Source organism: Bidens hawaiensis, unplaced genomic scaffold, assembly GCF_021521415.1.
Source record: "Bidens hawaiensis isolate Kalapana, Puna unplaced genomic scaffold, B.hawaiensis_p1.1 tig00015993_1, whole genome shotgun sequence".
Taxonomy (NCBI): Eukaryota; Viridiplantae; Streptophyta; class Magnoliopsida; order Asterales; family Asteraceae; genus Bidens; species Bidens hawaiensis.
In genome coordinates, this window is record NW_027492442.1 from 1 (window position 1) to 144,179 (window position 144,179).

Below are 144,179 nucleotides of genomic sequence, written 5' to 3' on the forward strand. Positions count from 1 at the left end.
GCTTCCACGAGCTAAGCTTACTGGTCCCTCACCTTGTTACCCCTTCCCGCCGAGCCATCGAGAAATTCCTTGGGGGTCTCCCCATGGAAATTCAAGATTCTGTATGGGCCAGAAACCCAGTTACCCTCTCTGACGCCATCGAATTGGCCGCTGTGCTCAGCGACAACCATGTCAGAGCAGGAACCCTGTTCCTGCGGGGAACTGAGAAGACCAAACCCACCAAGACTGTCCCTGAAACCAACAGAAACCAAACCAGAACCCTCAAACCATAACCAGAAACGTAGGCGCAGACAAGCCTATGCGCTTATCAACCCGCCCATTGTCCAGCAACCCGTTTACCAACCCCCAGTTTACGCGCCTAACCCACTGTCAACCTACCCAGCACCTCCTGTAGTCCACAACTATGCCTTAACCAATCCAGCACTTCCTGCCCCGCCAACTAAGAAACCTTACACAGGAAACCAACCCTTTTGCCCAACCTGTAGACTTCATCACCCACCTCAAGTCCCGTGTCGACAATGTAACCGATGTGGCCGCGTAGGTCACTCCGTTGAGTACTGTAGAACCCCTCCCTCCAATCCGATTGCGCCAACACCACCAGCTTACCCGCAGAACCCACAGCCAACTTACCAAAACCCACGACCCAGATCGTGCTTTAACTGCGGTGATCCAAGTCATTTCCGGAACGCGTGCCCAAGGCTACAAGTTCAGATTACTCAAGCGAATCCGGTGAACCAAATTTCGAACCAAGTGACGCGTGGCCGAGCTTTTAACATAACCGCGCACCAAGCGCAAGCGAATAACGACGTAGTTAATGGTACATTTTTGCTTAACGGATTTTATGCATCTATGCTTTTTGATACTGGCGCCGATAGAAGTTTTTATCTCTCGCGCCTTTGAGCGGAAGCTTGCGCGACCGCGCGATAACTTAAAAGAAGATTTTTCAGTTGAATTGGCTAATGGCGAAACTGTTTTAATAAACTCGGTAATTAAAGATTGCACGCTTAACCTTAACGAAAACGATTTTCTGATCGACCTCATCCCTATGCCTCTTGGAAGCTTTGATGTTATCATTGGTATGGACTGGCTCTCGAAGAATCGCGCCGAAGTTATTTGCGCCAAGAAATTGATTCGCATACCTCGAGAAAATGGTGATCTTCATATCTACGGCGAAAAACCCTCCAGTGGTCTTAAACTTATGTCTTGCGCCGAAGCCCAAAGACTCATGCGGAAGAAGTGTATTGCATTTCTAGCCCATGTGGTTAAACCCGATGAAGGAAAGAAGCTTCGCGATATCCCTGTTGTGCGTGATTTTCCTGAAGTTTTTCCTGATGATCTTCCTGGTATCCCTCCCGCTCGTGAAGTCGAGTTTCGTGTTGATCTTGTCCCTGGTGCTTCCCCCGTTGCTAAATCTCCTTACCGTCTTGCACCCGCTGAGATGCAAGAATTGGCCAGCCAACTTCAAGAGTTGACTGCTAAAGGATTCATTCGCCCTAGCTCTTCGCCCTGGGGTGCTCCGGTGTTGTTCGTTAAAAAGAAAGATGGATCTTTTCGCATGTGTATTGATTACCGCGAGTTGAACAAACTCACCATTAAGAACCGGTATCCCTTACCGCGTATTGACGACCTCTTTGATCAACTCCAAGGTGCCTCCTGTTTTTCGAAGATCGATCTCCGTTCTGGTTATCACCAGTTGCGCATACCGCGATGAAGATGTTCCGAAGACTGCTTTTCGAACTCGTTATGGCCATTTTGAATTCTTGGTCATGTCCTTCGGTTTAACCAACGCACCCGCCGTTTTCATGGATCTTATGAATCGGGTGTGTAGGCCTTTCTTGGATAAATTCGTGATCGTGTTTATCGATGATGTTCTGGTGTATTCTAAGACCAAGGCCGAGCATGAGCAACATCTCCGATTGGTATTGCAAAAGCTTAGAGCCGAGCAACTCTATGCTAAGCTTTCCAAGTGTGAATTTTGGTCGGATGAAGTACAGTTTCTTGGTCATGTTGTAAACAAGATGGGTATTCATGTCGACCCATCCAAGATTGAAGCAATCAAGAACTGGATTACGCCATCCTCTCCTTCTGAGATCCGTTCCTTTCTGGGCTTAGCTGGTTACTACCGGCGATTCATTTCGAACTTCTCGAAGATCGCTTTGCCTTTAACAGCTTTAACGCACAAAAGTAAACCGTATATTTGGGGCTCGAAGCAAGAAGAAGCCTTTCTGACGCTCAAGCGTTTGTTGTGTGAAGCTCCTGTTCTTGCGTTACCTGAGGGTAATGAAGATTTTGTCGTGTACTGCGATGCCTCCAACCAAGGTCTCGGTTGTGTTCTTATGCAACGAGGCAAGGTTATCGCTTACGCATCAAGGCAACTTAAGGTTCATGAAAAGAATTATACAACTCACGACCTCGAGCTTGGTGCAGTTGTTTTTGCCTTGAAGATCTGGAGACACTACCTTTATGGTACTAAGTGTATCCTCTACACTGACCATAAAAGCCTTCAGCATATCTTTGATCAAAAGGAACTTAACATGAGGCAACGCCGATGGAACGAACTCATCAGCGATTACGATTGTGAGATCCGGTATCATCCTGGTAAGGCTAATGTGGTAGCCGATGCGCTCAGACCGAAAACCCTGCCAACTTAACTGTATCTTGCCGCGCACACCAGCTTCACTTCGCGCCGATTCAAAGCAACCTTGAATCGCGCATAGTCGTGACGCGCAGCGCGCATTCCATCAGTAATGGTAACCTTCGCGCCGAGTTAGCGTGTGGCGCGGAAGCACTCTTTGTCCCTAATCTGAGTGGAATTCTCTGCTATCTTAATCGCATCTGGATTCCCTTTGATGAGAATCTTCGCGCTGATATCCTGAGTGAAGCGCACAATCTCGGTATTCTATTCATCCTGGCACTGATAAGATGTACAAGGATTTGCGCATTACTTATTGTGGCCCGGTATGAAAAAGGATATTGCTGTGTTCGTAGCTAGATGTCTGACTTGTTCTAAAGTGAAAGCTGAACACCAACGCCCATCTGGTTTGCTCGAACAACCAGAAATTCCTACGTGGAAATGGGAATGTGTAGCGATGGACTTTATTACCAAGTTACCTTTGACAGCAAGCAAACATGATAGCATTTGGGTAATAGTGGATCGATTGACTAAGTCTGCTCACTTTCTGCCCATTCGTGAAAACTACCGTGTTGAGCAGCTCGCGCAGCTTTATGTCAAGGAAATTGTCTGCCGCCATGGTACTCCTTTGAGCATCATATCCGATCGCGATGGCCGTTTTATATCTCGCTTTTGGAAATCTCTCCAATCTGCGCTAGGAACTCGCTTGGACATGAGTACGGCATATCATCCTCAGACTGACGGTCAGTCTGAGCGAACTATTCAAACTCTTGAGGATATGCTCCGATCTTGTGTTCTTGATTTTGGAGGTAATTGGGATTCACACCTGCCTTTGATCGAGTTTTCTTATAACAACAGCTATCATTCCAGTATCGGTATGGCCCCATTTGAAGCACTTTACGGTCGTAAATGCCGCTCCCCAATTTGTTGGAGCGAAGTGGGTGAAACTCAAATCACAGGACCCGAACTTGTTCAAGAGACAACCGATAAAATCGCCAAGATCCGTGATCATTTGCTGACTGCCAGAAGCCGACAGAAGAGTTACGCAGATCGTAGGCGAAAGCCTCTCGAATTTCAAGTTGGTGATCTTGTTCTCCTCAAAGTGTCGCCTTGGAAAGGTGTTGTCCGCTTTGGGAAGAAGGGTAAGCTTGCTCCTCGTTATGTTGGTCTATTCAAGATTCTCGCGCGTGTGGGAAAAGTTGCCTACAGACTTGACCTGCCGCTCGCGCTCAGTAATGTGCATCCAACGTTCCATGTTTCCAATCTCAAGAAGTGTTTAGCTGACGAGAACCTTCACATTCCACTTGATGAAGTTCAAGTTGATGAATCCATGCATTTCATTGAGAAGCCTGTTGAGATTATGGATCGCGAGGTTAAGCAAACCAAGCGCAGTCGTATCCCTATCGTGAAAGTTCGCTGGGAGTCCAAGCGCGGAGCCGAGTTTACATGGGAAAGGGAAGATCAAATGAAGATCAAGTACCCGCACCTGTTCTCTGCGCAACCTATTTCGAGATAAATTTCGGGACGAAATTTCTTAAAGTAGGGGAGACTGTGACATCTGCCCCGATCCGACCCGACCCAGGTACCCGTTTCTCTGACCCGATCTCTCTTTTATTATTTAATATTTATACTTGTATTTTATTTTTAATAATAATATATATTTCCTGCCCGCCTCTTTCTCCCTCTTTCTTTCCGCCGTCCCCTCCCTCTTCCTTCTCTCTTTCCGCCTTCTTTTCCCTCTTGTCGCCGTCCCGCCCTTACGCCCTGTTTCCCTCCTCTTTGCTTGTCCTTTGGTTCTTTCCGCCTAAGGATGTCTGCAGCTCCACGCGCCAGACTCCTTACATGGAAGCCTGCGTGAAGACATCTTGTTCCTGCGATGCGTGAAGAGAACTCTTCTCGCAGCGCGCTAAGAATGCATGTTCTTCCCGCAATGCGCTAAGAATGTATGTTCTTCCCGCGATGCGCTTAGAATTCTTGTTCTTCACGCAGCACGCTAAGGATTTGTGATTCTTCCCGCAGTGCGCTAAGGATTGTTGTGCCAGCCTTCGCGCTCGCGCACTCAGCCTTCCCGCGCTTAACCCTTGTATCTTCTGTTTAAATCTAGCCGTTTGCTTTTGTGTTGTCTTATCTTTTGAGCTGTTGACCTAATCTGCTTTATGTCTGAATAGTTACTTTCGGCGCAGCATGCGTACCAACCCCCATTGGTTGGTAGAAAAAGTGACTGACATTATCTTTTGAGATCTGCTTTTGCCAAGCTTTATCCAGTACCTTTATCTGAACCGCCCATGCCTGTTACTGTTCCCTGTCAGCTTTATCTTGCCCCCTGCAGCTGCCATATCTTTTGATATCTTTTGCTTTTGGATTCTTATGCTTTTTGATATCTTTTGCTTTTTGAGATCTTTTCCCCTTTTCTAGGATTGTGTTCCCTAGGGTTTCTCTATAAATAATAGTATTATTTTTCCTAACACATCACACACAAAACACTTAATCTCTCCTGTTCTCTTGCTCCTTGCTCTCTCTGCCGTCTTCCTCTCTGCCTCCGTCTTCCTCCTTGTTCTTCCTGCTTTTCCGGTAATATATATTATATATAATAGTTTACTTATTAATTATGCTAACTTATAATCAAGACTTAAAACAAATCATTAAAACAATAATCTTATTTATAGGTTAACTTGTGCTTGTTTAAAGTTGGTTCTTGCTTTATCTATCACCGCATCGTTTATCATGTGAGTTATCTCGTATCTAATCCCTTTTTATTTTAAATGCTTTGGGATGTTCATGTGTTCATACAAAACTTGAGTCTTAAACTTGTTTATGAACTTTAGTCGCGCAGTATCCCATGTGTTGAGGACGTTTACTTGGCTGTTTATTTGTATGTGTGTATCATTAACCGCTTTGTTCGGCCTATTCCGCAGTTCCGTTGGTACCATTAGTTGAACACGGGAGACCTATCGTTTACGGTTTTCTTTGTTTACACTTGCACAGATGTTTTCTCGTTTTTATGCTCAATTGGGAGCATGGATTGAACTATGATCTATGAACTATCTTAGGCTTGATCACAATCTGATTACACCCTTGTTAAACTCTAGACATACACGTGTTGCGCGCAGATTTACTGTGATTATCTATGATTATCTATTAAACTTGATTTCTCACCAACACGCAAGTGTTTGACGTTTATTTTAACACATGTTCAGGTTTGCAGTAGCTGTTTTGGAGCTTGTGGACACGTAGGACGTTTTTACTTTTGGACCTAGAATTAAAATGTATCAAGACAAGTTAATGTTGTTTGAATGTTATAATTTAAAATATATTGATTTATGTTTGATTTATGTTCTTTATTTTCCCCGCTGCGCGTAGCGCGATAAAATGTGTATTAATAAATATTGACACCAATAGTGTCGCGAGTAATGAAGCAATATGTGGCGCCCCGATGTATAATCCGCCTTTGGTCGGGGTGTTACAGGAGGTGTTGAGGTCGGTATCTTGATTAGGATTTCATATGGAAATTGGTTTTCAGTAAAGTGAATGTGACGTGAAACATATACTTTATCGGTGGTGGGGTTAAGAATGTAGTAAGCACTTTGCGTAGATGAGTAACCCACGAAAACACAAGGTTTAGATTTCGGTTGGAGTTTATTTGTGGTATAAGGGCGTAGCCATGGATAGGAAAGGCAACCAAAACTACGAAGTTTGTGATAGTTAGGTAATTTTTTAAATAAGCGAAAATATAGGGAATCATTTTGAAGGGTAGACGTGGGTAGTCGTTGATTAAATAGGTTGCGGTTGTGAATGCGAATGCGAATGACCAATATTTTAATGGCATTTTAGAGTGAGATAAAAGAGCAAGACCCGTTTCAACAATATGACGATGTCGGCGTTCGGCATAGCCGTTGTGTTCGGGTGTATGTGGAGGCGATGTAAGGTGAGTGATGCCACAAGAAGCAAGATGAGATGCAAGTTTAATGTATTCACCATCATTATCCGAAAAGAATTGTTTAATTTTGCATTGAAAATAATTTTCCACAAGTCGTTGGAAATTAATGAATACATTAAGAGAGTCGGATTTCTTTTTGATTGGATAAATCCAAGTATATTTTGTAAAATGATCGACAAAGATAATGTAGTATTTGTAACCATCATAAGACATAATAGGAGAGGACCAAACATCCGAAAACAAAAGTTGTAAAGGTGCACATGATGTAATAGATGAAGTCTGAAAGGGGAGCTTGTGGCTCTTATTAATGCAACATGAATTACAAGAGTCTTTAAAATGAAAAATAGCCGGAACAATAAAAGATAAATGTTTTGATACTTGTGAATGGGGATGGCCAAGGCGAGATGCCACAAGGATGTATTATTATGTTGAACATGAAAAGCAAACGGTGGTGATTTGGGGCGTAGCTCATAGATCCCCTTTTCAGCTTGTCCCCGAAGGAGAGGGCGGTGGGATTGGCAGTCCTTGATAACAAAATTAAGAGAAAAAAATTGGATTAGAATATTGTTATCAATACATAAACGTGAAATAGAAATGATGTTTCGAGAGATCGATGGAACACATAAGACATTATGCAAGACAAAATAAGTATTATCAAACTGAAGAGTTAATAAGCCAATATGAGTGATATTAAGAGACGAACCATCGCCGATGACAAGTTCTTGAGTACCATCATATGGAGCATGGAGAGAAAGTGCACTTAGGTCGTTGGTGATATGATGTGAATCACCACTGTCAAATAACCAAGGTTTTCCTGAACCATTATTACCAGAAGTTGTCATCATGTGAGCCTGTTGTGAATTAGTAGGCATAGTGTTTGGCAGAGAGGGGAGAGTAATTTTTGGGTACATCTTTTTGAAAGCAAAACAAGAGGTTAATGAGTGACCCTTTGTGAAACAAAATTGGCATTTTCCAAGGTATTTAGGGGTATTTGTGGTAGGGTGAGTGTGAGGCGAGGGCTGTTGAGGGGTGGGCAGAAGCGCACCGTTTGAAGGTTGGTGTCGGTTATGCCACGGTTTGTTGGTGGTGCGAGTGTGAGCGGCGAAAGCGGTGGTGGGGTGATGAAGGTTTGAAGGATTTGGTGATTGTTGGGCTAAGGTTAATTCTTGGTTGATGAGTTTTTCATGGAGTTCATGAAAAGAGATAGGGGTATCTCTAGCGTGAACACCCTCAATAACAGATTTATATGATGAATGGTCAAGACCATTTAGGATGAGATCAGTAACATCTTCTGAATCGTAGGGTTTTCCAAGAATGACGAGTTCATCAACAATAGTTTTCACCGATTGCATGTTTGCGGTGATGGTTTGGTTGGTGCCTTTGGAAGTTTGTTTGAGACGATGTTGGAGTTGCTTTATGTGGCCACGGGATCTTGAAGCATAGGTGTCTGATAGTATTTTCCATGCTTCAAGAGAGGATTTGGCATTAGTGATTAAAGGAACGAGTGAAGGAGAAAGACTACCGACCAACGCACCATAGAGGAGGCGGTCTTGACGGAACCAGGCGGTGTAATCCGCATGAGGTGTTCCGTCGGCAACGGGTTTGGGAGCGGGTAGGGTTCCATCAATGTATTTAAAGAGATCAAGTCCATGAAGAATGGCTTCAATCTGTGTCTTCCATGAAAGATAATTAGTTTCGGTGAGTTTGAGTGTAGTGGGGAGAGAAACAAGTGTGAGAGCAAAGGGTGTGTTGAGGGGAATGGTTCCGATGATTGAAGATGATAAAGAATTTTCAGTGGACATGGTTGATGATGGTGAGATAGGCGGCTGATTTAGTTAATTAGGGATGTTCCCTAGCGTGATACTATATAAACTTGTAATGAAAGGTTATTTTATTCTCTACTAATGATCACAATATATACAAGAGAAAGGAACTCAATATACATGGAAGAGATTACAATATTAAACAGTATTGAATGAGAATAATTATATATAAATCAATACTAAAATAAAAACTATTTATTTGGGAAAGTATCTTTGACTCCGTGTGTGTGTTTTTTTTAAATAAGATTTTCCGTTTAAAAAATAATATAAATGAGTGATCATAAATCTACAACCATATGTGATTGGATGGAACCGGGAAAGTGAAAAGAAGACTACCAGTAATCAAGAAGGAGTCAACTGTTAGCCGATGCATCGATGACCTGAGAACAATCAAGAAACTTTACAAGTAGAAGATCTAAGCTAAGTTATTGAGAACAATTATGAAAGTTATTTCACTTATTTATTAATATATATATATATTAAAAAGGATATTCAATACTCCTCACAAGATTACTATTCAATTTACTATTTAATATATAATATTTTGTTAATTATAACCACTATATGCCATTGGGGTTGTGGTCCAATGATAGAGGCAAAGTTTCTAATACACTAAGGTTTGGGAAGGTTGTGGGTTCAAAACCCATTTCCAACAAGGGATTAATAAATTCACCTTTAAAAAAAATTATAACCACTATATCATTAGCCATGGTTTCATAAATACAAATGATGGTTTTTATTTCTTTTATTTTACTTATTATTTAAACTAACTAAAATATTTAACAAACTTATTTTTAAACACTAAATTTGCACCAGTGTCGGCTTTACATGTTTTATTTGTCGGTTGGTTAAACGATTTTCTTAAACTTTGCTTTCTTATTTTTTATAGTTCGTCTTTACAATAACCGAAACTTTTTCATAATTTAAAAATATCCAATCGTCGCATGCTTTTATATTCACGTTTCAACGTTTGATCATCGCCTTAAAATGTTTTTTTTTTGCTTACTAATTTATGTTTATGAATTTGTGTTGGTACAACTGATGCTAACCGAGTTTTTGTTAGTTCACAACTGTAACATGCAGGTTTTTTTATGCTACATATGATATAATTTGTTGTATTTTGGTATTGACAGGTTTATTTCTTTTGTTCAGTTTCGATGTCATAAATTAATACAGACTGGCTTCGCGTCAACTTGCAACGAGTTTATAGTTTTAGTTATGTTTTTTCGTTCGACCTAACGGTCCCCTCGCGAAGCGAGGGGTGCTAAATCCTAGTTTCTCTAAGGGAATTTTTGGTTGAAAGGAATGGAATGAAGGGGGAATGGAATGAGAGAAAGAATGGAATGGACAAATGAATGAAATTGATCATTACCATTCCTTTGTCTTGTTTGGTTAATATATGGAAATGAAATGAATAATTACGTTATGTTGTTTGGTATCCGAAAATTTTTATGAATGAAATAGAAATAATTAAAATATTCCTATCTCAAAATATATAAATTTTTTACACAAAAAAAAACACCCTGAAATGACGACGGTGGTGGTAGCTCTGGAGATGAAAATGGTGGTGGCGGTGGCGACGGTGGTGGTTGTGGCAGTCAGGCGGGGGGGGGGGGGGGTCAAGAGATGATAGCATTAGTAGTGATGGCGGTGGTAGGGTGGTGATGACGGTGGTGGCGCCCAGGCAGTGATAGTGGTGGTGGCGGTTATGGTCGGGTGGCGACGGTGACAATGTTTGTTGTGGTTATGGCGACGATGGTGGCGGTGGTAGCTTGGGTGGTAAGGTGGTGGTGGTGTAGGTGGTGATGGCGACGGTGGCGGTCAGGTGGTGGTGGCGGCGGAGGTGGTGGTGGTGGTGACAGTGGCGGTGGTGGTCAGATGGTGGTGGTGGCTATGGTAGTGGTGGTGGTGATGGTGGCGGTCAGGTGGCGGGGTGGTGGTGGTGGTGGTCAAGCGATGGTAGCGTTAGTAGTGATGGCGTTGGTAGGGTGGTGATGACGGTGGTGGTGGCCAGGCAGTGATAGTGGTGGTGGCGGTTATGGTCGGGTGGCGACGATGACAATGGTTGTTGTGGTTATGGCGACGATGGTGGCGGTGGTAGCTTGGGTGGTAAGGTGTAGGTGGTGATGGTGACGGTGGCGGTCAGGTGGTGGTGGCGGCGGCGGAGGTGGTGGTGGTGTGACGGTGGCGGTGGCGGTGGTGGTCAGATGATGGTGGTGGCTATGGTAGTGGTGGTGGCGGTGGTTGTTGTTAGATGATGGTGTTGTTGAGAAAGTAGGTTGAAGGAGGAATGAAATGAAAAAAAAATGAGGGGGTAGGAAGGAATGGTTTTGATGGAATGGGATTCCATTCCATTGTGCAACCAAACACCTCTTATTTCATTCCCACGTAATGAATCATTCCATTCCGCCTGTCATTACTGCATAACAAACGCTACCTAAAGGTGAAGTCCATATCCCATAAAAGTTATTATCAAGTATTCAATTTAGTGAGATAAATAGCTTTTTGTTATGTTGTGTTCAGCTCCCGACGGAGGTAAAAATTTTGTATCGTTTGATTGTGTTTACTAAAACTTTATATTGTGTGTTTTATGCTTTTGAAAGTTTGATCAGTAAGTAAAAAAGGAAAAAAAAACATATATAACTGATTCACTCACATTTTACAGTCACTTAAATTTTTCCTTAAATTTATCACATCTATAACAATAGGGGTGTGCGTGGTGCGGCTATGTGCGGTTTTTGGCTTAAACCAAATCGAAAACCAAAACTTCGATTTTGAAGTTTTTGAAACCGTTCGGTTGCGGTTTTTTCAGTTTTCGTTTTGGTTTCGGTTTTTTCGATAAAATAATAGACTATTATATATTTAGGTATAAATGATTTTGTTAATTGTAAAATAATAGACTATTATATATTTGACTAAATATATTGGAGTTACATATTTATTAAATTCATATAAATTACTTAATATAAAATATAAAAAAACAAAACTTTAGGAATTCGGTTTTTTCGGCTTTTTTTACATGCAAAACCAAAACCGAACCATTAGTGCGGCTTTTATAAAAACATAAAACCAAACTGTCTTTCGGTTCAGTTTTTTTGGATTTTTCGGTTTCTTGCACGCCACCCTGTAAAATAAAATAAAGATATTGCATCCTCTCTAAAAACGTGTTTACGCCTTTGAAAATAACCACAAATCAGATCTCATCACCGTCACTCTCGAAAACAACACACAAAACACATATACATACACAGACTGTATCTATACCATCACTAACATCATCATCATCATCATCATCATCATCATCATCATCATCCACACTGTAATTCATCACATTCACCGTCATTATATCATATCATCCAATGCTAAAACTGAGTCAACTCAATTAACTCATTTCCAAAACCATGGGCCAAAACTCACCCGGTCCACACGACACCGACGACTCCACCAGCTTACACCCAATCAGAGACCGATCTCGCTTCAAACGAAACCCTAACCCTAATTACAAACCTAATTCAAAACACGTACACAAAACATCCTCTGCATCCAGCTTATCCGATCGCCGTCGATCCAACGCTCAGAAAACCCGATCCGTGGCTCCACGGAAGGTGTGTTCGATCAGGGGAACGACGGTGTGGATATTGGTGGTGGTGTTTGTGTTTGCGTTGGCGTCGATGGTGTTGCAAAGCTCGGTTGGCTCGGTGTTCCGGCAGGGTGGGAATGAGATTGGGAGGACGGTTCGGGAAGGGTTGAAGTTCGGGAGCTCGTTGAGGTTTGTTTCGGTGAGGGACAGGGGGGTTGAGAGTGATCGGGTGAGGAGGAAGCCCGGCGTTGGAGTTCGGTCGCCTCGCCTCGCAATTGTGAGTTTTTGATTGTGTTACCATTGGCATTGGTTTAAGTAGTAAATGATTAGTTAATATCTAGGGATTATTATTTGGGAAAATTACCAAAATAGGCAAGTGAACTAAATTTTTTTACAAATATAGGCAAAGACTAAAATAGGCATAACCAATAAGAGATAGAGACATAATCTCTTTAGGCAGCTCTAGAGCCTAAGCACACTGCCCCAAACTACCTTGAAATATGTTTAGGCGTCTTTGTAGCCTATACGTTGATACTTAGGCTGTGTGTCGTGGACTCGTGGGTTAACTAGAAGGGTCTAAAAACGCCACGTCACTGCCTCTTAGGCAGTGAAGTTTTAACTAGCTCATTCTTAACATTGTGGGTTAACTAATATTTAAATAAAATAAATGTGTGTGTGTTTGCATATGATTGGTGAGTTTGAAGTGGACCCCACCTACCAAAATGGGGCAGGGCATTAATGAAATGGCGCTGGAGAAAATGGGTTTGGCGCCGGAGTGATAATGGTGGTGTTGTGGTTTGGCGCTGGCTTTGGTGGGTGACTTGCGTTTTGGCGCCCCCACAACGGAGAGTCTTAGGATCTCTGGAGAGTGGAGCCTAAGCACACTATCCATACAACCTTGTAATACGATGAGGCACCTTTGTAGCCTATACACTGATACTTAGATACCTTTGGAGCTTAAGGACACTGCCCCATACAACCTTGAAATACGCTGAGGCGCCTTTGTAGCCTAAGGCTATTTTTCTTTGCGTAGTTTTGTAAAAATTTAGTCCACTTGCCTATATTGGTAATTTTTCCTTATTATTTAATGTCATTATTGATATTAGTAGCTTCCACCTTGCTTTATGCATTCTAGTCCAGTGAACATATTTTATGCTCCAATGAGTAAATATATCCATGAACACTCATGATCTCATATTTGATTATTGTAAGATCTTAGGAAACATGAAGAATGATCCATCTTCCTTGATGCTTCTTACTGTGATGAAGAATTTGCGTGGATTGGGTTATATGCTTCAGGTTATTTTCTAAAACTTCTGCACCCCTTATTTTCTGTCAAATATGTATGTAGAGTTTAGTGTCCTGTATGGAAGGTTAAGTAATCTGATTTTAGATTGATAAGATTAGTGTTCTTAACGCTTTTTTTTGTGCAGATATATGCTACAGAGGATATCAAAACACGACCAATCTGGGAGAAGACTATAGGCCAAGTTTCAGTCTTAAGTCCTGAAAATTATGGTCATATTGATTGGTCAATGTATGTTTTCTCTATATTCCAATGCTTTTGTCAACGATTCAGCAGTATGCTATGATTATTGCAGCTCACACAATCCCACAGAAAACTTTTGTAGTTTATTCGTGTTCTTATCTTTGCTTGAAATTTATCTTTTTATGTTGAAGAAAATATCAAATTAAATTAAATGAAATTATTTTATGTTATCTCTATTGCTGTAGATTTGATGGCGTTGTTGTAAACTCTCTAGAAGCACATGATACTATTTTAAGGTAAGCTGTCATTAATTTGAATCATTAAAATATTTTCTTATGGAATCACAATGAAAGCAGATCTTTGTTGTTTTTTTTATTTGTGAATCTTATATCTATGCAGCTTTATGCAGGAGCCCTTCTGCTCTGTTCAACTTATCTGGATGATTCAAGAAGACACTCTAGCAAACCGTCTTCCGTTATATGAAGAAATGAGATGGGAACCTTTAGTTTCATATTGGAAGAAGGTTTTTACGCGGGCTGATGTGGTTGTGTTTCATGATTATTCTTTACCGGTAACTTCCCACATTGATGTCATTATTAATATAAGTTAGGCACTCTTACTTTGTTTCTCAGTTATGATTTATGCATGTGTCAGATGTTATATAGTGTGCTTGACACTGGAAACTTCTTTGTGATTCCTGGATCACCAGTAGATGTGTGGGCAGCTGAAAGATACCAAAAAGCCAACTCAAAATCTCAACTGAGGATGAAATATGGTTTTGGTGAAGATGATATGCTGGTTTTGGTTATTGGGAGTTCTTTTTTCTACAATGAGCTATCATGGGATTATGCAGTTGCAATGCATAACTTAGGACCTCTGTTGACCAGTTATGCAAGAAAAGGAGACGTCGGGCCATCATTTAAGTTTTTATTTGTTTGTGGGAACTCCAGTAGTGCCTATAATGATGCTTTACAGGTATACAATTTAATTGCCATATTTTTGTGTTCTTCCATCTTTTGTGATGTATAAAAGATCAACTTGTCATAAAACTTGCTTATTTTTCATTTTCAAGTTTTTTGCACTCTTTACATTATTAATAAAATTCTTGTGTGAGATGATATACGTTGCATCTATCAATCTTCTAATGTATGTGTACTCACAGTAAAGCTTGCATGTCATCATCTTAACTATAATCCAGTATTTCTGTCCAAAAAGACGTATTTTGAGTCTATAACTGAATTAGCTTAGAAAATGGCCTGCTTTATGAGTCATTTTCTTGATAAAATCTTTAAAATGGAATTTTATATGATAATGATATATTTACAGGATATTGCTGATCATCTTGGTCTCCTTCGTGATTCTGTTCGACACTATGGTTTAGATGGTGACGTGGACGGAATGTTATTAATATCTGATATTGTCCTATGCGGTTCCTCTCAAGAGGAACAAAGCTTTCCTTCATTACTTACTAGAGCTATGACACTTGGCATCCCAGTAATAGCCCCTGATTATCCCATCATAACAAAATATGTAAGTTAATATATTTTTAAAAATATATATCTATCTATATATTTTTTTACTATAAAGATCTGTCAATTCTCAGGTTGTAGATGGAGAAAATGGAATTGTGTTTTCAAAAGACAATCCTGATGAGTTGATGAAAGCTTTTTTGCTTCTGATATCAAAAGGAAAACTATCAAATTATGCACGCACTATTGCTTCATCAGGAAAGCTTCTTGCTAAAAACATGCAGGCATCAGAATGCATTGCTGCTTATGTGAAGCTTCTAGATAATGTCCTAACACTTCCATCAGATTCCATTGTTCCAGGACTACTTTCTCCACTTGAACAGGTGGAATGGGAATGGGATTTATTCTTGGATGAAACATATCAGCGGTCCAGTAATATGACACAGTTGAATGTGATGAAAGCCACAAGAAACACAAGTGTTGTTTATGATATTGAGGAACATATGACCCCATTACTGGATTCAAGAACAATGTCTCAGAATGATTCTGTGATAATGGGAGACGATGCTCTAACTGAATTGGATTGGGATGGTTTACATGAAATAGATAGTTTGGAAGAAGTTGAGAGAATAGAGTTGGAAGAGGTATGATCTTTACAAGTGGTAATATTGACGCGTTGACTTATGAATGGGTCAATATTTAAAGATTAGCTAAAAGGGTACGAGTCAATACATGCTGAAAGTTGTCCAAAGTCGAGTTTTTGCACATAAACATTTAACACTTCATAATCATAGATGCCATTCTGTTTTTAATCAAAGAAAATATAAAATTGTCAATTTTGACCCTTACTCAACCCATTTGTCCCATCCTTTTCTTTTTGTCATCAATTATTATTTCATGTAGATCGAGGGGAGAACCGATAAAAGCTATGGCGTGTGGGAAGAATTATACCGTGATGCCAAACGAGCCGAAAAGTTAAAATATGAAGCAAATGAAAGAGATGAAGGGGAGCTAGAGAGAACTGGTCAACCGTTATGCATATATGAGGTTTACAATGGGGTCGGGGCTTGGCCTTTCTTGCATCATGGTTCTTTGTACCGTGGGTTAAGTCTTGTAAGTTAGTTCACGGTTCTCGTAGGCTTTTATTTATTTGGATACTAATTTAGTTTTGTATGCTTTACAGTCAACAAAATCTAGAAGATTGAGCTCAGATGATGTGGATGCAGTCGGAAGGCTTTCTGTTTTAAACGAGTCTTACTACCGAGATATTATTCTTGAAATGGGTGGCATGTTTTCAATTGCAAATAAGGTGGATAATGTTTACAAGCGACCTTGGATTGGATTTCAATCATGGCGTGCTGCTGCAAGGAAGGTAGACATATAATTTGTGGGATTATAATATTTACACATGTATATTCATGTATTAATTTGTTTGTTTATATTTGTTTCAGGTATCTTTGTCTTCAAAAGCTGAAAGAGTTCTAGAAGGAACAGTACAACAGAAACATAGAGGTGATGTGGTATATTTTTGGGCACGTGTAGACATGGATGGAGACCTTGCAGGGAGCGAACATGTTTCAACATTTTGGTCTATGTGTGACATATTAAACGCAGGAAATTGCAGGTTCATTCGAGAACCACAACAAACGTAATAATATTTTCTTTTTGTAATATTATTATAAACTTTGCTTTTCTTTGTTGCATACAGAACGGCTTTTCAAGATGCTTTCCGTCAAATGTATGCATTGCCATCATACGTTGAAGCCCTTCCAGCAATGCCTGAAGGTGGGGGCCACTGGTCTTCCTTGCACAGCTGGGCGATGCCAACACCTTCTTTTCTAGAGTTCATGATGTTTTCCAGGTAATCTTTTTATCAAAATTACAACTTCACATCTTTCAAATCTTGTATGCATTTATGTGATATATAGAATCGTTAGATGGTACCTAAAAGTTGGAAAATTAAGAAACCAGTTACAAACAAATAGAATCCAAATAATATCGTGTACATGTCTCAGTGTTGATTCATTTGATTCTGTGACAGGATGTTTACTGATTCTCTGGACAGTTTGCACATGAATGCAAGTGCAACAAATGACTGCATGTTAGGATCTTCAGTCAGTGAGGTAGTTAAGAATACTAGATATTCATTTTGGCATTATATGAGACCTTACATTAAAAAGTTGTACGGGTTTGACAATTTAGACCCAGAAAATGAATCAGTTTTCACCTCAAAACGGGAAAAAATCTGATTTTTTTAGATGAATATGGAACTGCTCAATTTGGTTAAAGGTTTTCTGAAATGATTTTTATTTGGTAAACTTCACCTATATAGTAATTGAGTTTGTCAAGTGTTCCACTAAAGTTGCTCAACTTTCATTTGGTATTCCAATCCTGCATAGTTATTATTTATAAATGTTTACATTAAAACTAATATCATAATTGTTAAATTTAAGTCAAATTGGAATAAAATAATCAATAAATAGTAACCAAGATTCACATACATTTTATTTGCCTCACTTAATAGTAATTTTTTTTTACATTTATAAAAAAATTACATAGGATTGGAATACCTAATGAAAGTTGAGTGATTGAGTCGCTGTAGTGGAACAAAATAAGCTTGTTGTTTATTGGACTTTTGGAAACGTGGTTACTATTGTGTAAATTAACCCCTTTTTTGCATATATTTCATGATTAGGTTATTGTAAACATATCGTGTTTATAATCATAAAACAGTAAAATGCATATAACTCTTTAAAAGTGGACTAAAAACTGTTTTCCATACTAAAGTCTTCCGTTTCAACGAGAACCCTCCCGTTTTGACTGGTTATACAACCTGACCGGCCCGTTTTTATGATTGGATTTCTATACTCATAATGGTCTTCGTTTTTATAAATACAGAAGCGACATTGCTATTGTCGGCTATTGGAACTACTGGTCAACGTTTGGGCTTACCATAGTGGTCGAACCATGGTTTACATAGACCCAAATTCAGGGTCACTGGAAGAACAACACCCTGTAGAACAACGTAAAGGGTTCATGTGGACCAAATATTTCAATGCCACTTTATTGAAAAGCATGGATGAAGATCTAGCCGAGGCGGCTGATGATGGTGACCTCCCATACGAAAGGTGGTTATGGCCAAGAACCGGGGAGGTGCATTGGCAAGGTGTATATGAAAGAGAAAGGGAAGAAAGATATAGGATTAAAATGGACAAGAAAAGAAAACAAAAAGATAAACTATTTGAAAGGTCAAACAAGGGTTACAATCAGAGGCCACTTGCAGGGTAGATTAGTCCTTTATGTTTTCGGTCTAGATTCTAACCATGATACGAATCCTATTGAATTCATACCGGCCTCGGTTTTGCTGAGAAGGGGGTTGGTACAAACAGAAGGAAGAAGTACAACACGGGTATAACCATATGGAGTGACTGATATTCTTTTTAGCCAATTAATTTTGTTATTTAGGTGAGAAGTTGGAAGTGTTACACTCGATGTATATACACTTGACAGCAAATTTTTTTCAACATTTTATAGACCATTAGTTTGAGTGGTAAATCAGTCACATTATTGTGTATAGGTGTACAAACCCACAAACCGGCTAAAGCCCGAGGCTTGTCCTAGACACGGCTAGAGCCCGAGGCTTATCTGAGACCCAGTCTGGAAAATCCGAAAGAACAGCGTGAACTTATGTTTCGGGATTTGTATTGTCATAAAATTAACATATTTTAGATATTTTAAAATTTTATGGTGATGATGTTTATGTAATTTATCATATTTCAATTCGTTGTTGTTAAAAGCATATAACTATCTAAAAATTAGATAGGTAAAAAGAATAAAGAAAAAGAAATGTAGCCGGTATTCTTAAAGGTATTGGATCAGCCGATCAGGTATGAGACACAGTTTTATAATCAGGTGTGGGACATGGTTTGGTTATAGAAAACAGTGCTTATTGTCTACAAGACTCTCGTATATAAATTATACACACGTGATCATAATGGTTTATAAGCAAGTAAAGATCATGCTTATGCATATCTATTAGTTAATTACCATAGTAGAGATGTATAATAATACGCGATAAAAATGAGTAATACACAACATTAAACACATAAACGACACTAGACTATGGGTAGTGGGGCTTGATCAAGCCCCAAGTGATCCAATACATTTACGACACGTAGGCGCTGATATGGCTCGTGATCAAGCCCCTCGTTCAAGCCTCATAGGGTGTAGTGGGGCTTGATTGATCCACCCCCAAGTTATTAATTCAACCCTTGCTCAAACCTTGCTCAACTCTCGTCCAAGCCCTGCGGTCCCGGCCACGGGGTTTGTCCGCGCCCCTGACCACTTGATGGGTGTAGTGGTGTTCTCGAGCCACCTAAGCCGCCACCTGAATCACGCCCCTTCCTTCACCCCCCCATTACCCACAGCCTAACTAGAGCCTGAGCCGGTGTATATTAACAAGTAACCTATGTCATTATTATAGAAATATATAGTTTTGCTTATTTACCAAAAACTATTATATATTATAAATAAGAAGTGTGGTGACGTTGTATCATAATTGGTTCACATGGCATGTTCTGACTGGGCTGCATAATTTATATTGTTTTTTTTTTGCTTTATATTGATAATTAAATAATTAAATGGTTAGTCGCGTTTTCTCACCGTATGAGACCGACAACGCTTGGGTTTAACCCACTCACCGTCGCAACACGCGGGCCGACATAGCTCTGGTTTTACTAACAACCGGGTTTTACCGACATATTTGTTTTAGTTCCGCTATATCGTAATGAACACAACTAAAACCAACCGAATCCACGTCGACTCACCGCTGCATCGCCCACTACCGACAACGCTCGAGTTTTACCAACGTATGGGTTTTATCGATTCATCGCCCCAAGGTCTAGCACCGACAACGGACGGGTTCCACTGACCGAATAAACTTCGTTTTAAATATTGTATTTGTTTATTAATTTGAAGACCTATTTTTTTAGGTTTTAACACTTGAGTTTTACCAATATTGCTTATACCGTAACGAACGCAATTGATATTGACTATATTCGCGTCGACTCACTGTTGTAACATAAATGGTTCATAAACAGATCAGTTGCGCCGGGTACAAAAACTAGTTATATATATTAGAAAAAAATATTGATGATTTTCGAGATTTTTAATTGTTGGATAAATGATCAAATAATAATAATAATAATAATAAAACCTATATCTCTCTCTTTCACCATCTGTGTAGGGTTTCAGGTTACTTATTATTATTATTATTATTAAACCCTTCATCTCAACAGTTCAGTTGCCCCTAAATTCATCACAGTTACAGGTAATCTATACGTATATATACACTAACGCATATGTAGCTATAACACTTTATAGCTTTCCTGTACTCCCAATTTGCATTTCGACTCGTTTTCGCTGCTTAATTGATTCTTATCTTCGCACTTGTTAATTAGGGTTCCAACTTAGAAGAGTAAAGTGCTAATTGATGATGATATGCATAATCATTACATTACATGTGCTGGTCAACATATTTCTGAATCCATATTGATTATCATTTCTCACTGTGTAGTGTTTTGCAAGTGGCTTTTGACTGCTGGTCAACGCTTTCTTTGACCTGATGCACGCGGCTAGAGGAGGCTGGCTTGGGCAAACGTTTGCTCTACCGAAGCATGATGACTCGTTTGAAGGGAAGAAATCGGGAATTCGGCGTTCGAAAGAAGAACGAAAAGGAATGATTGAGACTTTTATTAAAAGGTGTTTTCACTTTCTTTTGATTGATTGATAGTATGATTCATGTTGCTCTTTAAAGCTCAATCGTTGACTCAAGTTGCACTACTAATAGTATTTAGATAAAATGAATTACGGATGTCGGATGCCATTGGGTTCACGTATTTTTGTAAGTTTAATAGTAACTAGGTACTAAGAAAAAATTATTGGAGTCCATGTTTTTGTATTACTTAGTGAGGAATATAACTACTAACTAGGATGGCTACGTTTAATTAACTGAGTTTACTAGTTTTGTAGTTCCTGAAGTTCTATATTTCAAGGATAAAACTAACGATGCATATTGTTTAAATCGAATCCCGTATTAAATATTCTCATATATTACTTAAGATGGTAGTTTTTTTTGTATAAATTAAATAGCTTTTTGTCAATGATTTTTGAAACTTAATGTAGAGGTGCCATCAGATTTCAACATCAATTCCACTCGTAAACAAAATGAGCAATAATAATAATAACAACAACGATACCAACAATCATAGTGAATAATAATGATTAACGGGATTTGGGACATTAGGAGTTTTAGACACTCGTCTAAGTACAGATGTGTTACGTTACTTTAATTACTTTGCAAGATACTAGGCTACTTTTGAATTTGACATGATACTAATATGACTCCTTCGTAGCTTCTTCTGCTTAGCTAAATTGTTGTATGTTAATGAACCATTTTGAAAACTTTTGAGAAAAGTATTGTTAAATTATGCTTTTGGTACTTTTATAAGACCGATTGTGAGGAACCATTTGATTTAATTTATTTTCGGATCTCTAAGCATGGTGAACATACTTTAGGTGTGAAGTTGGATTGTATCTTCAGTTCTTCACTCTTGTGGCCATAGAATTCAAAAATTATAGACAGGTGATTGGGATACGAGTCAAGCTATGGAGGTATCGCGTGCATGGTGTTGTGGTGTCAATGACATAACAGAGCGGAGACGCTGTGAACCGGTCACACTGTCACAGATGGTGTCATGTCACTGGCGCCAAAACATGTCTGTGGTATCTACATAGGTAGTTGACTTGATATCCCTATATTCTATCTACGAATTTATGGCACTAAAGCCGCATGAGTGAACATATATTCAACCTCACACATATATGTTCACCATGCATAAACATCCTAAGATACATGAAATCAAACGATGACACACAATCGGTATTTAAAAGCATATCTTGACAATGTTCTTGTCAAAACTTTTTGGAATGGTTTGAAACACAATAGTTAGCGACTTAGCTCAACAGACGAAAGCATATCATACAAAGGAGTTAATGAGTTACAAATCGGCAGGTGTATCATAATGAATTTCAAAAGTAGCAAAATATCTTGGAAGTAATTAAAAGTAACACAGTACATCCTTACCATAATGAGTGTCTAACACCTAATGTCTAGAACATTCTCAATTTAGCTAAATCGCAGGGACGATTCGTGTAATTTACTCAAAAGTTCACACAAAACGAAAATTATGGATAATTGTCCTTATGGGAATTTATGGATTCAGTTTTCGTGCTTCAAAGGGTACACATGTACTCCTGACTATTGTGGTTAGGTAATGCTTTTGGTTATGTTTTGTAAGCTAAACAGCACCAATTGTTAATCCCCATCACATGTCACACACGATGGGCATTTTTGTCATTTCAAGCAGTTCTGCTTGTTTTTAACATCTTTTTTTTAAATTCTTGATGTTCTTTAAACCTCCTAAATTACAAAACAAAAACAAACATGGTTGTCGCAGATATCAGAGCACTAACAATGGGGATTTCCCATCACTCAATCTCACACGCAAGGAAGTTGGTGGGTCCTTTTACACGGTTCGTGAAATAGTTCGGGAGATAATTCAAGAGAACCGAGTGCTGGGCCCACCCAAATCACCTCCAGAGGATCAGAGCATGGAGAATCTTGATAACTTCTTGGATCATCCATCGGGCTCAATGCCTGTTCTTCATGTACATTCAGTGCACCAACAAAAGAGACAATTCCGACATGAGACTGAGTATGTGTTTATTGGTGATACTGAACTTCCTCAAGGGAATAATGAAGCATTTGAAAATTTGAAGAATGCAGAATTATTAATGGAACAAAAAGATGATGAAGTACATGAAATTGTAACAAATGGAACTCAAAATCATCAAATGTTAGATGTAGATAAAAACTTGGAACAAGAGTCAAAGTCAACGAAGGCAAGTCAAAGGGGTCAAGATCTTTCATCAACTAAAGAAAACTTAGCATTTTATGTTAATGGCAGTGCAGATGTTAAACTTGAAGACGTTCTGCTTGCTGAACAAAAAGTGGGACTCTTTTGATAACTTCATATTTATTTAACCATGGCTTTATAAAACAGATATTTGATATGTATGATGTTGCAGTTGTAATCTATGAAGTCACATTTGTTAATCCATTTTAATGATTTAGATAACGTGTTCATCTTCCTATTCTTTGCAGACCGTAAATGGTGCCATGGCTCAGAATCTCCCTAACAAAACCTCATGTAACCCGATACAAGAGCCGACACTCGGTGAAAGAAATGCAAATTTGAATCAGCCCGTTGCCAGTTCCGAAAACAAAAGAACCAATACAACATTGAACAGAGTTGATCTGTAAGTACACGTAGTAATTGACTAATTGCTTCAAAGCATATTGTGATCTAGAGGTGGCAAAATGGGTTGGTAACAGTTCAAAACGTGTATTTGTTTGATATGTGTCAAATTAAACAAGTCGGCTTGAAATTAAATATTTTGGTCGAGAATATTAAAAAAGAAAAGTTATAAAAAAAACAATTTTATAGGCTGTATGCATGAAAAATACCCCACTTTTGGGGGATAGTTTTTACTTTTAACCTTTTGATCTATTAAGAATATATAAAACAACCCAATCGACCCGTTCTTAAGTAAACGGGCTACCTCTACTATGATCTAGTGAGGTTACATGCTTTTGTTTTCTTTAGCTGTTTCTGATTTGATCTTATGATTAACTTGATTCCTTTAAGCAGCAAGTCATGGAAAGCAGCATCGAAGAAAACTAGTGACCGGGAAACTCACCAAGTCGTGAAGTTTATACGATCTTTCATCACTGCATTTGTGAAGTTTTGGTCCGAGTAGATTATTATGATTATATTTGCTAGTCCTAGTCCTAGTTTAAGAGGTATCTCATAACTTGTTTCTGGATCCCGAAAGACTATTAGTAAACTTAAACTATACCATTACTGTCTTTCCCACTTTACTTAAGAGTTATATGTTAGTGTGCATTTCTTAATTTCCTTTATAACCAGTCATTAGTTTAATAAAAATCAAACCATGTAATTTTTTTAATTATTACAAAACTGAAGTGAAAACCTTAATAAAATCAGTGAATGAAGTTTAGGTTTTTTAACGCATAAGTTGCTTAGAGAATAATTTTGGTTTTATAGCGTAAAATGAGATACAGGGCCCTGTAACAACTATAAGGTTGGTGTCATGTGACCCTTCAGACTACGGATTCGAGTCATGGAAACAACATTTTGTAGAAATAAAGGGTAAGGATGAGTGTTATCAGATTCAAGCTAACCTGAAAATCACACAACAATAGACAATAGTCATGACATACTTAATCAATGGGCTATATTTCATTTGACACTTTTGTTTTTTAGCAAGTGTTGATACATTGTTTTTATTTTAAAAGTAATAAATATGAACATATTCATTTCTGATGCGAAACAAAAATGTTGATAACATTAGCATGTGTCTTGCTTTACACTAAAACCTAACTTTATATTTGTGTTCAACTGGATTACTTTATCCCTCAAAGATATGAGGGAAGTGAAGATTTGGGCCAGAGATAGTAAGGTTTCAAGTTCGAATCTGATTCCAACTGGGTTTTACCGCAGTGGTATGAATTATTACTTATTCTTCTTTTAAGCTAAAAGAACGACTTATATGAACTCAATCCTATTTTAGTCAGATCCAGTTTTAACTTGAATCATAAATATAATTTTTAAAATGACTTGTTTTTGACTAAAAATGTACATGCTTAGAAGTTAGAATCTATTTTGACCCGTTACATGATCAGACTAGACCCAGCCAGTTTATCAAACTTAATCATCCAATAATAGGTTACAAATTATCATGGATTTGTTGTTCATTATAGGAAAACTGTAACGTTTATCATATCTAATTAAGAGGTAATATATAAAAATGTGTTTGGACAGCGAGTGCTAAAATTTCATTTTTTTTTTCTTTTTAACACTTTATTATTCAAAATAATGTATGTACATATCCAATATCCGAGTAACGATAAAAGTCTATCTTGCTAAGCTTCATTACATGTTTTGCAAACAATTTACACAAAAATATAAAATATATGGGGCCAATACGAATAAAATATAACAAAATAAAGTGCTCCTTGGATTCCTCACGTTCCAATACGTTAAAAAAGTCAAAATCTATTGCAATTTATATGCTTCAAAGTACATCTTTTCCTGTCTAAAAACAAAGAGTTAACTTCAATTTTCGTCCTGTGTTGGGTCAAATTTAAAACTTGTTTAGGACATATTGTAGTTTCAAAAAGTTACCACTTGTCTCCACGTCTTAATGCCGTTACCCTTTTCCGTTAACACGGAGGGTATATTTGTCCTTTCAACGACTCCTTCCTATCTTAGCAATCGCCTCGATCAAAACGCCACAAACAACACCTTCGTATATAGCCTAATCTAAGGGTGTGCACGAAACCGAAATACCAAACCGGATAAACCAAACCGAAATATAACCCAAGGTTTTGGTTTTGTTTTATCTATTTTTTTAATGAAAACCCAGAAATAATGATTTTGGTTCAATTTTGTGTCGTGTGAAAAAACGAACAAAACCGAAAAAATCGTTTTAAATGTATGCTATTGAATTTATGACTATTTATCTTTATTTTTGAATGTTAGTAATCTTTTTTAGCCCTAAATATTCTAAGCTCAAATGTACATGATGATATTAATAATTAATTTTCTTAAAGCTATTAGATGCAAATTCAATATACCGAGTCAACTTTTTTTGCCCCAAAAATTTTTAGTTAAAAAAATGCATTTGAAATCAAACCAAACCGAACCAGAAAACCAAAAACCACAAACCGAAAGTATATGAAAAAAAAAATGAAAAACCGTAGTAGGCAAAACCGCACCAAGCCAAACCATACACACCCCTATATATCTTCATTTTTACAGTGACACGTGCGACTTCAAATATAGTCAATTGGACCATCTGAAAATAGAAAGAACATCACTATTGATTGAGTGAAAAAAGACTTAATTAATAAACTGAGATATGAATTATCAACCATCTATTAAAATACAACCAAAAGACTTAAAAACAGTATTTTCTTTAATCCCCCACATTTTAGTAATTCTTTTTTAAACCCTCTTGTATATATACGACTATACAAATTGAGAGACTGTGAGAGTAATATATTATTATTATTTTATACATGCGATATAGCCTAAGGCTATCCGTATTGGGGCGCGAGTTTGGGCGAGAAAGGGCGATAAAAGGGGAGCACACCGCCCCCTGGGCGATATTTGGGCGAAATGGGGCGGGGGCAAGGAGAAGTTGTCACCCAAGAAGAAGAAAAAAGTATTATTATTATATTAATATGTGTGTGTGTTATATATACATATATGTATATATTATTATTATATTAATACTGTAGCCCCTACACCATTACACCCCAAAAACAAATTTTCACCCCTTGCTGATTGAGCGCCACACGGCACAAAATGCTCCAATTTGTAGCCCCTCCACTACACATAGCCTGATAATGTCACATATATTAGCTGAAGTTTCCAAAGTAAGATTGTAGGTGTCATTGTCACTTTTTGTAGAAGATGAATGAGATATGGTTGATTGGTTGCCATCTTTTGATTTTAACGTGACTTACAAGTTCCCATACTCATAGTCTCATACCACTAGTACCACACCATCATACTCTTCTTTCACTTTCGTCATCCTTACTCCTTCCACCAATTCTATCTTCATTTTACAATAAATTAACTAGAATAGTTATTTACTAATTATACATTTATACGTTAATACTGACGTCGCATACGCATACTATTCTTTACTTATTATGTAACAAAATACGAGAAACTAATTCTCGTCTCATTTTCAGTTTGTGTATCATAGCAAAGACCTTAATGTTCGTAAGGATAGAAATGAGACGACTTAGTTCTACATAGTAGTACATACGACTGTAAAACCATGTCCCATATCCCTGGAATACCTTGTTTTCCCATGTTAAGTCATTTCTAACAATATGCGAACATATATAACATCATCATACTCAGTAAATCCCACTAATAGCAAAGCTATGGTTAGGCTTGAGAAGGGTAAGATATAGACAGTCTTACCTTACCCCATAAAATGTATCATACACTCGTAAATATGATAAAAAGTAATTAGTCATTCTCTAAATTTAAACCATCTTTTTAATACCAATAAAATATTTAGATATTCAATTGTTATTCCAAAACTCAAAATTAATAACTTCATAACTAATACAAAGACTGCATCTAATTGAATGGAAGAGACAGCTGATCTGCATGAGCCTGTTCATCCAAGAAACAAACAGAATAACTAAATAGTAGTATAGTACTCATATTTCCAAAATAAGAACCTTTGCAGGTTTTTTATTGTCTCGTGTACAAATACCATCCAAAAGCATTTATTATTGCTCCCCTCATTTTATTTTATACATACGAGTCATACGACACGATGTTAAATTTATTCTATACACACCAGCGCGCGCCTGTCACATCACACGTGACATATGAATATACGATAGAACAAAAACGGTTATATTAGTCGTATGACTTTGTGAGTGATCAATTTACAAATACAACACGTATGACTCGTCATTCGTCAATGGTGTCTAGATACAGATACAGTGTCAGTAAGACGCGTTACTTTGCCGGAGTCTTAATATATATTGATTCTGAATAGTAAAATATCTTAGAAATATTAATTCACAAACAGAATTGCAGGTCATAATCATGAAAAACGTTTAGATCTGTTTACGAACGAGACGCGGTCACTAAGAACGTATTAATTCGAACAATTCTCGATCATAAGAACTCGAGTTAACAATTTGACATTCAATAGCATAACAAATCGAATTAAATCTGCAGAGACTCAACCTAAACTCTGCAATTCAGATCCACAAATTCCGAATTAGGCTTTCAATTTCGATTTCAAATTCAACATTCAACACGTAAAACTGATGTCAAGCGAATTGACACAATTCAGCAACAGAAACAACGTGCAAAAAAACTATTTATTATTATTATTATTATTATTATTATTATTATTATTACTGACGTAAAGCTTTACAGGAAGCATAACCGTTTTCTCGACGAGTTCCGGTTGATTAATTCATAGCTGGACGCGAAGAACGAATCGATCTCATCTTCGTCAACGAACTCAACGAACGGAAGCGCGTGTATATTTCTCTTACGCACGCGCCTCGGTCGTTTAGGCGCCGGAGGACAGGTGAGAATGGCCGGAATCCGGTGCTCCGTGGCGGTCGGCGTTACCCATTCTTCGTCGGATGATTCCTGTTTGAGAGGTGATAGTTTGATCGCCGGAAGGTCTAGCTGCCGGAACTGGTGTTCGGTGGACATGACGTGGCGGTGGTGGTTTGATCGGAGAATTGGAGGGAGGTGATTGTATTGTGTGAGGGGTTTATTGTGGACACTGGTATTTAAGGAGGTAAGAAAGAGAGGTGAGGGCAGTTTAGTCATTTTTTATAATTTTTCTTTTTGAAAAATACTAGACGAGTGATTAAAGTGATACGTTAATGTTAATGAGTTGGTGACGGAGTGGTAAGAAAAAGACTTGTTTCATGTGTCTTAGGTTCAATTCATGCCTTATTTATTTAATTTCGGCGGCATCAGAGTGATAATGAGAGACTAGACGAGTATATGTCTGAACAAGTTTTGGTGAGTGGTCACGGATGTTGACTTTAGAAGAGGGTTTTTCCCAGAAGTGAAAGGCTTTAGCCAATAGCTCATCTGAATGATTCGTTGGTCATTTAAAAAACATTAATAAATAGGTCACTTAATACATGCTTAAAGAAGGGATTTTGCGTCGATGAAGGGTAACTGACATGTATATTTAACTGATCATCGCAAGCTTAGCTGCAATTGTGATGAAAAGCTTGGTATTTGTAATGTTAAATGGTTAATAACAAACATACAGTACTATAAACCATGTGGCTAATGAGATCGTTATGTTTGAATCGAGAAGTCTATTTTATGTTTTGTGATAATTTAGCGCGCGCTCAACCAATAAAAATTCATGTGACCGTTCGTGGGTAAATTGCATGTACTAACGTTTCTCGTGGGTACATACCCAAAATACAAGTTTTGTTTAGGTGTTCCTAAGGACCCTATTATATTGCCTTTACTAAAATTCGAGCTAAGTTTTAAGACTATTACTGTCACGATTTATGTCCAAATCTAGATACAATATTAGCTACTTTGTTTCATGTGAAAATCTTCTCAATTTATGGCATTTAGGGATAAAAAACCCAACGGAAATCATTAATCACAAATTCACAATTGTTGTTTTTAGGATATAAGCTTCCTTTTTAGTGTAAGAAAATAAATATCCAGTTAAGATCTCATTAAATTATACTTATTTATATTGCAGTTTGAAATGCATGTAATAACTAAGACAAATATCCGTATTATTATACAAGAATTACAAGCCACTTTTGGCCTTTGAGAAGATTTAAAAAAAAAAAGTTTAATTTAATTTTAAGCTTCACTGCATATTTTCTATTGAGTTGTTCGTTTTTATAAAAGAATAAATTTATGAGTTATAATTGAGGCCCATATGAATAAAATATGAGAAAAAGTGCTCCTAAGATTCCACACGTTCCATTAAGTCCAGAAGTCAAATTATATTGCAATTTATTTGCTTCAGAGCATTTCTATTGGTCTGGACTATCATAACAGTTATAAACTTGAACCAATTATTACTTCTTCGCAGAAGATGCCATGAATTTTTTTTTTGATCTCCTATAGGAAGCATTTGCTTTTTATTGTAATATGAAAACTTAGTCTATAATTACTGGGCTATAGTTTGTAATCAAGTTTTTGATTAATTTTTATTGGTTATAGTAAAGATTCTTGAGTTATTCTATTTCGTGTTTTGGGAGTTATTCTATTTCATGTTTTGTGTTCATATCAATTCGGAACTTGAATTGGTGTTAGAGCCGGTTTGAGAACACTCGAGATCAATTCTACTCAACTGGCCTAAGATAAAAATGACTAGAAGACTGATAATAATAACTTATTTAATGTTTTACCTATATCGTTTAACCCGATTCATTTTTAGCCTTAAGACGCATGAAGAAAGCATCACAGGAGATCCTGTCAAATCTTTTCTTGAATCAATCAGTTACAGAGAAGGAACCACATTAGTGACATGACGGGAGGCAAAAGAAATGCGGGAAAATCCTCACTAGTAGAAAAGGAGGTGCCAACATCAATTCCTATTTGTGTTGTAAATACCCTGGAATTTCTCATTAGAATTGAGCCAAACAATAGGGAGTGAGAACTTCATACATGAGAGGTTTAAGATTATAATATAATTTGCATACTCTTCGTACATTAACGGTCATATGTTAAGTTATACCAACTCTTCAGAGACGACCTGATTTTCATCCACTATAACAAATATTCTAGGTCTGTCACTAAGTAGATACTACAAAATTCTTTATGTATATAACAGCTACAGAAATATAAATATATTGAAAAATCAGCATTTTAATGAGTCTAATTTAAATGTTCCTTGACATAGATGATTTAAACGCGATACGACAGGGTTCACATACACTGGTTAAATTTTGTGTGTTTTTTTTAAAGATATCGACTTATAAAAAGGTTATCTTGTTAAAAAGCCGCGAAGTAAGACACTGGTTTAAAAGTCAATAATATATTCAAAAGAACCGTGTCATTTGTTTTAGAAATTGTAATTACTTAAACTTTTAAAATAATGTAAATTTGCTTCTTTTTTTTTACTTTTTATATTTCTTATAAGTAATATAATATTGTGTGTATAACAAAATTAGAAGTTTCCAAATCAAGAAATGTAGGTGCCATTGGCACTTTTTATAGATGATGGATGAGATATGGCTGCCCCTTTTTGGGATTAACGTGATTTCTAAGTTCCCATACCCCCCCCCCCAACCCCACCCTCACATGATCATCACCTCACTTTCGTCACCCTTACTCCTTCCACCACATTCCTTATGTTTTATTCATTCACCTCAAAATCACAAGAATAATATTTTAAATACATGTATGTTTACACGTCAAATACTAATCTAATACGACTAACCACTCCATGTGATACTTTACATTCATATATTATAAAAAAATGTCTTAAATACATACTTATAAACAAAACAACACACTTTTCACTTTTCCCTTTTTATACGCTTTTTTTTATGAGTATATACATTTTCTCATGTGTATCTACTTTAACTTTCTGTATTTATTTTATTTTTAGTCACAAAAGATGATGATTAAATTTGATGAGTTATTTCAGCGGTAATCGTTCAAATGAAAATGAAATTACCGTGCGAGCAATACACAGTATACAGAATGAAAAAATAAGACGCCATGACAATTTTTAATTACGCTATATAACAAAAACCAACCAGAGTAATTATGCTATATAATTTACAAATGACGTACTTTTATTACGCTAAAATTTTATAAGTAGAGTGAATTTATACAGTACGTGTAAAATTGTAACGTAATTTTATTACTCCGATTACATTTGTGACATCATGTGATTACGCTGTTCAATATAATTACCAAAATGCCACCGCGTTTTTTCTTCCTTCTCTTCGCAACGTTCGCACGGAAATCTTAATATTGTATTAGATCCAACTCTCTCACTAATAATCTTAATTAATAACAAATATTCAATAGATTAAGTTTATAAATGTTTAATAATTTCTCAAATCACAAGAGACAGCTCTGCATGTGTCCTGTTCATCCATGAAACAAACAAAATATCTAAACATCGCTAATATTTCCAATATTAAGATCTTTGTGTAGCTTATTTGATATTTTGATCCATCATTTTTGTATAATAATAATAATAATATATCTCACAAATGTTAATTCACAATTTAAGTACTTTATTCCTTCAAGTACATATCTCTGCTACATAGATTATATAACTTGATAGTTTGACAGAAAAAAAACTAAACCAAAAAAAAAACCCTATTAAAAACTATATATATATTTAAATTCATATCATCATATATTTTTGTCGCAATTTTTGTCGCTAAAATTCACGAAATCCTCAGACACACCTCCGTTTTCGCGACGAAATTTGTTCGATGATTTCAAAACAAGTCACAAAGTACGAATCGATCTCATCTCTCGCAACGAACTCAACAAACTGAACCTCACGAATCCTTCGGTTACACACGCGCCTCGGTTTCTTCGGCGCCGGAGGACAGATGACGGTGACCGGAATCCTGTGCTCCGGCGAGGTCGGCGTTACACACTCCTCAGCCTGCGGCGGTGGAACGTTGAGTTTGAGAGGTGATAATTGGATCATCGACGGAACGTCTGGCTGCCGGAGGTGCTGATCGGTGGACATGGTGACGTAATTGTGATCGGAGATTGTTATTATTATTATTATTATTGTTATTGTTATTGTGAATGTGAGATGAGAATATATGAGGAGCAAAAGGAGTGGCATGCAATGTAAGGTAGTTGAGTTATGTAGGCAAAGAATATGTTGTTAGAGGGTAGTTTGGTAATTTCGTCTGTGGATTATTATTATTGTTATTATTCTTTGGGAAAGAGGTTTGTTGGAAAATGCTTGATGTTTGTCTTAAAGGTGTGATTAACATTTTAAGTATTTGAATATTTGATAATGACTTTATTGTTATTTTTTACTATTTATGTGACTATACGGTTTAATTGACTGGTGTGTTTATGGTTTAACGTTATAAATTAGGTATGGTGGAATTTACGATGGCTGATTGAGTATGTCGTTTGATCTGTGTTTAAAGATGGAGTTTTATGTTATTAAGCATTAGTAAAGTGACGTAATTAACTGATTGTCACAAGTTTAGTTACACACGAGTGGTGACAATGTTTGTATTTATAGTGTTGAATTGTTACCGACAAGCGTTACGTACGATTAAAGTATGGAACACGTGTTTGATCAGACCGTTGGTGTTTGACTGTAGAATCTCATTTACTGCGTGCCAAGCCAATAAGACGTCTGTGTGAGCGTTCGTGTGTAAATGTCACGTGCTAATGTTTCTATTGCATATGTAATTTAGTGTAAGTTTATTAATTATGTTTCGATCTGAGTCAAAGGTTGGTTATGTCCTGCTCTTTTCTTGGTCCCTTTGTTTCGTTAAGTGGCCTTACAGGTTGTTGGTGCCCCCTCAAGACATTAAGTGTTTTTAACTTTTAACGGAGTTTCTTTAACAATGTTCAGAGCATCCACAATATCTGACTGAGTCTTTTTGAGACAAGATATCCATTATCTATGTTGATTTTGACACTTCAGTCTTGTCTCATCCAGAAACACCATCAATGAAAAAACCCAACAGGCCATAGGAAAATAACATTGAGTCAAGACTCGAACCTAAGACTACAAGATCTCAAGACTTAACCATCACCTTCATGCTATGGGCATGAAGGCCAAGTGTCGCCTTGTAAATTTCATGTGACGTACCTTATGCATCTAAATTAATTATGCATCTAAATTAATTCGTGTCCAAATACAGATATTAGATATACACATCATTAATTACCTTATTGCATGTAAAATCTTCTCTATTTATGGCTTTTATAAAAACTTTAACCAAAAACATTAATCATGATTGTTGTTTTTCTGATATATATTTCATTTTTTGTGTGATCTATAATTAAAATCCAATTAAGATTTCATTGATTATACAATTCATACTTATTAACATTCTTATTGAGACCACCATTCATTCTATATTTGAATTTCATGTCATATTTGTAAGGAAATTTGTTTCTTAAAATTTAAAGATAAGAAAATTAAAACTTGAACCAATTGAGCCTAAATAAATACAAGTGTATTAACACTCAATTAAAATTTTTAATGCAACAAAACGAAACATTTTAAATTTTTATATGTATATACTGAATTTAAGTGTCAAAATATAGCAGTTAGTTTGAATATTTATAATTTGCACTCTAATCTTACAATAGTTATTAATAAAAAAAAAAAAAGCCATACGTACATCTAAACTAAAAGGTTGTATGAAAAATCTAATGTTGAATCAATAAAATGTTTAACTGATTAAGAGGTAGCATTTAAATATTTAGAAGCCTTAGTTTTATCTTGTTTATTTTTATATAGGAAGATATCAAGATACATCAATTTTATAGAAAAAGATATGGAACAAAATTTCCTTTGCTAGAATGGTCAATTCAATTCAATGTAATTTTAACTTCTCTGATTTTTTAACTATTATTTTTTTCTTTTTTTTAACCGTTAATATATTCTTTAAATGAGCTAGTAGCTAAGTTCTTCACATCGGGATACACTTTTTTTTCCCAGAGAAAACCCTTATCTAAGACTAACGTCCATGAATATTTGTTCGAATGCACGACAATGCAGTGAGATAAAATATGTGCAATTCATGGATTCAACTAGTGAACATCACCTACGTACTCGCTTAGTCTTCCATTATAACTCAGTGCCGCCGAAACTAAATGATGAGAACATGAATCAGACGTGGGTCACATACTCACATGAAACATCAAGTCTCTCTCTTACCACTTCACTAGCTAAGGTTTTTTTTAACCCAACTTAAAGAAATTAAGCAGTTACTTGCTGTAAAATCTTCACTATCAAAGCGTTTAGCGATTAAAAAAAACAAAAATCATTAACCATCATTGTTGTTTTTCGGATATAAAATACATTTTTTAATGTGAGAAAAAAATACATTACAATTAAGATCTCATTAAATAAATATTTATATTCCAGTTTAAGATGCATGTATAATAAGTTAATAACTAAGACAGCTGTAATAACTAACACAACTATCCGTAATCCGTATTACATTAGAAGTTTATGTCATTTTTGTATAGATTTTTAGAGAAATTTGTTTCTTAAAATGTGAATATAAGAAATTCATGTGATTCTTGTATTGTATAGGTAATAATGAACCATACGGCTAATGTGGCGTTAGCCAATTGAAATACACATGTCTTTTAGAGTGGAGATCTCGGGTTTAAATCTAGACAAAAACGTGTATTATCGATGTAAAGCAGGACTAACTAATTTATTTAAATAACAATAATAATAATAATAATAATAATAAGATGTTCATTTAATCCATGTTTATCCTTATTGATAAAAATAGAATATTGATTTTATTCAATTGATAAAGTAGTTGGAAATTTGATGGGTGTTAATCCATGTTTATCCTTATTGATAAAAATAAAAATATTGACTTTATTCAATTAATAAAGTAGTTAGAAATTTGATGGGTGTATATATCTCTCATTTTCAGGTATTTTTTTTGTTGGTTGGATTTATCACAATCCGGCTTAAAAGTTTTCGTATCTAGACGGGTTGGCTTGGGTTCGGTTTTCTTTAAAAAAATTGTCAATTACGTCCTAAATTCACAAAATCAACACAATCGATCAACACGTAGTTCTAAACATAAACATATAATTCTAATCAAGCTTAAACATATTACAATTACACATAAATCATAAGTGATAAACAAAAACTAATTTGATTATTGGGGTATCGGCCTACTTCTAAATTACTATTTAGATTATAGATGTTAATTAATTGGGTTATTGGCCTACCTTTTAATTATAATTATATAGGTTTCGCTTTATTATACTCTTTGGACTAATTGCTCAATTCAGTTGAGTTTAGAGTTTAGTAATTTATATAGTTTCTTTAAATACTTTATATAAAAAGGTTATTTACCAAAAAAAATTAACAAGATTTTTCATAGTTAAAATCTTTTATATATAATAATGGGTTCGCTCGTAGAAAAAGAATGTGTGTGTTCGTTAATACGGTACAACATGTATATATAAAAACAAAAATAGATTAGGTTTGGACAAAACCCGATATAAACCCAAAAGCTTACCTCCGACCCTTGATGGCCACCGAAATTGGGGCGGGGGAAGGGGGGTTGTTTTTAAAAATACCTGAAGATTAAAACATATGAACAATTATATACTACAATATTTTCTATGTGTAAAATAAATAGTAAATGAGTCGAGTATAAGTTGAACTCAAGTGTAATACGAGTTAAAATGAGCCAAGTTTCAGCTCTTTAAGTTTAAACGAGCTGTGTTCGATTGTAAGCGAGCTGGATCTCAACTTATTTTGCTTATACATGTCAAAATACAAAGTTAATATATGTATCTATGATTGCATGTTTGAGTGAGGGGAAAAGAGAATATAACAAAAGAACAAGATTGATATAACAAAAGAACAAATACTTAAGAGAGGCGATACACAAATATCAACAGTACTACTGTTCATGCAGCATGTCCATATTCATAGTGCATAGTGTGTGTATTATCTTCATGATTATTTATGTCATTATCTATAAAAGCGTATAAATTAAATTAGATGTAAATTATAGTATGAGCTTGTGGTCTAGTGGTAACGTCGTAGGGTACTTGACGTATCATAAGTGTGGTTGTGGGTTCAACAATAACAATAATCATATTCAGTAGAAATCTCATCAATAGCAAAGTTGTTAGCAGGGTCTGGGGAGGGTGAGATGCAAGCAAAGCGTACCTCCATGGTGATGCTACTGTTTGTCAAGAACTTAAACGTTAATTAGTTAAAAAGCAAAACGTATTACTCAGGGCCGGCCTAAGGGGTGTACGAGCCGCACCCGCGGCCGGACATGTAAGTTTTTGGGGCACAAACTTTTTATACATATATATGTTTGATATATAAAAGATCTTGAGTCAAACGGCATCGTCAATTGGTCGAATCGGTCGTTAATTTTGGTGTTAAAAAGTCACTGGAAAAATAGGTTACCCAGCTAACTTTGACGGAAAGTCTTGATGGAGAATATGACAACAAAATCAAGTTTCAAGTAATGGCAAAAATAACCCCTGCTCTTTATTTCTTAATTAAGTATATTATTTTCATACTCATCACTTTTTAGGTTATGCTTAACCCTTAACTTTTATTCAACATACCATTTTTAAATAATTGAGTATATATTAAAATAACTAAATTAATTTTAATAAATATTGTATTAATAACTAGTATAAGTATTAAGTTTTAGGGTTTCGAAACTTTGGCTATTTCATATTATATTTTTGTTATAATATTAAATGTCATTTATAAAAATTAGCTTATATAATTTGTAATTCGTTAATGTCTACGAGTCATTTTATTTCTGTTCGACCGAGGTATTTAAATCCTCGAAGACGGCCCCGGTATTATTGATCAGCAAAAAAAAACTTATATGTATTCCTTAATTTTTATAACTTTTATGGCATTTATGTGTTGATAATAAATTTGGAATATAAAATTTGTTTATATACGTAGAATCCACATGAATTTTAGTGTCTAGCGGCAGCCTCGGATTCGGAGCAGAACCGTTAAAGTTAATGAGTGTGAATGACAGTTAGCCTATGATTAAAAAGTTTACCAAATACTTGTCTCAAACCGCCGTCCATTTCACGCTTTTCTACTTTATTCCTACATAAAATTCCCTCCTTTCCTTTCCTTAGATAACAAAATTATTAATTTATATATATAGTAGCAAAAGACCAGACATCTAGGATCACCCTAACTAGGGGTGTTTCTCGGGTTTCGGGTTCTTCGGGTTTCAAAGTTTTAATTCTTGACCTGAAACCCAACCTAAATCTCTCACGGGTTTTTCGGATTCGGGTTGGGTTAATCGGGTTTCGAGTATCTTAAAAATAAAACAAAAGACAAAAATGTTTAAAAAACTACAATGCTAAAATAAAACAACATATTTTTCTTTACTCGTAACACAAATAATCAAATAATAAACAAACATAACTTGATAAAACAATTCAAAAGAAGAGTAAAACTACCTCAAACCATAATCGTCTTCAGTAGGGTGTGATTTGGTTGTTCGATTACAGTTGCTATTAGTAATAAACGAGAAACATAAAACATAAATTAACAATGAAAAATCGATTATAGCCAGATTATATTAACTTTGGTGGCTAGGACTTAGCTTATTATATACCTAATAATATATTTAATTTCAAAACTAAAAGTTTATTCGCGTTGACCCGAAATTTATAAATCAAACCCGAGAACCAATCCGAATTACTTCGGTTCGGGTTCGGGTTAGTCTTTTCTCGGGTTTGGGTTTTCGGGTGGGATTAGTTCAGGTTCGGGTATGGGTTTTTTCGGGTTGAGATTCAGGTTTCGGGTAAAAGTGACAGCCCTAACTCTAACAAATCATTTTTTTACATGAAGAACAAAATGTGATGACCTAGCCCGTCCACCCAGGAGGAAACCCACAATTGAGAAAACCGTTTGACTCAATCCGAAACAAAATAATTTAGACGAGACTCCAACACATGACATCCGATAATAAAAGACATGGTGTTATCGCTTTTCCAATTGGTGTTTGGTTGTTTTTTTAGAATATTAGACTTAGTTACTTTTACTGGAAAAAATATGTATGTTTTTGATAACATAAGCTTAAATAAAAAGGTACAATATAAGAATGATGGAAAGTAAGAGAGATACCTTTTTGCATATTGAAGTAATACAACAAAGTGTAGCTCATACTCAACCTTTTTCTCATGTTTTATTACTCAGCATGAGATTGGTGAATAAAGGAACATACACTAAAAATGCCCAATCTTTTTGCAAGACATATTGTTGGGTATATTATTATTTTTTACTTATATTATATGAATGTATTCTATATGTTTGGAGTCATTGTTTAATGAGTTGAAGTATTATAAAAATACAACATATGGTATTTGTAATAATGTTTAATAAAACCAAAATTAAGTATAGAAGTAACACATCTAGAACAACCGTATTTTGTTGATTTTACTAGTGTCTTGTTGTCGTTCTAAGAAAAACTAGGGTCGAGGGGAGGAGTTAAATGGCCGCCTTATTGTATTTAAGACAACGGGTATAGACGTTTATTTGGTTCACTTAGCTTACTAAAGTAAACGAGTTTTGTATTTAACGTCACTTTTATTCTTTGTATGTAACTAAAATCATATAAAGTATTATGGATTTGACCCAACCTGTCTTCACAAGTATTGAAAATATTCCTGTTTCACACTTCCATCTAAAATCTGAATTCATCCATTTTTCCATCTAAAATTCTAAATTGTAAACATAATGGGCCATCTAATTATTCAACCCTTATGATGCAGCCAGCAAGCTATCAAGTATCTGTGAGGAAGCCCTGGTAGTATGGGCTTATATAGTCTACTGAGGATCGTTCCTAGGCCCAAGTATGATTCACCCGTGTAATATACGATTATACGGGTGGCTACAAAAATAAATCAGAAAAGTTAAATTTAATAATATACGCAATAAATATCTTATGAATTTATAAAATATAAATAATTCTAAAATACATTGATTAGTAAGAATAATTTGTATTTGTATTTTAAAAGAAATTAAAATGGAATGTTGTGAATTCATACCAATTAAGAAAAAGAGAAAGGTAACATCAATTCATCATATTTGAGTTGGTAAGTCGTAAACATTTTAAAGGTAAGGTATTGAGTTTGATTCTCACTGACATATTTTTCATTTTATCATTCATGAAGTGGGAATTGTAAAAATAGAAACTTGTACATTTAGAGTTTTGCTACATAAGTTTTAAACATTTACCTTTTAGCCCCTCATTCTTGGTGTCAATCTTGGTCATGAAACTTTTGTTTTCTCCATTTTTTGCACCAATACTTTTAACGTTACAACTTTTGCCACAAAACGTTTATCCTTCAACTTTGGCAACAAAAATGTTACACTTACAAAAATCTTTTAGACTTTCAACTTTGGCCTCAACTTTTACTGTAACAAATCAAACTAATACCAACCAAGTTCCTGTCACGCCCCGCCAGCGTGCGGTAGCTTCAAAAAATGTAACACAATTAACACGCTCCGCCACAACGCGAGAGTAGAAATACTTGTTCGTAAATTAATAACAATCAAATGATAGCAATATTTACAGAATACTTGTACGAAACAGAAGCATGATTTTATGTCTTTATAAATAACACCATCAACTCTAAAACAGATAAATCTCAAGATATACTTTTATTATCTACCGGTAGATAATAAAAGTATATCTTGAGATTTATCTGTTTTAGAGTTGATGGTGTTATTTATAAAGACATAAAATCATGCTTCTGTTTTAGAGTTTTCAAACATCATATTACCAATGAAGTTTAAATTAAAAAAATACTTTCTTGAATTGCCACCGATTTTTACTTGCGCCGCCGCTTTAAACCCAATGTTAAATGTTACGGGGGTTGAATGTGTGATAGACGAAATTTTTTCAGCCTTAGATATGCATGAAGTTGACCCAAACTTTTCAACAGAGGCACAAAATGATTTTAACTTGAATTTTAAATTTATGTATGACTTTTATATAAATAAATATGGGTCAAACATACACATGCCTACGCCGGGGGGGGTCTTCATCAAGTTCAAGTGCTACTAGAGTACGAGACCCCATGATTAGCCTTATGAACACCGTTCGCAACGTAACGGCTAAAAAACAAAGGGGTAACACCCCTTCAAGCGAACTAGGAAGGTATAGTGCATATGATTTCTCTACCGGTTTATCCGAAGAGGAATATGGCACTTTTGATGTTTTGGCTTGGTGGAAGGTAAAGGAAACCGAGTTTCCGATTCTTGCCACCATGGCCCGTGATTTACTAACCGCCCAAGCTTCTACGGTAGCTTCGGAATCTGCTTTTTCTCTTAGTGGCAGGGTAATATCGGTGAGAAGAACAAGACTGAATTCGGAGTCGGTGGAGATGTGCATTTGCTTGAAGGATCACTTGGACTCAATCGATCGTGTTCAACACGTAACCACTCTGGAAGACGAAACACCACTTGATGTTCGAGTGCACGACGAACAAGAAGGTGTTTCTACAAGTAATTCTGATGAATAAGTCGCCACTCAATAATTACGACGAACAAGAAGGCTTTTCTAGAAATAATATGTCACAACTTTATATTTATAAGTTTAATGTTTTGTTAGTTTGTTTTTGAATATTTTAAAACATGTAACCTTTTTTTTTTGAACTTCTTAAAGTAAATAAAATGAATTATATGTTAATTGTTTTTTTTATTTAACATGTTATACAAATACGAATCGTATAACACCGCTCTTGATTATAATTCAGCATTTGACTTGCGTAAGCCAAAAGACTATAATACATAGCAAACTCAACAAATGTAACACGATACTGATTTAAGTTCACCATTACACGATACACGATACAGACTAATCAATTCAAACACGCTGACACTCATAGCATTAAGTTCAATATGTTGTTTACCATTATTGCTCTGTGGGTGAACAACAAAAGTAGCATGAGCCTCTTCAGAAATCAGAAGAACACAAATCATCACCTACACAAGCAGCGGAAACGAAAAACGAAAAAAAAAATAATATTTTACACTGTAACCGGTTGGAACCAGTTACAGTGTAAGAACCGGTTTAGGAACCGGTCAGAACCGGTTCCACCGGTTCCGGGTCCGAGGGTTGGGGAACCGGTTCGGTTCCCTAACCGGTTCGACCATGGAACCGGTTTAAACAGTGATGTTGACTAATGGAACCGGTTCTGAACCGGTTCCGGTTCCTTTGACCAACCCGATTTGATCATCTATACTCATATCAACTATAGAGTAATTTTCATCATCATAATCGGTAAACAAAAATTTAGTGCCCGTTGCTTGGTGGGCCGGCTTAACGACTATGGTGAAAGCTCGAAAGACAAGAGATGGTCGTACAACCAACGAATGAAGTTCTAGTGTTGAAGTTGTATATAGGTCATAGATCTTTGCCCAAAATTACAATTTAAAAGATAATAAAATGAATAAAATTAAACTTGTCATTCTATAATCAACCAAAATTACAACACAAGACAAAAACATCAATAATATTAAACATTCTCTAACAAAAAACCTATATTTCTTCCAATCTGTGATGGACCCCTTTGTATGTTAGATTCCACTTTTAGAATTCTCTTTCTAGTCCATCACATATGATATAGGAACTTTAAAAGATAAATTAAATGAAACAGGTACCAGTTTATTGTGGTTTTACTTGACTGACAGATTTTCAACTGAAAGATGGTCAGCAGTTACATCTGGAGGTGGAGCCGAAGCTGAAGACACCTTGTGCAATATCATGGCCTCTGCTACACGGATCGCCCTTTGTGATCCTGATACCATTACTTTCCTGAAAAAAGAAAACAAATGATCATATATAGGAGTCAATTCTTAGAATGAGCGAAACGGGCTGAAACCCAAATCCTCTTAATTTGAAGGTTATAGCATTCTTGTCCTGCAGATCCATACAACCCGCTCCAGTTTGTTTTGACCCAAGATCGACTTGTCAAAAGCTCGAATTGACAGGAGCTAAAACTCGAGCCTAAAATAAGTTTTTTTAATAAACTAGCTTGAGCCTGAGCTTCACTTATCAAGCTCGAGCTGGCTCCAAAAGCCTAAAAGTTTCCTATTATTTATAAAATCATGATAAAAAAACTAAAAAATATATATTATGCTACATATAAAAAGTTAATCAAAATAAATATAAACATAATTAAAATTGTATACAAAGTTAATTATTAAGTGATAAACAAGCTGATCTCAAGCTTGAAAAACTACTCACGAACCAAGCTCAAATTTTAGAAATAGAGCTCGAAACGAGCCTATGTTGAGCTCAAGTCAAGTCGAGCTCAGGATCAGCTCATTTGAACTTAAAATTGTTGAGTCAAATAGCGTTCTTGAGGTCGCTTACGTGAAAGATATTGTTCACTAACAATGTACCAAACATTTTCTCCAAATTTGTTTTAAGGAAGTGAAAATGTTAAAACAAAACCGCATACCTATCATATGTCCCGGGTATGAAATCACCTCGCTCAGAAATCTTGACCCGAGCTCCACTAATCTGCATGGAGAGAAACTGATAAGACAGGAAAATGCATGTAATACACAAAAGTGGCATACTTTAAAATTCTTGCTTACCTGACTGATTTCCATGATATTTCTACCACCACGGCCCACAACAATTCCTATATGCTCGTCTGCAACACCTAGAGTAATCGAGTTACTCATATCTTCCTGCAAACACCAGTAAAGTGTTCTGTAAATTGAAAGATACGAACATATTTCAAGAAATATATGCAATGTTATTCAAATAATTATTAGGTCAAGTTCTTGGAAATTTGACCATAACAAGTACGACTGGAAAGTGAATCAAAGGCAAAACTATTAGGTAGTTAATAACCTTATTGTTCTGAAAGCGGTTGTTCTGGAACTTTCCACCGACCCCAGGTGGTCCATAATTAGGGACATGGTGAGGTGCTGCAGAAAATAATAATATGACATAATTAGTAACATAAAGTTGAATGAACAGAACCTCAAAGTAAGACAGAAAATTATATTATCCAAGAATTTTGTTAAATGGGTCATTTAATGCCAAAAGAAGTGCTACATATTTGGGTCACATACATCACAAATACATTGACAAGTTTGTACTAGAAATGCTACATGAAAATGCCTCTAGTTACAGTCATGATACAAAACAAACGTATCAGGATGTTTTTACCGTACAACTATCAATGCACTCGAATGCTTGTAATGCACCACCATCTAAGCATTTGTGATGTCTGTATACTAACGAGGATTGATTCAAGTAAAAAAGAAAGCATACCAACATACGGAAAGGTGGGCCCAATGGACTGTACATAATAGACATCTTCAGATAACTTAAACAGAATCATATTGATGGCCTGCCCCAGCTGCTGTAAGGTGCCAATGACTGTCACCAACCGATCATTCAATCCGATATATGCGTTATCCTGGGGTGAGATCTTAATATTTGCTCCAGATTCTTCAATAAAGGACCTGTAATGTAAAAAGATCAAAACTGTAATTTGTCATAATACTAAATTACTAATATGTGGTGAGCAACATTCTTACCTTATCGTAGATCCCCCTTTCCCAATGATTCCACCACAAGAGCTATTGGGTACAATTAGTCTAACTTTTGATCTTGGCTCGGCCTCGTCACCATCTTCAGCATAAAACTGATTTAACAATGAGTAATACTATGTAAGTTCAATTACACAGGCTATCAAATGCAAGTGTGTAACAGTAATTACCTCATTAATCAACTTAGTTAGGATAAGTTCAACAGCCTCGAGAACTTCATCAATTGTTCCAGACACCATAATAACCCTATCAGATGTTCCTGGAAAACACTCATAGTTGCGTGACAGCTGGATCCGTGCGTTAGACCGTGACTGGAAATCCGAAATTGTTGTTCCACCCTTTCCGATTATTGAGCCAGCTTCAGCATTTGATGCAAGAAACCTCAGATATGTAGTCTCTGCGGAGTCTTCAACATGATTAAACTAAATGTTATTACTAGAAGATCTCATAATCAGACGGTCATAACTCATGTTTATACAAGCACCTTCAGCGGCACGGAGATGAAGATTTATTGAATAACAAACAAAAGGGATTTCTTTTCCCCACAATTTCTACTATCAATCTCCTATTCAATCATAGAATAACATTTTAGCAGACACGGAACAGCTTGAGTCACCCCCACGTTCACCATGCACTCCACTTTTTTACTTGCAATTTCAGATTTTACTGCCTTGATATCTTTATTCCATGTGTTTTATTATTGTTAGTAGGTTAGTGACTTATTGCTCCATGATCATGCAAGTTATTTAGTTGTCTTGTTTGTAAGCCTATATAAGGTTGCTTTATCTTGTTGAGTCAACTAAGCAAAAAAATTGGTGCTAAATATTGTCCTTGTTTCTATTCTAAATTCTTTGGAAACTAGCCATCTCGAATCAGGTTCATATCACACGTGCAGAAATTGTCGGTAACATAACTTTGCTAGATATCAAATTATCAATATAACCAAAATGTCGTTTTAAAACAACTGGCGGCTATGTATAATAAGTCACTAGCTTTAGTTAATAGTATCACAACAAAACAGTCCAGATTCTGCTAGCTGCAAACTTCAATGTAACCTTTTACTCTAAATTTATGGAATATTTAAAACTACAAGCACAGAATCTGCTACTTTTAACAGTCATGACTCATTTCAAATAATAATGCAGTAATGCTATAACTTATAAGTAACCAAAGCTCTGCACATAACCATACAAAACATTTGTTGTTATTGATCGATAATATCTAATCAATAATTCAAAACTAGCAGGCACAAAAACGAATCTGAGACGCAATTATCTGAAACTAACCTAAATACAATTTCAACAATGTATATAAATATTATCTTATTACCATACACATCATCAAAACCTAACACGATCTGCTAAATGAGAACGTAGGTCAAACAGATTAAAAAATTAGGTCAAACTAAAGTGGATCAAATAGGTCATATATCGAATAACAAAAAATAACGATAACAATAACAATAACGGTAATACCTGACGGAGGAAGTGGCTCTGGCTTGTGAGGCGAAGATTTCGTCGGAGCATCTCCGTCATTAGACGACGCGTAACCGGAATCCGGTGATACCATAGCTTGATTTAGAGCTATAGTCGTACGGAGATTAATAAATTTGAGATAGACTTGAGTCCGGTGATGAATGCAAACTCCATTGTTCTTCGGCTCACTTACATAACTAGTCCTTCTATTATTTACTCAACTTCATTTCATAACCCATGTCGAAAACCGTTAAATTAACTCCGTGTATAGTTTCTGACATGACATGAAAATACCAAATGAATATACTGCGAGATTTGATTTTATACATAGTCTAAAAGGTTCGGGTTATAGCCACAAGTATGTGTAGCTAAATGGCTCGTGATCGTTGATCTGGTCAATATGACAGGTTCATACTTCATAGGTTAATATTTTTATTTAAAAAATACTTTATTATTTGTTATCTCATAAGTCATAACTTAAACTGGATAAGTATTTGAAGCTAAATTTGAAGGTTGATTCGTAGTGTATGATAGGTATTTCATACACATTTGTTATTTTTGTTATAAACTTACATTTTATGTAAGTAATATGTAAAAGGCAAAGAAAAAAAATTATTTTCAGATCAAACGGGTACTGTTTGTATCAATTTTGATTATTAATTTAATTTGATCAAATGTAAAAAATTCAAACATGGCGAACGACTCATTGATAATATCTCAAGATCAAATTTGCTCATTTATTATTAGTTAAATTTTTGATTGTTTTATTTATACACGTGTCTAATTATTCTTACATATAAAAATAGTTTTATAATAATATATTATTATGTCGTAAACTTTTAGTGTTTTCTTATACAATATTATTTAGAGTTAAAATACATATTCTGACGAAAAAGACTTAATTTTTTATTTCTTCACTAATTAACATATACATATATACGTGTTAGGGGTGTAAACGAGCTATGTCGAGCTCGTCTAGTTCTAAGTTCTAACTTGTTTAGAACGTCTTATTTCAGCTTGTTTCAAGCTCGTTTCAAGCGTTGTATAAATTTATCTGATTTCAAACCTTTCACCAACCTATCTTGAATAGATTATGAACAATACAACTGCTTTACATCCATAATTTTCATGAAAATACATTACTATAAGGGATGGTTCTTACACAAACTTTCATTCGATTTTTTTTAAGACCAAATGTTATGGACATCGCCTACATCCGTATTATCACGGTGGGACATCAAAAACCATGACACCAAAATCAACTAAGGCGCCACACCCTTCATCGTCATCGTACTATCGCCCATTGCCATCTCGTCACTTAAAGTTTAATTTTTCAAACCAGTATAAAAGGATGTTGATGAAACCATTACACGCGTTTAAAAGAATAGTAAGAAAAACCGATTTTGCGTGCGTACTAGTGATGTGACGACAATTTTAATTAACTAACGTGACGTTTTGTTTTTAACTTTTAATAATGTTCTACAATCTACGAAGTAGTCAAAATGGACATATACATATTAGATAACCATTAAAGATGCATGACACGTGTAAGCAACATAGAAAAAATTGCATCTAACATCTAACATAACATAAAATTAAACATCATCAATAATTAATTATCAACTGCAATTGCTCAATTGTAAAGTTTCTTTCAAATACGATATTATTAAGTGATAACGTGTCAATAATAATAATAATAATAATAATAATAATCCCCAAATACCGGTATTAGGGCTAGTAGTTGTTCATCCCTCGTTAACATCATCATGTAATACACAAATTCTCTCTTTACATTCAATTTTATATACTAGTATATATATATTCAAACAATATCATATAGATACAGGTACATTCTCTTTGTTTTTCTATTTACAGCTTCGAATTCTAGCTTGATCTAATCATAGATTATTGTTTATTTAGTGAATTGGATTGATATTGATCTAGGTTTAACGGTAGGATATTGGATATGGTGAATTTTGTGATTAGGTGTGTTTAATTAGTGAATTCAGGTGGTTAGGGTTAGTGAAAATATGGCTGATGTTCAATCACAACCGGTGAATAAGCCTGAGAGCTCGGCGGATGCGTATTCGGAATTCGATGAGAGATTGGAGGAATTGATGAGAGATCATTTGGATGATTGTATGTCATTCGAGTCGTGTGGATTTCCTCGTAATGATGAGGATGATGAGGAAAGTGAAGGAGGTGGTGATTTGGTTAGGAGGACGAGAAGGAGGTCTGAAATTGAAGGTGATGATATAGCCGAGACGTCTGCTGCAAGAAGACGGCAGTCACGGATTTTGAGCTGGTGGGCTGCTAGGGAAGCGGAGGATATGATTACTACGATTGAGAGAAGGAACCGTGAGTCTGAGTTGATGGCGCTTGCGGGCTTGCAGACGGTTTCGACACTCGGTTCTTCGTTCTTGAGGGAATCTCAATCTGATTCGCCTACCTCAAATGTTGAGAGACCGAGTACGCGTGCATCGTCTATCTTGCAGATGTGGAGAGAATTGGAAGATGAACATGTTTTGAACCGTGCTAGGGAGAGGGTGAGAGAAAGGCTCAGGCGACAGAGTGGCGTGGACACTAATATGTCTGAAAGCCGGGCAAGTGAACACGAGAGTGATAATGAATATGGAGCTTGGTCAAATGATCAAATGGACGTACAAACCGGGCTTCAAGAAAATAATGGTTCTACCCGTGAGCGGTCTCCTGATTTAGGTGAGGTTGATGTTGAAAGAGAGAGGGAGAGGGTGAGGCGTATAGTTCAGGGATGGAGGGAGACTGGTGATCCCGAGAGAAGTGGTAGTCCACGATCCGAGTGGCTTGGTGAAACTGAGCGTGAAAGGGTTCGGATTGTGAGGGAGTGGGTGCAAATGAATAGTCAACAGAGGGGAACTCGTGGCAGTCATAGGGGTGAACAAGGTGCAGTGGTTCATGATCAAAGTAATGATAGGACACATGTTGACCATGATGAAGGTCAACCAGAACATATTCGAAGGGACATGTTGCGGTTGCGTGGGAGACAAGCTTTACTTGACTTACTTGTGCGGGCCGAGAGGGATCGCCAGAGGGAACTTCAGGGCTTAACAGAGTACCGTGCTGTTTCTGATTTTGCTCATAGAAACCGAATTCAGGTCAGTTATATTCCTTTCAAGCAACTGATAATATCATTATTGTTGATGTGTTATCTGATAATATTATCATGTCAGTCGTTACTGAGAGGCAGATTTTTAAGAAATGAAAGGCCTGTGGAGGAGGAGAGGCTGCCATCAATGGCAGCAAGTGAGTTAGTCCAGCTCAGACAACGCCACACGGTCTCTGGTCTTAGGTACATTTTGTTCTTTTATGTTGTCATGCATGTTGGTTAAAACATGTAGAGTGTAATGTTTATAAATGTTAAATAGTTCTTGATAGTGAATATGTAATATGCGTATTTTAATCAGGGAAGGGTTTCGGTTCAGACTAGAAAACATTGTTCACAGTCAAGCAACCGTCCAATCTGAAAATTCACCTGACAGTAACACTGCTGATTTTATAAGTGATGAGGCTCAAACATACACTCCACAGGAAACTGGACTTGGAAACCAGGATCAAACTCAATCATTGGTTCAAGAACCAGATACTCATCAGGTTCCAAACCACATGGGAAGTTTGGAAACTGGTGCAAGTGTTCAAACCACAAATCCACAACCAAGCATTGATGAAAGTTCAGGTAATGATTTGGTACAAGAAACCTCACGCGTACCGGTTGAACCACCAAGAACACGGCGAACTGTTATTAGGAGAGCCAATAGATCTCATGCACCCGAGGATGATAATGTGTACAGTATGAAATTAAGAGAACTTGTAAGCAGGTAATATATGTTTGTTTTATAAGTCGTTTTTTACTTTTTAGCTGATTCTGTTTATATTACAGGTGAAGTGTTTCTAATCTCCTTAGAAGTGGATTCCGTGAGAGTTTGGACCATTTGATTCAATCATATGTAGAAAGGCAAAGTCAAGAGCAGCATGAAGCCATTGATAGACCACCTTCACTGACGGAAACATCTCCGCCAGTACCACCGCCACAACCAATTTGGCACCACCATGATATGCCTCATTCTAGCTGGTCCCGTCACAGCATTCATCGTTCTGAACTTGTAAGTCAAGTATCTCATTTGTTGTTTTAAGTAGTAATACCTTTTTTTTTCATATGGAATTTATTGGGCAGGAGTGGGAGATGATTAATGACTTAAGGGCTGACATGGCGAGGCTCCAGCAAGGCATGAGTCACATGCAGAGGATGCTTGAGGCTTGCATGGATATGCAACTCGAGTTGCAACGTTCGGTTAGACAAGAAGTTTCTGCTGCTTTGAATCGGGCTGGTGGTCAACAAGGTAGGCAGATGTTAACATATAAACTGAAATAAAAATAAATAAATATTTACTTGGTTATAAATTAGGGGTGTGCATTGGTCGGTTTGGGCTCTCAAACACATTCGTTTTTTAAGTTTTAAAGACTCTCCAGTCTTGGTTGTTTGGTTTTCGCAATGGTTTTTCTTTTTTTGGTTTTGTCATTTAGGCCAAAAAAAAAGACCCAAAATAATTAATTGGGTTACTGAAATTTTGTTTTTAAATTCTTTTTGTTAATTAATGGTTGATTGATCGTATCACATCGAATTCGGTTCATTTTTTCAGTTTTTGGTACATGCAAAATCTAAATCGAACCGTAAATTCGGTTTTTGAAAGAACAAAATACCAAAGCGTCTGTTTTGGGTTGGCTTCAGTTATTTTGGTTTTGGTTATGTCAGTTATTTCAGTCACGGATCGGTTTTTTCGGTTTCATGCACACTCATAGGCTATAATGTTATATAAAATTCCTATTTTTTTGGTACAGGTTAGGTTGGGTTCTCACGTGTTATGCTTTTTTCCAAGGTTCTAAATTATATTTAGTCAATAAAACTAGCATGTCAATTATGATCACTGAGTTTCTGTTATCTTAATAATGTTTTAATTTTGGAAGCAAATGATTTAAGAGGTTTTCTGCATTAACCGTGCATGATGGGTGACTTTTAAGTTTTAACCCTTCGATGTAAAACATAACCCTAATGGACCAATTCATAAGAAACATAAACATGATGAAATGTGATGTAGGTATTGAATCAGCAACTTCTGAAGATGGATGCAAATGGGTTCAGGTGAAAAAGGGAAACTGTTGTATTTGTTGTGATAGCCAAATTGATTCACTGTTGTACAGGTACATAAATATTTACCCGTACGAACACACGTTCAATTAATAAATATTTTAGAAAGGTTCTTTTATGAGTTTTGATATTTGGTACAGATGTGGTCACATGTGCACGTGCTCAAATGCGCAAATGAGTTGGTTCGTGGAGGAGGGAAATGTCCCTTGTGCCGGGCACCCATTGTTGAGGTAATCCGAGCTTACTCCATACTGTAAATAAGAAAAAGGAAAAAGAAATTATAAATCGAACCAGGAAGAAGAATTCAATCATCTACTGTTTAAGAGGTTGGTTTCTTTTAAGTTCTTTTGTGTTCTTTCACACGTAAAGTGTTCATATCATGTTTTTTGATTAATTGTATTGTATAAACAAAGACAACTGGCACGTCTTGATTCGTCGTAAATAAAAGTCTTATCCATAGGAATTGATTTTATAATTTAATTTGGTTTTATGCATATTTGTTGTTGATTTAATGACATGGATCACTTTCAAGTGGTTGGGAAATTGCATCATACTTCACAATTGCTTGTCATAATGACTCATATTCTCGTTTGTTCTTTTATTGTTTCTTGACTAGTTAAGTCTCTTTCATCAGCAACAATTATTGAACATGTGCAAACATAATGTACATGGAAAACTGAGGGGCGTTTCATAAGTTATTGTTTCATTAAAATCATTGCAAGTTCAAAGAATATTATGATAACTGTTTGTAGAGGGTCGTGACTCATGAGGGGTGGTTCACGATGTTCTAGACTATATGCGTTTGGGATTAAGAAGTGTGCTCAGCATTGCTTGAAGGCTAGCAAAACGGGTGGGTTAGGTAACAAGTCGGGTCTCAGTCAAAAGGGTTCCCGGTTGAGATAGTCGTTTTAGGAAAAAAGAAAATCAGAATAGGCTCCTAGTTTCATCGCATCAACTTTACCGACATAACCGTTAAGCCGAACCATAATCGACATAACCGAACCGATTTTAACTGATAACCGTTATAACCGGTTAAAGTTGTAAAAACCACCAGATACGGGTCGGTTTTGGTTAAAGATAATTCTAAAATCGCTATAACCGAACCGACCCATTTATTTAACCAACAATAAGTTTGGGATTAACTTCCACCAAACATGTTGGATGATATCATTTTGATGTTTTTGGTTCAACGTCTCTTATCAAATTAAGTTGAATTTCATTGTTTGATTATATAATGTCATTCTTTTTTGAATATTTGGTATTATTATTAGGGATTATATTGTCATGTCGTTTTTTGTAATAATTGGTATCAACTTTAAGGCCCAGTTAGATTGTTTTGGTTACGGTTAACCGACTCACTATAACCTACAAAACCGATTAACTAAAACCGTCATAACGGGTCGGTTATGGTTATGATATCTATTAACCGACATATTTGTTATGGTTATGATATCTATTAACCGACATATTGGTTATGGTTATGGGTTAGCTCAAAACCGCTCCAAACCGACCCATGCACACCTCTATGTATGACCACGAAGCAACCCTACCATTAATAGTGGTAAAGTACAAGAACAGGCTACAAAGAATTATTGAAGATCAGGATTAACAAAGCCTTGTATGAAATTATCGAACTCAAATGAGATATGAAAAGAACAAAGAATTGTCACTGTCACCAGATAAGTTCTATAGTATTAAAAGAATTTTATCTAAATTAAATATTCATAAAGCAAGCTAAAGTCTTTGAACAATTCTATACTAACAACTAAAACTTGTTATAAAAATGTTTTAGTTTTGTGAATTTTGGTCAAACAAGAAATTGTTGGTAGCATCCACTACAAGAAAAAGATTAAAAGATATCCAAACATACACACACATTAAATATTATGTATTTATTCAAATTGAGTGAACATCTTTGTCTTTTGTACTTTCAAGTTTCAACATCAACCTTTCAAAACATATTTAAAATACTTCTTAATTTGTGCAAGTCGGAAGGAACTTTCTATATAGCATGCTTAAAAGGAGTGTTTTTATAAATGAATCAAGTCTTTTATGTGATTATGTACCAACAAATGTAAAAGTGTGCAAGAATAACAGAGCAAATTGTGCCTCAAGTTGTTGTGTTTCCTTTATAAAAAGTCACTTTATTGTTTTGCTCTCCTGTAAATCCCAAAATCGATCACAATTATAATCAACCAATCGCATAAAAAAAAGAGAAAAATCATTATTACACGTTCTTCAAGTGATCTTAACTCTTTCATATTCTCATGTCGTCATAAAGATAAAAGAGCAAGATGAAAGATTGATATTCAAGGAGAAGAAGTAAGGCGGCTTGGAGCTTTATTTAAAGTTTTAAACATTTGTAAACGCTTATTTTTATTGATAATCAAAATGATATAAGTGAATGAGAAGTGATTACTAAATTTGTAAGCACAAGTTAAGGCTGACCCGGCCGGTGATGATTAGAGATGTACTCTCTTTAAACCCTCTCTTTGTATATAATAAAGCATGCATACACATGTGATACGATGATTCACAATGTGGCCTTGACTGATTTAAGCATCAGAGTGTCACGAAGCTTCAAGACCCGGGCCCCCTAACCAGTGGCGGAGCCAAAATTTCTTTCATGGGAGACGATCAGGAGCCATAACCAAAATTTTATAACTGACAATCAGAATTTTCGGGTGTAAACAATACTAAAACGTATTTTTTCAGCGAGCAACCCCCCCCCCCCCCCCAAAAAAAAAACTAGTTTAAATATGGGTGCGCCACTGCCCTCTTAAGTCTTAACATTTTTTTGTGATTAAACCTTACTTGTGACGCCAATGTGAGACTAGCTCATTTGATAGAGACTAATGCCTCTTGAAAAGGAGAAAAAACATTGAACCATGGATCTTGGAGACTGATCTAAACCGGACCACAACTACGCGAATTTTCTCATCAACAAGAAAATAAAGATTTTTCAAAAATACATTCGAGACATTTAAAAAAAACAATACTAGACAAATTGCTAATCATGTTGCATGGGTCCAAAGAAACAAAACACATAATAATAAAAGCATATATAGGCCATATCTCTCGTGAACTCACTTTGGCATCTCTCTGGCACAAATACCCACAAACATAATAATAAAAACCCTCATCATTTCCACCGATCGATCACTCTAGATTCTCAAATTAATCACAACCTCTCGCTTGTGTAACTAAGTTACAATCTTTTCATCGTTTGTACCTTATGCATTACAAGTTGCACGTAATCCTGATCCCGAAAACATCCACCTCTATAGAAAAAAAGCTGACCGCTTTTACACCTTTGGTTTTGAGTCATTGACATTAAACTCTTCCCAAAATGGTTCTATCTTATTCTTATTCTTATTATTATTATTATTATTATTTTCTACCACTTTTTATTCTCACAATATCATACACTCAAACCCTATTTGTCAATGGTGACATGAGTTTAATCCAAAAAACATGCAAAACCACCAAATACTACGACCTTTGCATATCATCTCTCAAATCCGACTCGACTAGTGCACAAGCCGACACGAAGGGGCTAGCGATAATAATGGCTAGATTCGCAATGGCTAATGCTACCAACACCAACTCTTTCTTGTCATCTTATGTTCTTGTGAGCAACAAGACTAGTGATAGTTTAATGAAGAAAGTGTTGAAGCAATGTGCTGATAGGTATTTGGCTGCCGGTAGCTCGTTGCAAGATTCGGTTAAGGATTTGGGGTCGGAGTTGTATGATTATGCTTATATGCATGTGATGGCGGCGACTGACTATGCAAATTCGTGTCATAACGCGTTTAAGAGGTACCCGGATTTGGTTTATCCTCTAGAGATTGCTGCTAGAGAAGAAGGTTTGAAGCATATTTGTGATGTGGTTATGGGAATTATAGATGATACTGGGTATTAATGATCACATTCATGTTTTGGTGTTTTGTTATATGTTTTATGGGTAAAAATTGTATGTTCTTTGTTGTGTAATCTTTGATTTGTGTTGTTTTTTAATACATATAAATAAAGTGTATATTACATATATTATTATGAAAATAAATGTTTTTTATGATGCCACATAAACTTGATGAGATATTGAGATATATCTTACAGAAGAGACACTTATGTGGTTCCGAACCTAGGAGGTGCATAACACTACCCCATCATGTTAGAGCGGTCTTTCTAAACATGCTTGAAGTGAAGACTAATTAACATTGAACATTCATAACCTGCACAAGAATGACTATGTGTATAGGACAAGTTAAAAGGGATTTCATTTAATCTACGGTAATAATATAACTCTTGAGGATCTTGAGTAGATCTCAACTTTCCAAGTTCTCATAGATGCGGCTAAGTTTGTGATGACTTGTTAACTGCCATATGATAAGGTTTAACTTATACGCTAGTGTCACACCCCGACCAAAGGCGGCGAAACATGCCGAGGTGTAACGGTTGCCCATAAGCACATGACACTATTTAAAGCGACAATATTTAATAAACTCATTTCATTTCACAACATCGAAAATGTCACATAACAAATGTTCATAAGTCAAATACAAACAAAACATAGCAAATAATATATTGTTCATTTTGTTAATATCCTAAAGGTATTTGTGACGTTTTCTCCACAAGCTCCATAATCAACCAAGATGTAAACCTGTAACATTTCATGAAATAAAGTTTGTCAACACAAAGGTTGGTGAGCAATTCATAAGTTTGAGCATATAGATATGTAATAAGAAAAACCACAAAACTCGTATACGAAATAATAAATAAAAGCAATAAATTTGGTTATAATCGCTAATAGATTTACGTTAGCGACACCTAACTATAAGGGGATGCAAAATAGTTAGGGATTTAATAGTTATCGTTAATTGCATTACGTTAACAACACCTTGCTACAAAGGGATGCCAAGTAGTCTAGGATTTATAGATCAACCAACCAAAAGCGATAAACACATAGACATATAATCATAGAACACCAAATCGAGCAAGTATTTAAGTAAAGTATACAATAACATTTGTGGTTTAAGACCCAAGTATAAAACATTTAGTTTAGATAAGATGAAATGTCACCCCAAAACAAAAGATGGAAAACGGGGTATGAAAGTACTCACTTTCAAGTATAAAACTTGATCGGCAAAAGTTGAATAACTGGGTGGATGAAGTTTAACGAGCAAGGCCTAAATAAAAATAAAAGCCTTAAATTAGAAAGGTTGTTTGGGAAATTCTTAAAAATAAAAGACAAGAAGTGTAAATAATTAAATTAAAGGTTTAAAATGTAATTATTAAAGAATTTATAATAATAACCCTTTAAAATGTAAGTTTGCTCGAAACCAGGTTAAAGTATCTAACCTTATTATTTACTTAACCTATGTTAAGTAATAAGGTGGGTAAAATGCAAGAATGCAAGTTACTTTAGGACAAAGATACTAAAACGGGTATTTAACGAGTGTTCGGGTTGTTGGTTCGGCTCTTGACAAATGGTCAAACCCAAAGTCAACTTTCCAAAATATTAATTGTTATGAGATAACTCATTAAAATATAGTAATACTTAACCAAATATGTAGATATATTGTTTTAGAACTAACAACGTACGTTAAGCGAGTGTTCGGTTTTGTCGGTCCAAACTATGTTATGAGATCAAGTTGGATCCAACATTTCCAATTACTTAAGAAAATTATTAAAATCAGTTTGTAAACTATTTTTAAAGAAATATACAAGTCTTGATAGCTAAAAACACACTTGTGTGTCTTAAGCGAGTAAAAATCGGATCGGTTCGGTTCGGTTTCCATCTCACAACAAGTTCATAGATGGACTCCACATACCCACATATCATGGATCTTGTATAATAATGTGCAAATGAATATATTTAAGTTCGACAACTAAAAAGTCAACAACAAGTCTTTTTAGCAAAAGTTCGGTTTGGTTCGATTTCCATCTCACAATGAGTTCATAGATGGTCTCCACATACCCAAGACTTGTACATGTGACTAACAAGTATAAATAATATGTGCAAACAAGTTATGTGAGTGTATATATATCAAGAACACGAAGTCCTCTATGAAGCCTTGCCTTACGAGGTCGAAACTTAACCAACCGGAGTCGGAGAAGTAACTACCAAAGGTAACAAGGGGTGTGTATTATATATATGTTGTACCACCATAAACAAAGTATTAATAAGATTATATAAGCTAGTTAGAATGAAAGATTAAACTCGGTTTGACATTTGGAAGTCAAACCTTCAAGAACACTAAGAAAGTAACAACCTTGAATCTATTGAGTTTGAGAGAGAATTTGGAGATGTAGCAAGAGTAAAATGAAGAAGATGGGTGTGTATATATGGGGTAAGGGTCAAAGCTCCTTTGAAAGGTTCTCTTTTATGTTTGCACGAAAATAGATTGGTGTAACATCCCGTTTTTCGGGTTTCGGTTAATAAATGAAAGTATGGGTTATTAAGAGTTGGGCTAGTGTTGGGTTAAATATATATGGGTTATGGACTTGGGTATGAAAGAAAGAAGGAAAGACCATGGGCTTAAGCCCATGATCCCTAAATATATAAACCATAATCACCATTAATTCCCTCATTTTACACATACTCCATACACCACCAAAACACACACTTAAGCTCTCTCTCTCTCTAGCCGAAAAATAGAAGAGAAAATCGATCCCGACCCAAGGTATGATAGTATTATGTTGTATGAGCTTAAATCCGTTAGATATGGTCACGAAACGACGAGCCGACACCGTTAAACCGTTTAAGTCACGAGATCCGGGTGGAATCGGGTATAAACCGAACCTAAGATGAGCTTAGGGGTCACCCTAGCTCAGATCTGGATCGAATGGGACAAAAAACGGTGAAAAACGAGTTAAAACTTGTTTTTCCGGCGAATCCGCGGTTTTCCGGCAACCCTCCGGCGGCGGCGGCGGAAAAGTTAATACGAGGTTGTCAGGGAATGTTCTGACATTCCCTGACCTAACCATAGTTCGCTAAGGGTAACTAGTGAATTAAAAGTAATTCGCTAAGCTGATTCGTCAGTGGGAATGTAACGAATTAGCTTCAGTTCGTTAGGGGAAAAGATAGCGAATTACCATTGATTCGCTATAGTTAAAAGATAACGAATTAGCCCCAATCCGTTATAGTCACTCGTTAAAGGAGATAACGAATTAGAAGGTCTAGTTCGCTACTTGGACTGGTTCGCTATATGGACTGATTCGTTAGAAGGTCCAGTTCGTTACCATGACCAGTTCGTTAAGAGAAATGTAACGAATTAGAAGTTTAACAGAATGACAGAATGATCCCTGGACTTAGAAAAGAATGGTTTAATTACAAAGAAGCCCTTGGACTTTAAGTAGCAAATTATGTAACGGTTCAAAATCCTAATGGAAAATGTGTTAAGACAGTTAATGAAAATAAAATTTTTCCAAGCTGACCTGGCAGCTAAACCACAGCCAGGGGCTCTGCCCCTTGGACCCCGCTAGGGGCTGCCGCTCCTAGAACTCCGCTGCCAGGGGTGCTGCCCCCGGACCCCCGTTCGTTGAGGGTAATAATTAAACTAGAAAGACGATATGCGTAGTGATAGTTTATTGATACGTATAATTATTATACAGTTAGTCGTGCACATCTCAAGAAGGGAATAACCATAAACGGTGAACGCAACCGTATTGAGGTGAGTTTCTAGCCCCACTTCCTTGTTATGTTTTCGGGGCTGTGTGCATACTCGATGTGATAGTTAATACACTTACCTTAAGTGGTAAGTGTATGCCTTGTATGATTTATGTATGATGATTGCTTGACGGTGTATGAACGATCTTCGGATATTGCATGTGCCGTCAAGTGGTAGTTACAGGCATGATTGATATGTATGACGTATGAATAATGTATGAATGATGTATGTATGAATATATATGATGTATGAAAATGTATGTATGATATGTTGATGGTACGTGAACGCTCTTCGAAGATTGCACGTATTGTCAAGGAAAGTATGTAAACGACAGGTATGTTATAATAGCACGAATGTAGGGAACCGACCCTAATAATGTCGCGAATGAAGGCACCCGACCCTAATAGTATCGGCGGATGTAGGGAACCGACCCTAATAATATCGGCGAACGTAGGGAACCAACCCTAATAATATCGGCGAAGGTTATAGGGCGGAATACTCTTTAAAACGTATACGTATGAATGAAAGTACGTATGTAAGTAAGTGCGTAAGAAGATATGGAGGTATGTACCTCCGGGTGCATATGCTAGTATGTGAATGTATTGTATGTTGTATGATTAACTAGAATTCACTTAGCATAGCTGACTTTTAGTATGCACGCAGGCTAATCGACTAAGGCAGTTGGCTTGAGGAAGACACATGGCAGGATCCGAAGAGGCTGGCATCTGGAGATTGTCGTGATGTTTGAAATGCTATGTTTTATGTTATGTTTTTGAATGACACGTTATGGATGTTGTAATGAATGGTTGACTTTTATATTATTCCGCGAAAGTTTTTATTAACTCTGATATTTAGAACCGCGTTTATGAGTAAATCCAACACTAAAGTAGGGCTACCGGTAACGGGGCCTTACAATTGGTTAAACAAACAAGCAAAGAACAAAACAACAAACAAAATCCTTAGCATGTGCAGACACCAGGAGGCGCTGCGCGACGCCCTTCATTGCCCTGGCTACGCGGGGCGGCGTGCCTAGGGGGGAATGTTGGTCCAGCTAGTCTTTTGTTGTTTGTTACGCGTCTGGAAGTTCATTTTTGATGTATTTTAGTCGTTTTAAAGCCGTTTTCGACTTCGTAAAACGGGTTTTTCAAATTAAACAAATGAGAATGATTTGGTAACATAAAAATACAATATTTTATATATCATGAGTTTCGGTTTACAAAACGGGTCGGTTTACATGTTAAACGAATACTAAAACGAATATAAACAAGACCCGAAATTGACGAATGTCACAGCTAGCAAGCGATCGAAACTTATGATAATGCATGAGTTGCTTTATTGTTAACATCAAAGAACTCACTGATACAATGGCGTAGTATTGTTCAAATCATGAGTGTCGATGTATGATCATAAGTAAAATCAAACAAACTATGTTAAAATGTAAGAAATGGGGGGGGGGGGGGTAACTGAGATTATTCCATTTAGTTGATATATCAAACCTATGATGAAAGCAAGAGCTTTTCATTAATTTAGATGATTGAGATTATATCTCAAACCAGTATAGAAAGGAAAAACTTTTCTTTATCCTGTCAGTAATAAAATAAAGAGCTTACTATGATAACTAAAAGAAAGAGATTTCTTTTAACTATCAAGAAGTTGGATGATGTTATCCAATAACACTTTAATGTGGGGGTGTCTTGAATTTGAACTTGGAATGTTTGGCAATATGGGTTATTGCAAACATGTGATATGGTGGAGTACACAATGGTCATAACGAGCTAATTTGGTAACTAGACTCGAATGCCAATTGGTTGAAATCATAATCTAGATAGATGTATGATATTGGAATAATGGAGCTGTGTTCGCCTAAAAATTAGAACTTCAAAAAGACATTCGTTATAACAAGATTCAGGGTGAATATGGAGGTTATGGTCTTAGAAGATATTAATATGCAATATTAAACTTGGATGTTAAGAATACATCATAACAACTCATCTTAATTGCGCAACTATCTAGTATTGACTTGACGAAGTAATAGATAATGATTTTGGATCCAACAACCTGAGGGTTGATGAAAGATGGAGTTGTGGAATGGGACTAAAGCCCGTGAATAAAGTGAGTGCAAAGAAAACCTAACCTATGAGATTGGAGATCCCATGATCTAGGTTCAATAGGACAACCTAACTGCATGAACTAAGGGTGGTCACTGTGGGGGCATAGCTTATGTACAAGTTGACGCATAAGCTAATATCTATATCCTCCTAAATTACAAAGGGTGTTTAAATAAACATCCTAGTCCATTCCTAAGACAGTCAGTGACAAAAGGGAGGCTAGCATAACATATAGTTAATGATATAAGGATCATGATAATAATTATGCTTTTAATGATTAGAAGGTCAAATCAACCATGTGATGGTTAATGATTTATGATCATGGTAACCATAATGATTCGAGTATCAAATCACCTATGTGAGAGAGAAGTGGGGTCGCTTCAAATAAATTTGTGTGTGTGTGTGGGGGGGGGGGAGGCGTAAATCCTAGAGCTCTCGCAGAACCAGGCTAGTGTTCCATGACCAGAACGGAAACGACAATGAGGGGTTAACCAGACCAGGAAGATTGTTGTGTGAAATATAATAACGTCTACGTCAAAAGTGGATTGGTTCAAGGACACCACGTCTACCAACCACTAGGAGACTAAGTATGTTTCACAAAGGAAGGTTCAAGGCTAACGCTACCTATCCTGTAACGCTCAACCGTTGTAACTCTATTTGACACGTGAGTGTCAGATCTATCTCCATTCATGTGGAGGATTGTTGGAAATATTTGGACTAATAATAATTATTAGTATATATTACTAATAAATTAATTATTAACGGGCCCAAATAATATATATGAATGCAATATCGATACTCTAAATTGTGTGGTTGGACCAGGTAGGTGAGTCATCGCGCCAAGTGTCAACTCCTGGTGATTAGCGTTCTGTTAGTTGCCATGTGTCTAGTGACTAACTAGTGCTCATGACAAGTGTCGTGAAACCGTGATGAGTCAGCAACTAGGTGTCGGCTCCTGGTTGTTCACGCTCCACGTGCTGCTGATGTACATAAAAATATACATCTTTTTAGCATCAAATAATCTCTAAAAACTGCAATTTCTATCAAATAACATAGCACATAAAGCTACTTATCATAATAAAATGTAATTTCAGGTGAAACCGAGCCCCAAACGAAGAAACAAGCAAAAAAGACGAAGAAAAACGGAAGAAAACACAAGAAAAAACAAGAAACACGCCCCCATGCCTCCAGAGACACGCCCCCATGCTTCTGAACACCAGAAAAGACAAAAATCTACAAGAAAAGACAAAATAAAACTGGCACATGTCATAATAAAACACGGGGGCGTGCCCACGTAAGCACGGGGTCGTGCTTCTCACTCCAGATTGCCTATAAATAGTGGCTCATATTGCACTCATTTGGTGTGCCTTGAAGAGAGTTCTATCCGGTTTTCACTTTTATAAAAACACCCACTAACACTCATATTGAAGATCTAGTGAAGAGTTTGAAGGCTTCGAGGTCATCATCATTAACCATCATCATCATCATTAAGAAGGAAGATTCATCCACATTTGGTTAGATTGTTCTAGTTTAATCATATGTTTGTTATCATCATTCATTTTAATGTTCATAACTATGCTTATTATGAGCTAAACTCCATTTACCATCTAAATCTATGAAGAAGCTTTGTTTTACTTGATAATTATATAAAACATGTGGTTTAGTCTAGTAGAGTACATGGTTATCTTACAATTATCTTTTGATGAGAAATGTTTCACCATCTTAAATCAATAATTCAAAGTTGGTGATTGTCAATTCTATTAGCAATCATTCATGATCGATTCATGTTCTTGAAAGATATAAATACTTTGATAACTTATCGAAACATGGATCCTTATATTGTATTTAGAAATGATGAGATATAAGTTATGATCTATTTCTCTAAGTCTTGGTAATCCGAAAATGGCTTTGCTTATGATATCATGCTAGTTAAAGAAATCATATGTTAATGGAATGTGTAAGTATAACCTACTTAAATCAACCAAGGGGAGGTTGTGTGACTAAACTACAACCACCCGAAGTTGTTAGAATTGGTATTTGAGAAATCGGAGTCAATTCTAATCTTTCTACTTTACGAAACTATTTGCCAACTTAAATTGACATTCTGGAGGTAACATGATATTAGGAAAGGTTCGACTTTAAAATGCGCATGCTACTTCCTTTTTGTCATATATGCTCGCTTAGAAATGAGGAGCTATCTATTATATATTATTACGGCAAGTTTTACCACATGTTTACATACTAATTATCAATGATAAAATGGAGTGGATTCTTGATCTTAGATGGTAACCTTCATATAATTGAATTACTTGTTTAGAATCTCTCGTCTTGGTTACCTATATATTATATTTAAGTATTTCTATTTTATAACAGTTCAAAAATTAACCTCAAAATTATTAAAACCTCCGATTAAAAGTAAAATGACGATTCATTATTAGAAACATTTGTGTCCACGGATCGATACTTGGTTCTTACCAATACTATTCTACATATACGATAGGTACACTTGCCTGTTTTGTGTGTGTTTAGTCGTTGTAGAAATCATTTTTATAAATTTAAAACACGATCTTGTGCAAAAGCTAAATATCCATTCTCTTATAAACATTACTAGCACATGCAGCACCACATCAGCTGCCAAGTGTCATTGAATATGGTGAGTCACGAGACACGTGTCATCACCTGCTTAATCTTGCGCCAAGTGTTGTGTGGGTAGCTCTGGACGTGACATGTGTCACGCTGACTCATGACATGAAGTTTCTATAAATAGCAAGGTCGGGTGGCATTTTTGAGATACCGAAAATTCGGATCAGCCACATCACGTATACACACTCGATCCAACCACACAAAGCCAAACCACTTCGTGTTCTCAGTTCCAACTCTCTTTCCCTCGATCCCGATCTCACGTTACAGATACAGTTTGGGTGCTAGGGTAATCTCGGCAGTACATACTGCTTCGGCTATTGTACCTTGGAAAACAGACGGGCTCGCGGAGGTAGCCTGAAATCTGTTTTAAGGGACCTCTGTTTAACAGAAATCCTCAGCCACAACCGGGAACCACAGTTTGTTCATTTGCATCTAGAAAAGTGTAGATGTTTTCGGGTGATCAAGATGGGTTCACCAAGCGAAGGGGGATACAAGAAGACATGACTCGAAGGTGACGCTCGGTCTCGGTTAACACAAGCTAGACAATGTGAGCACCGTCCCAGTCCAACGCGACTCCAGTGCAACTCTAACTCATCGAATGATGCTCAAGAATTGTCTATTGAAGCATAAGTTAAGATCCTAGGTATGAATCAATATTTGTTTATATGTTATATTCTTATTATTCTCGTTTGGATTTGTATACGGTATATGTACTACAATTTCCCAAATTTTATAAAGACATTATTCATTTGTTTTAATACTATTGTTTAATAAAATCGTGACCCATGTCCTACAATTAATGCTCTATAGCAGTGATATGATAATTTACTTAGTGAAGGACAAGAGTTGCAATCACCCATCTGATTTTGTGCAATGCATGTAGGTTAACTCAAAACGTGGACGCAATTACAGGAATTAGCGACCACTATTGTATTGTTAGCTGGCATGGTAGCTTGCTAAAGGGCAACATGTAATAATCTAACTATCTATATAATTGCCTACCATGAAATCCTACGTGTCACTCTCAGGTTGCCCCCCCCATTCTCTAGAGCCACCAGATTGCTTGATTTCTAAATGGAGGCTTCTCATGCATTTGAACCGAAATCGCGGGTATGGGTCTTACCAAACCCAAATAGTGTTTAAATGAGTTATAACATCTCATTTATTTGTGAAACTCTTTCATAATCAAACAATAATTTTTGGGGGTCATGGGTCTCACCAAACCGGAGATAACCCTTAAACGGGTTATACATCTCATTTATTTGTGAAATAACCCCATAATCATCAAAGAATAATTTTCACGGATTATGGGTCTTACCAAGCCCTAATAGCTCTCAAATGGGTTATAAGATCTTATTTATTGGTAAATATTTCATACCCAAACCCTAATTTAATTTATCTTCTTTACATGTTCTCCATTGCTGGTCTATCATCTCTATCGGCGGTTAACATTCGATACTACCCTTCATAGTCAACTACATCAATGTCCCCTTTTTCATTAGATAGATATATGTGTTCATGTTTTTTCATTTTAAAAAAATCAATATGTTCGTGTTCGTGTATTTTTGTTCGTTAAAAATCTAAAAAACCTACACATCTCAATTGAAAATGCCCAAACGCAAAAAAATATAATAACAAACTAATATATATGTATTAAATTAAAACAAACTACGTTAAAAAATAAAATAAATCATCATAAAATAGCAAAACGATTAAAAACAAAAACTTAAATAAACTCCCGTAACATGGGAGGATCAAACTAGTATATTTATATATCTTTAAGGTACTTAATCTTAGAATGTCAATGATCTTAGCGTGTGTTTGGGATTCCTTATTTATGTCCAAAAGGACTTTATGTGAAAAGGAATTATAAACTTTTGACTTTTTGAGAAGGAGTTTGTATAAAAGTGTTTGGATTAACTTACATTAATAAGTTGTTTTTTAAGAAGTGTTTGGGAATATTATACCATTTAAGTTAATAAGTTAGAGAATCATAACTTTTTAAAACCCTCTTATTTTGCCTTGGCCATAAGTTAAAAACCATAAATCCTTATGGTTTGCCAAACACCTTTTACACATTATTAACTTTTCAAAAAGTTTACAAATTATAAGTTGGTTTAAATAAGGAATCCCAAACACCCTCTTAAACAACACGATATACATGACGCCAATTGGGTCTGTATTATGTTGTTAAAGCCACTTATTTTAAGTTTGTTAAATTCTAGTTATTTAATAAGTTTTAAGTTTTATAGGGTGGTATTTAAGGTACCGGTATCAATACAAGACATTGTTATGGCTAAGTTATTTTATTTTATTTTAAAAATGATATTTAACATATAAGTTCTCATTTACTTTAATGTTGTAATTTAGGTGGAAGAATACAATGAATTGCATCTGAAATAGTGAAACCTCACAAGGTGATCATGAAAGTAGAATCAACATGGAATGCAAAAGAACATATGAAATATGAAATATCTGTTGAAGATGCTGAAAAAGATCTAATGAATTTGGTGTCACACTTATTAGAGACTACATGTATTTACCTAGACAATTACATGAATAGCTTTCATTATTTTTAGTGTTTCTTTTAATGACATTGGTCACTTCTTTTAATTAATGAGTTGTACTTTCATGTTAATCGTATACTATTTTTGTTTAGAAACCAAAGAATGTTTTCTTTTTGTTTTTATCATAATGACATTAAACTACCCGTCCACCGTACGGGTATAAAACTAGTTCATACGGTATTTAAATTTCAAATATAACAAAATTGATAGTTTTCTTTATAAATTCTACATTATTGTATAGTACTTATCGAAATCTCATCTAGGGGATATTTTTACTTATTGAATCGCGAGTCATTTTTATCTCTTATTAAATTAAATGTAGAAAAATAATAACCTCGTTGGCTCGTTAGTCTTAGTTATTTAATGGCTCTCACTTAACATATTTAACGTTTACAATCTCTCTCTCTCTAAATATGTATGTACTTTTAAAATGCAGAAAAGTATTTTATTATAAAGCGATCATACAAATGTCAATTATTTAATGTACATCACAAAGCGGGGATAGCTCAGTTGGGAGAGCGTCAGACTGAAGATCTGAAGGTCACGTGTTCGATCCACGTTCACCGCAAACAAATTTTTAATTTTATTAATTATTAGTCGGCTTTGATTAAGCCAAGCACAACACAAGCCTAGCCCATTGCCCAAGTGGGGGCAGAAAAATAAGTGTCTGTCAATTAAATTTTTATTTACAATAAAAAAAAATAAAGTAGTTATTATGTATGTATGTTGCTTCTTGATATCAGTATAAAACTGACTTTGTAGAGGATCTTGTATCTTATATTGAACTCCAAGTACCCTTTTACATTTGAAAATACTTTGCATATTATGTATATGAAATTATAGTTCCTTTTTCAAATATTACACGGACATTCTTACATTAGTTTATAAGGCCGAGTGTACTGGGCGAGCTTTTTGGGCGAAAATGGGGCGATTTTTTGATAGAACACCAACCCCCCCCTCCCGGCGATAATTGGGCGAAAATGGGCGGGGGCGGCATATATTTGTCGCCTGTTGAACTCGAAAATATTAATAAATTAATAAAATGACTGTTGTGAAACGGTCAAATTTAAAAAAAAATTAAAATTAAACAAAATATATATATATATATATATATATATATATATATATATATATATATATATATATATATATATATATATATAGACATACACCCTTCTTCTCCATTTTATATCCATTTTATACACAAATCATACCCAATTTCTTACAAAAAATAAACAAAATGAATCCTAGAAACAACCCAAACCAACCGAACTACCAGTTCCCTGCTTTCGGTCAAACGTATGGTTCGCAATTGAGCCAACCAAACCACCAATTCCCTGCTTTCGGTCAAACGTATGGTTCGCAATCGAGCCAACCGAACCAACCGAACTACCAATTCCCTGCTTTCGGTCAAATGTATGGTTCGCAATCAAGCCAACCGAACCAACCGAACTTACAATGGAACCAACCGAGCCAACCGAACCAACCGAGCTATCCGTATCAACTTTCCGACCCGAACCTAAACATGTACGCCAACTTTCTCAGCCCCAAACACAATGCCAGCGTTCGGGTCTACACCACCGGAGTCGGTACCGGATACGCAAATGTCACGGGCCTCCGGTTCAAGCAAAAAGCCGACCCGTAAACACAAAAAAAAAATAACCGGGGGAGACGATGGCGCAACATGATCCATACAAGCATTGGAACGAGGAGGAGGTGGCCCTTGCAAGGGCTTGGATTAACATTTCGGAGGATCCCGACGTCGGTAAGTTTTTTAATATTAAGTATTTATTAAAAATGTATTTAGTGTTTATTAAAATATATACTAATTGTTACAAATAAATTTAATTTGTAGCTAACTTTCAAGCCACCAGGGTGTTTTGGAAGAAAATATTTGAAGCTTGGCTCGTGATAACCGGTAAACCCGAAGACTACCGGGGAAAAGAAGCGTTTCAAGCCCACTGGAAGGGGCTTAACGCCGATTGTCAAAAATTTGCCGGGATAATTAACCGGTTGAAGGGGTCCGGCTGGCGTAGCGGAAATAACGACGTCAACATTATAGGTCAAGCCTTGAGCGACTTTCGAGCTTAGGGTCACACTGTTGAGCGGCCCGGGAAACCGTTCAAGTATTTGAGTTCTTGAGAAAAGCTACGTAGTTGCTCCAAATGGAATGTGGTACCAACCGTTCCGGCCGCCCGACGAGCCGGCTTATCTCGGCCTTCAAAAAGGTCGAAGACATCGTCGTCGACAAATCCGAGCACACCAAATACACCCTCCAATGCTCGTAGCTTCTTCCTCGACGACACGGTCAATTTAGCCGATGATTTGAATATACACGACGAAGATGAGGTAGAGGAGTTGCCTCGACCACGGAAAAATAAGGGGGAAGGTTCGTCGACAACACGATTCACACCGGAGCCCGTTGAAATAAACGAGTTGGTCGGTCGTTTGGAAACAAATGCCACCGTAATTGGAGCCGACATTCGAGCATCCAACAAACAACAAGAAAAGCTGAACTAGACATTCGAATTAAAACAAATGAAAGACGACTACGAATCCCTCAAAGCGGAGGGGTTTCACGAGGATGCCGAATTATTGATGCAACGCTGACGTGAAAAAATGCGCGAATATTACGGATATTAGTTTCTTTTTTAGTTATGTTTTTTTTTCTTCAGTTATGTTTTTTAATATTTTTAGTTATGTATTTTTTTGTATTTCTTTTTAATTTTAATGCATTTTTATTTAATTATTTAAATAAATTGGTTTTTATTTAATTAGTTTAATTATAAAAAGAAAATAATAAAAAAACACACTGTGGGCCAACTTGTAGTCCCTACACTATTACACCCCAAAAACAAATTTCCACTCCATGCTGACTGGGCGCCACGTGTCACAATTCGCCCCCAATTGTAGCCCCTCCACTACACATAGCCTGAAGGACCGACTCTCATGTTGGAACAAAAAACCCCAAGCTTCAGGCCCCAAATTATGTGCGATTTCGTTTTTGTATATGTAGTACTGCTAGGGTTTAGCGTTATTGTAACATAATTTCTTTTTCGTTGTTTGACTTAGTTATTCACAGCTTCACAGTTACAATCCAAACCTTACCCATTCTATTTCACATAATATTCAGCCAAACATGATCTTTCATTTCAACCCAATACTCCGTCAAACACAAGTTAAATGAACCAACCAACACTATATTTTGCCGGTTGAACTCAATGACCGAGTCAGCAGCTTTTTGAAGCTTTCTTCCGAGCAACCATTGTGATCTAAAATCTGCAGTTTACAGCATAACACCAAAACTTCAAAAGGATCTAACCGTCCTAGAATCTTGCTATCTCGGTCATAGTCCTGCAAACAACCAGATTTAAACAATGTAATTATCGAATATTGACAACTAGAAGCGGATTCATGAAGATCTACTCATCTACAAAAACAAACCTTTTCTGTCACGACAACTGTGGGTTTGGAACCATACTTGTTCTTGAGATTCTCAAGTCTTGCTTTTATCATCTTGATGTCCTAATATGAGTATTGTATCAAATGAATTTATAAGCATAAGCTAGTTGTTGGAACATACATTAGATTGTATGAATATAATATGCCATACCTCGTCTTGAAACTGATGATGGTCGCTATAGTCTAGCCGATCAACATATGATGCGCCCATCTGCAGGTTAGCATAAAATAATTCAGCTTTTGAAAAACTTGTAAGATTTGTACGTTTCTAATTTATTTTGTTTATAACAGTGCGAAAACTAGAGTTCCCTTTTATCAAATGGTACCTTTGCAATTTTCTGCACAAATGAATTAGGAGAACCGATTGCAGAAACACATAAAACAATCTTTTCACATATAACTCCTAAATGTAATTTGCAAGACATATTTGATGCCTTAAAGAAGCGTGCAGGAGTCATCGCAGATCGATATATAGAAATAAACCGATTCATGTCAAGAATCTTTGATTCAATTTCAGAAAGCCTCTCATTCGGTACCTGCAAATGTTGAAAAACAATTATCACCACTTTCATTTAATAAAGAATCTAATACATAAAAACCATTGTTCTAAAGTTTCATTCAAGTAATAAGATTTGACATACCATGTCAGCATGATGGATAACTACAGCATCAGCACGGTCAAAAGAAGTCAAAGGCTCACGTAATGGTCCATAGGGTAGTAAATGCTTGTTTCCCCAAGGAGATGATGCATTCACCGTCACAAGTTCAAAATCACGTGACACGGTTATATGCTGTTAAAAAAAATAAAAAAAAATGAGATACAACATAACCCAAATCGACCATTAAAACATGCAACCTCAGAATTGCAAAAAAGTAAACATTTTTACCTGCATTCCATCATCAAGAATTGCAACTCCAATTTTATCAGAAACAACTCGAGTTTTCGGTACCAGTTTCTCAAAACACGCAATATCTAGAGGATTGATAAAACCGTGTATGTGAAGAAAAGAAGCAGCTGTAGCTGCTCGATTTGCATCCACACCAATCTTCACAGATGTCCCACTAAAATGCCTTTGAAGCATTGTAGCTTCATCAGCACCACCATAACCCTACCAACCACAATAACAAATTTCAAAACTAGCAATCTGGTCAACTTCTTATAACAAAAGAATATGAAAAATAAATTTGTCAATAAAGATATGCTAGCTCGTTTATAGTACAAATATACTGAAACATAGCAATTATAGTGACTATTTCAGCAGCAAAAGTCTCACCAATTTTGCTAGCTCGTTTATAGTACAAATATACTGAAACATAGCAATTAGAGTGACTATTTCAGCAGCAAAAGTCTCATCAATTTTGCATTTCTAAAGGGGAAAATAATCAAAATGTCCATTTGATCGGTCAATTCCGACAAAATGTCCGTTTGACCAACCAATTCCCATATCGTCCACCCTAAAACCCGTCGACCCGATCACTTTTTAATCATTACTCAAGGGAATTTTTAACCAACCAAATTCTGCCACTTGTCCAAAAAAATCTCGTTAGAAGCCAAAATAAATCCCGTTGGCCACTAAATAAATCTCATCGGAAAAACCAAAATACATTTCATCGAAAACCAATATAAATTTCGTTGGAAGCCAAAATAAATCTCATCAAAGGCCAAAATCTTGTCGAACGCCTAAATAATCCCGTCGACTCCAATGATATTTTCTTCAGGAAAACTAGCAACCCGGCAGATTTTTGACGCGTAGCAGACAGTTGGTAATGTAGGGTGTGACATTCGTCAAATTCGGATATCGATTTGTATTCGTGTTGCAAACCTTTATTATACAAACCCGACTCAACATCTTTTGTTTCTTTATTTATTTATCAAATAATATTATTATATACCTCGATCAGCAATAAATCGATATTGGTCATATTATAATGTCGTTAAGAAAAACATAAGAGGGTTCAAAATAATTTTCGTTAAGTTGTTATAAGCTTTTAGAACATTTAAACTCATATTAAACAACGATTGAAATTTGAGGGGCCAGTTTTGAAAATATGTATTGCATATAAAAAGGAAAAATATAACCTAAACCTAAACATATTAACACTAGCCGCCACTTCCTTTCTCTCTCACAATTCCGGCGACCGGAATCGGCTCCGGCGAGCCCGATTTTCCGGCAAGACCACCTCCCGACGCACCACCACTAAACCACCACCTCCACCGCAGCCCGTAACACCTTCTCCGGCGACACCATCACCTCCGGCCACCCTCTTTCCCTCGGATCGTTTTTCCGGTGACCGGAAACCGGCCACCGGTGCGCGTACTCTCTCCCCCTCGCTGCACTCCCTCTCTTCTCTCTCTGCGCCTCTCTCTTTCTCCCCTTCGGCTTCTTCGACGACCGGGAAAACGGCCACCGCCGCTCCGCCGTGTCTCTCTCTCTATCTCTCTCTCTCTCCCTCGCGTCGTTTTTCTCTCTCTCTGTTTCTCTCCCTCCGTTTCTCTCTCTCTCTCACTTGTCGTTGTCCTCGTCTCCGGCAGGTTTAGCTCGGGTTCATTCCCGGTATCGAGCCACGACTCGTGAACACGAAAAAGGTATAAAATTTGGGTGTTGGTATTATTAAATTTCATATATCGAATTTTAGATTTAGATTGTTCGTAATCGGTTTTATTTATCGGTTATAATTTTTGGAAACGAGTTGGTTTGATTTTGGGTAAAAGACGAACACCCGGGAAATGGATATGTTATTTTCTTATGGGTTTAAGTTAACAATTGATATTTTGTTTCGGTTGGTTAGTGCATAAGTTGTTGAACGAGAGGTCTCGGGTTCGGGTCTCATCCTAGATCGGTTTTGGTTTTTTTTTATATACTTAATAAATTTATTATTTCTATTTAGTATTAACATAAATACATAAAGATTATTATTATTATTATTATTATTATTATTATTATCAAGATAATAATAATTATTATTATTAATATTATTATTTTTATTATTAACAAGATAATATTTACTATTATTATTATTATCACTATTATTATTGTTATTATTATCATTTAACAAAACAATTATTATTATCTATTAAAACCATATTTTATCATTACTTACTATCAATAACATTAGTATAGTTATTTTGCGAACTCGTTTAGAAATCAAACCAACATCGCGTATGGTATCATAATTTACTATCAATATAATTTATTATTATTATTATTATTATCATTTTTTTTATCAACAACATTTTAATTAATACTAAGATCTTTATTCTATAACTATTATTATTAGTATTATACTATATTAGTATTATTAATAATAATTATTGTTATTATTACTATTATCTTTATCTTATATATCTATATATATATATACAACCTATCTTTTTTTTGAATTATTACTATCATTACTATCATCTTCATTAATAATACTTTTACAAACTTTATTACCAATTCATTTTTTATAAAACCCGAACTCTTAAATTAAGCACGTCTTGTTTCTATTTTGATATTGTTTTAGTTATTTAAAAGTCCAATAAAATAATAATATTTTATTTTAAATTATCAATTAAGTACGAGTCCTTAATCATTAACAAATTAACCGGTAATCCGATTTACAACCGAACCTTCTCGTCCAATGTTTCCAATATAGTTTCATTATGGTTTCAAGTTCATTAATATATATTACATTATTTATTTTAGCTACGGTGTTTATCGTTTCAAGTTGGATCTGTTCGTTTACCATTCGAGCTTCATTTATTTATCTATTTATTTCTCGGTTCATCAATCGAGGTGAGTACTTTCATACCCCCTTTTTCCATCTTTCGTTTTGGGGTGACATTTCATACTTATCAAACTAAATGCTTTAATTACTTGCATCTTAAACCCACAAACATATTTGTATACCTTACTTGAATAATTGCTCGATTTGGTGTTGTATGCTTATTTGACTATGTGTTTACAGCTTTTGGATGGTGAAACTATAAATCCTATACCATTTGGCAATGGCAAGGTGTCGTTAACGTATGCTATTAACGATAACTATAAATCCTAGACTACTCGGCATCCCCTTGTAGCTAGGTGGTGCTAATGTAAGCTTATTAGCAACTGTCATAAAATCCTAGACTAATTGCCAATAGCTAGGTGTAGCTAACTTGTTTAGCGATAACTATTTATTCCAGTTTATAGCTCTTATTTATTGTTTTGTATACAAGTTTTGTGGATATTCATACTATACACTTATATGCTCAAACTTATGAATTGTTCACCAACCTTTGTGTTGACAAACTTTATTTTATGAAATGTTACAGGTTTGACTTTTGTTGACTCGAGTGCTTGACGGAAAACGTTACCAAGACTATTAGGGTATTAGTAAAACGAACAATATGAATGCTATTTATTTATATGAACGAGATGTGTTGTTATTGATTTGTTGAAATAAAATGAGTTGAATAAATATTGTCACTTTAAATAGTGTCTTGTGTATTTGTCCAATCACGTTGCACCTCGGCATGTTCCGCCTTTGGTCGGGGTGTGACAGATTGGTATCAGAGCCACAAGACTATAAGATAGGTGGTTAGACGTAACGACCTAGAATAGTCTTTTACTTTAGGGTCCTTATACGTGTTGCCTATACGTGTTTACCCTACTTGATTGTTCAATGCACTTGTTTATTTATATACTTATTTATTTTATCAAATCATAAATATACACATATACACACTTTCATAGTACTCCAAGGTATCCTTACCTTAAAACGTAAAAACAATAGATTTTTATTGTGTTTTATGGATCACGAGCTTAACTTGGATCCCGTTGTTTCAAATCTCCTTAAAGATTGTCTCATATGGGATGACCACTTTAAGTAGTCGAATGCGGGCAGTTAGCTTGCCATCCAAATTTTCGGTGTTGAAACAATAGAACCGCGGTGGTTCGTGGACTAGAGTTTTGACATGACGTTGTCTCTCGATTTATTGTGTTATTATTGTTATTTGAGTCAAAAACATGAAAAGTCACGGTGGTTCGTGCACATGTTTGGACTCCAACGTGGTGTTTTGTAAATGTATTTTTTTTAGAGTTGGAATATCAAGTCATGGTGGTTCATGCACGATTTTTCCATCTTTAAATTCTTAAGACATTGTTTACAAATTTCAAGAATTTATACCATTTTTCATTTATTTTGTTATAAATTCTTATCACAAGTCTTCATTTATAAATGTTATATTTTTCTTATTGTTATTAATTCTTTTATATCTTTTGAATTTTATATGGTAAAATTTTACACCAATTTTCTCAATTTGATTTCACAAGGAATTTTATTACAAATTTCGTTCATTAAAAATCTCTTCGATATAAGTTAAAAAAAATATATAATAATAATAACTATATGTATATATATAGTTTGATCTATTTATAATGATTTTAATATGCCATTTATTTTCATTAAGACTATTTACAAAACAAAAATCTTATTATATAAATTTCATCATATCAAGAAGATTATGATAAATCTCATCTCAACTTTTCAAGTAAATTTCTTATCGAATAAACCTTAAAATTGTCTTTAAAGTCCTTGTACAAAATATTATAAAATATTATTTTTATAACTATTCTGTTTATTTTGTACGACCACTTCAAAAATTTAAATTACTTAAACTTTTCACGACATTTTTAATTATACTACATTATATAATACACGTGGTAGGATTTTCGCTACCCAAATTTGTTTTCATAACAACTTTCATCATGCAATCTTTGGTTCGTTATAAATTTTCGCAAAAAAAAAAAAAAAATTACATCATACGATTTTACGCGTTTAAAATTTTTATGATAGTTTTGCCATTATCTTTCAAGAAAGTCACAAACTTATAGTTTGTAATCTTCTTGAAGACTCTCATGCAAAACTTCATAGAAATTTTACTTTAAAGATCCAAATAGTTTACTTGTGATTTCTCGATTTTCAATGCCGGTTATTTTAACTCACTATGATATTATTCATTACACGATATTATGTAACGAACTTGGTAAAGAGATTTTCACTTCGCAACTTTATGCTTCCAAGACGACATTCATCATTTAATATTGAAACCTCATAACAAATTTTAACATTCAATTTACGTATTTTAAATTTCCTCATAAGCAAAAAAAATAAATAATAAATAAAAAAAAATAAATAAAAATTTAATTATTTTAACCTTTTATAGAGATTTGTGTGATTCACACGCTCGGATCTCGGAAATTTTATTTATATGATATAATGTATATATTTATATATATTAACTTGCAATTTCAATCATCAAAATTTTAATGGACATTTCAAACATTATTTATAAATTATGATATTTTCAATTTAATAGCTACTATTAGTCAAAATCCCTCTAAACGCAACCACAAATTCCCAAACACCCGTATCCCATCTCAAACTACCGCCTTAAATCACATCATCCTTACACTTCAAAAGTTTTCCCGCACACTCAAATCTTTCCTCAATATGAACGAAACCTAAACATCCAAAAGTATACCCTCACCTACTCAAATCCCATGCAAAACTCCAAGATGTACAACGTTACCCAACAAAAAGCCTTAAATACCGACACTCCCACGCCACGGAAACCTATCAAACTCACTATCCTAATACTTCAAAGACACCGACAAACACTCCCACAAAATGCCTTGAACATATAAAGACCAAAGCTTACCCAACTATGACTCAAATCCCTCGACCTATGCTAGGTAAATTCACCAAACCTTATCGCCACACCGTTCCCATCCAACCACTACTCACACAAGCATCCAAACCACTCAAAAGACCTAAACTCAACAAACCCCATCGATTCAACTCAAGAAAACTCAACTACTCAAACCGACCTAAACACTCCCACCTACTACTAAAAATTTCCAAATCATCCACCATTCGAAGCCTAAAACCTCTCCATATACACACAAGCTTCGTTTTACCCTCAATTCTTTTTATATATACATATATACCTACATACAACTAGTGTACTTATAACAACCACATGTGTTCAAATAATCACTTTTGGATTATAAACTCTTTCAAGATTAACGGTTTACATGTTATGTTCATATTTTATAATTATCTTTGTAAAATGTAATATTGTCATGACAACAAAATTTGATTTTTAGGATTTGCCTTCAAAGATTATTAAACAATTATATGCATGATTTCAAGATTTTAAATATTGTCACCTAAGGTGATAAATCTCATAAAGACTTTATAAATTCGAGGTTTCATTTTGATTGTTGAATGCAAAATTAATTTAGTAATAAATTACAACTTTTCTCATACTGCATAAACTCAATGACCATGGCTTTGCAAATCTTGGGATGCCTTTATAAATATTTTATATTGTTACATAAATTTTTGCTCAATAACGATTTACGCAAACTATTACCTCTTATTATCGCAAGCGTCATCACTTTATATAATTTATTTTCATCGCAATAGCTCAATGTATACAAACTCCTTTAGCAAATTGGACTTACAAGATTTACATTTGATAATGATCAAAACGTTTCTTTAGCTACGCAATACCGCGATATGTATTGGTATTATTATATTTATTTTCTTGGAAACAATAAAACGACTTTACTTGAGATTTCATTTTCAATGTTATTTTTATATTTTCAATGAACATATAAAACGCGAGTTACATATTTGGACATTAATTCGAGTCTCACGATTTTTGTGATTTTTCTTTTCATTTAACTAGATGTTTCGATGGTAACTTTATGCACATGAGATTTCATTTTGTGTTTTGATTTGACTGAATCCAAGTTATTCGATAACAATGTGTAATACTTTCAAAACCTTAACTTCGCCAAAATCTCGTTTATCTTTTTGAACGATATTGTCATGATTACGTTATTTACATTTGAGCATTTATGTAAACACGATTTTATGCATTATTCTATATCACTTCATCTAATATATTAACGGCCTATGTGTGGTTGTCTACAAGTTTTGGCGCTATTAGAAACCGTTATTATAATGATGATTATATAAATGGTTTCACAATAGTGGCCGTATTCATGTTTTATCACATTTCATCAATTGTTTTGGTTAATCAAATGCTATTTTAATTATATTGATACATGTATGCGTCACCGCAAAGAAACTCACCTTATTTCTCATGTTGTTGCATTTCATGTAATTATAACCTCAAATACTTATAACCTCAAGTTCGTTCGCATGTGAAACTCGTTGTACGAGATTATTGTTAATTGTAACGTTGTTTACCTCGACCTCATGTACTTTCTTTTTGGGGTTTTCTCATTTACACTTATCGGATTTCATTTATCGGTGTTAGTTAATGCCTCGATTTATAGACTTAACAATTATCCTGATGACATTTGACTTCAACCTCGTCTCCTATTTGTCTACAATGGATTTTATTTATTTTATCATCTTTAATAAATTTAAGCCGAATTGTCATTTTTCACCTTGGTTTATATTCTAAGACTTTAAATTGTTTCATTTATGTATCCCATTTCTCTACTTATTAAAAAGTCAATCTCGAAATTTTCAACCGTTAGTACCGTTTTGTCAATATTGGTAAATTTCAACAAATTTATTTACACATCTATGTTAAATATTTCAAAATAAATATGTCTCTTAAACCACACAATGGACGAACCATGTGGACCATACGACGATCTAAATAATTTTGGGTGCACACTTAATTATCGAAATCCCCGTATGGAAGCCATAGTAAGTACACTTGTGTGCGATAACTCAGGTACGAGGATGATAGCGGAAAGACGGTAGAAACGCGAGTTATGATAAGGGCATGGTGGATACGCCGCTGGTACTTCCTATATATAAGTGCCTTTATCATGTTTCTCATTTGTAGCGTTTTTCGAGTCATGCAAGGATTTGACGTTATTCTGTTGCTAAAAAATTTGTTCACGCAATTATCTTACTAAGGACAACATTCGTTAATAATTACTTTTCTTTGAGTTATTTTAATTTCGGGACGAAATTTTCAAAAAGTTGGGGATACTGTGACATTCGTCAAATTCGGATATCGATTTGTATTCGTGTTGCAAACCTTTATTATACAAACCCGACTCAACATCTTTTGTTTCTTTATTTATTTATCAAATAATATTATTATATACCTCGATCAGCAATAAATCGATATTGGTCATATTATAATGTCGTTAAGAAAAACATAAGAGGGTTCAAAATAATTTTCGTTAAGTTGTTATAAGCTTTTAGAACATTTAAACTCATATTAAACAACGATTGAAACTTGAGGGGCCAGTTTTGAAAATATGTATTGCATATAAAAAGGAAAAATATAACCTAAACCTAAACATATTAACACTAGCCGCCACTTCCTTTCTCTCTCACAATTCCGGCGACCGGAATCGGCTCCGGCGAGCCCGATTTTCCGGCAAGACCACCTCCCGACGCACCACCACTAAACCACCACCTCCACCGCAGCCCGTAACACCTTCTCCGGCGACACCATCACCTCCTGCCACCCTCTTTTCCCTCGGATCGTTTTTCCGGTGACCGGAAACCGGCCACCGGTGCGCGTACTCTCTCCCCCTCGCTGCACTCCCTCTCTTCTCTCTCTGCGCCTCACTCTTTCTCCCCTTCGGCTTCTTCGACGACCGGGAAAACGGCCACCGCCGCTCCGCCGTGTCTCTCTCTCTCACTGTCTCTCTATCTCTCTCTCTCTCTCCCTCGCGTCGTTTCTCTCTCCCTCTCTCTCTGTTTCTCTCCCTCCGTTTCTCTCTCTCTCTCACTTGCCGTTGTCCTCGTCTCCGGCAGGTTTAGCTCGGGTTCATTCCCGGTATCGAGCCACGACTCGTGAACACGAAAAAGGTATAAAATTTGGGTGTTGGTATTATTAAATTTCATATATCGAATTTTAGATTTAGATTGTTCGTAATCGGTTTTATTTATCGGTTATAATTTTTGGGAACGAGTTGGTTTGATTTTGGGTAAAAGACGAACACCCGGGAAATGGATATGTTATTTTCTTATGGGTTTAAGTTAACAACTGATATTTTGTTTCGGTTGGTTAGTGCATAAGTTGTTGAACGAGAGGTCTCGGGTTCGGGTCTCATCCTAGATCGGTTTTGGTTTTTTTTATATACTTAATAAATTTATTATTTCTATTTAGTATTAACATAAATACATAAAGATTATTATTATTATTATTATTATTATTATTATTATTAACAAGATAATATTTATTATTATTATTAATATTATTATTTTTATTATTAACAAGATAATATTTACTATTATTATTATTATCACTATTATTATTGTTATTATTATCATTTAACAAAACAATTATTATTATCTATTAAAACCATATTTTATCATTACTTACTATCAATAACATTAGTATAGTTATTTTGCGAACTCGTTTAGAAATCAAACCAACATCGCGTATGGTATCATAATTTACTATCAATATAATTTATTATTATTATTATTATCATTTTTTTATCAACAACATTTTAATTAATACTAAGATCTTTATTCTATTACTAATATTATTAGTATTATACTATATTAGTATTATTAATAATAATTATTGTTATTATTACTATTATCTTTATCTTATATCTATATATATATATATACAACCTATCTTTTTTTTTAAATTATTACTATCATTACTATCATCTTCATTAATAATACTTTTACAAACTTTATTACCAATTCATTTTTTATAAAACCCGAACTCTTAAATTAAGCACGTCTTGTTTCTATTTTGATATTGTTTAGTTATTTAAAAGTCCAATAAAATAATAATATTTTATTTTAAATTATCAATTAAGTACGAGTCCTTAATCATTAACAAATTAACCGGTAATCCGATTTACAACCGAACATTCTCGTCCAATGTTTCCAATATAGTTTCATTATGGTTTCAAGTTCATTAATATATATTACATTATTTATTTTAGCTACGGTGTTTATCGTTTCAAGTTGGATCTGTTCGTTTACCATTCGAGCTTCATTTATTTATCTATTTATTTCTCGGTTCATCAATCGAGGTGAGTACTTTCATACCCCCTTTTTCCATCTTTCGTTTTGGGGTGACATTTCATACTTATCAAACTAAATGCTTTAATTACTTGCATCTTAAACCCACAAACATATTTGTATACCTTACTTGAATAATTGCTCGATTTGGTGTTGTATGCTTATTTGACTATGTGTTTACAGCTTTTGGATGGTGAAACTATAAATCCTATACCATTTGGCAATGGCAAGGTGTCGTTAACGTATGCTATTAACGATAACTATAAATCCTAGACTACTCGGCATCCCCTTGTAGCTAGGTGCTGCTAATGTAAGCTTATTAGCAACTGTCATAAAATCCTAGACTAATTGCCAATAGCTAGGTGTCGCTAACTTGTTTAGCGATAACTATTTATTCCAGTTTATAGCTCTTATTTATTGTTTTGTATACAAGTTTTGTGGATATTCATACTATACACTTATATGCTCAAACTTATGAATTGCTCACCAACCTTTGTGTTGACAAACTTTATTTTATGAAATGTTATAGGTTTGACTTTTGTTGACTCGAGTGCTTGACGGAAAACGTTACCAAGACTATTAGGGTATTAGTAAAACGAACAATATGAATGCTATTTATTTATATGAACGAGATGTGTTGTTATTGATTTGTTGAAATAAAATGAGTTGAATAAATATTGTCACTTTAAATAGTGTCTTGTGTATTTGTCCAATCACGTTGCACCCCGGCATGTTCCGCCTTTGGTCGGGGTGTGACATAGGGCGGGCATTTCGGGTATTGGTTTATCAAATGGACATTTTGTCGACACTGACCGGTCAATATACATTTCGCATACATAAAGTAACATATTTGACCCAAAAAGTCAGTTACAAGAATAATCAAATAACATACATACATACATACATGCTTACCTTTCAGAAACGACAAAAAAAATTAGCACATGTCAGTAAAAAGCACGGGGGCGTGCCTCAGGAAGCACAGGGCCGTGCTTACCTTCCAGAAACGACAAAAAGAATTAGCACATGTCACTAAAAAGAACGGGGCCGTGCTCATCAAGCACAGGGCCGTGGCCACGTCACAGAAAAGACAAAACAAATCTGGCACATGTCTTAAAAATGCACGGGGGCGTGCTAATAAAGCACGGGGCCGTGCTTCACACTCCAGATTGCCTATAAATAGTGGCTCTTGTGCCATTTGAAGAATGTGCCTTGAAAAGAAATCTATTCGGTTCTCTCTTATAAAAACACACACTAACACTCACTTTGAAGATCTAGTGAAGAGTTTGAAGGCTTGGAGGTCATCACCATCAACCATCATCATCATCCATCATCATCATCATTAAGAAGGAAGATTCATCTTAATGTTTATCATCATGCTCATTATGAGCTAAACTCCTTTTCCCATCTAAAATCTATGAAGAAGCTTTGTTTTACTTGATAATTATATAAAACATGTGGTGTAGTCTAGTAAAGTACATGGTTATATTATAATTATCTTTTGATGAGAAATGTTTCACCATCTTAAATCACTAATTCAAAGTTGGTGGTTGTCAATTCCATTGGCAATCGTTCATGATCGATTCATGTTCTTGAAAGATAGAAATACTTTGATACATTATCGAAACATGGATCCTTATATTGTACTTAGAAATGATGAGATATAAGTTATGATGTATTTTTCGAAACCTTGGTAATCCGAAAATGGCTTTGCTTAGGATATCAAATTAGTTAAAGAAATCATATGTTAATGGAATGTGTAATTATAACCTACATAAATCAACCAAGGGGAGGTTGTGTGACTAAACTACAACCACCCGAAGTTGTTAGAATTGGTATTTGAGAAATCGAAGTCAATCATAATCTTTCTACTTTACGAAACTACTTGCCAACTTAAATTGACATCAATGAGATGACATGACATTAGGAAAGGGTGGGCTTTAAAATGCGCATGCTATCTCCTTAGTGTCAAAGATGCTCACTTAAGGTTTAAGGAGCTATCTATCAAATATTATTATGGCAAGTTTACCACATGTTCAAATATTATTTATCAATGCTAAAATGAAGTGGATTCTTGATCTTAGATGGTAACTTTCGCATAATTGAACAACTCGTTTAGAATCTATTTTCTTGGTCACCTGTATATTATATATATAAGTATTTATATTTTATAAGAAGTTTGAAGAAAATTAACCCAAAATGATTAAAACCTCCGATTAAAGTAAAACAACGATTCATTATTAGAAAACATTTGTGTCCACGGATCGATACTTGGTTCTTACCAATACTATTCTACATATACAATAGGTACACTTGCCTATTTTGTGCGTGTTTAGTCTTTGTAGAAATCACTTTTATAAATTTAAAACACGATCTTGTGCAAAAGCAACTCATTCCATCCTTTTATATTTTATGCCACACGCACGCACACATCAAAGTTTTTGGCGCCGTTGCCGGGGACACGGTACGTTTCTAAGAACGATCCAAGTTTTAATTTAATCATTGTCTATAATTGTACAAATTTTTAACTTCTATTTTATTTAATCTTTAATTTTTACTAAATATTAAACTATATAATTTTACGGCTAGCCTAATTTTTAACCTTTATTTACCTTACTTTTGAAATAGTTTAACTAACTTAGACATTAGTTTAGTTTAAAATAGCTTAACTTATAGTTCAACTTAGATTAACTTTAACTAACTTTTACTTTAGTGTAATTTTGATTTAGCCTCATGTATGTCCTCTACTTTTGAGCGTGAGCTTGTTTCTCTAATTTCTGAACCGGAACGACTCTTTCGTCGACGAACTCGTAAACGGACTACAGAAACCGCAGAAGCAATCAAAGACGAATCAGTAGACGCCACCACATCAGGAGAAAATCAAACCGAAGAAATGATGGCGGACCAGATCAATGAGCCAAACATGAGCCAGTATGCCAAGCCATCTCTCGAAGGCTATGGCAACGGAGTGGCTCCACCCGAAATTACCGAAAATTTCGAAATAAAATCAAGCACCATTCATATGGTAGAAAATTCAGTTCAATTTCATGGTCTCCTCGACGAAGATCCTCTTTCTCACATATCTCGATTTCTACGAATCTGCGGAACTTTTAAAATCCAAAACTATTCAGACAATCAAATCAAACTCAAACTCTTTCCTTTCTCTCTAAGGGGCCAAGCCCTAGAATGGATGGAATCTATTTCCTCTGGTTCCATCACCACTTGGGACCAGATGGTTGAACAGTTTCTCCTCAAATATTTTTCGCCTGACAAAACTGCCAAATACCGAGCCAGCATTACCGGATTCTGGACCGATGATGATGAATCGCTACACGCAGCATGGGAAAGATATAAAAGTCTTCTGAGAAGGTTCCCACATCATGGACTGAGCGTGTGGTCACAAGTCCAAACTTTCTTTGACGCACAATCCAGTCAAAACAAACAGGCCATCGACCAGATTGCTGGTGGAGACCTGGGATCCAAATCACCTAACGAAGCATTTGAAGTTCTGGAGAAAGCCGCGAAAAAGAGTTTCTCTTACAACCCACCAAGATCTGCACCTACCCCTAAAGGAATACACCATGTTGACTCCAACACTCTTGTCACAGCACAGCTTGAAGCTCTTTCTAAAAAATTCGAACAACTTCAAGCCGAACTATCAAAAACCAGACTCACCTGTGACACTTGTGGAGGAAGTCATAAGACGAGTGACTGTAAACAAGTCATTATGGCCATGGAAGAAGTCGATTTCATCGCTCGACAGAACAACGCTTTCAGCAATAACTACAATCCAGGATGGAGAAACCACCCGAATTTCAGCTGGAAAGACGGAGGTAACACTCAACCTTTATCCGGATTCGAAAAGAGACCTATGAATCAACCCTTCCAACCTAAACCTCAATTTCAAGATCAAAGTTCTAGTAGCCATAAAAACCCAAGCTACTCGAAGATTGAAGAAATGCTAACCCAATTGATGACCAAAACAAATGAAGCAGAGAAGAAAGCCGACTCAAGAGCTGTTGATATCAGCGGAGTATTATTAAAACATGAAACCGATCTCAAAAGTCAACAAGCATCACTTCAGAACTAGAAACCCAAATCGGACAAATTGCCAGACAATTATCCGAAAGACCACCTGGCACTCTTCCAATTAATACAATCACTAACCCGAATGCGACCGCTAACGCCGTCACACTCAGGAGTGGTACAACCACTGTTGTTCCACCAGCTTTGGAGAAAAAGTCTCCTGATGAAACTCAGGAAAGACTGACCCCAACAAGCACAGTACAGCCTAAGGAACCAGTCCGAACCTATGTTCCGCCTATTCCATACCCTGAAAGACTGAAGCAGGAGCGATTGGAAGCCCAGTATGGGAAGTTTCTAGAACTTTTTAAGAAACTCCATATCAACATCCCTTTTGTCGAAGCTATCGCTCAAATGCCAAAATACGCCAAGTTCTGACAAACAAAAAGAAGCTGGAGGAACTATCGCATGTCACCCTAAGTGAAGAATGTTCAGCTGTCCTCCAAAGCAAGCTACCGACAAAGATGACCGATCCAGGGAACTTTACTATCCCTTGTCTCATAGGAAATTTATCTGTTAGCAATGCCCCTGACCTAGGAGCTAGTATTAATTTGATGCCTTATGCGGTTTTTGCAAAACTAGGGATAGGAGAACCAAAGCCCACCCGCATGAGCATTTAGTTAGCCGACCGATCCGTTAAATATCCTCGGGGCATTGTTGAAAACATGCTTGTCAAAATTGACGAGTTCGTTTTCCCAGTAGATTTTGTGATTCTAGACATGGAGGAAGACAAAAGTGTACCTCTAATTTTAGGAAGACCCTTTTTAGCCACCGCAAAGGCTATCATTGATGTTTGCACCGGTAAACTCACTCTTAGTGTCAATGACGAGGCAATCACTTTTGACATAGGAAAATCTATGCAATATACGCAACAACACGATGACACCTTATATTGTGTTGATATCATAGACTCCATCGTAAGTTGCCATATGCGAGATTCCTCCATCAATACTCCCCTAGAAACACAAGTCTTAGACAAAACACTAAACAAACCTATTTTAGAAAATGAAAATTTCAATAACAACTACCACGAAGAATCAGAAACGATATACGAAATCATTGAAAACAATGAAAAATCAAAACCATCAATCGAAGAACCACCATCCTTAGAGTTAAAAGAACTGCCAAAACATCTCGAATACGCCTTTGTAGAGAAATATTCTCAACTCCCAGTAATTATTTCATCTCACCTTTCTAAAGAAGAGAAAGACGAACTTCTTAAGGTTCTCAAAAACCATAAGAAGGCCATCGCATGGAAGATCATGGATATCAAAGGCATCAGTCCCTCCTTTTGTACTCACAAAATCCTCATGGAAGAAGAATACAAACCCGTGGTCCAACATCAAAGACGTCTCAATCCCAACATGCAAGATGTGGTGAAGAAGGAAGTAATCAAACTCCTTGATGCCGGATTAATCTATCCAATCTCGGATTCACCTTGGGTTAGTCCCGTTCAAGTAGTACCCAAGAAGGGAGGAATGACTGTTGTAATGAACGAGAAGGACGAACTAATACCAATGAGGACCATCACAGGCTGGAGAGTTTGCATTGACTACAGGAAGCTTAATGACGCCACAAGAAAAGATCATTTTCCACTTCCTTTCATCGATCAAATGCTTGAGCGACTATCTGAAAAATGTTTTACTATTTTCTTGACGGATTTTCCGGATATTTCCAAATTCCCATTGCTCCTGAGGATCAGGAGAAAACAACCTTTACATGTCCATATGGAACCTTCGCCTATCGAAGAATGCCATTTGGACTATGTAATGCTCCGGCCATCTTCCAACGTTGCATGGTGCCCATCTTTCATGAAATGATCGAGCACTCTATGGAAGTTTTCATGGACGACTTCTTAGTCTTTGTAGAATCCTTCGATCATTGTCTGAAAAACCTAGACAAAATGTTGACTAGGTGTGAAGAAGTGAATTTAGTACTCAACTGGGAAAAATGTCACTTTATGGTCAAAGAAGGCATCGTTCTAGGTCATAAGATATCCCAATCAGGACTAGAAGTTGATAGAGCAAAAATATAAACCATATCCAAACTTCCACCACCAACTTCAGTTAGAGCCATTAGAAGTTTTCTAGGTCATGCAGGATTCTACCGCCGTTTCATAAAAGACTTTTCCAAAATTTCTAGACCTATGACCAAACTTCTGGAGAAAGATGCACCCTTCGTCTTCTCCAAAGAATGTGTTGAATCATTCAACATATTAAAAGACAAACTCGTCATTGCACCAATCATGACTACACCCGATTGGACCCTTCCATTCGAAATCATGTGCGATGCGAGTGACTTTGCAGTTGGAGCCGTACTCGAACAACGCAAAGAAAAACATTTTCACCCAATTTACTATGCTAGTAAAACTCTTAATGATGCACAAGAAAATTACACCATAACAGAAAAAGAGTTACTAACAGTAGTCTTTGCCTTTGAGAAATTTAGATCATACCTCGTTCTTTCCAAAACTATAGTTTACACCGACCATGCCGCCATACGTTACCTGTTCAACAAGCAGGATGCCAAACCTAGACTTATCAGATGGATTCTATTACTCCAAGAATTCGACATAGAAGTCAAAGACAAAAAAGGAGCAGAAAATGTAGCCGCAAACCATCTCTCACGCTTAGAATGCCCAGATTCAGAGGAACTTCACAAAGAAATTATCGATGATAATTTTCCACACGAAATTCTCATGCATATCCAAGCAGTCATGCAGGAAAAGGATGAAAGTCCTTGGTTTGCCGACTTCGCAAATTATCTGGCTTGTAGAATCCTAAGAAAAGGGCTAACTCATCAACAACGGAAGAAATTCTTCTCCGACCTTAAGTTCTACTTCTGGGAAGATCCATACTTGTTTAGGATAGGGGCCGATCAGGTTGTTCGTAGGTGTGTAGCGGGAAAGGAGGCCTTAGATATTCTCAAACACTGTCACGAAGGATCTACTGGTGGGCACCACGGTACCGCCACTACGGTCAGAAAAGTGTTTGATGTAGGATTTTTCTGGCCCACCATATATAAAGACACACATGCTTTGATCCAAGCATGCGATGCTTGTCAAACAGCCGGAAACATCTCAGCCAAAAATGAGATGGCTCAAAAAGGCATTCAATTTTGTGAGGTCTTTGATGTATGGGGAATAGATTTCATGGGCCCACTTCCTAACTCATTCGGAAATAAGTACATCCTTGTAGCAGTCGACTACGTGTCTAAATGGGTAGAAGCACAAGCTCTTCCCACTAACGATGCTCGAGTAGTTGTACGATTTCTGAAAAAGTTATTTTCACGATTCGGTACTCCGAAAGCCCTAATCAGCGACAGAGGTACCCAATTCTGTAACGCTCTGATGGACAAAGTCTTAGCACGATATGGGGTTCACCGCCGACTGGCAACACCATATCACCCTCAGACTAGTGGGCAGGTGGAGGTCTCAAATCGAGGAATTAAAAGGATTTTAGAAAGAACTATAGAAATGAATCGCAAAAATTGGGCAGAAAAGTTAGATGACGCTTTGTGGGCCCTCAGGACGGCATACAAAACCCCCATAGGAACAACACCATTCAAACTTGTTTATGGGAAGGCATGTCATCTACCCGTAGAACTAAAACACAAAGCGTATTGGGCTCTGAGAGCAGTGAATTTTGATCTAATGTGTGCCAGTAAAAACCGAGAAGATCAAATTCACGAGCTCGAAGAACTAAGACCACTCGCATATGAAAATTCCTGGTCTTACAAAGAAAAGACTAAATGTTTACACGACGCCCATTTAAAAGGAAACAAGAAATTTCAAGTTGGCGACCGTTTACTGTTATATAACACACATTTACGTCTTTTCCCAGGAAAGTTGAAATCTCGTTGGACAGGTCCACACATAGTTGAATCAGTTTTTGACTATGGGGAAGTCGAGATTTCAAATTCTTAAGGCCAGAAGTTCAAAGTTAATGGACATCGATTGAAACCATACATCGATGGACCATTAGAGACCGTCTCGGAGGTACTAATCCTCCACCTAGATCAATGAACATTTTGAAAGTAGGGTCTGGCCAAGACCCTGATTAAACTAGGCATTGAAATAAAGTTAAAAATATATAATAAATAAAATAATAATAATAATTATTTTAAGTATTATTATGCTTGTTGGTCGTATACAGTTTTTATATAGGTACACTACAGGAAAACGGACGAACAACAGGGGACGCTCTGTCAAAATTTCGTTGGCCCGTAGGGAAGTTCCTTTCCATTTTACCCTCCATACTTCATATGAATCTTATTATTAATCTTTTATGAATCTTTTCACATTGAGGACAATGTGAGATTCAAGTGTGGGGAGGGGAATTACTTGACCAATTGTTTGCTAAACTAATTATAAGATTCTCTAATAACAAATTTTTTTGTAGCAAATAAAGACTATTTTTATAACAAAACCAAAAGAAAATCCAAGAGAATATTTTTGCAAAGAACCAACTAGAAATCTTCTATAACAAAAAAAGTGAAAAAGTAAAAAGAAGTTTTGTAATACTGAGAACAAATTTATGCAAAGTATGGCGTTTATACCCAATCCCTCCGTTACTGTGAGATAATCCTCATGCCATTTATAATTTTTTTCGGAAGCATTGAGTGAGTTATATGTTTCGTGTGATTTAGAACTTGTCGCAATTATTCATTTTAAGACCACACGAAGCGTTGTATGAGGAAGAAGGTAATATTGTTACAATCCCTTCAAACCATTCTCCAAATTACAAATCCCAAAAAATCCTAAACCAAAACCTTACCACTTTATCCCTCTCACCGGTAAAATACAACACTGGTCTTTTACCGGCAGACCCTAAAGAAATGGAAATGCATTCTTTCGATTTCAATTTCCTTTGCTGCATACATTTAGCAAAACCTAGGTTGCCTCTAGAACTTAGGGAGAGAATTTTTCTCTTTAGAAATGAGGTGAGGAAAAAGTGGCGACAAGACGAACAAAGGCCACCTTTTTGTGGAGTTTCCAACAGCGCAATGAAAAGAAGAGCAAAAAGATATAAACGATGCTTAGGCTGCGAAAACTGGTCCCACGAAGGAAGATGTAGAGAAAGTCAAACTCAGTCTCACATGAATATACCGAACTAATGAGGGTGGAGGCTATTAGGCTCAAAGCCGAACGATCCATTAGAGTTGGGAGTTATATACAGAGAAGGATTGAGGAAGAACTGATCCACATCCTCGACAAAACTGGTCTTGACGATCTGACCTTAAAAGAGTCATTAGGGTTGTGTAAAAAAAAAGTTTAGCAATCGGGAGAAAGGAGCTAACCGTTGAAGACATCTTAAGACTCCCGACAAACAGCAGAAGTTGTATTTACCGTCCTCATCCTCATTAACCTAAACCCTTGAACCACCACAAAATACCAAATCCCTACTCAAAACCAACCTATATTACCTTCTAATCTATGCAACCCTTCACAAAGGTGGAGATTTGAAATTGCTACAAGCTTATTTTTCACAGGTTGCATTTTGACTAAGAGTGTTCACATACATACATCACAGGTATGATCAGATATAAAACCGAGTGTGATTGAACATTGTGAGAACGCGATGTTTTGCATAAACGGAAACTCATAAAAACAAAATCACCTTTTTATGTATCACTACATATATTCCCATGATTTAAGGTTGGTTATTTTGTTCCCATTTTCTTGGAACTCTTTTGGGGATGTTTAAGCTATGGTCCTAACTTGCTATTTTTAGAGAATATTTATGAGTAGCTTGCTTGAGGACAAGCAAGGTTCAAGTGTGGGGATGTATGATGTATATAAAAATATACATCTTTTTAGCATCAAATAATCTCTAAAAACTGCAACTTCTATCATATAATATAGTTAAAATAACTACTTATCATGTTAAAATGTATTTTCAGGTAAATCCAAGCCTCAAACGAAGAAACGAATGAAAAGCCAAAGAAAAACCAAAGAAAACAACAAAACATGGGGCTGTGCATTAGGAAACACGGGGCTGTGCTTTTTGAAACACGGGGCTGTGCTTTCAGGAAACACGGGGCCGTGCTTTTGGAAGCACGGGGCCATGCTTACCTTTCAGAAACGACAAAAAGAATTAGAACATGTCAGTAAAAAGCACGGGGGCGTGCCTCAGGAAGCACGGGGCCGTGCTTACCTTTCAGAAACGACAAAAAGAATTAGCACATGTCAGTAAAAAGCACGGGGGCGTGCCTTAGGAAGCACAGGGTCGTGCTCATCAAGCACGGGGCCGTGGCCACGTCACAGAAAAGACAAAACAAATATGGCACATGTCTTAAAAATGCACGAGGGCGTGCTCATCAAGCACGGGGCCGTGCTTCACACTCCAGATTACCTATAAATAGTGGCTCTTGTGCCATTTGAAGAGCGTGCCTTGAAAAGAAATCTATTCGGTTCTCTCTTATAAAAACACACACTAACACTCACTTTGAAGATCTAGTGAAGAGTTTGCAGGCTTGGAGGTCATCACCATCAACCATCATCATCATCCATCATCATCATCATTAAGAAGGAAGATTCATCTACGTTTGGTTAGATTGTTCCAAGTTTAATCATGTATTTGTTATTATCATTCATCTTAATGTTTATCATCATGCTCATTATGATCTAAACTCCTTTTACCATCTAAAATCTATGAAGAAGCTTTGTTTTACTTGATAATTATATAAAACATGTGGTGTAGTCTAGTAAAGTACATGGTTATATTACAATTATCTTTTGATGAGAAATGTTTCACCATCTTAAATCACTAATTCAAAGTTGGTGGTTGTCAATTCCATTGGCAATCGTTCATGATCGATTCATGTTCTTGAAAGATAGAAATACTTTGATACATTATCGAAACATGGATCCTTATATTGTACTTAGAAATGATGAGATATAAGTTATGATGTATTTTTCTAAACCTTGGTAATCCGAAAATGTCTTTGCTTACTGTTGGTGCATAATGTCAGTAGTTCATAGTCTAGTGTCTGTAATCGAGTCTGTAATGTTTAATTATGTTTTGTATGTTTAAGCGAAGTTACTGACAAGTTCGCTTAACAGGCGAACTTGTTAGTCAAGCGAAGTTATGGACAACTTCGCCTGAACATGCCAGGCGAAGTTGTCGTGTATAAATAGTCCTAGGTTACGGCTGTTTGTGGTTAATCAGTTGTTCGTGTTAGTTTGTTTGAGTTGTTACGAGAGCTGTAACGTGTGTCTGTAATAGTGATATCGTATCACGTGTTTGAGTTATTATATAACGTGTGTTCGTTTCGTGTGTTCGTGTGATTCGTGTTCTATACTCGTAACGATCTACGCAGGGATTCCGCACCTGAGTTGATCGAGATATCTCGTGCGATCTTGCGGTATCTCAAAGGCAAACCTAAGCTGGGGTTGTGGTACGCGAAGGGAGGAGACTTGGAGCTAGTCGCTTACACAGATTCTGATTATGGAGGGTGCAATCAGAGTCGGAAGTCTACAACTGGTGGATGTCAGTTTCTTGGTGGCAGATTGGTGTCGTGGCAATGCAAGAAGCAGACTTCAGTCGCAATTTCAACCTGTGAAGCAGAATACATGGCAGCATCCAACTGCTGCTCCCAGGTTCTTTGGATTCAACAACAGTTGCGCGACTATGGTCTGAATTTCTCACTTACTCCTATTTGCATTGATAACACAGCTGCTATCTCAGTAACTAACAATCCCGTGAAGCACAGTAAAACTAAACATATTGACATACGTCATCATTTTATACGGGATTGTGCTGAGAAGAAACTGATTGTGCTTGAAAAGGTGGATACGCTTGTTAATTTCGCTGATTTATATACTAAAGCGTTTGACAAATCAAGATTTCAAAACCTTATTGAGTTGAATGGGATGATCAATCCCGAGTAACCATGATTTTTATGTTTATTAAAAAAAAAAACGTCACTATCGCTTAGAATTATGTCGGTTGCCTCAGTTTGAAGGACATGTCTTAGGACATGTTTGGTCCTCATTTCTACTTGTAGAATATGAGGATAGCCATTAACCAGATGACTGAAAGTGATCGGGGCGGTTTATGATGAGTTTTCATTCTTTCGCTTAAAAATAGTCGATCATACTTAGTTAGAAGGACACATACTACTATGTGGTCGGTCCAGCTGATCCATTGGATCTTCGGGATAGCCTTTTACCTGAAGACTTTGTTTTGGTAGGGGCGATTGATGTTAAAATTTTTCTTTTTGGGAAATGAAATTATTTTTCAAGTCTACTACTTCGTAAGAAGTTACTTTACTATGTTTAACAGAAAATTGATCCAACCTTGGAAAATGATAGATATACTGATTCTGTGTGCTTAACTAGTGAAGTTATTAGGCTTAAAAGGCTTTAGAACAGTCATTGTATGTCATGGTAGCTTTTTATGGTGCGTAAAAGTAGATGTGATACAAACTAAATCTACTTCGATTTTACGTGGAAACTCCTTAAGAGTTTTGCATGTCTTCATATATATCTTTCCGAATGATAGGCAGAAAAGCGATTACCCAGTCATACACGAGCCCATAAGTGTTCTGATTCCCGTAAAGATAGTGTGTGAAGAAACTGCAGTGATCCAGATTCGGGACTTGCGGTTGTTTACTACTCTGAAGTCTATGTAAATGTTTATTCAAAAAAAAAAAAAAAAAAAAAAAACTTATGAGTTATTGAAACATTCTAGAGCTAACAATGTCAAGACTTCTCAATCATAGAGTAAGAAAGAGAACGGGGAGCAGATGAAGAGTACTTACAAACTTAATCAGACACTACGGGTCGAAGTCAATTCGGGGTGACTTGGGGAAAGCCAAATACGCTTTGAGAATAGATAGGAGGCATCATAATCTCTGAGTTGTTGCCCACTTAATTTTTGAGCTTAATTGAACTTAACTCGTATCACAGAAACGATGAAAACCATCTTAAGTTATTTACCTGCCTACAACCTGTTTCTTTATGTCATAATACAGCTAAACACGGATCTATGTGACAGTCGCGTAATTAGTATGATTCCTGTTCGGATCTTTTCTAAAACGTAGTAGTCCCTGTCGAGACTGAAATTTGATCCCTCGTACTTTAAATTTTTAAAAGTTTGTCGTACTTAAGTAGTTTTATGATTTTATAACTGGTTACTTGGACTTGATCGTGTCATTTAATTCTTTAAAGGGAGTTTTAAAAGTTAATTGCAAAATGTTCAAATTATAAGGGTTGATTTTGTAAATATAGGCGAAGTTGTTAAATAGGCGAACTTGTGAATAACTTCGCCTAGGCGAAGTTAACCGTAACTTCGCCTGTATAACTCCGCCCCTATATAAGGATTTTCAAAGGTCAAACTGTTCATAATTTTCAAATTCAGCGAACTTATCAGTTTCCGGCGAACTTATCTTTCATTCCGATTTCTTATTTTTCCAGTTTCTAACACCGATTCAAGGTTCGTTGTGTCGTCATAGCTAATAATCTTTGTCATTGGTTGTTTATCAAAGGTCATTTTGACCCGGTTATGGACCTCGGACCGTCGGACCGTTTAATCGGATTTTTCCAAACTTGTTTTACGTGGTTGTGAACCAACTTATCATCCAGATTGTCTTAATATCATGTGTTTTAGAGTCCTTAATCATCAATTTTACCAGAAACCATCAGATTTTCCGAGTTTAATCGACCTTACTGTCGCCGATTCAGATTCAGGCGAACTTAGGGTTTCGGAGAAGTTATCCGTAACTTCGCCTGAGGCTTAACTTCGCCTGAGGCGATGTTCTGAGGCGATGTTGTGAGGCGATGTTCTGAAGTGTTGTGGTGAGGCGAAGTTATCATTAACTTCGCCTGGACCTTTTTAACTTATCAGTTATTAGACGAACTTAAAGCTGAAGCGAAGTTGTTCCCAACTTCGCCCCACCTTTAACTTCGCCTATACAGATTTTTTCACAACTTCGCTCATGGTAACAAGCGAACTTGTGTTATGCCTTAACGTTTATCTAACTTGGTTCGTTTGTTGCAGATATGGCAGCAGTAGCAGGTGCTGGAGGTGCTGGAGGAGATGACGGAGATAATCAGAGGCAATTCTTCCCGGGTCACAATATGTATATCACCTTAGACCCGGAAGCGAACGGAGTTGAAGATTACCGCGAGATAATCACTTTCCTCCTTCGCTCGAGGATATTCCACGCAATCACTACGACTCTGCCGATTTCCTTACCCAATATTGAGGATTTTTGGCAGACGGTGGAATACGATTGCCGCGTTGAGCCCCCGGTTATGCGAGCAACCGTCAACAATCAAGAAGTTCAGTTCTCGTCTGAACAAATTCGGGTGGCTTTACGTTTTGGAGAGGAGACTAGGGATGACCCTACAGAGTTTGTTGCTCCGTTCCGCGATGGAGCATTTCTACGAATGGGCTATTCTGGTCCATTGGGCGATACACAACGGAGGAAGGGTTTCCTACTTGATCAGTGGCGCTTCCTCATGCACGTAATGATTGTCTGCATGTCTGGGAGGAAGGCGGGCACTGATGGTATGGGTGCGACCATGCAGTCAGCAATGACTGCTCTGACTTATAACAAAAGATATAGCTTTAGTCAGATGGTCTTTTACGAGATCAATAGACAGAGAAGAGCGATGGCCCGTGAGAGGTTCATCATGTATCCAAGATTCATTCAGATGATCTTGAATCATGTTGCTCCCACGTTGCCTCAACGACGTCCAATACGATACGTGGAGAGTGTGAGCAAACGTATCTTCGCTCAATGCCGAACATCCAGTGCGAGGAGCAAGCCTGAACTGCGTCCAAGGCATACTCCACTCTTTGGGTACTTAATAAACCCGGGGTATGTGCCAGCTCGTGGGGATGAGTTCAGAGACCCGGCACCACAACAGGCAGGGGCATCTCAAGCTATACCTGCTGCTCCTGTTGTGTCACCGGAGGAGGAAGTGGACCTTAATGCAGAATTCGAAGGTCAAGGATTCTTCGATATGGATCGGGTGGATCCAGAGGAGAACGTTCAGATCCCAGTTGAACGTGTCTCGACTGTGCGTGTTACTAGAGCAGCTACGACGGTGGCTGACTCAGATCTTGATGATGTTATGGATGAGGCGAGAAGGATGTTGGTGACTCGAGAGAGGACGTTTGGGAAGAGAAAGAGGATAGATGATGATAGTGAGTCAGAAGAAGAAGAAGAAGATATTAACAAACTGATCAGACGTTCGAGACGGGAAAGGACAGGTGCAGGTATGGGAGCTGGAGAGACTTCAAGAGTTGTACGTTTCGCTCCGCCCGCACTGTCAGGTATGTCGATTGTTCCTACATCACTACAGGTCACAAGTTTAAGCGCCGCGGATGTTCCCGTGGTGGCTACATCATCAGCTTTCGGCATTCCATCCACTACTTTCCAGATGACGACTCCGAAGATTGTGTCTTTACCACCTCCAACGCTTACTCCTTCAGAGGTGGTTGCACAATTTGTTGAGTCGACAGTCGTTGCAACTGCAGGGTTGTCGGTCACGATACCACCTGCGGTTACGTCCACAGCTGCTTCTGATGTCCCGGTTTCATTCGAAATCCCTGCTGAGTATACTCAAGACACATCTCACATGAGGTTTGATTTTGATGCAACCCTATCAGACTCGGAGAGAATAGCTGCACTTGAGCGGGTCGTGGCAGAACAATCAAGGGTGAATCTTGTCCAGACCCAGGCTATTCAACGCCTAGTAGCAGAAAATCAACTACAGTCGTCCCTCCTGGTTGAACATGGGAGAATTATAGATGCTATGAAGGAGTTCTTGGCATCTCAGGGGGAGACAAGCTGTAAAGGCGACGAGTTAAGGACAAAGAAGAGAAATGATAGAGACGATGATCCCAATGCATCGAAAGGTGCAGGTGGTGAGTTGCCAAGAACTACTCAAGCTCTTGGGACTTCCACAGCTCAGGGGGAGTCTGCAGGTGCAGTTGGTGGTGATGAGGTGGTGATGGTTGATGATGAAGATGATGTGATTGATGCTTTGAAAGAATTAGATGATGATATGTTTAGTGATGATGTGTTGTTTTATGATGATGTGCTGCCAATTGAGGAGATTGAGAAGATTGGCGCACGAATTGTGATTGAAGAAGATGTTGAAGAAGGTGAAATAGTAGAAGAGAATGTGGAGCATGACATTCCAGGTGTGGAGAAAGCAGATATGGGTAATGAGACAGTAATCGATGAGACTGAATGGGAAGAGCAGCCTAGGTGGAAGGAAGGCTATGCTCAGTGGTTCGTCAAAATGAAGAAACCGGCGGTCCCTACAATGTTTAAGAAGAGTTACAATATTAAAGGCTATGCTGAAGCGAAGAAAGGGATTATTTGCTGGATCTATGATGAGCAGTTGAAGCTCTTTGTGATTAAACGGTATGACGGCGTTCAGTATTTTAAAAGAATGTTAAGGTCGTTGAATACACTGCCGGAATGTGAAGTGAAAGACTTAGCCAGATTGGGGTTAATCAATCGAAATGACGATAATATGGCTAGAGTCATTGGGAAAATTGTATGGAAAGAGAGTATAAAAGAGAAGAAGTTTGAGCTGTTGAAACCGCAGAAGGGAAAACTTGTTGAAGACAAGGATAGAGGTTTGAGAGCTGATGGAAAACCTTGGATGGTCATGAAGTATAAACCGATCTGGTGTTTGAAAGAAGTACCGATGAAGCTTATGCCCAAGGATGTGCTTAAAGACCTAAAGTGGTGGTTTGTGGATTGTGAGACAGCAGAGGCAGTGATGGAAGACGAGGATGAACAAGAGCTCCTAAGAGTTTACGATCCGATGCATTTGGTAAACTTATCGCAAGCTGATCTGCAGGTGCTCAATGAGAAGAAAATCTTTTATATTCCTGCTTGGAAGGACGAAGCGAGGAAGTATCAAAGAGTTGTGTCAGTTTGTGTTAGAGAAGGAGTGCATGCGTGAAGATACAAGATTGAAGATTACAAGACAAGTGCTTAAAGATCAAGATATGAAGCTACTGCCAAGGGGGAGTCTGTTGGTGCATAATGTCAGTAGTTCATAGTCTAGTGTCTGTAATTGAGTCTGTAATGTTTAATTATGTTTTGTATGTTTAAGCGAAGTTACTGACAAGTTCGCTTAACAGGCGAACTTGTTAGTCAAGCGAAGTTATGGACAACTTCGCCTGAACATGCCAGGCGAAGTTGTCGTGTATAAATAGTCCTAGGTTACGGCTGTTTGTGGTTAATCAGTTGTTCGTGTTAGTTTGTTCGAGTTGTTACGAGAGCTGTAACGTGTGTCTGTAATAGTGATATCGTATCACGTGTTTGAGTTATTATATAACGTGTGTTCGTTTCGTGTGTTCGTGTGATTCGTGTTCTATACTCGTAACGATCTACGCAGGGATTCCGCACCTGAGTTGATCGAGATATCTCGTGCGATCCGTCCAGGGAACCTACACTTACGATATCAAATTAGTTAAAGAAATCATATGTTAATGGAATGTGTAATTATAACCTACATAAATCAACCAAGGGGAGGTTGTGTGACTAAACTACAACCACCCGAAGTTGTTAGAATTGGTATTTGAGAAATCGAAGTCAATCCTAATCTTTCTAATTTACGAAACTACTTGCCAACTTAAATTGACATCAATGAGATGACATGACATTAGATGACATGACAATTTGACATGACATATCAAATTGTTTAATCACGGACTGACTCAAGCTTTTAATAGGCTGATCTCGAGTAGCTCATAAGCAGCTCGACTCATTAATGTGATACCCGGTAAAATAAAAAGTATTATTATATTCCATAAACGAGATTAAGACATGTTTAGGCTAGATTAAGTGAAGATTAAGACCCATAAGTTAAATATAGTATTTTAATCTAAGAATGAACGGAATATATACATTGTAAAACACATGAGAAGTGAGACGGGATAAAGACATTTCGGTAATTAATAATGGAGAAACAAACGTATTCGGTTAAACGTGTGAATATTCAACCCGATATTCGAGAAAGTGTCCAGGGGTGAATCCATTTGAATATTTTAGAGGATCGGAAATCGAGAATGCAAGCGAAAACGTGGCTCAATTTTGAGTTATACGAAGCAGGAAAATGCAAATTAGTATTTTCAAACACGGTCGTTAAAGCACCTGCACCGATGAGCTTGTAAAAGTTAATACCGACGCCGTATTTGAAGTTTGTAATTTAAATAAAATAAATCAAATACACACCATAAGTTTGGATGAGTTGTTTTTGAGAAAAACAACTACACTAGTTTTATTAAGTTCGGAGTAACACGGAACCGACGCCGGTCGTCAATAATTTATTAGCGAAAATCATAAGTTAGCGAGACAATTTTAAGTTGGGATTGGAATAAATACTTTGACAAAGTATATTTGGAAAATTTAAAGTCATTTAAAGTAGCGGGATCGTTGAAGCGATAGACCGAAACGCGATTGCAAAATGCGTTAAAAACCGTATGTATAAAAGGCCAACCACCCCCACTTTCTCTCATAATATGCTTTCAGCTGAAATCTAGAGAGAGAGAGAGAGGACATAGAATTCCGGTGGCGGCGGCCGACGGTGGCCGGTGGTGGTCCGGCGCGGTGGACCGGTGGCTGCCGAAGTCCGTCTGTTACCTGGAACCATTTTTCGACCTCCCGAACGCAATGGTAAGCTTAGATTGTCCTGAATTTGAGCTTAAGTTTGTTAGAAACAAGTTTTAAAATCTGGACAGATTTTATTAGTTATGCTGTCTGCAAAGATCGTTCCGTAACTAAAGATCTAACGGTCCGATCATCTTGATTTCTGTAAAGAGGGTTCATAACCCATATATAATCATTTTAAACGATGGCGATGTGGATTGAAGTTGCCTAAATTGGGTTTCTCAACCCATTTTCGTGTTCAGTTCGTTGGGCGAATTTTGAAAACACAGCCATAATAAAATGCAGATTTCCGGAGATCTGACCATCAGATCAAGCTGAAATTTTCGGTGAACCTTCCTAACATACATATGTTTGATTCCACCTAAGGAATAGTTGATTAGATGTTTGGATAGTGAGTTATAAGCTTCGTAAGTTACCGGTCCGATTTTAGAACGAAAACGGATTCTTAAAATGAGTTGCATGTAGGTTTTGAGGTGTAGTACGGACGATCCGAGACCAGAGAAACGGTCGTGCCGCAAAAACGAATGCGTTGGTATATTCGGATCGCATTGCATGCGAGTTTTGAGCAAATTTATAGGCTCGGACCTTACGCGAGGAGGTATATCTTTTATATCTTTAAGTGTTGAAAAATATAGATAACGAGAGATTAGTATAAATATTGTTATCGAAAATAACTTGGACAAAATGTTGTTAATAAACATTTAGAAAACCGATAGATTATATCGAGTGATAAAAATGGTACAATTGAGACTCGGACGATTCCGTGCGTTTGTGTATACACACACACACGATATTTGGACTGAAATAGCTTATCCGAATAGTGACCACCATTAATATTAAAAATAAATATACTTTTAAAAAATGTAAACTTTTATATAAAATATGATAACAAAATTTTTATATTAAGAATATTAATATAACACGTTTCGGTATAACTAAAAATAATGGTTATATTATGTTTTGTTAAAAAAAATGGTATGAAATATATTTGTCAGAATTCAAGAACGCGTTTATATGACAGATAATATATTTATAAAAGAAGACTATATTTTAAAATAAATAATATATAATTTTTATTAAATAACGTCCAAGTTTAGTTTCGAAAACATATATTAGTTTTACAACGATTATTTGAAACTATATTGTTCCGATATATTTTTAAGTTATTTTAAAATGTTCGATTCAATTACGATTTTTCCTAAATGATAAAAGTTTGTAATTTAGTTATTAGAATTATAATTAATAAGACACGTGATGATAAATAAATTGAGTTAGGATAAGATTCCATTTGTATCTATGTTTATGTGTTAATATACTTGGTATTAAACATAGGAATCCAGTTATTATTTGGATGACTATTAATAAGATCTTGACGTTGATTGGCATATTATCACACTTGAATGTTATTTGAGCTGAGGTAAATGTGAGTTTTCTCGTAAATCCCCACTTTAAATATTTTAATGATTTATAAATGTTTTTGGGGGAGAAGTATGTAAAGAAAGGGCTATATATTTTACAAATTGTGTTAAATGGGATGAGTCATTATGAAAGGAAAAACCGTTAACCTAGAGAGAAAGGGCCTAAAAATATTGGTAGATCTATCGGGGCGACGCCCCCACTCTTCCAGTCGCTCTGGTTGAAAAGGTGGGAATATTTTGATTTTGGTATGTATCAGTTTTATCATAAATGATAGTCATACATGTGTTGTACTCTTTGCTCGTTTACAACTAACACGTTTTGTTTAAGAAGTATATAGCTATGTTTGGAAAAGTGAAAAATTAAGTCTCATTGATAAGAATGGTGAATAATGAAAAGTGTCATTGATAAGAATGATGAATAAATGGGTGTAAAGTCGAGAACTGTTACATCGCGGTTTTTAATTGAGAAACTCACCAACATTCGTGTGGACAAAATTATTTTAACATACTTTTGGTGGAATTTATCATTGAAAAGAATGATGTATAAAAGGATGTAAAGTCGAGAACTGTTACATCCCGATTTTTAATTGAGAAACTTACCAACATTCGTGTTGACAAAATTATTTTAACATACTTTTCAGGTAAATGAAGAAAATGGATGCTTCGTGAAGGATTCGGGAAAATGGTGTTGTGCGTTAGAATGAATGATAGTTGGAATTGTAATTTAAAATATAACCGTGCATGTATGACTCGTGTAAAACTCTGATATTTAATAAAGTCCAACTAACGATTCATTATTTTTGATATGATCGGCTGAACAGCGCCTGTCACCGCCCAAATTAACAAAATTAAGTCTTCCGTTGCCAAGTTAACGATTTTGGGGTGTGACAGAAGATGGTATCAGAGCCAATGGTTATAGCGAACTAGAAATATTTAATGAAATATTTCTAGACTATAACCCAAGTATTCGAAACAAACATTTTCCCATTTCACGAAGTTGAAAAACTTATAAACGAATTTTCATAAGAAATGCAAAAAAAAAAAAAAGAAAAAAAAATAGAAAAGATTGCATTTAATTTGTTTATGTACTATGTGAAATTTAATTGATAAATTTATACATGTTATTTATATATTAATTTTATCAGGATTACCTTGTAAGGATTATGTCACAAACACATGATTCACACACTGTAAACAAAATACACTACATTAATAGTGAGTTGGGGGACCGCTTCCACCTACCTCTGTTATGTTGGAAACCGTGCATGCGCTTTTATTACCTACTCCCTTACTAGCTTTAGGCTACATGTCATCTTTCTACACAGGTCAATTTGCATTTGTTATTGTTGGCTATTCTATGGCTAACTGATGTATAATTATTTATACATCTTTACTGCATCATTTTATACCCGATTCATGTTATTTTTGTGATAATATTATTGAGAATCGGTTCTAATAAGTCTTTATTTGTTTTTATAAGAAAAATGAGCTTAGAAAACCAAACATGATGAAAAACAAAGAAAATAATCAAGAAAAATGAAAGTCTGTCAGCTAAGCATGGGCCAAGCCTCAGCCAGGCATGCCCCATGTCCATCTGAAGACACATCAGCTAAGCATGGTCCATTCCTCAGCCAGACATGCCCCACGCCTCCTCAGAAGATGGCAAAATAAAGTACACAATACACTGTCCTCCTTTTTGAAGACACACAGGGTCATGCCTCACCCAGGCATGCCCCATGCCAATCATGTATGCCAAGAAAGTACAAATCAGTTTTATGCGCATTTAATGCTTGAGGGACCGGCACAGGCCATGCCTCACTCAAACATGCCCCGTGCCTAGCAATATGCCAAAGAGTACAACCAGGGAGCACGTGGTGTACTACATGGGGACTAGCATGGGTCATGCCCTACTAAACATGGGTCATGCCTTGTGCACAAGTGAGCCTATATAAAGACCATGCATGTTGCTCATTTGGGGTGCACAATTTTGGAGAAAAACACACCCATTTTCACTCTCATAATACATAGAATTAAAGAAAGAGAAGCTCTTGAACCTTCATAAAACATCAAGAAGAAGTCTTAGCATCATCATAATTATCTAGCTTGGTTAGATTATCTTAATATTAAACATGAATGTTATATTCTTCTATTTTAGTGTATCTTTTATAATTATCATGAGCTAAAACTCTTTATATCACCTTAACTCATGATGAAACTTGGCAACTTTTGATGGTTTGAATTAATATATGATAATTTTATGTTAAAATAATGACTAGTTCTTGGTTATCTTTTGATGAAATATTGTGTTTAAAGAATTGAAAGTAATATACAAGAATTATAAATGGTACATCTTGTTATGTTGAAAGACTCTTGATTTTATCATTTATTTATAAATGTTGTTCATGCAACTTTATAACTTTTAATCTAGAAATAGTTAAAATAATTCTTGTATGCTACATGAAAATTTGTTAAACACATATCCTCATGTTTAGATTTAAAAAGATTGAACATTTGTTGTGAATTGATATTCTTGTTAAGTAATATTATAAATAATTTGTTAACACAACTATTTTAATATTACACTTGGGTTGAAAATTCATAAATCAAAGGAATACTTGAACTTGGTCTAATTTAATCAACCATAGGTGGATTATGTGTTGTTCATGTAATCTTTCTGACCGGTTGTTAGATTTGAGTTTCGTAATTGAATGATAATCTATATCTTTAAATTTCAACATAAAGGTTCACTTAAGTTATAATATGGTTTGAGGTGATTATTTTGTATAATTCATACTAAGTTTTCCAAAAAAACCATTTGGATGGTTATCTATAACTAGAAACCATTCTTTTTAAAACAAAATAGTGAATTTATCATATATTTAAGTTTACCATCATTAGGAGTCAAATGGATTCTAAGTTAAGGTGATAGCTTCTTAATTCTTGTTTATCTCCACTATCGTGTTACTTGCTATAAATTATTGTTACAAGTTTTTCTAAAAATTAATCTTAAAAACAAATCAATTAAACTCATTTCTCATGGTTATTATAATTGCAAAGGTTTGATAATAAAATTTACGTGTCCATGGATTGATACCCGGTTCTCGCTGTTACTATATTACCACACGACGGGTACAGTTGCCTTTTGTGTGTGTGGTTAAGTCTAGGTGAAAACCATTTTTAAAACCCGACAAAGTGTGATAAATATTTAATAAAAATATATATATCTCACACCACATCAAGTTTTTGGCGCCGTTGTTGGGGAAACGGTAAAATTTTAATATTAAAAAAGAATTCTTAGTTTACTTTAAGAAAAAAAAAGGTTTATTTGTTTCCGCGTTGCTTATAGTTCACTTTTACTTGTTTAGTTTCTTTATTTATGTTCTTAAGTAATGAATGTCCACCACGCTCGCATCTGAGTTTGTTTCACCACTTTCGGAATCCGAACGTCGCCTTCACCAAAGGTTACGCAACCATTCAAGTGTAGTAAGTGAGACAATCGAAAACGAGGCGTTTGCGGACGTAATAACCGAAGAAACCGTAATGGAACACAGCATGGCGGAACAAAATGGGCCAGAAAACAAACCTAACATGAACCAATACGACAAGCCGACCCTGTAAGGTTATGGAAGTGGCGTGGCACCACCGGAAATCACTGTAAACTTAGAAATCAAATCCAGCATCATTCATACGGTGGAAAATTTTGTTCAATTTCATTGTCTTCTCGATGAAGATCCCTTGTCTCATATCGCTCGATTCTTACGAATATGAGGTACTTTCAAAATCCAAAACTGCTTTGAGGACCAAATCAGGCTCAAGCTTTTTCCATTCTCCCTCCGAGGCCATGCCTTGGAATGGCTAGAGTCACTTCCATCTGGCACCATTACCAATTGGGACCAGATGGTAGAGCAGTTCCTCCTGAAATACTTTCCACCAGACAAAACCGCAAAATACCGAGCCAGCATCACCGGATTCAGAACCGACGAAGACGAGTCACTGCATGCAGTTTGGGAGAGATATAAGGGCTTGCTAAGAAGATGTCCACACCATGGGTTGAGCAAATGGCTCCAAGTTCAAACATTCTTCGATGCTCAATCTAGCCAAAACAAGCAGGCAATTGATCAAATCGTCGGTGGAGATCTCGGAACCAAATCTCCCAACGAAGCATTCGAGGTTCTAGAGAAAGCAGCAAAGAAAAGCTTTGCATACAACCCACACAATCAACCCCATCACACAAGGGTATGCACCATGTTGACTCCAACACTCTTGTCACTGCACAATTCTAAGCACTCTCAAAGAAGTTTGAACAACTACAAACAGAGTTAGTAAAAGCAAAGCCTAAGTGCAACAATTGTGGGGGTGAGCACAAAACGAAATATTGCCAGCGAAGCATTATGGTTGAAGATGTTGATTACGTGAGCCGACAAAACAACACCTTCGGGAACACATATAATCCTGGTTGGAGGAATCATTCTAATTTCAGTTGAAAGGAGGGAGCAAACAATCAAACACCACCTGGGTTTGACAAACGTTTTTTTAACCAAACTCATCCATCCCAACCAAGACCTCAATACCACAACCAAGGGCCAAGCACCAGTCAACACCCAAACAATGGGGATACTGTGGAGATTCTTTTAACATGGTTCTTAGCTAGTCATGAAACTTCAAACAAACCGACCGAAGAAAGGTTCCAGAAGAATGAGGCGGAGTTAAGGAATTAGAAGGCATCTTTACAAAACATCGAAAATCAAGTGGGTCAACTAGCCCATGTGCTTTATGAAAGACAACCCGGTGGTCTTCCAAGAAACACAGTAACAAACCCAAATGCTCAGGCTAATGCCATAACATTAAGAAGTGGCAAGACCACTCAAGATATGGTATCCCCATCACAGCCAGTTGATGATGAGACTGAGATTCCAAACAAGGTGCATGATCGGCAAGTCCCAACAAGTACCGCACAAGTCAGAGAACCAGTAAAACCATATGTCCCACCCATTCCTTACCCAAACCGTCTTAAGAAAGAAAAGATGGAAGCCCAGTATGGCAAATTCCTTGAACTCTTCAAACAATTGCACATCAATATTCCTTTCATCGAAGCCATCTCACAAAATCCAAAGTATGCAAAGTTCCTGAAAGATGCGTTGACAAACAAGAGAAAGTTGGAAGAGCTGTCACATGTAACTCTGAATGAAGAATGCTCTGCTGTCCTTCAAAACAAGCTACCGACAAAGAAGACCGATCCAGGGAGTTTTACCACCCCTTTCTTGATAGGAGATATATTTGTCAGCAATGCCCTAGCTGATCTCGGAGCCAACATCAACTTGATTCCTTATGCGGTTTTCTCTAAATTAGGACTAGGAGAACCAAAACCAACCCGCATGAGCATCCAGCTAGCCGATCGATCAGTGAAATATCCTAGGGGCATAGTTGAAAACATGTTAGTCAAAATTGATAAATTTGTTTTTCCGGTAGACTTTGTAATCCTCGATATGGACGAGGACAAATTTGTACCTCTCATCTTAGGAAGAACATTTCTAGAAACCGTTAGGGCTCTCATTGACGTTTGCACATGCACACTCACACTAAGGGTTGAAGATGAGGAGGTAACATTCGATATAGGCAGATCCATGAAGCACCCGAAGCACACTGATGATTCAGTTTGTTATATTGTCGTGTGTGAGTTTATAGTAAGTTGTCACCTTCGCGAAACCATTGAAAAGAAAGCATGCAACACTTAGTTGATTGAGAAAAAGGCATAATCCATCATCCATGAGGAGCAATCCACTGAAGATCAGGAGGAAAGTGAACATCAAGAGACGTACGAGACCGTTGACCGCAAATTGGAACCAAAGGCAAAACCTTCCGTTGAAGATCCGCCAGTTCTTGAACTTAAGGAACTTCCCTCCCATCTCTAGTACTCCTTTCTCGATGGTGAATCTCGTTTAACCGTTATCATCTCTTCATGTTTATCAAATAAGGAAAAGAAAAGATTGCTTGAAGTTCTCAAATTCCACAAGAAAACAATTGCTTGGAAAATCATGGACATCAAAGGAATCAGTCCATCATTTTGCACTCACAAAATCCTGATGGAAGAGGACTTCAAAGCAGTCGTGCAGCATCAAAGACGTCTCAATCCAAACATGCAAGACGTTGTAAAGAAAAATGTCATTAAGCTGCTCGATGCTGGATTGATATACCCAATCTTCGATTCCCCTTGTTGGTACCAAAAAAGGGTGGTATGACGGTGGTAACAAATGATAAGAATGAATTAATTCCTATTAGAACCGTCACAGGCTTGAGAGTTTGCATTGATTATTACAAACTAAACGACACCACAAGAAAAGATCACTTCCCCCTTCCTTTCATTGATCAGATGCTTGAGCGTCTATCAGGGAAGATGTATTATTGTTTTCTTGATGGTTTTTCTGGATACTTCCAAATTCCTATCTCCCTTGAAGATCAAGAGAAAACGACATTCACATGTCCTTATGGCACATTTGACTACCGATGAATGCCCTTTGAACTGTGTAATTTCCCAGCCACTTTTCAACGTTGTATGGTGGCTATTTTCCATGACATGATTGAGGACTCTATGGAGGTATTCATGGATGATTTCTCTGTTTTTGGAGATTCTTTTGATCATTGTCTTGAGAATTTGAGAAAAAATGTTAACAAGATGTGAAGAAGCCAATCTTGTATTGAATTGGAAAAAATGTCACTTTATGGTCAGAGAAGGCATTGTTTTGGGACACAAGATATCACAGGCAGGACTTGAGGTCGATAAAGAGAAAATCGAGACCATTTCAAAGCTCCCGCCACCCACATCTGTCAAATCCATTCGAAGTTTTCTTGGCCATCCTGGTTTTTATCGCCGCTTCATAAAAGACTTTTCAAAAATAGCTCGGCCAATGACGCAACTTCTAGAAAAAGATGCTCGTTCCGCGTTCTCCGAAGAATGTCTAAAAGCATTCCAATTTTTGAAAGATAAGCTTGTTGATGCCCCAATCGTGGTAGCTCAAGACTGGACACTCCCGTTCGAACTCATGTGTGATGCAAATGATTTCGCAGTTGTGGTAGTGTTGGGTCAAAGAAAGGATAAACATTTTCATCCAATTTACTTCGCTAGTAAAACTCTCAATGATGCTTAAGAAAACTACACCACCACTGAGAAGGAGCTTTTGGCGGTAGTATTTGCATTTGATAAGTTTTGTTCTTATCTTATCCTTTCCAAAACCATCGTCTACACGGACCATGCAGCCATTAAATATCTTTTTAGCAAACAGGTTGCTAAATCTCGATTAATTCAATGGATTCTGCTTCTTCAAGAATTCTATATTGAGATCAAAGATAAGAAAGGCGTCAAGAATGTAGCAGCCGATCACCTCTCCCGTTTGGAATGCGCAGCTTCACAAGAATTAGTGGGGTCCCATATAAATGACAATTTCCACCACGAACTTCTTATGTATATCCAAACAAACGAAGAGGAATGTCCATGGTTTGCTGACATTGCCAACTATCTCGCAAGTGGGGTCATGATCAAAGGTTGACACATCAACAAAGAAGAAAATTCTTTTCCGATGTCAAACATTATTTTTAGGAGGACCCACACTTGTTCAAAATCGAAGCCGATCAAGTCGTTCGTCGATGTGTGTTTGGGGATGAAGCAACCAAAATCCTCCAACATTGTCATGAAGGACCCACGGGAGGACATCATGGGGTCACGTCTACCGCAAAGAAGGTTTTTAATTCCGGTTTCTTCTGGCCCACCATCTTTCGAGATGCTCATGACCTTGTAAAATCTTGTGATGCATGCCAACGGGCAAGCAACATTTCTACACGAGATGAAATGCCCTAAAAGGCCATACAAGTCTGTGAAGTTTTCGATGTTTGGGGGATTGACTTTATGGGACCATTCCCGACTTCGTTAGGAAATTGGTATATCCTAGTTGCTGTCGATTATGTTTCGAAATGGGTGGAGGCTCGGGCTTTACCCACCAACGATGCTAGGGTAGTTGTCAAATTCCTAAAAAAATTGTTCTCACGCTTTGGTGTTCCAAAAGCACTCATTAGTGATCGTGGAACCCATTTTTGCAACACCCAGATGGAAAAGGCATTGTCTCGCTATGGTGTCCACCATAGATTTTCAACACCATACCACCCACAAACCAATGGGAAAGTTGAAGTCACTAACCGGGGCATTAAGCGAATTCTTGAGAAAACAGTTGGGCAAAATCGTAAGAATTGGTCTGAAAAGTTAGATGACGCATTATGGGCTTTACGAACTGCTCATAAAACTCCTATCGGTACCATACCGTTCAGGATGATTTATGGAAAAGTTTGTCATCTTCCTGTGGAATTAGAGCACCGAGCTTACTGGGCGTTGAAAGCCGTTAATCTTGACTTAGTCGATGCGAGCGAGACTCGGTTCATGCAAATTCATGAGCTAGAAGAATTGAGAAATCAAGCTTATGCGAATTCCACAATATACAAGGAACGCACTAAGTTGTTGCATGATAAACGTTTGAAAGAAAACAAAGATTTCAAAACGGGTGATCGTGTTTTGCTTTACAACTCTAGGATGCGTTTATTTCCCGGAAAGTTGAGGTCCAAATGGCCGGGTTCGTACACGGTCCGAAAAGTCTTTCCATACGGAACCGTGGAGGTAGAACATGATGACGGTCGCAATTTCAATGTTAACGGCCACCGCCTAAAAAAATATCTCGACAGACCGGCCGAGTTAACTTCGGAGGTTGTCCACCTCCATTCCAAAAATGAATAAATTATGCTCGGGTCTCGCCAAGACCCAAATAAAAACTAGGCAATTGTAAGCAGTTATTTTAAATTTTATGAATAATAATAATAATAAAATATAATAAAAAAAATAAAACGTAAAATAAGTCAACAGTTACTTAAAGATTTGTGTTAAAATTAAAATTATATATATATATATATATATATATATATATTTTATATATATATATTAATAAGTAAATAAATAAATAAATAAATAAATAAGAAAAGAAAAGAAAAAGGTGCCTAGGCATAGGTCATGTAATGTCTAGGCTTGATCTTATGTTTCAGAAAATCCTGCTCCTTGATATGTGCTGCACCTTTTGCTTTTTCATCAATGCACACAACAGTGAAGCAGGCTTGGGGCATGCCTCGTTCAGGCATGAAGTCATGCCTACATGCAGATTTGTCTATAAAGAGCCATTTTCACTTACTGTTTAAGCACACTTTTCCATTCTCTCAATCATGTCTTCCAAAGCTAGCATTAACAGCCCAATTCCAAAGAAGTTCCATTCCGAAACGCAAGAAGCAACTCAGACAGCAATGTTGCTTCGTCTGCATGAACTCGTCAAGGAGCTAAGTTGTTTGGTGATGATGAATGGTCAAAAGCTCATTGAGGTGGGTAAGACAACCAACGAGGTCAAAAACGAGATCGGTTTTGCTAATGCTCAAATCACAGAGCTCGGTTGTTAGGCTATCGAAAACGAGAAGAAGATGGTAGAGATGAACGACACCATCATGGAGCTCAAGAACGAGCTCATGGCTGTGAAAGCTCAAGTCAAGGAACTTGAAAGCAGCACCTCGCACTACCCAATTCCTTCGTTCCCAGCCGACCCGTTTGACAGAAACCTTTTTTAGAATTTCGTTTTTATGCTAGTACTTATGTATGTTTCGTGAGCCGTATTTTCCCGTGTTAGGCTCACCCGTATGTGTACCCGTTTCCTATGAATGAAAATTTAGTTTCGAATTTATTTGTTATTTTTATTTTATTTTTAGGATTCAATTTTTTTAATTATTAAGTTAAATTTATGATTTTGCATAACCGGGTTTAGAATCGAACTCAAAAGGTGTTAATTATTCTAGAAGGAATATGAGTAGATCTGAATTTTGTCATATAAAAGCAGGCTTTGGGATTGTAAGGCCCCGTTACCGGTACCCATACTTTAGTGTTGGATTTACTCATAAACGCAGTTCATAATATTAGAGTTAATAAAAACATTCGCGGAATATTAAAACATCCAAACCATTATATTACATAACCATCCTTTCTTGTCTTAGTGGGCATGCAAATTATTTAAACATAAAACATTGTCTTTTAAAACATCATAACATAACACTTCATTGAGATACCAGTGTCTTCAAATCCATGCCATGTGATTCCCCTCAAGCAAGTTGCCTCATTCTACTCACCTGCGTGCATACTAAAAGTCAGCTACGCTGAGTGAGTTCTAGTTAATCAGACGACATACAATACATTCACATACTAGCATATGCACCCGGAGGTACACACCTTCATATCTTCTTACACACTTACTTACATACGTACTTTCATTCTTTCTTTCGTACTTACTTACATACTTTCATTCATAAATACATGTTTTAAAGAGCATTCCGCCCTATAACCTTCGCCGATATTATTAGGGTCGGTTCCCTACATTCGCCGATATTATTAGGGTCGGTTCCCTACATTCGCCGATACTATTAGGTTCGGTTCCCTTCATTCACCGACATTATTAGGTTCGGTTCCCTACATTCGTACTGCTATAACATACCTGTTATTTACATACATTCCTTGACGATATGTGCAATCTCCGAAGAGCGTTCACGTACCATCAACATTTCATACATACATTGTTCATACCTCATACATATTCATACATACGTCACTGATAAATCATACATATCAATCATACCTTTAACTAACACTTGACGGCACATGCAATATCCGAAGATCGTTCACGCACCGTCAAGCAATCGGCATACATAAATCATACAAGGCATACACTTACCACCTAAGGTAAGTGTATTGACTATCACATCGAGTATGCATACAGCCCCGAAAACATAACAAGGAAGTGGGGCTAGAAACTCACCTCAATGCGGTTGCGTTCACCGTTTACGGTTATTCCCTTCTTGAGCTGTGCACGACTAACTGTATAATAATTATACGTATCAATAAACTATCACTACACATATCGTCATTCTACTTTAATTATTACCCTCAAAGAACGGGGATCCGGGGGCAGCGCACCTGGCAGCGGGGTTCTAGGGGCGGCAGCCCCTAGCGGGGTCCAAGGGGCAGAGCCCCTGGCTGGGGTTAACTGTCTTAACACATTTTCTATTAGCATTTTGAATCATTGATTAATTTGCTACTTAAAAGTCCAAGGGTTTCTTTGTAATTAAAATATTCTTTTCTAAGTCCAGGGACTGTTATTATCATTCCGTTAAACTTCTAATTCGTTACTGGTTCATAAAAAATTGGCTTATCTTAGCGAACTGGTTCCTATAACAAATTGAACCCTTTAACGAACTGGACTCCTTAACGAATCAATCCATATAGCGAACCGGTCTAAGCAGCAAACTGGACCTTCTAATTCGTTATCTTTGTTAATGAATGACTTATAACGAATCAAGGGTAATTCGTTATCTTAATCCCTTAACGAATTGGATATGAACTACAACTATTTTATTAATCTTTCCTTAGCGGATCAGTTGGCGAATTACCTCTAATTTGCTAGTTACTTCTTAGCGAACTAGGGTTAGGTTAGGGAATGTCAGAACATTCCCTGACATTCATACCTCATATTAACTTTTCCGGCGCCGCCGCCGTAAGGCCGCCGGAAAATCGCGGATTTGCCGGAAAAACGAGTTCTAACTCGTTTTTCACCGTTTTTCGTCCCGTTCGATCTAGATATGAGCTAGGGTGACCCCTAAGCTCATCATAGGTTCGTTTTATACCCGATTCCACCCGGATCTCGTCACTTAAACGGTTTAACGGTGTCGACTCGTCGTTTCGTGACCATAACTACGGATTTAAGCTCATACAACAAAATACTGTCATACCTTGGATCGGGATTGGTTCTTCTTCTATGTTTCGGCTAGAGAGAGAGAGCTTAAGTGTGTGTTTGGTGGTGTATGGAATATGTGTATAATGAGGGAATTAATGGTGATTATGGTTTATATATTTAGGGATCATGGGCTTAAGCCCATGGTCTTTCCTTCTTTCTTTCATACCCAAGTACATAACCCATATCCATTCACCCAACACTAGACCAACTCATATTCTATTCAATAAAACCGATAACGACCCACTATGAAATAAACAAAATTTATTTTATTATTATAACCAAAAGTAGGATGCTACAGGGCATGTCTTGCCCAAGCATGTGGCTTGGTTAAAGGAGAATCTTCTCCTTGGTCATCGCGGAGTGCTAAATCATCCTTGTCTGAATCTTTGATATTGTGCATCAGCATGGGGCATGCCTCCGACATACCTGGGTCATGCCTGAAGCCAATGCTTCATTATAAATTCATGTTGCTTCTTTTGGTTTTACTCACACCTTCAAGCACTTCTAAAAACTGTCTGACAAAGAGAATGGAGTGGCGTCCGGTTAAGAAAACTGCTAAAGAAAGACGTGTGCCAACTTCCGAAGAAACCTTGCTCGACTTGCTCGAGAAAATGAAGCAAGTGGCGGAGGTTACTGTTGCAAACGAGAAGCGTTTAGTTGAGTTAGGACAAAAGGTCAAGCTCCTGAGGCTCGAAATCCATCTTCAAGCCGAGAGACGTACGCTTAATCTTGACCATAAAGTCAATTGGTTGCGTACCGACTTTGCAAGCCTCGCTAACCAACTCCATGAACCGCTTGACCGCAACCGCTTGCGTGCCGATCTTGCACGCATTAGTAGCCAACTCAACGAGCCCGTCAATCGCACCGCTCACTTCCCAACTCCGCATCCACCCACGGAGTACGGGATGGGTAGGGGTCGTTTCATGTAGTATCTTCGGTTGTAGTATCTTCTAGTAGGTTTCCTTTCTATTGTCATTTTTTCTTTTTAGGATTTCGTAATTTAGTATTCGTGAGCCTAATTTTGGTCGTTTTGGCTCACTCGGTGTGTAATCGTGTTTACTATTTTAATGAAATGTTATGATGTTTAGTATTTTACTCTTCGTTCCCAATTTTTCACTCTTAGTATTGTTTAAAAATACAATTCTGCAACAGCCCAACAGCCCAACATGGGGCGTGCCTACCTTGGACACGGGCCATGCCCATCTTCACACCTGCACAAATTAATTAAATAAATATGTGAGGTTTTTAAAAGAAAGTCCTTGTTTCTTTCTCCACCCATACACCTGCACATTACTTTCTTAAACCCCTGGTGTTGAGAGTCACCTACTCTCTTGCACATAGTTGTTCGAACTCCATCACCTGTGCATATATTTCGACATCTCCATTCCTTTTTCTTCCATCCGTTTCGTCATAGGTATGTCTGTATAATAATTTTAATTTTTTTAGGGTTCTTGATTTGGGGATTCTTCGAAAATTAGTGAAAACCGCATTCAACCTTGGGATAATAAACCCGAAACCGACTTGATTTTGATTTTAATCTCAGTTGTACAGCCGTGTTCTCTTATTTATTAATATTTTTGCATAGTGGTTCAGGTTCGGTTTTGTCCAGTGTACAACCGTGGTCTACACCTCGGTTGGGAACGGGTTTGAGCATCCTTTTCAATGATAAATCCATACCCATTCTCAGCTGTACATTAACCTTTCAACACATGTTCGAATCAAATTTTTTCGTGAACAACGCGGGCATGACCAATGCCTCGCGTAGGCACCACCATGTGCCTAACCTTAGAACAGTTTATGTCCGTTTTTGTTTGTATTCCTTTGCTGACTTTAACCGTTATTAGGACCATGGAGCACGCTTACTTGGTCTTTGAACTCGATCACGAGAAATTTTGTCGTGATCGCCTCCGCATCCTCCTCAATCGTCGTGAAGAACCCAACTTTCGGGTTTGTGAAGAAACTTTAAGACAAGTCGGTCAAGTGGATCGTGACAACGAGCTTGTTACGGGCCCGTGGCGCCGTCTTTTTGAACTAGAAGGTCAATCCGTTCGTGAACTTACCTTGGAGTTCTTAGCTTCATTCACTTTCGACATTCAATAGTTGGACCCATGGGACGATTTTGTCATTAAGTTTCACCTAGGAGGTTTGTGGAGAAATTCCTCTATCGCCCAATTTGGAGTTGATTTGGGCCTTTACACAGTTGATGAGATCGAAGAGCCTATTTTCTAAACTGTAAGATCGTGAAAATGTTGAGTTCAAAATGTAAACTTTCCAAAGTATAGGGAATAAAATGACCATTCTGATTTTCCTGACCCATGGCGCTACGCGATGGATCAGAGGAGAGCCCCATCGCGTACCGCGATGGGGTACCTGACACAGTATGACACGTGTGCCACGTGGCACACGGTGTCAATGTCTGCCGCCACGTGGAGCGGCGCCTGCCACGTGTCACCACGTGGCAGGTCTATGCTGTGACTCATTTAAACTACGTCGCGTACCGCGATAGGCCAGCCCAAGGACCCATCGCGTACCCATCACGCGATGGGCTTCCGAGTTTTGCCTATAAATAGCAGCCATGGGGTGTTCATTTCACACATCCAAATCTGCTCTCACATCTCTCTAATCTCTCTCTAGAAATATCTCGATAAGCGTACCAAAATACCTCGATAAGCGTGTCCCGATTCCTCGTTTTGTGTACCAACGTTTCCTCAAAGTGCGTGCCACCATCCACCCACATACCAAGAATGACGTTCGTTCTAGAAGTGCGTGCCAACATGTGTTGAAGTTTGGCGTTCATTGATTTGTGTGACGAGAAAAGATTTGATCAAGAAGTAAAGCGGCGTCGGAGTGCTGCTCGATTTCGTAGGGTTTCCAATACGCCAATAAGATTAGGCGTAACGTCAATTGAATATAATATAATATTATATTAAAGGCTTAGCCTTAAGTTGAGGTTATACTCGATACCTCGATAAAAGAGAAATAAACATAACAAAGAAATGAATGAAAGATAAGATATTGGATATGATTACGTATATATGTGTGTAAGTATATATGTATGCTCTTTGTTATGAAAATATTATTTAATGAATAATGAGTATTCTTAAATAATAAAAGAAAAAGAATACGTTTCTTGGAGAAGAAAAAACGTCGGGTTCTTAATATAAACTAAAGGTTTATAATTTACTTTTAAACTAAAGGTTTTCAAGTAAAAGAAAATGAACTAAAGGTTCATCGAGGTGAGATATAAAATAAGACTAAAGGTCTTAAGCCGGATCGTGTATCCGACTAACAAATATTTATACTCATACTATAGGTGCGAGATAAAGAAGGGAAAGACCCTTGGATGGTGAGTGAAGCCGATCCTAAAGAAAAAAGGTGAATACGCCCCCAAACTTTTAAACTTGTTTTAAAATGAGTCAACTTGTTATATGAAATTTGATTACACGGAACTATGTGTTCCTAAAACCGTTATAAATAATGGTATGAACCTAGCCCTCAGGCTGTGGTATACGTGTGTTTGGATCCTTACATAGGTGGTACTACGCGATGATTGGGCACATCGCACCACCCTTGGTCGTAGGACGCTCTTCTGCAGGGAGTACGACCGTTGTGTATATTTACGGGTACATAACTAAGTCGAACGCTGCTATGTTTGCTGAGGTGACCTAGAGTAGAGGCTCGTGTTTATAATGTGTTATTTGACTTTGTTATTCCTAAGCCACGTTGGGCCGAGGCAGGCATAGTCTCGAGGGGTAATAAAGTAAAAGAAAATTTTTCTGCGTCAGCGTGTTCACCAGCATTCGTTGCTGACGTATTTTCTTACATTTTGCAGGTGAACAAGAGTAGCGCTTGGGATGTCGAAGTGATATATTTAATCTGATGGCTTGCATTTTATTTTGTATAAACTTAAATATAAAATGGTGGTTTTGTAATGTAAAAACAAGTAATCTTTTGTACTAAGTTTGGGAATCTTTTAAAAATCCCAACTTTTGTTTATGTAAATATTTACAACTTAAATCCACAAGTTTTCTAAGACTTCCGCTAAATTAACGTATCTCTGATTTATTTACACTTGTGGTACCAAATATTAGGTCGCACTCCTAGGCCTAAGATGGGGGTGTGACAGGTTGGTATCAGTGCCATCGATCTTAGTGAATTGGTATCATAAAACAATACCCAAGCTTCGATCCAAGTATAGGAAATAATTGTTTATATGCTTTAGGGATAAGATAGGCTGGTAACCTTTTCTTTCCCTCCACATTCTAAACCACCCATAATGTAGATGTCATTCAAAAGTTGGATGGAAAACTGTGTACGCAAAGCCAAGGAAGCAGGAATCGCTGAACTCTACCCCGAGGATAACATGAGTGATGGACACTATGAAGCGTATTTTGACCAAGATGTGGAACACGATTTGACCAAACTTGTGTACTACCCCGGAAGCCAACACTACCCAATAGACGTTTTCGATAGTCCACCAAGAAACGAACCACCAAGATACTCAAGCTATCACCCACCAACCATACCTATGTATCAACCCTCGGAGATTCCCACTTATCAACCATCACAAGAACCACAATACTACCCCACTGGATATTTTCCAAATGCACACCCATCCTATGCCTTCCTTTCAAACCGACCCATAAAGGAAGAACCACGAACCCCATCCTCCGACTGGATGCAGTGCCACTCTGACCCACAGAGATGGCTTACTGGGAGCTCCACCATGAGTGAAGTCAACTCGCAACCCAAAAATGACGAAGGGCCGTCCCGCAAGCCCAAAATGAGGGTCATGATGCCCTACGAAAGTTTCAAGATGCCCCCAATGGAGAACGAAACTACACAACCTATGAACGAAGATGAACCCGAAGAAGAGGAGGATCCTGAAGAAGAGGAGGATCCCGAAGAAGAAGAGGACCCCGATGAAGTGGAGGACCTTGAAGAAGAAAATGAGGAAGAACCAGAAGAGCATCCTGGAAACCCCAACGAGATATCAAGCTCAATGGATGGATCACTCACTTCCCAGAACCCAAGCTACGGTTCCGTCGATCCATATGATCAATATCTGGAGAAACTAAGGAATTAAGCTTCCCACCATTTCAAGGAAGAATTCCTTCAATTCAAGAACAAGCCGATGAGATTTGTGAGCAAAATCAAGCTGCCAAGACATATCTCTACCTTGCCTTCGACATGACTCACGTTCCGTATCCTGAACCGAGGAATCACTACGAGATGGTGACACTGGGTTACTGTGACCCACCTCCACAATACGGATACCCCAACGTAGTTCTGCAGTCATATGAAGAGCATTTGGATCGCGCTTTGCACGAAAATGACAACTGGAGAAAGAAGGTAGATGAGGAAGGAAAGAAGAAAAAGAAAATGGGAGAAAAACTTCTTCACAAATGCAACAAGTTAACAAGGGTAGTGAAGAAGTTCTTGAAAGACTGAAGACGGTGAAGAGGAATGTTATGTGGAGACTATGTGTATAATATAATCCTATGTGTTATATGTTGTATAATAAAGAACGTCTGAAACATTCTCATGTAATGATTGGATAATATATATATATATCGTTGTAACAATATATATATTGTATTGTAAAATAAAAATATATATATATATATATCTTGTGATATATATATATGTATAATAAAGTGTGTGTTTAATAAACGAAATGCTGTTAAAATTTCAGATATAAAAAGAAATATCAAAAATGTCTGAACAAAGTAATAATATTGAAAACACACAAAAAGAGAAAAAAATGAAAGACAAGGGGAAAGACCCCGCGGGAAATCAAGATGATGATATTCCCGAAAAATACATGAATAAAATTCAAAAGATGATTAAGGATGCGGTGAGAGAAGAGTCCATGGCTAGGTCTCAATCAAAAAATTCAAAACATTTTCATTCCGTTAATCCTTCTCGAAAATCCAAAAAATCCCATCCGAACCCGTCTCGTGTGGAGGAGAGTGTTGACGAGTCTAACGCCGACGCTGGAGTTAGGCAAAAGTTTCAGAAAATGAAAATTAGTGGGTGTTCGTTTAAAGACTTCAAGTATTATGGATCGAAAGAGTTCCGTGGTGATAAAGGAGCCATCACGACTGTGAGATGACTTGAGGAAATGGAGACAATTGTGATAACAAGTAAGTGTTCTGATGAAGAGAAGATACAGTACTCCGCCCTAATGTTTAAAGGTGAGGCGCATGAGTGGTGGATTGTTCTGTTGATGAGCAAAGGACGAGAGATGATGTATAGTTTGAGTTGGAGTGAATTTAAAGCCTTGTTGATGGAAAAGTTCTGTCCCATGCATGAGACCGACCAAATTCAAACAAAGTTTCTCAATCTTAAGGTTATGGGGACGAACCTTCGTGAATACAACACAAAATTTCATGAATACTTCCGTTTGATTCCCCAGCTGGTTAACCCTGAGTCCAGCAAAGTTACGAGATATATTTGGGGACTGCCGCGGGAAATCCGTGACATGGTGAGGTCTCACCTACCTCAAACCGCTGACTCTGCAATGTTGTTGGCCGGTTATTTGATGGGCGGCATGGTTCGTAACAAGTAGGAAGACAAGACAACAACCGCCCAAGGGAAAACTGGAGGAGGTGCCAATTTCAAAGGCATAGGCATAAACCGACACCAAAATCGGTTCAATTCAAATTCTACGCTTTGCAAGACATGTAGAAAGTACCATAAAGGCCGATGCAACTTTGCTCCGCCACCCAAAATGTGTGAGTCATGCAACTGTACGGGTCATGCGGCTGCTGACTGTTGGAAGAAGAAAATGACTTGCTACAATTGCAAGGAGATGGGCCATTTGAGTTTCGAGTGCCCAAAGAACAAACCCGCTGCTGGTGGTGCGGGTGGAAGTGGCAAGGATAAGAAAGGAAATGCTCGAGACTTCGTACTCGACACAAAGAAAGCCGCCGACTTGTCGGAAACCATTACCGGTACGTTTCTAGTCAACGACACCTATGCTAGAGTTTTGTTTGATTTGGGTGACAATCTAAGTTTTATAGATTATAATTTTTGTAGTCTATTAAACGAACCATTAACAAAATTAGATAAAACTCTAAATGTCGAGACTACTAGCGGTGAAATCATTAAGATCTCCGAAGCCCTTGAAAACGGAAAATTTCTTTTGGCTGGTTATATTTTACCGATTTGTTTGTTGCCTATGAGTCTGGCTGGTTTTGATATTGTACTTGGTATGGATTGGTTATCCGATAACCATGCCCGTATCATCTGCACTAGCAAAATCGTTGAACTTCAAGCCCCCGATAAACGAACAATTCGAATCGAAAGGGACAAAGACGCTGGCTAAGTTAGCATAATTTCCATGGTTAGAGCTAACAAATGTTTGAATCAAGGATGCCCCTCATTCATGGCTTACGTCACCGAAGAATCTAAGCCGAAAGAAATCAAAGACGTTCCTATCGCTTCCGACTTTCCTGATGTCTTTCCTGATGAACTTCCGGGTATTCCTCCCGATCGAGAAGTAGAGCTTAGGATCGATCTGATTCCCGGTACCGCTCCAATCGCCAAAGCTCCGTATCGCTTAGCGCCAACCGAGATGAAAGAGTTAAAGAAACAACTCGATGAATTATTGGAGAAAGGTTTCATTCGACCAAGCTCGTCGCCTTGGGGAGCGCCAATCCTATTTGTTAAAAAGAAGAATGGATCCATGCGAATGTGTATCGACTATCGTGCGCTAAACAAAGTCACAATCAAGAGCCGTTATCCACTCCCTCGTATCGACGATCTTTTCGACCAACTTCAAGGTGCTAGCTTCTTTTCTAAAATCGATCTTCGTTCCGGCTATCACCAACTTAAAGTCCAATCCGAAGATTTTCCAAAGACCGCGTTTCTAACAAGGTATGGTCATTATGAATTCACGGTTATGCCGTTTGGACTTACTAATGCTCCGGCTGCGTTCATGGACATGATGAATCGCATTTGCAAGCCTTACTTGGATAAATTTGTTATCGTATTCATCGACGACATACTTATTTATTCTAAGTCAAAGCCCGATCATGAAGTCTATCTTCGAACATTGCTTGAAATTCTGAGAACCGAAAAGTTGTATGCCAAGTTCTTGAAATGCGAGTTCTGGTTGCACGAGGTACAATTTCTTGGTCACATCATTAACGATAATGGTATTCAAGTGGATCCCGCTAAGATAGACGCTATCTCTAAGTGGGAGATCCCAAATTCGCCAACCGAGATCCGAAGTTTCTTAGGTTTGGTCGGCTATTACCGAAGATTCATCGAAATTTCTCTCGAATCGCCGTTCCCTTAACTTCCTTAACTCGCAAGAACATTAAGTATGAATGGGGAACGAAGCATCAAGAGGTGTTCGATATACTTAAACAAAAACTCACCCAAGCACCTATCTTGGCTATGCCAGAAGGTACTGAGGATTTTGTGGTCTTTAATGACGCCTCCCATTCTGGTTTGGGATGTGTACTAATGCAACGCAAGAAAGTTATCGCTTACGCCTCTCGTCAAATCAAGGTACGCAAAAAGAATTACACGACTCACGATCTAGAGTTAGGCGCCATAATCTTTGCACTTAAGATTTGGAGGCACTATCTCTATGGAGTAAGATTTACCGTGTACACTGATCATAAAAGCTTGAAACACATTTTCGATCAAAAAGAGCTCAACATGCGCCAACGGCGATGGATGGAAACGCTCAATGAATATGATTGCGAGATTGTTTACCATGAAGGCAAAGACAACGTCGTGGCTGATGTCTTAAGTCGCAAAGAACATGAGAAGCCCAAAAGAGTCCGAGCGTTGCGTCTAGAACTTCAAATTGATCTTATTGACCAAATCAAATCCGCTCAAACTCAAGCGATCAACGAAAACCAAATCTCTGATGAAAAACGTAATGGCATCATTGACTCACTAGTCAAGGGTGACGATGGTATCCTTAGACTCGGTAATAGGATTTGGGTACCAATCGTTGGAGGTTTGCGTGAGAAAATCTTGAATGAAGCTCATAAGTCGAAATACATGATGCATCCCGGAAGCGATAAAATGTACTACAATCTTAAAGCAAACTATTGGTGGAATGGAATGAAAAGGGATGTCGCTTCGCATGTTGCTAAATGTTTAACTTATTTGAAAGTCAAGGCTGAACACCAAAAGCCTTCGGGATTGCTTCAACAACCCGAACTTCCCGTATGGAAGTGGGAGTTAATCACTATGGATTTCATTACCAAACTCCCGAAAATGACTCGACAACACAATGCAATATGGGTAATTGTGGACCGTCTCATGAAATCCGCACACTTTATACCCATTAATGAGTCGTACTCTATGGATAGATTAGCGCGTATCTATGTAAACACCATCGTTGCTTTACACGGAGTACCGCTGTCTATAATTTCTGATCGAGACAGTCGTTTTACGTCTCACTTATGGAAAAGCTTCCAACAAGCTCTCGGTACAAAGTTGAACCTTAGCACTGCTTATCATCCCCAAACGGATGGGCAAAGCAAAAGGACGATTCAAACATTGGAAGATATGCTCCGCGCTTGTGTGATTGATTTAGGTGGAAGTTGGGACGACCACTTACCCCTAATGGAATTTTCGTACAATAATAGCTATCACGCAAGTATTCAAACCGCACCATTCGAGGCGTTGTATGGAAGAAAGTGTAGAACGCCTGTGTGTTGGTCAGAAACCGGAGACAACCAGTTGTCTGGACACGAGATAGTCCAAGAAACCACCGACAAGATTCTCCAAATCCGAGAACGACTTAAGACGACACGTGATCGCCAAAAGAGTTACGCCGATGTCCGTCGTAAACCGTTAGAATTCAAAGTCGGTGACAAAGTTTTATTGAAAGTCTCGCCTTGGAAAGGCGTCGTTCGCTTCGGTAAGAAAGGAAAACTAAGTCCTTGATTCGTTGGACCTTTTGAGGTACTTGAACGAATCGGCACTGTTGCATACCGTTTGCGACTGCCCGAGGAAATGCAAGGGATACACGATGTATTCCATGTTTCGAATCTGCGTAAGTGTTTGACCGATGAATCGTTAGCAATGCCATTAAAAGACGTTGAAATAAATGAAAACTTAAAATTTGTAGAACGTCCAATTCAAATTGAAGATTCGAAAACAAAGAAATTAAAAAGAAGGACATTGAAAATTGTGAAAGTAAAATGGGACTCGCGTAGAGGGCCCTAATATACTTGGGAACTCGAATCAGAAATGAGAAAGAAATACCCCCAATTGTTCTTGTAAAGCAATCTCGAGGACGAGATTTGTTTCAAGGTGTGGAGGATGTAACATCGTGAAAATTTCGATTTCAAAATGTAAACTTTCCAAAGTATAGGGACTAAAATGACCAAATTCCAGACCCATCGCGCTACGCGATGGATTAGAGGAGAGCCCCATCACGTACCGCGATGGGGTACCTGACACAGTATGACACGTGTGCATGTGGCACACGGTGGCAACGTCTGCTGCCACGTGTCACCACGTAGCAACACGTCCGCCACGTGTCGCCACATGGAGCGGCGCCTGCCACGTGTCACCACGTGGCAGGTCTATGCTGTGTCTCATTTAAGCTACGTCGCGTATCGTGACAGGCCGGCCCAAGGACCCATCGCGTACCGCGATGGGCTTCCGAGTTTTTCCTATAAATAGCAGCCATGGGGTGTTCATTTCACACATCCAAATCTGCTCTCACATCTCTCTAATCTCTCTCTAGAAATACCTCGATAAGCGTACCGAAATACCTCGATAAGCGTTTCCCGATTCCTCGTTTTGTGTACCAACGTTTCCTCGAAGTGCGTGCCACCCTCCACCCACATACCAAGAATGACGTTTGTTCTCGAAGTACGTTCCAACATGTGTTGAAGTTTGGCGTTCATTGATTTGCATGTCAAGAAAAGAGTTGATCAAGAAGTAAAGCGGCGTCGGAGTGCTGCTCGATTTCATAGGGTTTCCAATACGCCAATAAGGTTAGGCGTAATGTCAATTGAATTTTATATAATATTATATTAAAGGCTTAAGCCTTAAGTCGAGGTTATACTCGATACCTCGATAAAATATAAATAAACATAAAAAATAAATGAATGAAAGATAAGATATTGGATATGATTACGTATATATGTGTGTAAGTATATATGTATGCTCTTTGTTATGAAAATATTATTCAATGAATAATGAGTATTCTTAAATAATAAAAGAAAAAGAATACATTTCTTGGAGAAGAAAAAACGTCGGGTTTTTAATATAAACTAAAGGTTTATAATTTACTTTTAAACTAAAGGTTTTCAAGTAAAAGAAAATGAACTAAAGGTTCATCGAGGTTGAGATATAAAATAAGACTAAAGGTCTTAAGCCGGATCGTGTATCCGACTAACAAATATTTATACTCGTATTATAAGTGTGAGATAAAGAAGGGAAAGACCCTTGGATGGTAAGTGAAGCCGATCCTAAAGAGAAAAGGTGAATACGCCCCCAAACTTTTAATTTTGTTGTAAAATGAGTAAACCTGTTATATGAAATTTGTTTACAAGGAACTATGTGTTCCTAAAACCGTTATAAATAAGGGTTTGAACCTAGCCCTCAGGCTGTGGTATATGTATGTTTGGATCCTTACATAGGTGGTACTACACGATGAATGGGCACATCGCACCACCCTTGGTCGTAGGACGCTCTCCTGCAGGGAGTACGACCGTTGTGTATATTTACGGGTACTTAACTAAGTCGAACGCTGCGGTGTTTGCTGAGGTGACCTAGAGTAGAGGCTCGTGTTTATAATGTGTTATTTGACTTTGTTATTCCTAAGCCACGTTGGGCCGAGGCATGCGTAGTCTCGAGGGGTAATAAAGTAAAAGAAAATATTTTTGCGTCAACGTGTTCACCAGCATTCGTTGCTGACGTATTTTCTTACATTTTGCAGGTGAACAAGAGTAGCGCTTGGGATGTCGAAGTGCTATATTTAATCCGATGGCTTGCATTTTTTTTTTGTATAAACTTAAATATAAAATGGTGGTTTTGTAATATAAAAACAAGTAATCTTTTGTACTAAGTTTGGGAATCTTTTAAAAATCCCAACTTTTGTTTATGTAAATATTTACAACTTAAATCCACAAGTTTTCTAAGACTTCCGCTAAATTAACGTAACTCTGATTTATTTACACTTGTGGTACCAAATATTGGGTCGCACTCCTAGGCCTAAGATGGGGGTGTGACATACACTGCGAAACATACCTTTCCCAACGAGGAAACCAGGGATTTTTACAGTGGTGGTGATCAACGAGCTGCATTTTGGGAATTGATTCAGACAAGAGAACATAATCCAAGTTCAACTAATAGTACGGCTCTGAAAGACCCTTTACATAGGTATTTCCACCGTCTTCTTTCACGTTCCGCTACCGCGCGCGATCAGACAGTGGGAGTCGTCACATTAAGGGCCTTTTTGCCCTTTACTCCATGGTGACAAAGGAACCGTGCAACATCGCTTACCTTTTCTGTCACATGTTCAAAACCAACTGCACCGCCGCCTCGAAAAACACTGTTACTTGGTGGGTCTTGGATTGTCGAGCTTTATAAAAATTATGGAGTGTCAACTCAGGGCACTACCAGGGTTTCTACAAAAAAATTGGCCATTGAGCTCTGTTAAAGTATGGGGATGGTTGCCGACTTACCGGGCCATATTCGTCGTTTTAAAGATTCTAATGGTCAGGTTTGGGACCCGAATTATCCCACTCAAGCCACCATGCAAATTGTTGTACTTGATCAAATTGATGAGAACACTTCTGCTCCACTTTCGCCACCCCGCTCTGAGTCGCATGATTCTCGTCAAGCGTTAGAAATTGCACACTTAACTTCTCACCAGGTTAGTGAGCTTGCGACCACACTTCAACGTATGGAACAAAACATCACTTTTATACGCCAACACATGGCTAGGAAGTCGGGATCAGAGGATGCATAGCCGGACCGCGTGTTGTTTTCTTTTGCTAACGATAGCCGTTCCGTTTCGTTTATTTTTGTACTTTTTTTTAGTTGTTTTGTTCCCGGTTTAGTTGATCATGTAGTTTTGAAACTTTTCAAGTTGTGTCTATGTTGGCTTACTTTATAGGACTGCCTTTATATGCTATCTATGTTTTGTTTGTTTGGAATTTTTGCATTTTAGGCTACTGTGGGCATCGACCACACGCTTGGGATACTATGGCATTCAGAGGACTCTCATTTTACCTCGTCTCCTAACACTTTATAACACGCTTTATGCTTATTTCTTTTCACATTGAGGGCGATGTGAGATTCAAGTGTGGGGAGGAGTTTACTTAAACTTTGTTTTGTCCAATAAAATATTTTCAAAAAATCTCTCTAAATTTTAATTTTTGTATCAAATAAAAAAAAGAATATTAATAATAACAATAATAAATAAATAAATAAAAGACCGCTAAGCCTTTATTGAATTTTTGACAAAACCAAGGGTTAAGGTTGTTTTTCGAAAAGCGCTCGTTCAAACCAACCACCGAATCAACTTTAACTTAATGTGAAAACCGAAAATATGGTTTGTATTTCTTGAGAAAAACTTTATGCAAAATGTGGCGTTTAAACTCAATCCCTCCGTTTTGTGAGCAAAGCTTCAAGCCTTATTACAATATTTCATCGCTTACGTTTTTGCGGATTGAGTGAATCATTTGTTTCGTGTGATTTAGAACTTGTTTTGGGAATGCTTTTCGAGATCACAACGAAATGTTGCATAAAAATTGAGGTAATATATAGCCAACCTAACCCTTCTCTCAAAACACCATATATAACCACATACTCCACTTCACTTCAAAATTTCCCCTTTCATTCAATACGCAATCATTTACCCATAACACCCCTTTCAAACTTTGTCAAACCTCAAGAATGACCAATGCTAGTCAAGACTTAATCTTCATATTTTGGTCAACATTTTAACTTTATAACTCAAAAAAAAAAAATGGTTTCAAGTAAATCACCACAAAATAGGTGATTAAAGGAGCAAGAATTTGTGAACTCAAGACATTGAAGACAATCAAAAAGCTCCCGATTCAAGATTGTACATATTCCTCTTTAAAAATAAAACAACTCCAAACCACCAATCATACCCATACCTTCACAACATAAAACCCAAAAACCAACCTATATTACCTCTTCGTTTAGGCAACATTTCACATTAGTTGGTGGAGAATAGATCCCACGATAAGCTTATTTTTCACAAGTTGCATTTTGACAAGAGTGTTCATATACATACAACATTACATGTATGATCAGATATAAAGACGGGTGTGAGTGAACATTGTGAGAACGTGTAATTTTGCATAAAAAGAAACTCATAAATATAAACCATGTTTTCCTATGTCACTACAAATATTCATACGATCTCCGATGGTTGGGTTGTTCGTGTGTCTTTCTTCGAGACCACCTTAACGTTTTGGGGGTGTTATAGCTACGGTCTCGTTATCTTTTACTATTTGGAGAATTTTTATATTTAAGTTTGCTTGAGGACAAGCAAAGTTTAAGTATGGGGATGTTCGATGTATAACTATTTATACATCTTTACTGCATCATTTTATACCCGATTCATGTTATTTTCGTGATAATATTATTGAGAATCGGTTCTAATAAGTCTTTATTTGTTTTTATAGGAAAAATGAGCTTAGAAAACCAAACATGATGAAAAACAAAGAAAATAATCAAGAAAAAATGAAAGTCTGTCAGCTAAGCATGGGCCAAGCCTCAGCCAGGCATGCCTCATGTCCATCTAAAGACACGTCAGCTAAGCATGGGTCATTCCTCAGCCAGACATGCCCCACGCCTCCTCAGAAGATGACAAAATAAAGTACAAAGTACATTGCCCCCCTTTTGAAGACACACAGGGTCATGCCTCACCCAGGCATGCCCCATGCCAATAACATCTGCCAAGAAAGTACAAATCAGTTTCATGCATATTTAATGCTTGAGGGACCAGCACAGGCCATGCCTCACCCAAACATGCCCCGTGCCTAGCAATATGCCAAAGAGTACAACCAGGGAGCACGCAGTGTACTACATGGGGACCAGCATGGGTCATGCCCTAATAAGCATGGGTCATGACTTGTGGACAAGTGAGCCTATATAAAGACCATGCATGTTGCTCATTTGGGGTGCACAATTTTGGAGAAAAACACACCCATTTTCACTCTCATAATCCATAGAATTAAAGAAAGAGAAGCTCTTGAACCTTCATACAACATCAAGAAGAAGTCTTAGCATCATCATAATTATCTAGCTTGGTTATATTATCTTAATATTAAACATGAATGCTATATTCTTCTATTTTGGTGTATCTTTTATAATTATCATGAGATAAAATTCTTTATATCACCTTAACTCATGACGAAACTTGACAACTTTTGATGGTTTGAATTAATATTTGATAATTTTATGTTAAAATAATGACTAGTTCTTGGTTATCTTTTGATAAAATATTGTGTTTAAACAATTGAAAGTAATATACAAGAATTATAAATGGTACATCTTGTTATGTTGAAAGACTCTTGATTTTATCCTTTATAAATGTTGTTCATGCAACTTTATAACCTTTAATCTATAAATAGTTAAAATAATTCTTGTATGCTACATGAAAATTGGTTAAACACATATCTTCATGTTTAGATTTGAAAGATTGAACATTTGTTATGAATTGATATTCTCGTTAAGTAATATTATAAATAATTTGTTAACACAACTATTTTAATATTACACTTGGGTTGAAAATTCATAAATCAAAGGAATACTTGAAATTGGTCTAATTTAATCAACCATAGGTGGATTATGTGTTGTTCATGTAATCTTTCCGACCGGTTGTTAATTCTTGTTTATCTCCACTATTGTGTTACTTGTATAATTTATACTAAGTTTTCCAAAAAATCATTTGGATGGTTATCTATAACTAGAAACTATTCTTTTTAAAACAAAATAGTGAATTTATCATATATTTATGCTTACCATCATTAGAAGTCAAGTGGATTCTAAGTTAAGGTGATAGCTTCTTAATTCTTGTTTATCTCCACTATTGTGTTACTTGCTTTAAATTATTGTTACAAGTTTTTCTAAAAATTAATCTTTAAAACAAATCAATTAAACTCATTTATCATGGTTATTATAATTGCAAAGGTTTGATAATAAAATTTACGTGTCCATGGATTGATACCCGGTTCTCGCCGTTAATATATTACCACACGACGGGACACTTGCCTTTTGTGTGTGTGTGGTTAAGTCTAGGTGAAAACCATTTTTAAAACCCGACAAAGTATGATAAATCTTTAATAAAAATATATATATATATCTCACACCACATCACTAACTCATGTAATAAGTGGATTGAGGATGATAATGTGACCCTACCTCTATCGATTCTCCAGTCTTTGTAACTCAGTCGTGCGTGCAATAGCTATTTAAATTTAATTGTTAGAACCATTGATGGAGTACCCGGACCTTCATTGATGGAAGAAAGGGGTAAAATTGTAGATCTATGGTTATGAGGGAGTGGCAACTAAACTGATTTGGGGGGAAGAGAAATGTTGAAATTACGCCTTGTTCTTGAGTTTTTTAACCAAATAAAGAAAAGGAAAGGAGAGGGAATGATAAGAAAGGGAAGGGAAGGGAAGAATTTTTTTTTTTAATTAGGTGTGTTCTTGAGTTAAAAGGAAATTAGAGGAAAGAAAAGGATGTTATCCTTAGTAATCAGCCCATTTTTGAGAGAATAATTTATTGGGAAAGAACATCAATTTAATCCCTCCTAACTCCTCATACTCCATTCCTTTCCATCCTAAGAAAAACTCTAGAAAACCCATTTTTTTTAACTATCCTTAGTTTTTTTTTCCTTTCCTTCCTTTAATAAAACTCAAGAACAGGGCGTTAAGAATGGACTGGGTGGGAAAATTTTGAGTGAGAATGTGGGAGAATTTTAACTTTCACAAAAACAAAATTATGAAAGTTGTATAAATTTCATATTATATAATATAACTAGTTTTTATCCTGCGTGTTACATGGTTGTTTTATATTATTCATTTATAATATTTATATATTTTTTTGCATTTTAATTTTATTTATTGTAAGTTAATTATATACTTGAAAATTTGATGATGAAAGAGTTTCTCAAATAAATGAGATGTTATAACCCGATTTAAAAGCTATTTTAGTTTGGTGAGACTCATGACCTGCTTATTTTTTTTTACTATAAAATTGTTTCTTAATTATAAATAATAATTTTTTTAAAGAAAAGACATAAACTAATTTTTAGTACATTCCTATTTTAATGTCAAATATTTAGTCATATTAATTTGTAATTTAATGAGATGTTATAACCCGTTTAAAGGATACCTGGGTTTGGTGAGACTCATACCTGTGAATTCAGGTCAAATGAATGAGAAAACCTCCATTTATGAATAAAGCATTCTGGTAACTTTAGAAAATGTAGGGATATTTTGTTTATATATGTTTATTATACTTTTTATCAGTTTAACTATAATTTTTATTTTTACATCTACTTATTAAATCTACAAAGTTCTTTGAGACTGAATATTAGTTCTGAATTCGGTCCCTTACAAGGTTTTTGAGACTGAATATAAGTTTTTGAAACTTTCCTTAAAATGGTTGAAATTTCACTAAATAATTAAAGACTTAAAACTGGTCCTTGATCATTTCATATACAAATTACGTGAAAGACCAAATATCAGTCCTAAAATTGATCAATTTTGGAAATATTTATAACTGACTTTCAGTCTCTAATACATTCCTTCCATATTAGAAACTGAAGATCAGTCACCATACATTTGTGTCATTTTTCATTACGTATTTAAAACTGAAATTTAGTCGCCATTAAATTTCCCTCCAAAACCTTATATTGGCTAGACGTACTTGTGACTGAATTTTAGTATCAAATAAGGTGCCATAGCATTAGCGACTGATCATCTGTCGCTAATATCAATCACATTAAAATCAGTCTCTAATGTTATATGCAACAGAAAATCAGTCCCAAATATCATGCATTTGGGACTAATCTCCCAGTCTCTGATATTTAGTCTCTAATGATCACTTTTTTTGTAATGAGACCAGAAAGACGTTGCCGGAAAGTTTAGGGTATCTTCTAAGATTTTCATAATTTCGGTTTTGATTTCGTGGGTATGGAAGTGAACGGCGGTGAGGGTGTGGTGGTGAACCGATTGGACCTGGTGGTGGCTGGTTATGGCTGGAGATTAGGTGGTTTCGGCAGATTGTGGTAAGTGGGAGTGAAGGAGAGACATGATATATATATATATATATATTGTTTTAAATTTGTTTTTTATTTATTAAATTATTTTTTATTATATAGGTAAAGTTACTAATTTACCCTCATGCGCAAGGTACATGTCTACATGATCTAACTTAACGATGAAATTTAGCGGGGTTAGGCCTAAATGACAAAAGTTGTAAGATTTTGAAGCGTAAAGGACAATAAACATCAATTTAGAAGATAAAGGACCACAAGTGAAATTTGGGGTAAATATAAATGATAATTTCTGTAATTCTGTATTACCTGAATAACAGGTCATATAGATTTTTTTTTATTTTTAAATAGTTTGACATTGCAAAACATTTTTTAAAAATTGAGAAAAATAAATTTTAAATTGTGAAATTTTGCAATAAATAAATAAATAAATAAAATAATCTTGAAAAATGCAAAAAAAAAAATGGAAAATAATAATAATTGTTGTGAACCACCGACGATTTTGTATGTCACCTTTTTATTTTGTCAAACCAATTATGCAACATTGTCCCCCCAATTGTATCTATAAACAGTTGTTTTGGTATTATAAATAACATATATTGTAACGAGTTATTATCATCCAAAAATCAACATATCTACCATCTATCCTCCAAAATTAGTTCTATAAAGCTAAAGAATAACGGCATTGTCTTCGTTATAGTTAGAGATAGAATTATTGTAAGGCCCCGTTACCGGTAGCCCTACTTTGCACGTTGGATTTACTCATAAACACAGTTCTAAATATCAGAGTTAATAAAAACTTTCCCGGAATAATAAAACTTCAACCATAACATTTTACATAACCATCAAATCATGTCTTGTAAACATTCGTAGTCAATTAAAACAAAACATAGTCTTTAAAACATCACAACATTTCTTCGAGATGCCAGTATCTTTGATTCCATGCCATGTGTCTTCAGTCACGTGAGCTGCCTCAACCTATTTGCCTGCGTGCATACTAAAAGTCAGCTACGCTGAGTGAGTTATAGTTAATCACATAACTTACTTTTCATTCACATATACGTGCCCGAAGGTACGCATTACATACATATCATGTTCAGCATTCGTGCATACACATTCATATCTAGCCATACATCATAAAGGGCGTTTTACCCTACATACCTTGGATATTATTAGGGTCTGGTACCCTCCATCCTCGGATATTATTAGGGTCCGGTCACCCTTCATCCTCGGATACTATTAGGGTCCGGTACCCTTCATCCTCGGATATTATTAGGGTCCGGTACCCTTCATCCTCGGATATTACTAGGTTCCGGTACCCTTTCTTCCATAGCTTCATACTATATTTGTTCTTAAATACTTTTCCTGACAATACGTGCAATCTCCGAAGAGCATTCACGTACCATTAACATATCATACGTACATTATGCATACATCATATATATTCATACATGCATATTATCTTACATCATACATGGAAATCACATCTTTAGCTACCACCTGACGGTACATGCAATATCTGAAGATCGTTCACGCACCGTCAAGTAATCATCATACATAAATCATACAAGGCATACACTTACCACTTAAAGGTAAGTGTATTAACTATCACATTGAGTATGCACACAACCCCAAAAACATAACAAGGAAGTGGGGCTAGAAACTCACCTGAAGTCGGTTACGTTCACCATTAATAGTTATTCCTTTCTTCAGTTGGGCACGACTAACTGTAAAATAATAATTTACATGCATCAATTAACTATTGCTACTCATATCGTACATCTATCTTTATATAACCCACAACGAACGGGGGTCCGGGGGTAGCGCCCCTGGCAGCGGGGTTCAAGGGGCGGCAGCCTCTAGCGGGGTCCAAGGGGCAGAGCCCCTAGCGGGGTCAAGGGCTTGTTTGTAATTAAATCATTCTTTTCTAAGTCCAGAGACCATTCTGTCATTCTGTTAAACTTCTAATTCGTTACTGGTTCATAGCAAATTGGATTATCCTAGCGAACTGCTTCTCATAGCGAATTGACCCCTTTAACGAACTGGACTTCTTAACGAATCAGTCCCTAGCGAACCGGTCCAAGTAGCGAACTGGACCTTCTAATTCGTTATCTCCTTTAACGAATGACTATAACGAATTTGGGACTAATTCGTTATCTTTTTGCTATAGCGAACCAAGGGTAATTCGCTATCTTTTCCCTAACGAAGCTAATTCGTTACATTCCCACAGACGAATCAGCTTAGCGAATTACTTCTAATTCGCTAATTACCCTTAGCGAACTAGGGTTAGGTCAGGGAATGTCAGAACATTCCCTGACATTTCTTATCCTCGTACCACTATTCCGGCGCCGCCTTTGCCGGAAAGCCGCCGGAAAACCGCGAACACGTCGGAAAAACGAGTTTTAATTCGTTTTTCACCGTTTTTCGTCTCGTTCGATCCATATCTGAGCTAGGTTGACCCCTAAGCTCATTATAGGTTCGGTTTATACCCGATTCCACCCGGATCTCGTGACTTAAACGGTTTAACGGTTTCGGCTCGTCGTTTCGTGACCATAACTAAAGGATTTAAGCTCATACAACAAAATACTATCATACCTTGGATCGGGATCCGTTTCTTCTTCTATATTTCGGCTAGAGAGAGAGAGAGAGAGAGCTTAAGTGTGTGTTTGAGAGGTGTATGGAATGTGTGAAATGAATGATTAATGGGCATTTATGACTTATATAATTATGGATCATGGGTTTAAGCCCATGGTCCTTTCCTCTTTCTTTCATAGCTCAAGTCCATAACTCATGTCCATTTAACCCAATATTAGCCCGACTCATAATAACTTGTATTTTCATTCAATAACCGAAACTAGAAAACGGGATGTTACAATTATAACACGTTATCAGCACGAGCCATCCTAATCAAGAAAAGTAATAGGCACAAAGGTATCCACATAAGCATCATAAACTCTTCTTTAGTTATGTACATTGGAAATATATATATATATGCATATACATATACTAAGTAATAACAATAATTTGTATAAACATTGTTATTAAAATTTGATAACTATTCTAACTTTTATTTATATATGCACACTAATATTTCATTTAGAAGTTAGATTTATTTACACTAACAATTCTATTATTATTATTGTGCATACTAATTATATATTTTATGAAATAAACTTTATTTAATATCTTATTTATTATCTTACTTTAAAATAAGTAATATTACACACACACACACAAACGGTAATATTATCGTTATAAAACGGTAATATAACCGTTGTAAAACGGTTATAAATTTTCAACTATAAATAACCAATTATCAATCTCAAATATTTCACAAATACAAAAATTTTCTTCTCGGGAATACTCAAGATAATATTTGGAAAGATGAGTCATCCAGTTTTAATGTTAACTACCATAATGCTGATAATCTTATTGCTCTTAATTTGTAATCTCCCATCTAGAGAGTTTAATCTTTTCTTTTTTCTTTTTCTATTTATAGCTCTACCTTTGTATTTTCTTTCAATTTTAATAAGTATGTAATCCTAATATTTTCTTATTTGTGTTTAGTAATAAAAAGGCAAACATCGCAAAACTTGAATTTCCGGCTCTTAATATCATCGGAGATAATTATATGTCGTGGATGGCACATGTTAAACGACATCTCAAATCAATGGGTGTTTTGAATACGATAACAAAGGGAAATAATTGCGAGGATCAAGACAAAGAAAAAGCCGATGTCTTCCTCCACAAACACATTGATGAGATGTTACAATTGAGTATTGAAATTGTGAGGATCCATGCATTTTGTGGGAAGATTTAAAAAGCAGATTTGATCATCAAAGGGAAGTTCTACTTCCCATTGCTAGAGATGAATGGAACAATCTCAGGTTCCAAGATTTCAAAAAAGTAAATGAGTACACCTCTGCTTTGTTCAGAATATGCTCAACGCTTCGATTTTGTGGGCAAACTATTACTGATGGAAATATGTTGGAGAAAACTTTCTCCACATTTCATGCATCAAATATAAACTTGCAAACACATTATCGATTGCAGAATTTTAGAAGATACTCTGATCTAAATGTATTACTCCTTGTAGCAGAAAAAAATAATGAATTATTGATGAAAAATCATCAATCTCGTCCCACAGGTTCATTAGCATTACCAAAAGCAAATGTTGCTCACAAAAATTCTCATAAAAATTATGCTCATAAATGGGAACAAGGTCGTAGATGAGGCAGTGGACGTGGCTGTGGTCATTTTGAAATGGTCGTAACCATTCATTTAAATGGAACACTAATTCTTACGGTCGTGGCCGTGGCCGTGGTCATAGCCATAGAACAATAATTACCATGTCCCACAAAATAACAATTCCAACAAACACAATAAATGGAATGAAGCTGGTAAGTCCGGAAACAATGGCATTTCATGTTTTAGATGTGAAAGTGGAAGTACAAACCACTGGTCAAAGGCTTGTCGCACAGCTCCACATCTGTGTGAACTAAACTAAGCCTCTCTCAAAGGAAAAGAGAAAGAAGTGAACCATGTTGAGAGAAAGAAATTAACCATGTTGATAACTTTGATGACATCAATGCTGAGCTGAGCATTGCAGACCTTGATGTGGAACTCTGAAACAAATGTTGCTTGACGACAATAATTATATGCAATAATAGAGTGTGTTTCTCGTTATCTTTAATTATGTAGTTCCCTTTATGTACTATTTGTTTTTCAATTAAATAAAGTTCTTATTAAAATATCATAATTTCTTCGTTATACACTTATTATTTTTCTTAATATTTTCAAGATTTAAAATAAAAATCACTGGAGCACAAGATCAAAAAAATGAAGAAGATATGTGTATAGCGGATAGTGGAGCCACACATACTATACTTAGATCTAAAAAATATTTTCATAAACTGAAACTCTAACATTCGTTACTTTTCAAACCCGAAAATCCGACCCGTTTTAAATTTTTGGTTTTTATTTATAAATATATGTATAAAAACATATTATAATATCCAAATCCATAATAAAATATACATTCAACATTTCTAATCCCCGATGTGACACCCGACATTTTCAGTTGAATCCTGTTGACTGTGTCAGTAAACCCAGTTAGTTCTGTTAGCTAAATTAATGAACTCCCATGCATATTGTGTCATGTATGCATACATTGAGTCGGTGGTGTCGTTGGTGACCTAAGTGAGAGTAACTAGTTATTGATAACTAGAATAATAAACTTGTCACACATGTTATTATATATGATAGGTTATAATAAATTTATCACACATGATATGTTACATGTATTATATGTGGTGGGTGAAATTGTGTTACATGCTATATGATTAGTTGTTGTATACTTATATGTTGTAGGAGAAGTGAATAATTAAAATAATATAACCTGTGATATATTACATGACAAGTAACAAAAAGACTAGTACACAATATATGGTTACTAGAAAATGTTTATAATAGAATGTAACATGTCACATGTAATAAGAACTGACATAACCTAAAGTTTAATAAAATTAATTATGTCTTAATGATTGTGTTAATGATGAGTAAATAACAATTAAGGTTATAACTTTTTTTTTCTTCCTTTTGTCTGTCCATATCACATCACACACACACACACACACATTTTATTTTTCTAAAACACTCTCAAAATATCATAATCAAGTTGGGTGATTCTTGGAACAAATAGTGATATAGCATTGATCAAGCAACTAAGTAAGCATGGTTAATATATATTTTGTTTATGTTTCTTTGATTTGGGATTGTGGGATTGAGTATCCAAACACATGTAATCATAAGAAATAAAAAGATGATCAAGTTGATGATTTTAAAAGAAATTGTGTGTCTTGTCATAAAAGAAAATATGAAAACCTTTTGTACATAAATATTATTTTATAAATCAGTAAAATAATGAAATACATGATATTTGGTTATAGAAAATGGTTCCTTGATGATTAAAGATCATAAGGATATAAGAATTATGATTTTTGTGACTTTTGGTTTGAATCTTCTTGTTGACAGATTTTGTGTTTTAGATTTTAGATTGTATAACTTGATGATACGTTGGTGTTTCTGATTTATTTGTGATACTATGATTAAGTAATTTGAATCTAGTTTTCAAAAGGTCAAAATCATAATTTTTGGACTTTGTTTGACTAGTTTTTATTAATTTACAAAATCGGGTTGCAATCCTGATTGAAAGAGAAATTTTCTGAGTTGTGTTGTAAATTGTATAACTTGAGATTGAAAATAGATATGGGTGTTATTCCACTTCTAGAATACTATAAATTGAAGTAGGAATCTAATACAATTAGTCTTGCATCAATCTGACAAATATAGAATATTTGACAAATATTTGTGTACTGCTGTGTTAAAATAGTGACTGAAATTAGCTTGTTGTAAAGTGTGAATATTTTGTATATTTGTGTGAATTAAAAAATTATAAGAAAAATATATGTTATAAAAAATATTTGAAAGACTATTTGTGAATTATTTGGAAATTTAATCACAAGTTTTGGTTGGTTAAAAAAATCAGTTTTGATGATTGAAAACTTGTTAAGGATGATCAACATATTGGTTAGTGAAAATAATTGTAATTTGTAATAGATTGATTGTGGTAAATTGAATTTTGACTTTATGGGTCAACTTAGAACCATTTGACTATGTGGTCAATCTTACTTATGAGAAATGAAATTGGTAAAAGTGTGACTTAGTCATAGGGTTGCATGAAAAAAATGATTAACTACAAATTACATGATCGATTATTAGGTTGCGACTATGAATATCTTATGACTATTTTAAGTCTAGATAATTGGTAAAAAGTCACTAACGGGTCGTCAGTCAACATTTAGGGTCAACGGTCAATATTTTTTTAGACAACGGTTAACAAATTGGACCTTTTGGTCAAAAGTCAACGAAAGTCAAACTTTGGTCAAAGTCAACGGAAAGTTAAACTTTGGTTAAACTTTTAGGAATCGCTTACCAAAATACTTATAGTGCTTATATGAATATCTACTTTTTATAAGTCGTCAGTTAATATTAATTTTTATTACTTTAATTCTAATTCGTGACGTTCAATTGCTTCGATTTCATTTACTTACTTTTGGTTCTATTTCAAGTTTGTCTTCAACATCAATGTGAGTTTCTCACACACCCTTTTTACTCTTTTACTACTTTTGGAGGTAGCATATATATATCCTATCCAAATTAAAATTTCGTTTATTCATTATTTACAAACTACAATTCGCTACATGGGCTTGTGTGTTTACTTGTTACTTGCTCAAAATTACTTGCACATGGATTACTTCAATATAGTATGATCATACGCCCCCCTTTGCACTTAATACATTTGTTGTTATGAGTGGAAAATGGCCTCATTATCCGAGTATGTTGGTGCACAATCCCAACTGGAAATGACCTTACTTGCGCTTATCTGGGTACATTGGTGCACAATCCCAGTTGGAAAGGACCTTACCTGCTCATTTACACTTGTTCATGGAATTGTATGATTTTTATGTGCGTATATAAAAACTTGTGTGAACCAATGTTTTCAGACCCTGCCCGGGCTTCGACCCGGACGTCTTACCGGGTCAAAGGTCGGACCGACCCGGGAGGGCGGACCGGTGTTTGACCCGGATGATGTCATAAATAATTTAAATATATATATATATATATATATATATATATAATTCATATACATATAAAAATTAATTATAACAAAAAGTAATAATAATAACAAACTTTAATGTTTATTTATGTTTCATACTTTGTTTTTTGAATATATATGATATATATTTGATCAATAAAGTCATCAATGAATCTTGGTTGGTTGGCTCATGGGTAATTATTAAAGCTTCTATCTAGGAAATGACCCAAGTTCGAATCCCACCATACACATTTCATTTTAGATTTAATTAAAAATGGGTTTTACCGGTCGACCCGCCGGGTCACCGGGTCCGGGCCGACCGCCACCCGCCAAACCCGGCCGGGTTTTTCGACAATGGGTCAAATGCCTCACCCGACCCGGTTCTGAGACCGGGTCCCGGTCGGACTTTCAAAACAATGGTGTGAACTCACCAACTATTCATTTAGTTGACTTTATTTTATATATATGTTACAGGTACAATTATTAGAGGATGAAACGGAGAAGACACTAGAAACTTAAGTTATATTAATAAATGGATAAGTTGTTAATTGTTATTGTATTTTTCCTTGGTATTTCTCTTACTTTCAAACTTGTGTACTTGTTAAATCAATTAATGATATTATTGTCACTTAATAGTGTCACATCTGTTTTGAGCAATCTGTACATCACACTCAGGCGTTTCCGCTTTAGCCGGGGTGTTACAGATTGGTATTAGAGCCGTGACTATAAGATAGGACATTGGACGTAGTGTTCTAGTTGGTTATAGTTTACTTTGCTTAATTGTTTAGGTTGCATGATTAGAAATTATGTGAGCCTTATTTGATTGTTCAATGCACATTATTAGTTATTATTGATTTGTTTATGCCTCATGTACGCAAATACTATTATACTGGTGATTCAATTACTTAAATTACACAAGCACACACAAGTCCAAGGCTTATGCCTAACATAAAGATTCTTGAGGATTTTCAATAATCAGATTTTTGGTTTTCAGTTTTCGATGGTTTATGCGACGTTTGACGTCCGACTCTCTATATTTTACGATGTGTTTTAACTGAAAGTCTGTCAAGTCGTGGTGATGCACGAATACTCAGCTTTCAGTTCTACTTAATTACGCATTTTTATACAAGAATAGTTAAGTTTAAAAAAATAAAAAATTGTGACATGTTTTCTTTATTTACACGCTCATTTACGGCTCAAACTTTTAAAAGTTTGCAAAGTAATAACCGAATTTCAAACGATTACTTTGTTATTTTACTATTATGTTTTAGAATTGAAAATTCAAAAAGTTATGGTGATACATAAATGGTTGAATTTCGATTTGATTACTATATTATTTTATTTATTTACTACTACGTTTTAGAATTGAAAATTCAAAAAGTCATGGTGGTTTATGATCACTCGATTTTTAATTCGATTTCACTATTTATTGTTAAGTTTAATACTTTTTCCATATGATTATTCAATAATTTATGAGGTTTTCGTTAATTGAAAAGTGAAAACTCATGACGTTTCATGGGGATTCCAATTTCGATTTCAAATTTGTTTCATGCGATTTCTTTTCTGTACTTGTTTTTATTGATGTATATATTAGTCGTTTTCATACTTATGTTCCAAGTCACGTGAATTCTTCATGTTCTGTATTATGCATTCTCGTTTTCCTAGTTGTCGCACCCAACCCGCAAAATGACAATCCAAGTTATCAAGCAAATGGTCTCTGCGATCCTGATCACCCCACCTTTAACCAAACCCACCTTCATCGCTATAGTAAATTCAAATTCAAACCAGCACCATTCTTGGAAACGCAAGCTAAACACAACCGAAAAGCCTCGCGCTGAAACACACCCTTTGTACAGTATGTGTAAATCCCACCACTTTACTTCCCTGAAACGTTGATATACTTCAATCTGTGGTAGATTCAATTACCACTTATTGCTAAAACCAACCCAAACTCAACGCCACACACCCATCTGCAAGACCTGTACCTAACCATTTGTCTCAATCACATGTTTGACCTCATGCTTTAAGCATACTATCATTGCGGTGACCCTAGCACACCCGCTATACTTTGGAAGGCCTGACTTGGTTCCGCCATGCAATATCCTAACCCCGCATCCTTTGTCGACCTTACACGTTCCGGTTTCAATGCTTAGAACTTTACAAAACTCATCAAAATCTACTATATTTTCTTTTGCATTCTTTCTTATATTTTATCTCTTTTACTAACACCTCGCGCTTAAACCCAAATCCTTGACTGTTTTTAACTTTCAATCAAATGGATTTTCTTTAAAAAGGATTTATTACCTCTATTATTATTATTGTTATTATTATTATTATTATTATTATTATTAAAGTTATTAACATCATTATTAATATTACTACTACCATTATTATTAGTATCATTACCGTCATCATTATTTTTATTACCATCATTATCAATATTATTATTAATAAAATTTATTAATACTATTTATTATTATTATTATTATTATTAGTAATATTATTATTATTAGTATTATCGTCACCACTAATAATAATGTAATTATTTATTCAAACCATATTTAAAGTAAACTTTTTCTTCCAAACAAGTCTTTAGCCCTTAAGGCTATTTTTTTCATTCAACAAGTCGGATACCTTGACAATCATTTCTTTCCTTTCTACCTGGGCCGCAGGCCAAAAGAAAACATTTGTTTTTATGTGAAAGTTTCATAAAATTTGCAAGTCTTTGCGATAGCTAAAAACTTTTTGTCTAAATAAATTTATTTCACCATTAGATTTAAAAGCATCACGATTTACAACCGATTTTCGTAAGATTAAAGTTCTCTCTTCATTCCCCTTCATTAACGCCAATGAGTTTCGACTAAGAAATCATGGCACCACCTCCCACGTCAACCTCTCCTACCCCAAATAAACCGACATTCGAGAAGACAAGCGTCACAAGCAACATTTTCGTTTCTTTAACTTCTCCTTCACGTATTTCTTTCGGACATACCCAAAGTGATTTTACATCCACGTCTTTAGAATATTGTTTACGAAGTTTATTTTGATTGTTCATTGATCTTTGATCCATATTCGTTTGTATTTTACGAAACGTAAATTCGTACATTATTCTTATTCGCTTTATTAAATCGGTTTACGTTTGTTATTTCGAATTATGTGATCTATGACCAATTTCCTATCAACGTAACCGTTAAGTGGAAATTGGGACTATGAACATGTATGTGTACATAGTTACCTAATAGAAACCGTATTTTCATTTTATTTCTACATTTTACTCTCGGTGACCGGTTCTCTCCAAACGAATTCGTTTACTTAGAACTGGGACTGTGTCCCATGTACATGCAGAGTTTATCTGATGATATATTTTTACACAATTTTTTTTGTTTATTCTTGTACTTCTCTTCCACTCAATGTTTTATTTGAACCACTTTATTGTTCTTGATTTCATCAATCTATGACAAATACTTAATTTTAATTTCGAAGTTCTAATTATATACTTGATAAGCACAAAGTTACTATTGAAAAATTTTTCTTTTCACAAACTTAATCGATTTCAATATGTTAATATTAAAATTTTCATTTATCCATCTCATTTCAAGTTATTATCAATTTACATGTATGTAAGATATCATTGTTTATTCATCTCAACGCTGCCATTGGTCACGTCAATGTTCTATTGGAGATTTTCATTTTTTTTAAACATCATGATATTTTGATACTTAAAAGTTTCGTTCATTTAAACTATTCTCGAACCCAATGCGTTAACAAATTACATGTTCATATTTCGTTGGTTAAATGCTACGTTTACTTACCACGTTATTCTCAACCCCATTATTTCAATTACATGTTACGATGTTCATAATTCAAATGTTTTCATTCTTTAATTTCATTACCTCTTTTATTTTGTTTTCAACATCGTTTACTTGGTTCAGACTACAATGATTTCATTTATTTGACTTAGTGTTTTTACGTTATCCTTGGCCCGAATGGTCTACCAATGTCTTTTGTAATGTTTTTACCCTTTTAATTCATTAGTTTTGATTTTCAACGTTCTATATGATAGTTTTATTTATTTATTAAAGGTCCATGTCTTAAAATCACACAATAGAGCAAGTTATATGGACCATCCAATGATGGAGGTAACTATGGGTCGACACGTAATTATCAAAGTCCTCGCATGAAAAATATAACAAGTCCAGTTGTGTGAAATAACTCGGAAATTGGAATGATTTTGGGAAACGGGACAAATACAATATGATAAGGGCATGGTGGATACGCCGCTGGTACATCCTATATATAAGTGTCCTTGTCATATTTTCTATTTGTGGCGTTCTATTGGGTCATTAAAAGATCGGCGTTATTCTATTTTTTCTATTATGTATGTATAAAATTGTTTAAACTTCTAACAACTTCGTATATTAGTTGTTCTCTTTTAAATTTTTATTTTTATTTTAATTTCGGGACGAAATTTCCAAAAGTTGTAAGTCCTGTAACATTCGTTACTTTTCAAACCCGAAAATCCGACCTGTTTTAAATTTTCGGTTTTTATTTATAAATATATGTATAAAAACATATTATAATATCCAAATCCATAATAAAATATACATTCAACATTTCTAATCCCCGATGTGACACCCGACATTTTCAGTTGAATCCTGTTGACTGTGTCAGTAAACCCAGTTAGTTCTGTTAGCTAAATTAATGAACTCCCATGCATATTGTGTCATGTATGCATACATTGAGTCGGTGGTGTCGTTGGTGACCTAAGTGAGAGTAACTAGTTATTGATAACTAGAATAATAAACTTGTCACACATGTTATTATATATAATAGGTTATAATAAATTTGTCACACATGATATGTTACATGTATTATATGTGGTGGGTGAAATTGTGTTACATGCTATATGATTAGTTGTTGTATACTTATATGTTGTAGGAGAAGTGAATAATTAAAATAATATAACCTGTGATATATTACATGACAAGTAACAAAAAGACTAGTACACAATATATGGTTACTAGAAAATGTTTATAATAGAATGTAACATGTCACATGTAATAAGAACTGACATAACCTAAAGTTTAATAAAATTAATTATGTCTTAATGATTGTGTTAATGATGAGTAAATAACAATTAAGGTTATAACTTTTTTTTTCTTCCTTTTGTCCGTCCATATCACACACACACACACACACATACATTTTATTTTTCTAAAACACTCTCAAAATATCATAATCAAGTTGGGTGATTCTTGGAACAAATAGTGATATAGCATTGATCAAGCAAGTAAGTAAGCATGGTTAATATATATTTTGTTTATGTTTCTTTGATTTGGGATTGTGGGATTGAGCATACAAACACATGTAATCATAAGAAATAAAAAGATGATCAAGTTGATGGTTTTAAAAGAAATTGTGTCTTGTCATAAAAGAAAATATAGAAACCTTTTGTACATAAATATTATTTATAAATCAGTAAAATAATGAAATACATGAGATTTGGTTATAGAAAATGGTTCCTCGATGATTAAAATCATAATGATATAAGAATCATGATTTTTGTGACTTTTGGTTTGAATCTTCTTGTTGACAGATTATGTGTTTTAGATTGTAGATTGTATAACTTGATGATACGTTGGTTTTTCTGATTTATTTGTGATACTATGATTAAGTACTTTTAATCTAGTTTTCAAAAAGTCAAAAATCATAATTTTTGGAATTTGTTTGACTATTTTTATTAATTTACAAAATCGGGTTGCAATCCTGATTGAAAGAGAAATTTTCTGAGTTGTGTTGTAAATTGTATAACTTGAGATTGAAAATAGATATGGGTGTTATTCCACTTCTAGAATACTATAAATTGAAGTAGGAATCTAATCCAATTAGTCTTGCATCAATCTGACAAATATAGAATATTTGGAAAATATTTGTGTACTGCTGTGTTAAAATAGAGACTGAAATTAGCTTGTTGTAGAGTGTGAATATTTTGTATATTTGTTTGAATTGAAAAATTATAACAAAAATATATGTTATAAAAAATATTTTAAAGACTATGTGTGAATTATTTGGAAATTTAATCACAAGTTTTGGTTGGTTAAAAAAAACAGTTTTGATGATTGAAAACTTGTTAAGGATGATCAACATATTGGTTAGTGAAGATAATTGTAATTTGTAATAGATTGATTGTGGTAAATTGAATTTTGACTTCAT

The 144,179-nt window shown here is 36.3% G+C and overlaps 6 protein-coding genes, 1 non-coding gene and 1 pseudogene across 8 annotated transcripts; 6 read left to right on the plus strand and 2 right to left on the minus strand.

Annotated features, from left to right (window-relative positions):
* Nucleotides 1-11,744: 11,744 nt before the first annotated feature.
* Nucleotides 11,745-18,621, plus strand: LOC143550296 (uncharacterized). The gene is made up of 14 exons (XM_077040970.1): nt 11,745-12,249; nt 13,185-13,271; nt 13,406-13,509; nt 13,707-13,757; nt 13,861-14,032; nt 14,116-14,436; nt 14,788-14,991; nt 15,065-15,574; nt 15,834-16,043; nt 16,114-16,302; nt 16,382-16,554; nt 16,639-16,791; nt 16,972-17,053; nt 17,829-18,621. The coding sequence occupies exons 1-14, from the start codon at nt 11,794-11,796 to the stop codon at nt 18,216-18,218; spliced, it is 3,102 nt and encodes a 1,033-aa protein (XP_076897085.1). The 5' UTR covers nt 11,745-11,793; the 3' UTR covers nt 18,219-18,621.
* Nucleotides 18,622-20,279: 1,658 nt separating this feature from the next.
* On the plus strand, nt 20,280-23,827 carry LOC143550285 (uncharacterized). The gene is made up of 4 exons (XM_077040960.1): nt 20,280-20,690; nt 22,448-23,000; nt 23,155-23,309; nt 23,702-23,827. Exons 1-4 carry the CDS (start codon nt 20,554-20,556, stop codon nt 23,808-23,810), a joined length of 954 nt encoding a protein of 317 aa, XP_076897075.1. The 5' UTR covers nt 20,280-20,553; the 3' UTR covers nt 23,811-23,827.
* Nucleotides 23,828-41,714: 17,887 nt separating this feature from the next.
* Nucleotides 41,715-45,581, minus strand: LOC143550286 (protein BTR1-like). The gene is made up of 8 exons (XM_077040961.1): nt 45,401-45,581; nt 44,096-44,331; nt 43,914-44,020; nt 43,645-43,838; nt 43,219-43,295; nt 42,957-43,052; nt 42,818-42,879; nt 41,715-42,168 (listed from the first exon to the last, which is right to left on the minus strand). The coding sequence occupies exons 1-8, from the start codon at nt 45,492-45,494 to the stop codon at nt 42,030-42,032; spliced, it is 1,005 nt and encodes a 334-aa protein (XP_076897076.1). The 5' UTR covers nt 45,495-45,581; the 3' UTR covers nt 41,715-42,029.
* A 1,759-nt stretch (nt 45,582-47,340) lies between these two features.
* LOC143550297 (uncharacterized) lies at nt 47,341-50,856 on the plus strand (annotated as a pseudogene). The gene is made up of 7 exons (XR_013138303.1): nt 47,341-48,534; nt 48,610-48,728; nt 48,844-49,254; nt 49,317-49,539; nt 49,611-49,776; nt 50,533-50,635; nt 50,723-50,856. The product of XR_013138303.1 is annotated as an uncharacterized LOC143550297 (transcript).
* A 3,116-nt stretch (nt 50,857-53,972) lies between these two features.
* On the plus strand, nt 53,973-54,537 carry LOC143550287 (cell wall / vacuolar inhibitor of fructosidase 2-like). Its single transcript, XM_077040962.1, has one exon. It carries the CDS (start codon nt 54,037-54,039, stop codon nt 54,502-54,504), a length of 468 nt encoding a protein of 155 aa, XP_076897077.1. The 5' UTR covers nt 53,973-54,036; the 3' UTR covers nt 54,505-54,537.
* Nucleotides 54,538-66,065: 11,528 nt separating this feature from the next.
* Nucleotides 66,066-66,138, plus strand: TRNAF-GAA (transfer RNA phenylalanine (anticodon GAA)). Its single transcript has one exon. It is a non-coding gene; the product is annotated as a tRNA-Phe (tRNA).
* A 2,614-nt stretch (nt 66,139-68,752) lies between these two features.
* LOC143550288 (putative tetraacyldisaccharide 4'-kinase, mitochondrial) lies at nt 68,753-70,135 on the minus strand. Its single transcript, XM_077040963.1, has 6 exons — nt 69,920-70,135; nt 69,674-69,823; nt 69,359-69,568; nt 69,184-69,243; nt 69,015-69,095; nt 68,753-68,924 (listed from the first exon to the last, which is right to left on the minus strand). Exons 1-6 carry the CDS (start codon nt 70,112-70,114, stop codon nt 68,769-68,771), a joined length of 852 nt encoding a protein of 283 aa, XP_076897078.1. The 5' UTR covers nt 70,115-70,135; the 3' UTR covers nt 68,753-68,768.
* A 34,934-nt stretch (nt 70,136-105,069) lies between these two features.
* LOC143550301 (uncharacterized) lies at nt 105,070-105,933 on the plus strand. Its single transcript, XM_077040978.1, has one exon. The coding sequence runs from the start codon at nt 105,070-105,072 to the stop codon at nt 105,931-105,933; it is 864 nt and encodes a 287-aa protein (XP_076897093.1).
* The last annotated feature ends 38,246 nt before the right edge of the window (nt 105,934-144,179 follow it).

What these genes read in the sequence shown, in the direction of transcription:
- LOC143550296 (XM_077040970.1), top strand. Translation starts at nt 11,794, where the DNA reads ATGGGCCAAAACTCACCCGGTCCACACGACACCGACGACTCCACCAGC. An exon ending in TTAAACGCAGGAAATTGCAG is followed by an intron (nt 16,555 to 16,638) that starts GTTCATTCGAGA and finishes TGTTGCATACAG; the next exon opens with AACGGCTTTTCAAGATGCTT. An exon ending in GAGTTCATGATGTTTTCCAG is followed by an intron (nt 16,792 to 16,971) that starts GTAATCTTTTTA and finishes ATTCTGTGACAG; the next exon opens with GATGTTTACTGATTCTCTGG.
- LOC143550285 (XM_077040960.1), top strand. Translation starts at nt 20,554, where the DNA reads ATGCACGCGGCTAGAGGAGGCTGGCTTGGGCAAACGTTTGCTCTACCG. An exon ending in ATTGAGACTTTTATTAAAAG is followed by an intron (nt 20,691 to 22,447) that starts GTGTTTTCACTT and finishes TGGTTGTCGCAG; the next exon opens with ATATCAGAGCACTAACAATG. An exon ending in TTCTGCTTGCTGAACAAAAA is followed by an intron (nt 23,001 to 23,154) that starts GTGGGACTCTTT and finishes TATTCTTTGCAG; the next exon opens with ACCGTAAATGGTGCCATGGC.
- LOC143550286 (XM_077040961.1), bottom strand. Translation starts at nt 45,494, where the DNA reads ATGGTATCACCGGATTCCGGTTACGCGTCGTCTAATGACGGAGATGCT. An exon ending in AGAGCCACTTCCTCCGTCAG is followed by an intron (nt 44,332 to 45,400) that starts GTATTACCGTTA and finishes ATCATGTTGAAG; the next exon opens with ACTCCGCAGAGACTACATAT. An exon ending in AAAGGGGGATCTACGATAAG is followed by an intron (nt 43,839 to 43,913) that starts GTAAGAATGTTG and finishes TTTACATTACAG; the next exon opens with GTCCTTTATTGAAGAATCTG.
- LOC143550287 (XM_077040962.1), top strand. Translation starts at nt 54,037, where the DNA reads ATGAGTTTAATCCAAAAAACATGCAAAACCACCAAATACTACGACCTT.
- LOC143550288 (XM_077040963.1), bottom strand. Translation starts at nt 70,114, where the DNA reads ATGCTTCAAAGGCATTTTAGTGGGACATCTGTGAAGATTGGTGTGGAT. An exon ending in TTGTGCAGAAAATTGCAAAG is followed by an intron (nt 69,244 to 69,358) that starts GTACCATTTGAT and finishes GCTAACCTGCAG; the next exon opens with ATGGGCGCATCATATGTTGA. An exon ending in CAGTTGTCGTGACAGAAAAG is followed by an intron (nt 68,925 to 69,014) that starts GTTTGTTTTTGT and finishes GGTTGTTTGCAG; the next exon opens with GACTATGACCGAGATAGCAA.
- LOC143550301 (XM_077040978.1), top strand. Translation starts at nt 105,070, where the DNA reads ATGGTATCCCCATCACAGCCAGTTGATGATGAGACTGAGATTCCAAAC.